The following is a 144,179-nucleotide window of genomic DNA, read 5'->3' on the forward strand; positions in this document are numbered from 1 at the left end:
AATTCATGGTGGTCATGTCTAATATTGGCGTGACCCCATGAATTTCGGGCTTAGGGCCAGCTGATAATGCCAAGCTGGCCCTAACCCCTTTATTACCCAGTGAGCCACCGCATCAGGGCCCTGGATGAGTTGGGTACAGCGCCAGAAGATGGCGCTTCTATGAACGCGCCATTTTCCGGGGTGGCTGCGGACTGCAATTTGCAGCGGGGGTGGCCCAGAAAGCTTGGGCCTCCCTGCGCTGCGGATTCCAGCCCCCAGCTGCCTAGTTGTACCTGGCTGGACACAAAAACAGGGCGAAGCCCCACGTCAATTTTCTTTAAATTATTTCATGAAATAATTAAGAAAAAAAGGGCTTCCCTATATTGTTGTGTCCGGCCAGGTACAAATAGGCAGCTGGTGGTTGGGGGCAGCCCGTTCCTGCCTACTGTACCTGGCTGGACACAAATATAGTGCGAAGCCCCACGTCAATTTTTTTAAAATTATTTCATGAATTTCCTGAAATAATTAAAAAAAATTGAAGTGGGGCTTCGCACTATATTTGTGTCCAGCCAGGTACAGCAGGCAGTAACGGGCTGCCCCCATCCACCAGCTGCCTATTTGTACCTGGCCGGACACAACAATATAGGGAAGCCCTTTTTTTCTTAATTATTTCATGAATTTCATGAAATAATTAAAAAAAATTGAAGTGGGGCTTCGCACTATATTTGTGTCCAGCCAGGTACAGCAGGCAGGAACGGGCTGCCCCCAACCACCAGCTGCCTATTTGTACCTGGCCGGACACAACAATATAGGGAAGGCCTTTTTTTTCTTAATTATTTCATGAATTTCATGAAATAATTAAAAAAAAAGTACGTGGGGCTTCGCCCTATTTTTGTGTCCAGCCAGGTACAACTAGGCAGCTGGGGGCTGGAATCTGCAGCGCAGGGAGGCCCAAGCTTTCTGGGCCCCCCCCGCTACAAATTGCAGTCCGCAGCCACCCCGGAAAATGGCGCGTTCATAGAAGCGCCATCTTCTGGCGCTGTACCCAACTCATCCAGGGCCCTGGTGCGGTGGCTCACTGGGTAATAAAGGGGTTAGGGCCAGCTTGGTATTATCAGCTGGCCCCAAGCCCAAAATTCATGGGGTCACGCCAGTATTAGACATGACCGCCATGAATTTCTAGTAAAGTATTTAAAAAAAACACAACACCCAGAATAAAGTCCTTTAATTGAAATAAAGACACAATTCTTTATTGTTCTAAATTAAACCATACTTACCATCACACCCATTCCAGCTGAAGCCAACGATCTCCTGCAATAAAAGAAAAATAATAAACCAACCTCATCCTTACCTTTCCATGGTTCCCACGACAGCTTCAGCTCTGCTACATCGAGATGACTGGCTGGACCGCAGCAGAACGCTGCCATCCAGTCTGTCATCCCGCAGACACTGAGAAGCGCAGGCATGCTTGCGCTCCTCACTGTCTCGCTGTGACGGCATCCAGATGAGCCGAGGTCATGTCCAATGAACTCGGCTCACCTCATGCACGTCACTGACAGCGTGGGAAAATTCTCACGCTGAAGTGCTGAGTGCAGGAGAATTCTCCCACGCTGTCAGTGATGTGCATGAGGTGAGCTCATGTCCAATGAACTCAGCTCACCTCCTGCACGTCACTGACAGCGTGGGAAAATTCTCCTGCAATCAGCGCTTCAGCGTGAGTATTTTCCCACGCTGTCAGTGACGTGCATGAGGTGAGCCGAGTTCATTGGACATGAACTCGGCTCATCTGGATGTCGTCACAGAGAGACGCTGAGCAGCGCAAGCAAGCCTGCGCTTCTCAGTGTCTGCGGGATGACAGGCTGGATGGCAGCGTTCTGCTGCGGTCCAGCCTGTCATCTCGATGTAGCAGAGCTGAAGCTGTCGTGGGAACCATGGAAAGGTAAGGATGAGGTTGCTTTATTATTTTTCTTTTATTGCAGGAGATCGTTGGCTTCAGCTGGAATGGGCGTGATGGTAAGTATGGTTTAATTTAGAACAATAAAGGATTGTGTCTTTATTTCAATTAAAGGACTTTATTCTGGGTGTTTGTGTTTTTTTTAACTTTGACTATGGGGTTAGTAATGGGGGTGTCTTATAGACGCCTCTCCATTACTAACCTGGGCTTGATGTCAGCTGGCATTATAAGCTGACATCAACCCCAACCCTATTACCCCCTGCCACCGCACCAGGGCAGCGTGGAAGAGCGAGGCTAAGTGCCAGAATTGGCGCATCCTATGAATGCGCCATTTCTGGGGCGGCTGACGGCTGGTGTTTCTAGCCTGGGAGGGGGCCAATATTCATGGCTCCCTTCCTGGGCTATTAATATCAGCCCCCAGCTGTCTGCCTAGCCTTTGCTAGCTATTAAATTAGGGGGGACCCCACGTCAGCAGACAAGTTTTTGAAGCTGCTGGTGCCTCCAACGTCCCCCGAACAACAAGATGCAGGGTCCTTCAGAGCTTTGCAGCTGTGCGTACGCAATCCTGTCGACCTCCTCTATCCACTGCACACAAGCAGAAATGGCTCCAGTGGGCCTAACAATGCATGACGACTGATTTCAAAACTGTTTTGTTGACGGATAAGTGCCGTGCAACGCTCGATGGTCCAGATGGATGGAGTGGAGGATGGCTGGTTGATGGACACCCCACGCAAACACGGCTACAGCGCCAACAAGGAGGAGGTGGAGTAATGTTTTGGGCTGGAATCATGGGGAGAGAGATTGTCGGCCCCTTTAGGATCCCTGAAGGGGTAAAGATGAACTCCATAATGTATGTGGAGTTTCTCAAACAGCACTTCCTGCCATGGTTCAAGAAGAAGAACCATGTATTCCACAGCAAGATCATTTTCATGCATGATAATGCACCGTCTCATGCTGCACATAACACATCTGCATCTCTGGCTGATATGGGCATAAAAGGGGACAAACTTATGGTGTGACCCCCATGCTCCCCTGACCTCTACCCCATTCAGAACCTCTGGAGCATCATCAAAAGGAGTGTCTATGCTGGCGGGAGGCAGTTCACATCTAAGCAACAGCTCTGGGAATGTATTCTGTCCTCATGCAAAACAATTGAAGCAGAAACCATCCAAAACCTGACAAATTCAATGGACGAGAGAGTTCAGAAGCTCCTTTCGAACAAGGGGTCCTATGTGCAAATGTAACATCACCTAGAATAAAGTTTTGAGTTGAAAACTGTTTGATTTCAGTTTCTAATAACCTGCTAATGCTTATAATTTCAAAAATGACCATTTTTTTGGTCTTTATTAAAATGAAAAGGTTGATCGAAGAGTGTGGGGGATCTAAGAGTGTGGCAACCCAGTAGTCAGGATTACTTCGAATTCTGACAATATGAGGGTCAGGTTGCAGGTAGTGCAGCAAGAAGGCACTTATGTGTCTTGCACATCTCGGAGCCCCAAAATTATTTTCCGGGCTAGATGCAGATAACAATTATTATTAATTTTAAATCTGGTGGAGCTTAGTATAGATGGCCTAATAGAATCAGTACTGCACACTGCTACAAAGCCCAAATTATTTTCCAGCCAAGATACAGATAAACATGATTAGTAATTTTAAATCTGGTGAAGCTTAGTATAGATGGCCTAATAGAATTAGTGCTGCACACTGCTACAAAGCCCAAATTATTTTCCAGCCAAGATACAGATAAACATGATTAGTAATTTTAAATCTGGTGAAGTTTAGTATAGATGGCCTAATAGAATCAGTGCTGCACACTGCTACAAAGCCCAAATTATTTTCCAGTCAAGATACAGATAAACATGATTAGTAATTTTAAATCTGGTGGAGCTTAGTATAGATGGCCTAATAGAATCAGTACTGCACACTGCTACGAAGCCCAAATTATTTTCCAGCCAAGATACAGATAAGCATGATTAGTAATTTAAAAGCTTAAAACGGTTGGTGAGGTGATTTTAACCAATCATCAAGCTTTTACTCTCCCCAGGATGACACAGGGGTAGAAAAGTCGTTTCGGATCCATGATTTGTTCATCTTTATGAACATAAGTCTGTCTACATTATCAGTGGAGAGCTGCGTGCGCTTATCTGTCAGCACACCACCAGCAGCGCTGAACACACGTTCAGACAGAACGCTGGCTGCGGGGCATGGCAAGATCTCCAAGGTGTAAGTGGCTAGCTCCGGCGATTTATCCAGATTGGAAGCCCAAAAAGAGCAAGGGTCCAGTGACACAGTAATGGCTTCAATGTTTACTTGGAGATACTCCTGTACCATCGTCTCTAGGCGTTGACTATGTGTCAGACTTCTTGTCTCCTGTGGCCTTGCAAAGGATGGGCTAAAAAAGTGGTGAAATGATTCCGCAAAATTGATGTTACCAGCAGATACTGTGTTTCTGTTACGGTTTGAGTGCTGAACACTCGACGGTCCCACGGTTGGCAAGTTGGAACTGTAAGATTCACTAAGTGCACCACTGGTGTTTTGTGGAAAAGCACATGTAAGATTCTGCAACAGTCTCTGCTGATACTCTTGCATGCGTGCATCCCTTTCTATGGCAGGAATAATTTCTGCAAATTTACTTTTGTACCGGGGATCTAACAGTGTGGCAACCCAGTAGTCAGGATTATTTCTAATTCTCACAATTCGAGGGTCATGTTGCAGGTAGTGCAGCAAGAAGGCACTCATGTGTCTTGCGCATCCAGGAGCACCAAGTCCCTGTTGTGTTGGTGGCGAGGTAACAATCATGCTTCCTTCCTCTGTCCTCTCCCCCCAACCTCGCGCAACAGAAATGTGATCAAGGTCTCCCTCATCTGATGAGTCTTCCATCAGTTCGTCCTCCACTTCTTCCTGGGCTCCTGCACCTTCCTCACTAGTTTGGCTGCTACCATGCTCCCTGGTAAAACCATTTCCCCCACCCTCACATGCCTGCCGCCTTGGTGCTGCCGACCGTCTGGACCTTGCAGATGTTAGCCCTTCCGCATGCAACTCCTCCTCCACTACTTCCTCCACCTCCTCTTGTGCCACCACCTGACTCCGAATTCTGTTTAACATGTGCTCCAGCATGTAAATCACCGGAATAGTCAAGCTGATAATGGCATCGTCAGCACTAAACATCTTCGTCGCCATTTCAAAACTGTGCAGAAGGGTGCATAGGTCCTTGATGTGAGACCACTCCTCCAGCGTGATTTGCCCCACCTCTGGATCTCGTTGTCCCAGGCTATACGTCAGAACGTATTGCATCAGGGCATATCGGTGCAGCCACAGTCGTTGCAACATGTGCAGAGTTGAATTCCACCAGGTAGGCACATCGCATTTTAGCCGGTGAAGTGGCAGGCCCAACGACTTCTGTAGAGATGTAAGTCGCTGAGCTGCGGGATGCGAACGGCGGAAGTGAGCACACAGCGACCGTGCACTCTGCAGAAGGCCATCTAGTCTGGGATAGTGGGCTAAAAATTGCTAGACAACCAGGTTCAACACGTGAGCCATACAAGGCACTTGTGTGACATTGCCCCGGCGAAGGGCCGCACCCAGGTTTGCAGCATTGTCGCACACGGCCTTCCCTGGTTTCAGGTCCAGTGGAGACAACCATTCATGAAATTGGTTCTCCAGAGCTGACCACAACTCCTCAGCTGTGTGACTCACATTTCCCAGACATTTCAAAGTAAAAACCACCTGATGACGTTGAGCCCTACTGACAGCATAGTAAGGAGGTGTGCAGGATCCCTTCTGCGCAGTTAGAAAGCTTGTGGCATGACCAGACAGGCTTTGGGTGCAGGTGGAGGACCGAGAGGAGGTTGAGGAGACAGAAGCATTGGAGGAACTTTGAGATAAAGAGGATTGACGCACAACTCGTGGGGACGGCAAGACTTGGACAGCAGCCCCTTGTCCTGCTGTCACCATAGTTACCCAGTGCCCAGTCAGCGACATGTATCGCCCCTGTCCATGCCTACTCGTCCAAGAGTCTGTGGTGAAATGCACCCTGTCACACACAGAGTTTCTCAAAGAAGCGGTGATGTTGTGTGCGACATGCTGGTGGAGCGCAGGCACACCTTTCTTTGAGAAGTAGTGCTGACTGGGCATCTGGTACTGGGGCACTGCGACGGACATAAGGTCTCGAAAATCCTCTGTGTCCACCAGGCAGAAAGGCAACATTTCTGTAGCCAAGAGCTTGCAGATGGTGAAATTCAACCTCTTAGCTTTCTCATGGCTTGGAGGAGATGGTCGTTTACTTGTCCACATCTGAGGGACCGAGGGCTGGCTGTTGTGCTTAGACGGGGTTGATAAGGGTGTCCCCGGCAAACTGCCGGTCTGTGAGGAAGATGCAGGCGGACATGTTAGGTTGCCTTGATCCAAAGGTGGTGCTATCGATGTCGGACTGCGCTCAACACCAGCTGGTGTTACCACCTCCAAAGAAAATTATGACCTGCCGATCACGCTGGCTGTTGCGGGTAAAGAGGTGGCAGGTCTGCTTCCCAAAACAGGTGTGACTGCGGTCCCCCCAGTCACAGAGGATGAAGAGGCCGCGGATGCACAAGATGTGACAGACGGTGGTTGGCCCGGCCGGCTAGGCCGCATTGTATCACAGTAAGCTTCTCACTGCAACTTATGCTTCATGTTCATGTGCCGGTTCATGCATGAAGTACTCAGCCGATGTATTTTTTGGCCTCTACTTAGCTTTTGCTGACAAATGTTACAGATAACACGAGTTGGGTCATCTTTATCGATCTGAAAAAATGCCCAGGCTATGCAAGGCTTAGCACCCATGCGACCTGAAGAGCCACCACGACTTGTGGTGAGAGGCAGAGTTGTGTTTCAGGATGCAGTTGTTGACGTGCTTCCAGTACTACGTCTCTGTCCAGGAAGGCACAACCTGACCTCATCGTCACTAGCATTCTCCTCCACCTCCTCTGCTGACCTCATCTCTTGGCTGACTGTGGGCTGACAGTAAGTGGGATCTCCAACCTCATCATCATCACCCTGTGTGTTATCACACTCGTCGTCCTCAGAGCCAACCTGTTCCTGCCCTGACAAAAAACTAAAGTTGTCGCTCCAATCAGGTATTTGAGTCTCATCATCGTCTTCCTCATTGTCTCCACCAACAGGAGTTACAGTTTGGGAATGAGGGTCTACATTATGGTCAGAACCTTCTGCGTCTGGTCCTGGATCCGGCTCATAAAGATTCTGGGCATCAGTGCAGATCATTTCCTCGTCTGGATTCACAGAAGCGCTGGAGCCGACCTCTGATTCCCAGGCTATAGTATGAGTAAACAGCTCTGCAGACTCAACCATCTGTTCTACCTCATACTCAGACGGGCAGCTGGAGATTTGGGAGCTGTGAGGAAGCAAGTGCGATTGTGGTGACACTTCTGAGGACTGGAGTATTTGTGATGTTGAAGTTGATGTGGAGGATGGCCCACTTAAAGGAGCACTTGATATCCGTTGAAGCACCTGCTGTTTTTGTGCCTCATCTGGAATTTGTAGCGATTGGCGTGTGCGTAAGAAAGGGATCTTATCACATTGTCCGCTAAAAGAAGTAGACATTTTAGTTTGGCTGGAAGATGGTCTTTCTTCTGCAGATGTTACTGTTGCTCTAACACCTACCCCACGGACACAACCTTTTTTCCTTCCCAACACGCCTATTCCCCTTTCCACCAGCAGCAGGCCTTTTTCCACTCATTTTGGTGGTTAACTAATTCACAACTCTGGAGTTGTTTGCACAAAAAAACAATGGATGGGAACCGAGCAGAGCTGAGTGGACAAACTGTGGTATTAGGCCAAAACTATTGGCTGGGTTAGATGCAGAAAAAAATTATATTCAATTTGCAACCTGATGGAGGTCAGTATAGATGGACTAATAGACCAAGTCCCACACACTGCTAGAATCCCAAATATTTTTTCAGAGCTAGATGCAGAAAAAAATTATATTCAATTTGCAACCTGATAGAGGTCAGTATAGATGGACTAATAGAACAAGTCCCACACACTGCTAGAAGCCCAAATATTTTTTCAGAGCTAGATGCAGATAAAAATTACTTTTAATTTGCAACCTGATGGAGGTCAGTATAGATGGACTAATAGACCAAGTCCCATACACTGCTAGAAGCCCAAATATTTTTTCAGAGCTAGATGCAGAAAAAAATTATAGTCAATTTGAAACCTGGTGGAGGTCAGTATAGATGGACTAATAGAACAAGTCCCACACACTGCTAGAAGCCCAAATATTTTTTCAGAGCTAGATGCAGATAAAAATTATTTTTAATTTGCAACCTGATGGAGGTCAGTATAGATGGACTAATAGACCAAGTCCCACACACTGCTAGAAGCCCAAATATTTTTTCAGAGCTAGATGCAGAAAAAAATTATATTCAATTTGCAACCTGATGGAGGTCAGTATAGATGGACTAATAGAACAAGTCCCACACACTGCTACAAGCCCAAATATTTTTTTCAGAGCTAGATGAAGATAAAAATTATTTTTAATTTGCAACCTGATGGAGATCAGTATAGATGGACTATTAGACCAAGTCCCACACACTGCTTGAAGCCCAAACATTTTTTCAGAGCTAGATGCAGAAAAAAATTATATTCAATTTGCAACCTGGTGGAGGTCAGTATAGATGGACTAATAGAACAAGTCCCACACACTGCTAGAAGCCCAAATATTTTTTCAGAGCTAGATGCAGATAAAAATTATTTTTAATTTGCAACCTGATGGAGGTCAGTATAGATGGACTAATAGAACAAGTCCCACACACTGCTAGAAGCCCAAATATTTTTTTAGAGCTAGATGCAGAAAAAAATTATATTCAATTTGCAACCTGATGGAGGTCAGTATAGATGTACTAATAAAACAAGTCCCACACACTGCTAGAAGCCCAAATATTTTTTCATAGCTAGATGCAGAAAAAAATTATATTCAATTTGCAACCTGGTGGAGGTCAGTATAGATGGACTAATAGACCAAGTCCCACACTCTGCTAGAAGCCCAAATATTTTTTCAGAGCTAGATGCAGATAAAAATTATTTTTCATTTGCAACCTGATGGAGGTCAGTATAGATGGACTAATAGACTAAGTCCCACACACTGCTAGAAGCCTAAATATTTTTTCAGAGCTAGATGCTAGATGCAGAAAAAAATTATATTGAATTTGCAATCTGATGGAGGTCAGTATAGATGGACTAATAGACCAAGTCCCACACACTGCTAGAAGCCCAAATATTTTTTCAGAGCTAGATGCAGATAAAAAATATTTTTAATTTGCAACCTGATGGAGGTCAGTATAGATGGACTAATAGACCAAGTCCCACACACTGCTAGAAGCCCAAATATTTTTTCAGAGCTAGATGCAGAAAAAAAGTATATTCAATTTGCAACCTGATGGAGGTCAGTATAGACGGACTAATAGAACAAGTCCCACACACTGCTAGAAGCCCAAATATTTTTTCAGAGCTAGATACCGATAAAAATTCTTTTTAATTTGCAACCTGATGGAGGTCAGTATAGATGGACTAATAGACCAAGATCCACACACTGCTAGAAGCCCAAAAATTTTTTCAGAGCTAGATGCAGATAAAAATTATTTTTAATTTGCAACCTGATGGAGGTCAGTATAGATGGACTAATAGACCAAGTCCCACACACTGCTAGAAGCCTAAATATTTTTTCAGAGCTAGATGCTAGATGCAGGAAAAAATTATATTGAATTTGCAATCTGATGGAGGTCAGTATAGATGGACTAATAGACCAAGTCCCACACACTGCTAGAATCCCAAATATTTTTTCAGAGCTAGATGCAGATAAAAATTATATTGCATTTGCAATCTGATGGAGGTCAGTATAGATGGACTAATAGACCAAGTCCCACACACTGCTAGAAGCCCAAATATTTTTTCAGAGCTAGATGCAGATAAAAAATATTTTTAATTTGCAACCTGATGGAGGTCAGAATAGATGGACTAATAGAATGAAGCTATGCCCAAAAGGTTTTACTTCACCAGGTGCAGTAAAAAAATTGGTATTCTATACACAGGTGGTGTAGCTTGCAACACAGATAGGCTACTCCACTCACTAACACACTCTGCAATAGGCCAAAAAGGATTAGCTTTGCTAGATTTAGCCAAATGCTGTGAAAAAAACTTGCACAGCACTGGCACAGACCTGCCTGGTAAAAACTGATAGGAACTGATGTTACTTAGTCCTGAAAAGGACTGCAATTACAATTAGTCTTTACTTCCAAACTATCTATTTAAGAGCACAGACCTGCCTGATAAAAGTCATAGGAAATGCTGTAACCTAGTCCTTAAAAGGACTTCAATCACAACTATTCCCTACTCCCAAGCTACCTGTAGATTTGTGCGAAAATTGGCTTGAAATTAACAAGGTATAGCGCACACAGCAACAGCGGTGCCGTCTAACACATAGCTGCAGCAGTGAGAAAATGGTGGCGACGGGGAAAATGGCTGGGTCTTATAGGGCAAGGACATGTGACATACACTGCCAATGACACATGCCCTTGCTTGTGTGAAAAAAAGCACTTCGCTCCGTGTGTGTGCTGCTGATAGGCTGACAGATTGCACCTCCCCACTGTAAATTCTGGAAAGAGAAAAAAAAATGGAGATCTTCATTATTCCTGCAGAGATCCATCCCCTGAACCTCCCCCCGCCCCGCTGTACACTCAAACTGCGTATTAACATTAATTTTCATCATTACTGAGAAAACATCCAGTTATGATTTTGATGCACGAACAGTTATCGAACATAACCTCGAACAGCCGAATTTTTTTCAAATCGATCGTATTCGACGAACCGCTCGAACACCGCCCTAAACAGCTCGAATTTGAGATTGGCAAACAGTTTGAGTCAAACAACGCTCATCTCTACTTGTAATGCCCCATGCATTATGTAACTCCACCTTAAAATGCCCCATGCAGGATGTCACCCAACCTTATAATGCCCAATGCAGGATGTCTCACCCCCTTATAATGCACCATGCAGGATGTCACATCCCCTTATAATGCCCCATGCAGGATGTCACACCGCCTTATAATGCCCCATGCAGGATGTCACACCACCCTTCCCTTATAAAGCCCCATGCAGCATGTCACCCCCCTATATAATGCCCCATGCAGGAAGTCACTTCCCCCACCATATAATGCCCCATGCTGGATGTCACACCCCCTTATATTGCCCCATGCAGGATGTCACACCCCCATATAATGCCCCATGCAGGATGTCAACCCCCTCATAATGTCCCATGCATTATGTCACTCCCCTTATAATGCCCCATGCAGGATGTCACCCCCTTATAATGCCGCATGCAGTATGTCAACCCCCTTATAATGCCCCATGCATTATGTCACTCCCCCTTATAATGCCCCATGCAGGATTTCACCCCCCCTTATAATGCCCCATGCAGGATGTCACACCCCCTTATAATGCCCCATGCAGGATGTCACACCCCCTTATAATGCCCCATGCAGGATGTCACACACCCCTCACTCATAATGCCCCATGCAGGATGTCACTCCCCCCATATAGTGCCAAATGCAGAATATCACACCCCCTTATAATGCCCCAAGCAGGATGTCACACACCTTATAATGCCCCATGCAGGATGTAACATCCCCTTATAATGCTCCTTGCAGGACGTCACACCCCTTATAATGCCCCGTGCATTATGTCACTCCCCCTTATAATGCCCCATGCAGGATGTCACCCCCTTATAATGCCCCATGCATTATGTCACTCCCCCTTATAATGCCCCATGCAGGATGTCACCCCCACTTATAATGCCCCATTCAGGATGTCACACCCACTTATAATGCCCCTTGCAGGACGTCACACCCCCTTATAATGCCCCATGCATTATGTAACTCCCCCTTATAATACCCCATGCAGGATGACACCCCCCTCTTATAATGTCCAATGCAGGATGTCTCACCCCCTTAAAATGCCCCATGCAGGATGTCACATCCCCTTATAATGCCCCATGCAGGATGTCACAGTCACTTATAATGCCCCATGCAGGATGTCACACCCCCCTTCCCTTATAAAGCCCAATGCAGGATGTCTCCCTCCCCATATAATGCCCCATGCAGGAAGCCACTCCCCCCCCATATAATGCCCCATGCTGGATGTCACACCCACTTATATTGCCACATGCAGGTAATCACTCCCCCTTATAATGCCCCATGCAGGATGTCAACCCCCTATTAATGCTCCATGCATTATGTCACTACCCCTTATAATGCCTCATGCAGGATGTCACACCCCCTTATAGTGCACCATGCAGGATGTCACACCCCCTTATAATGCCAAATGCAGGATGTCACCCCCCCGTAAAATGCCCCTTGCAGGATGTCCCACCCCTTATAGTGCCCCATGTGTCATGTCACTCCCCTTTTAATGCCCCATGCAGGATGTCACCCCCCTTATAATGCCCCATGCATTATGTCACTCCCCCTTATAATGCCACATGCAGGATGTCACCCCCCTTATAATGCCCCATGCAGGATGTCACCCCCCCTCCCTTATAATGCCCCATGCAGGATTTTACACTCCCAATTAGTGCCTCTTGCAGGATGTCACCCCCTTATAATGCCCCATGCGTTATGTCACTCCGCCTTAAAATGCCCCATGCAGGTTGTCAACCCCTCATTATAATGACCCATGCAGGATTTCACACACCCTTATATTGCCCCATGCTGGATTTCACCCCATGTTATAATGACCCATGCAGGATGTCACCGCCCTAGTAATGCCCCATGCAGGATGTCACCCCCTCTTATAATGCCCCATGCATGATGTCACACCCCTTTATAATGCCCCATGCAGGATGTCACACCCCCTTACAATGCCCCATGAAGGATGCCACCCCCCTTATAATGCCCCATGTAGGATGTCACACCCCCTTATAATGCCCCGTGCAGGATGTCACAACCCCTTCCCTTATAATGCCCTATGCAGGATGTCACCCCCCTTATAGTGCCCCGGCATTTAGTAACACCCTCTTATAATGCCCAAGGCAGGATTTCACTCCCCCTTATATTGACCCATGCAGAATGTCACACCCCCCTTATAATGCCCCATGCAGGTTGTCACACTCTCTTATAATGCCCCATGCAGAATGTCACCCCCTTATAATGCCCATTGCAGGATGACACACCCCCTTATAATGCCCCATGCAGGATGTCACACCCCCTTATAAGGCCCCATGCAGGATGTCACACTCCTTTATAATGCCCCATGCAGGAGGTCACACCATCCTTTCCTTATAAAGCCCCACACAGGATGTCACCCCTCCCATATAATGCCCCATGCAGGAAGTCACTTCCCCCCATATAATGGCCCATTCTGGTTGTCACTCCTCCTTATATTGCCCCATGCAGGATGTCACACCCCCTCATAATGCCCCATGCAGGATGTCACACCCCCTTATAATGCCCCATGCAGGATATCACCACGCTTATAATGCCCAATGCATTATGTAACTCCCCCTTATAATGCCCCATGCTGGATGTCACACCCCTTTATATTGCCCCATGCAGGATGTCACACCCCCATATAATGCACCATGCTGGATGTCACACCCCCTTATATTACCCCATGCAGGATGTCACACCCCCTTATAATGCCCCATGCAGGATGTCAACCCCATCCTAATACCCCATGCATTATGTCACTCCCCCTTATAATGCCCCATGCAGGATGTCACCTCCCCTTATAGTGCACCATGCACTATGTCAACCCCCTTATAATGCACCATGCATTATGTCACTACCCCTTATAATGCCCCATGCAGGATGTCACCTCCCCTTATAGTGCCCCATGCAGGATGTCACACCCCCTTATAAAGCCCCATACAGGATGTCACACCCCCTTATAATGCCCCATGCAGGATGTCACACACCCCTCTCTCATAGTGTCCCACGCAGGATGTCACTTCATCCCAAAATAATGCACCATGCAGGATGTCCCCCCCGTATAGTGCCAAATGCAGGATATCACACCCCCTTATAATGTCCCATGCAGGATGTCACACACCTTATAATGCCCCATACAGGATGTCAAACCCCTTATATTGCCTCTTGCAGATTGTCACACCCCTTATAATGCCCCAAGCTTTATGTCACTCCTCCTTATATTGCCCCATGCAGGATGTCACCCCCTTATAATGCCCCATGCACTATGTCACTCTCCCTTATAATGCCCCATGCAGGATGTCACCCCCACTTATAATGCCCCATTCAGGATGTCACACACACTTATAAGGCTCCATGAAAGATGTCACACACCCTTATAATTCCCCATGCAGGATGTCACACACCCCTCCCTTATAATGCCCCATGCAGGATGTCACACCCCCTTATAATGCCCCATGCAGTATGTAACCCCCCTTATAATGCCCCATGCAGGATGTCACAGCCACTTTTAATGCCCCATGCAGGATGTCACCCCCCCTTCCGCTATAAAGCCCCATGAAGGATGTCACCCACCTCATTAAATGCCCCATGCAGGAATCACTTCCCCCCATATAATGCCCCATGCTGGATGTCACAAAACCTTATATTGCCCCTTGTAGGATGTCACACCACCTTATAATGCCCCATGCAGCATGTCACACCCCCTTATAATGCCCCATGAAGGATTTCACCCTCCTTATAATGCCCAATGCATTATGTCACTCCCCCGTATAATGCCCCATGCATAATGCCACCCACCCTTATAATGCCCCATGCAGGATGTCACACTCTCTTATAATGCCACATGCAGAATGTCACCCCCTTATAATGCCCCATGCATTATGTCAACCCCCCTTATCATGCCCCATGCATTATGTCACTCTCCCTTATAATGCCCCATGCAGGATGTCACCACACTAATAATTTCCCATGCAGGATGTCACATCCCCTTATAATGCACCATGCATTATGTCACTCCCCCTTATAATGCCCCATGCAGGATGTCACCCCCCTTATAATGCCCCATGCAGGATGTCAGACCCCCTTACAATGCCCCATGCAGGATATCACATCCCTTATAATGCCCCATGCATTATGTAACTCCCCCTTATAATGCCTCATGCAGGATGTCACATCCCCTTATAATTCAGAATTCAGGATGTCACAACCCTTTATAATGCCCCATGCAGGATTTCACACCCATTTATAATGCCCCATGCAGGATGTCACAACCCTTATAATGCCCAATGCAGGATGTCACACCCCCTTATAATTCCCAATGCAGGATGTCACACCCCTTTATAATGCCCCATGCAGGATGTCACACCCCCTTATAATGCCCCATGCAGGATGTCACCCCCCTTTATAATGCCCCATGCAGGATGTCACACCCCTTTATAATGCCCCATGCAGGATGTCACACCCCACTTCCCTTCTAATGCCCCATGCAGTATGTCACTCCCTCCCATATAATGACCCATGCAGGAAGTCACTTCCCCCCATTTAATGCCCCATGCAGGATGTCACACCCCCTTATATTGCCCCATGCAGGTTGTCACACCCCCTTATAATGCCAATTGCAGGATGTCATACCCCCTTATAATGCCCCATGCAGGATGTCACACCCCTTATAATGCCCCATGCATTATGTAACTCCACCTTAAAATGCGCCATGCAGGATGTCACCCCCCATTATAATGCCCAATGCAGAATGTCTCACCCCATTATAATGCCCCATGCAGGATGTCACATCCCCTTATAATGCCCCATGCAGGATGTCACACCCTCCTATAATGCCCCATGCAGGATGTCACACCTCCCTTCCCTTATAAAGCCCCATGCAGCATGTCACCCCCCATATAATGCCCCATGCAGGAAGTCACTTCCCCCCCATGTATTGCCCCATGCAGGATGTCACACACCCTTATATTGGCCCATGCAGGATGTCACACCCCCTTATAATGCCCAATGCAGGATGTCAACCCCCTCATAATGCCCTATGCATTATATCACTCCCCCTTATAATGCCCCATGCAGGATGTCACCCCCCCCTTATAATGCCCAATGCAGGATGTCACTCCTCATTATAATGCCCCATGCAGGATGTCACAGCCCCTTATAATGCCCCATGCAGGATGTCACACCCTCCTCCCTCATAATGTCACATGCAGGATGACACTTCGCCCCAATATAATGCCCCATGCAGGATGTCACTCCCCCCCATTTAGTGCCAAATGCAGGATATCACACCCCCTCTTATTGCCCCATGCAGGATGTCACAATCCCCTCCCTTATAATTCCACATACAGGATGTCACTCCCCCCATATAATGCCAAATGCAGGATTTCACTTCCACCTCATATAATGCCACATCCAGGATGTCACACCCCCTTATAAAGCCCCATTCATTATGTAATTCCCCCATAAAATGCCCAAGGCAGGATGTAACCTCCTCTTATAATGTCCAATGCAGGATGTTACCCCCCCTACCCTTTTAAAGCCCCATGCAGGATGTCAACCCCCAATATAATGCCCCATGCAGGATGTCACTTCCTCCCCATATAATGCCCCATGCTGGATGTCACACTCCCTTATAATTCCCCATGCAGGATGTCAACCCCCTTATAAAGCCCCATGCATTATGTCACTCCCCCTTATAATGCCCCATGCAGGATGTCACCCCCTTTATAATGCAATATGCAGGATGTCACACCCCCTTATAATGCCCCATGCAGAACGTCACACCCCCTTATAATGCAAAATGCAGGATATCACGCCACCTTATAATGCCCCATGCAGGATGTCACACAACTTATAATGCCCCAAGCAGGATGTCACACCCCTTATAATGCCAGATGCAGGATGTCACACCTCCTTATAATGCCAAATGCAGAATATCACACCCCCTTATAATGCCCCATGCAGGATGTCACCCCCCTTATAATGCCCCAAGCAGGATGTCACACCCCCTTATAATGCCCCTTGCAGGAAGTCACACCCCTTATAATGCCCCATGCATTATGTCACTCCCCTTTTAATGCCCCATGCAGGATGTCACCCCCTTATAATGCCCCATGCATTATGTCACTCCCCCTTTTATTGCCAAATGCAGGATGTCACTCCCCCTTAAAATGCCTCATGCAGGATGTCACACTCCCTTATAATGCCCCATGCAGGACGTCACGCCTTCCTTATAATGCCCCATGCAGGATGTCACACCCCCTTATAATGCTCCATGCAGGATGTCACACCGCCCTTCCCTTATAAAGTCCCATGCATGATGTCACCCCCCAATATAATGCCCCAAGCAGGATGTCACTCCCCCCCATATAATGCCCCATGCTGGATGTCACACTCTCTTATAATGCCACATGCAGAATGTCACCCCCTTATAATGCCCCATGCATTATGTCAGCCACCCTTATAATGCACCATGCATTATGTCACTCTCCCTTATAATGCCCCATGCAGGATGTCACCACCCTAATAATGCCCCATGCAGGATGTCACATCCCCTTATAATGCCCCATGCATTATGTCACTCCCACTTATAATGCCCTATGGAGAGTGTCACCCCCTTATAATGCCCCATGCAGGATGTCAGACCCCCTTATAATGCCCCATGCAGAATGTCACCCCCTTATAATGCCCCTTGCATTATGTAACTCCCCCTTATAATGCCCCATGCAGGATGTCACACCCCCTTATAATTCCCAATGCAGGATGTCACACCCCTTTATAATGCCCCATGCAGGATGTCACACCCCCTTATAATGCCCCATGCAGGATGTCACAACCCTTATAATGCCCAATGCAGGATGTCACACCCCCTTATAATTCCCAATGCACAATGTCACACCCCTTTATAATGCCCCATGCAGGATTTCACCCCCCTTATAATGCCCAATTCATTATGTCACTCCCCCTTATAATGCCCCATGCAGAATGTCACCCACCCTTATAATGCCCCATGCAGGATGTCACACTCTCTTATAATGCCACATGCAGATTGTCACCCCCTTATAATGCCCCATGCATTATGTCAGCCCCCCTTATAATGCACCACGCACTATGTCACCCCCCTTATAATGCCCCATGCATTATGTCACTCTCCCTTATAATTAGAGATGAGCGTTGTTCTACTCGAACTGTTCGCCAATCTCAAATTCGAGCTGTTTTGGGCGGTGTTCGAGCTGTTCGGCGAACACGAACAATTTGAGAAAAATTCGGCTCTTCGAGGTTATGTTCGATAACTGTTCGTGCACCAAAATCATAACTGGATTTTTTCTCAGTAATGATGAAAATTAATGTTAATACGCAGTTTGAGTGTACAGCGGGGTGGGGGGAGGGGCAGGGGATGGATCTCTGCAGGAACAATGAAGATCTCCATTTTTTTTTCTCTTTCCCGCATTTACAGTGGGGAGGTGCAATCTGTCAGCCTATCAGCAGCGCACACACGGAGCGAAGTGCTTTTTTTCACACAAGCAAGGGCATGTGTCATTGGCAGTGTATGTCACATGTCCTTGCCCTATAAGACCAAGCCATTTTCCCCGTCGCCACCATTTTCTCACTGCTGCAGCTGCGTGTTAGACGGCACCGCTGTTGCTGTGTGCGCTATACCTTGTTAATTTCAAGCCAATTTTCGCACAAATATACAGATAGCTTGGAAGTAGGGAATAGTTGTGATTGCAGTCCTTTTAAGGACTAGGTTACATCATTTCCTACGACTTTTATCAGGCAGGTCTGTGCTCTTAAATAGATAGGTTGTGGGAGTAAAGACTAATTGTAATTGGAGTCCTTTTCAGGACTAGGTTACATCAGTTCCTATCAGTTTTTGCCAGGCAGGTCTGTGCCAGTGCTGTGCAAGTTTTTTTCACAGCATTTGGCTGAATCTAGCAAAGCTAATCCTTTTTGGCCTATTGCAGAGTGTGTTAGTCAGTGGAGTAGCCTATCTGTGTTGCAAGATATACCACCTGTATATAGAATACCATTTTTTTTACTGCACCTAGTGAAGTAAAATCTTTTGGGCATAGCATCATTCTATTAGTCCATCTATACTGACCTCCATCAGGTTGCAAACTGAATCTAATTTTTTTCTGCATCTAGCTCTGAAAAAATATTTGGCCTTCTAGCAGTGTGTGGGACTTGTTCTATTAGTCCACCTATACTGACCTCCATCAGGTTGCAAACTGAATATATTTTTTTCTGCATCTACCTCTGAAAAAATATTGGGCTTCTAGCTGTGTGTGGGACTTGTTGTATTAGTCCATCTATACTGACCTCCATCAGGTTGCAATCTGAATATATTTTTTTCTGCATCTACCTCTGAAAAAATATTGGGCTTCTAGCTGTGTGTGGGTCTTGTTCTATTAATCCATCTATACTGACCTCCATCAGGTTGCAAACTGAATATAATTTTTTTCTGCATCTAGCTCTGAAAAAATATTTGGCCTTCTAGTAGTGTGTCGGACTTTCTCTATTAGTCCATCTATACTGACCTCCATCAGGTTGCAAATTAAAAATAATTTTTATCTGCATCTACAGTACCTCTGAAAAAATATTTGGGCTTCTAGCTGTGTGTGGGACTTGTTGTATTAGTCCATCTATACTGACCTCCATCAGGTTGCAAACTGAATATATTTTTTTCTGCATCTACCTCTGAAAAAATATTGGGCTTCTAGCTGTGTGTGGGTCTTGTTCTATTAATCCATCTATACAGACCTCCATCAGGTTGCAAACTGAATATAATTTTTTTCTGCATCTAGCTCTGAAAAAAATATTTGGCCTTCTAGTAGTGTGTGGGACTTTCTCTGTTAGTCCATCTATACTGACCTCCATCAGGTTGCAAACTGAATATATTTTTTTCTGCATCTACCTCTGAAAAAATTTTGGGCTTCTAGCTGTGTGTGGGTCTTGTTCTATTAATCCATCTATACTGACCTCCATCAGGTTGCAAACTGAATATAATTTTTTTCTGCATCTAGCTCTGAAAAAATATTTGGCCTTCTAGTAGTGTGTCGGACTTTCTCTATTAGTCCATCTATACTGACCTCCATCAGGTTGCAAATTAAAAATAATTTTTATCTGCATCTACAGTACCTCTGAAAAAATATTTGGGCTTCTAGCTGTGTGTGGGACTTGTTGTATTAGTCCATCTATACTGACCTCCATCAGGTTGCAAACTGAATATATTTTTTTCTGCATCTACCTCTGAAAAAATATTGGGCTTCTAGCTGTGTGTGGGTCTTGTTCTATTAATCCATCTATACAGACCTCCATCAGGTTGCAAACTGAATATAATTTTGTTCTGCATCTAGCTCTGAAAAAATATTTGGCCTTCTAGTAGTGTGTGGGACTTTCTCTGTTAGTCCATCTATACTGACCTCCATCAGGTTGCAAACTGAATATATTTTTTTCTGCATCTACCTCTGAAAAAATATTGGGCTTCTAGCTGTGTGTGGGTCTTGTTCTATTAATCCATCTATACTGACCTCCATCAGGTTGCAAACTGAATATAATTTTTTTCTGCATCTAGCTCTGAAAAAATATTTGGCCTTCTAGTAGTGTGTCGGACTTTCTCTATTAGTCCATCTATAATGACCTCCATCAGGTTGCAAATTAAAAATATTTTTTATCTGCATCTACAGTACCTCTGAAAAAATATTTGGGCTTCTAGCTGTGTGTGGGACTTGTTGTATTAGTCCATCTATACTGACCTCCATCATGTTGCAAACTGAATATATTTTTTTCTGCATCTACCTCTGAAAAAATATTGGGCTTCTAGCTGTGTGTGGGACTTGTTCTATTAATCCATCTATACAGACCTCCATCAGGTTGCAAACTGAATATATTTTTTTCTGCATCTACCTCTGAAAAAATATTGGGCTTCTAGCTGTGTGTGGGACTTGTTGTATTAGTCCATCTATACTGACCTCCATCAGGTTGCAAACTGAATATATTTTTTTCTGCATCTACCTCTGAAAAAATATTGGGCTTCTAGCTGTGTGTGGGACTTGTTGTATTAGTCCATCTATACTGACCTCCATCAGGTTGCAAATTGAATATAATTTTTTTCTGCATCTAACCCAGCCAATAGTTTTGGCCTAATACCACAGTTTGGCCACTCAGCTCTGCTCGGTTACCATCCATTGTTTTTTTGTGCAAACAACTCCAGAGTTGTGAATTAGTTAACCACCAAAATGAGTGGAAAAAGGCCTGCTGCTGGTGGAAAGGGGAATAGGCGTGTTGGGAAGGGGAAAAAAGGTTGTGTCCGTGGGGTAGGTGTTAAAGCAACAGTAACATCTGCAGAAGAAAGGCCATCTTCCAGCCAAACTAAAATGTCTACTTCTTTTAGCGGACAATGTGATAAGATCCCTTTCTTACGGCCACGCCAATCGCTACAAATTCCAGATGAGGCACAAAAACAGCAGGTGCTTCAACGGATATCAAGTGCTCCTTTAAGTGGGCTCTCCTCCACATCAACTTCAACATCACAAATACTCCAGTCCTCAAAGGTGTCACCCAAATCGCACTTGCTTCCTCACAGCTCCCAAATCTCCAGCTGCCCGTCTGAGTATGAGGTAGAACAGATGGTTGAGTCTGCAGAGCTGTTTACTCATACTATAGCCTGGGAATCAGAGGTCAACTCCAGCGCTTCTGTGAATCCAGACGAGGAAATGATCTGCACTGATGCCCAGAATCTTTATGAGTCGGATCCAGGACCAGACGCAGAAGGTTCTGACCATAATGTAGACCCTCATTCCCAAACTGTAACTCCTGTTGGTGGAGACAATGAGGAAGACGATGATAAGACTCAAATACCTGATTGGAGCAACAACTTTAGTTTTTTGTCAGGGCAGGAACAGGTTGGCTCTGAGGACGACGGGTGTGATAACACACAGGGTGATGATGATGAGGTTGGAGATCCCACTTACTGTCAACCCACAGTCAGCCAAGAGATGAGGTCAGCAGAGGAGGTGGAGGAAGATGCTAGTGACGACGAGGTCAGGTTGCGCCTTCCTGGACAGAGACGTAGTACTGGAAGCACGTCAACAACTGCATAGAGGCCAAAAATACATAGTTTGAGTACTTCATGCATGAACCGGCACATGGACATGAAGCATAAGTTGCAGTGGGAAGCTCAGTGTGCTACAATGCGGCCTAGCCGGCCGGGCCAACCACCGTCTGCCATATCTTGTGCATCCGCGGCCTCTTCATCCTCTGTGACTGGGGGGACAGCAGTCACACCTGTTTTGGGGCGCAGACCTGCCACCTCTTTACCCGCAACAGCCAGCGTGATTGGCAGGTCATCATTTTCTTTGGAGGTGGTAACACCAGCTGGTGTTGAGCGCTGTCCGACATCGATAGCACCACCTTTGGATCAAGGCAACCTAACATGTCCGCCTGCATCTTCCTCACAGACCGGCAGTTTGCCGGGGACACCCTTATCAACCCCGTCTAAGCACAATAGCCAGCCCTCGGTCCCTCAGATGTGGACAAGTAAAAGACCATTTCCTCCTAGCCATGAGAAAGCTAAGAGGTTTAATTTCACCATCTGCAAGCTCTTGGCTACAGAAATACTGCCTTTCCGCCTGGTGGACACAGAGGATTTTCGAGACCTTATGTCCGTCGCAGTGCCCCAGTACCAGATGCCCAGTCGGCACTACTTCTCAAAGAAAGGTGTGCCTGCGCTCCACCAGCATGTCGCACACAACATCACCGCTTCTTTGAGAAACTCTGTGTGTGACAGGGTGCATTTCACCACAGACACTTGGACGAGTAGGCATGGACAGGGGCGTTACATGTCGCTGACTGGGCACTGGGTAACTATGGTGACAGCAGGACAAGGGGCTGCTGTCCAAGTCTTGCCGTCCCCACGAGTTGTGCGTCAATCCTCTTTATGTCAAAGTTCCTCCACTGCTTCTGCCTCCTCAACCTCCTCTCGGTCTTCCACCTGCACCCAAAGCCTGTCTGGTCATGCCACAAGCTTTCTAACTGCGCAGAAGGGATCCTGCACACCTCCTTACTATGCTGGCAGTAGGGCTCAACGTCATCAGGCGGTTTTTACTTTGAAGTGTCTGGGAAATGTGAGTCACACAGCTGAGGAGTTGTGGTCAGCTCTGGAGAACCAATTTCATGAATGGCTGTCTCCACTGGACCTGAAACCAGGGAAGGCCGTGTGCGACAATGCTGCAAACCTGGGTGCGGCCCTTCGCCGGGGCAATGTCACACACGTGCCTTGTATGGCTCACGTGTTGAACCTGGTTGTCCAGCAATTTTTAGCCCACTATCCCGGACTAGATGGCCTTCTGCAGAGGGCACGGTCGCTGTGTGCTCACTTCCGCCGTTCGCATCCCGCAGCTCAGCGACTTACATCTCTACATAAGTCGTTGGGCCTGCCACTTCACCGGCTAAAATGCGATGTGCCTACCCAGTGGAATTCAACTCTGCACATGTTGCAGCGACTGTGGCAGCACCGACAAGCCCTGGTGCAATACGTTCTGACGTATAGCCTGGGCCAACGTGATCCAGAGGTGGGGCAAATCACGCTGGAGGAGTGGTCTCAGATCAGGGACCTATGCACCCTTCTGCACAGTTTTGAAATGGCGACGAAGATGTTTAGTGCTGATGATGCCATTATCAGCATGACTATTCCGGTGATTTACATGCTGGAGCACATGTTAAACAGAATTCGGAGTCAGGTGGTGGCACAAGAGGAGGTGGAGGAAGTAGAGGAGGAGGAGTTGTATGCGGAAAGGCTAACATCTGCAAGGTCCAGACGGTCGGCAGCACCAAGGCGGCAGGCATGTGAGGGTGGGGGAGATGGTTTTACCAGGGCGCATGGTAGCAGCCAAACTAGTGAGGAAGGTGCAGGAGCCCAGGAAGAAGTGGAGGACGAACTGATGGAAGACTCATCAGATGAGGGAGACCTTGATGACATTTCTGTTGTGCGAGGTTGGGGGGAGAGGACAGAGGAAGGAAGCATGATTGTTACCTCGCCACCAACACAACAGGGAGTTGGTGCTCCTGGATGCGCAACACACATGAGTGCCTTCTTGCTGCACTACCTGCAACATGACCCTCGAATTGTGAGAATTAGAAATAATCCTGACTACTGGGTTGCCACACTGTTAGATCCCCGGTACAAAAGTAAATTTGCAGAAATTATTCCTGCCATAGAAAGGGATGCACGCATGCAGGAGTATCAGCAGAGACTGTTGCAGAATCTTACATGTGCTTTTCCACAAAATACCAGTGGTGCACGTAGTGAATCTCACAGTTCCAACTTGCCAACCGTGGGACCGTCAAGTGTTCAGCACTCAAACCGTAACAGAACCACAGTATCTGCTGGTAACATCAATTTTGCGGAATCATTTCACCACTTTTTTAGCCCATCCTTTGCAAGGCCACAGGAGACAAGAAGTCTGACACATAGTCAACGCCTAGAGACGATGGTACAGGAGTATCTCCAAGTAAACATTGAAGCCACGACTGTGTCACTGGACCCTTGCTCTTTTTGGGCTTCCAATCTGGATAAATGGCCGGAGCTAGCCACTTACGCCTTGGAGATCTTGTCATGCCCCGCAGCCAGCGTTCTGTCTGAACGTGTGTTCAGCGCTGCTGGTGGTGTGCTGACAGATAAGCGCACGCGGCTCTCCACTGATAATGTAGACAGACTCACGTTCATAAAGATGAACAAATCATGGATCCGAAACGACTTTTCTACCCCTGTGTCATCCTGGGGAGAGTAAAAGCTTGATGATTGGTTAAAATCACCCTACCAACCGTTTTAAGCTTTCAAATTACTAATCATGTTTATCTGTATCTTGGCTGGAAAATAATTTGGGCTTTGTAGCAGTGTGCAGCACTGATTCTATTAGGCCATCTATAATAAGCTCCACCAGATTTAAAATTACTAATCATGCTTATCTGTATCTTGACTGGAAAATAATTTGGGCTTTGTAGCAGTGTGCAGCACTGATCCTATTAGGCCATCTATACTAAAGCTTCACCAGATTTAAAATTAATAATAATTTTTAGCTGCATCTAGCCCGGAAAATAATTTTGGGGCTCCGAGATGCGCAAGACACATAAGTGCCTTCTTGCTGCACTACCTGCAGCATGACCCTCATATTGTCAGAATTCGAAGTAATCCTGACTACTGGGTTGCCACACTCTTAGATCCCCCAAACTTTTTGATCAACCTTTTCATTTTAATAAAGACCAAAAAAATGGTCATTTTTGAAATTATAAGCATTAGCAGGTTGGTAGAAACTGAAATCAAACAGTTTTCAACTCAAAACTTTATTCTAGGTGATGTTACATTTTCACATAGGACCCCTTGTTCGATAGGAGCTTCTGAACTCTCTCGTCCATTGAATTTGTCAGGTTTTGGATGGTTTCTGCTTCAATTGTTTTGCATGAGGACAGAATACCCTCCCAGAGCTGTTGCTTAGATGTGAACTGCCTCCCGTCATCATAGACACTCCTTTTAATGATGCTCCAAAGGTTCTGAATGGGGTAGAGGTCAGGGGAGCATGGGGGTCACACCATAAGTTTGTCCCCTTTTATGCCCATATCAGCCAGAGATGCAGATGTTTTATGTGCAGCATGAGATGGTGCATTATCATGCAGAAAAATGATCTTGCTGTGAAATACACGGTTCTTCTTCTTGAACCATGGCAGGAAGTGCTGTTTGAGAAAATCCACATACATTATGGAGTTCATCTTTAGCGCCTTCAGGGATCCTAAAGGGGCCGACAATCTCTCTCCCCATGATTCCAGCCCAAAACATTACTCCACCTCCTCCTTGTTGGCGCTGTAGCCGTGTTTGCGTGGGGTGTCCATCAACCAGCCATCCTCCACTCCATCCATCTGGACCATCGAGCGCTGCACGGCACTCATCCGTGAACAAAACAGTTTTGAAATCAGTCTTCATGTAATGTTTGGCCCACTGGAGCCGTTTCTGCTTGTGTGAAGTGGATAGAGGAGGTCGACAGGATGGCGTATGCACAGCTGCAAACCTCTGAAGGACCCTGCATCTTGTTGTTCGGGGGACGTTGGAGGCACAAGCAGCTTCAAAAACTTGTCTGCTGCTATGACAAGGCTTTTTTGCCGCTGCTCTTTCAACCTGACGTAATTGCCTGTAGGAAAGAGTCCTCAATTTGGCCTTATCAGCACGCACACTTGTGTACTGTGAATCAGCTACATACTTCTTGATTGCCAAGACACTTCATCCTGATCATCGCACAATGTTGATTGTAGTCATGCCTTGACCTAAACACTCCACAATTTGTTGCTTCTCAGCAGCCGACACATCCTTTTTCTTTCCCATTTTGGCAGAAAATGTAGGCTGCTTAATAATGTGAGACAGCCTTCTTAAGTAGTCTTGCCTTTCATTGGACACACCTGCCAAACTAATTAGCACAGGTGTCTGCAATTGCTTACAGTGATATAAAGAGCCCTGACACACATCACCATCAATGAGTTTAACTGACAAACAAACAAATTCTTCCCTTATCACTCCTAAACACTTTTTGCATAATAATTTGGAACACAGTGTACATGTGCTTTTCCACAAAACACCAGTGGTTCACGTAGTGAATCTTACAGTTCTAACTTGCCAACCGTGGTCTGTATGGAGTTGTTCAATAAAGGGCCCAAAATTAAGATAACATAGATGGAAGAGGTCTCTATGAATAGGAATTCCTAAGTATTTGATACCCTGTGAGGGCCAGGCAAAGGGAAAGTTGGACTGGATGGAATCCTATATGGATTTGGGGAGGGAGACATCGAGGGCCTCAGACTTCGCTGCATTGATTTTAAAATTTGACCATGTAACAAAGTGATCTATTTCAGCCATAACAGCATGGATGGAAATATGTGATTGAGTGATATATACTAGGACATCATCAGCAAATAGAGAGCACTTGTACTCGGTGCCTCCCACCTCAATCCACCTAATATTGGGGTTATGGCGAATTGATGAGAGCAGGTGCTCCGTCACTAGGATGTATAAGAGAGGGGACAGAGAACATCCCTGCCTTGTCCCATTGGTGATTGTGAAAGGTGATGAAAATGTTCTGACGCGCCCCCTGGGCCTTGGGACACCCGGAGCCGGACCCTTTTTGGTGGATGCTGGTGGTTGTAGTCTCCGTGGCGGCAACCCGGTTCCGTGGCTCAGGGCGGTCATACCAGTGGCGGAACTATTTATGTGGTTTTGATGTTTAAATGTCCGACTACGCCACCCGTGGATTGCGGTCAGAGTGAACCGCCGCTCCAGGGCAGACCGCTGAGGCTGGTGTTGTGGGTGCAGCAGAGCGTAGCATAACTCCCAACGGGAGGAGTATATCCTCAGGGCAGTGTATGCGGAGGATGGGGGTGATGGTGCAGGGCAGCAGCAGTAATGACACGGAGTCAGTGATGCAGTCCAGGGCCTTTACTCACAGTTCTTATTATCCAGACCACGTCTGCAGGTAACGGCTGCCCACGTCGTACTGTGCTCACCAGGTGAGGGGCTCAGACAACTCCCAGATAACTTTGGAGTGCTTCACAGGACCCCCTTTGTGTGTCCTTTGTCTGGCCTTTCTTACCAACCCTTCTGTCCGGCTGCCTCGGGCCTCCTCTTGGTAAACTTGGCGCCAGTTTCCCTGACCCTATGTGGTGCCTTCCTAGCAGGTGTAGCGAGGGGCTGCGCCACATAAAATGTCACAGCCTCCTGTTTCTAGCTGAGGGTCGTTTCCTGCCTCCACTAGTTTCGGGGACCGGTCTCCCCCTTTGGCCTGACCCCTCCACGCAGGTGGATTCGGGCGTGCGGTGGCGACTCGCCCGTTCGCACCCCTGGGATCCCTTCATTCCTCGTTCCTGGAGCCTTCTCCGGTCCTCTTCCTTCCATCTCCCTCTTCCAGGCCTGGGCCTCTGTTACTAGGCCCGCCTCCGGAGCAGAGCTCATGCAGAACCCCTGCTCCCTGCCACTTCTGCTCAGACTTCTCTGCACTGAACTAAGATGGTGCCCACCTTTTATACTCCCTTCTCAATGCACCCAGGAACTGCTTCCTCCCTGCTCCTGCACTACAGGGTTCCCCTTCCTCAGTGTTCCCTCCCCCCACTCCAGCCAGGGACAGGGACTGTCGTGCCCATCTCAGGGGCATATTGGTCGCCCTGCCCCACGGTAATGTGGTGTAATGCATGCAGGTGTCGGGTCCTGATCCACACTCCATCCTTACCTGAGAGTGAGATATCACACCTCTGGGTGAGGTGCAATACGTCTGTAGCAACCGAGCCCTCAGGGTGCTACAGTTCCATTTATCTTCAGCCTAGGTGACGTATTGCGATACAGGGCCGTGATTTTGGCTATAAAAGGGTCCCCTAGACCCCTACCCCAAGCTTTTTAAGAGAATCATATATGGCGTGCCAGGAGACTCTATGGAATGCTTTCTCAGCATCCAACGAGAGTATCTAATTACAAATTTTTAACTGCATCTAGCCCAGGAAATACTTTGTGCCTAGTAGCAGTGTCTGCTAGTCAGCGGATTATCACGGCTGTTAAGCAAGCTACACCACCTGTAGTTTAGACACTTAATTTTTTCAAAGGAAATGCTTCGGGACCATGGGATACTTAGTGAAGAGCATCAGGAGGCACCCCAAGGCATAGGGGCTGGGTCTAGCAGTAGGATGCCTTGCGGTGGACAGCCGAGCTCGATCCTTATAAAAGCTTTTTAACTGCAGCAGCTTTAGTGGACGCTACTGGAGCTGGAATTACCGCGGCTGCTGGCATGAGACTTGCCCTCCAATAGATCCTTGTAAATGGATTTAAAGTGTATTCATTCAAATTAGAGAGACAATTTAAATTAAAAAGCTTAGAGCTGCCTCCACCACAGGGGGGCTCGCTCGACCCACCAGCGGACAGGCACCAGTATTGGGAGAGGGGGGCTGGCCGTCAGGGTTCACCGCGGCTCTGGCACAAACCCGGCGACACGGGCTTCTCACTTTTTGGATTTTAGAAGGGCATGACATGCCTATATCTGTGTCTCCCCCTCCTTTTACTCCTCCACCTCTTTTATTTTCGCATGACTATATGTACTTGTCACTTTTCCATGTGTTAGTTATGTCTTCTGAGCAGTTTGTCAGCTTTTGGACACCTTTGAAGGTGTTTTTTATGTGTTTCTATATGTTTTTGTTTGCCTGCCATTGGTTTTAACGGTGTTCGAAGGTGTTCGACGAACAGTTCGACGAACAGTTCGGCGAACACACGGGTGTTCGACGAACCGAACCGAACTCGAACACTACGGGGGTGGCTCAACACTACTTATAATGCCCCATGCAGGATGTCACCACCCTAATAATGCCCTATGCAGGATGTCACATCCCCTTATAATGCCCCATGCATTATGTCACTCCCACTTATAATGCCCTATGGAGGATGTCATCCCCCTAATAATGCCCCATGCAGGATGTCAGACCCCCTCATAATGCCCCATGCAGAATGTCACCCCCTTATAATGCCCCTTGCATTATGTAACTCCCCCTTATAATGCCCCATGCAGGATGTCACACCCCCTTATAATTCCCAATGCAGGATGTCACACCCCTTTATAATGCCCCATGCAGGATGTCACACCCCCTTATAATGCCCCATGCAGCATGTCACAACCCTTATAATGCCCAATGCAGGATGTCCCACCCCCTTATAATTCCCAATGCAGGATGTCACACCCCTTTATAATGCCCCATGCAGGATGTCACACCCCCTTATAATGCCCCATGCAGGATGTCACCCCCCTTTATAATGCCCCATGCAGGATGTCACACCCCCTTATAATGCCCCATGCAGGAGGTCACACCCCACTTCCCTTCTAATGCCCCATGCAGTATGTCACTCCCTCCCATATAATGACCCATGCAGGAAGTCACTTCCCCCCATTTAATGCCCCATGCAGGATGTCACACCTCCATATATTTCCCCATGCAGGTTGTCACACCCCCTTACAATGCCAATTGCAGGATGTCATGCCCCCTTATAATGCCCCATGCAGGATGTCACACCCCCTTATAATGCCCTATGCATTATGTAACTCCACCTTAAAATACCCCATGCAGGATGTCACCGCCCATTATAATGCCCAATGCAGGATGTCTCACCCTATTATAATGCCACATGCATTATGTCACATCCCCTTATAATGCCCCATGCAGGATGTCACACCCACTTATAATGCCCCATGCAGAATGTCACACCTCCCTTCCCTTATAAAGCCCCATGCAGCATGTCACCCCCCCATATAATGCCCCATGCAGGAAGTCACTACCCCCCATGTAATGCCCCATGCAGGATGTCACACACCCTTATATTGACCCATGCAGGATGTCACACCCCTTATAATTCCCAATACAGGATGTCAACCCCCTCATAGTGCCCCATGCTTTTTGTCATTCCCCCTTATAATGCCCCATGCAGGATGTCACCCCCCTTATAATGCCCATTGCAGGATGTCACACCCCCTTATAATGTCCCATGCAGGATGCCACACCCCCTTATAATGCCCCATGCAGGATGTCACACCCTCCCCCCTCATAATGTCACATGCAGGATGGCACTTCACCCCAATATAATGCCCCATGCAGGATGCCACTCCCCCCATTTAGTGCCAAATGCAGGATATCACACCCCCTTATAATGCCCCATTCAGGAAGTCACAATCCCCTACCTTATAATGCCCCATGCAGGATGTCACCCCCCCCCATATAATGCCCAATGCAGGATTTCACTTCCCCCTCATAAAATGCCACAGAATGTCACACACCCTTATAAAACCCCATGCATTATGTAATTCCCCCATAAAATGCCCCAGGCAGGATGTCACCCCCTCTTATAATGCCCAATGCAGGATGTCACACCCCATTTTAATGCCCCATGCAGGATATCACACACCCCTACCCTTATAAAGCCCTATGCAGGATGTCAACCCCAATATAATGCCCCAAACAGGATGTCACTTCCCCCCCATATAATGCCCCATGCTGGATGTCACACCCCCTTATAATTCACCATGCAGGATGTCAACCCCCTTTTAATGCCCCATGCATTATGTCACTCCCCCTTATAATGCCCCATGCAGGATGTCACCCCCCTTCTAATGCCATATGCAGGATGTCACACCCCCTTATAATGCCCCATGCAGGATGTCACACCCCCTTATAATGCCAAATGCAGGATATCACACCACCTTATAATGCCCCATGCAGGATGTCACACACCTTATAATGCCCCAAGCAGGATGTCATCCCCCTTATAATGCCCCATGCAGGATGTCACACCCCCTTATAATGCCCCATGCAGGATGTCACACACCTTATAACGCCCCAAGCAGGATGTCATCCCCCTTATAATGCCCCATGCAGGATGTCACAAGCCCTTATAATGCCCCCTGCAGGATGTCACACCCCCTTATAATGCCAAATGCAAAATATCACACCTCCTCATAATGCCCCATGCAGGATGTCACACCCCTTATAATGCCCGAAGCAGGATGTCACACCCCCTTATTATGCCCCTTGCAGGACGTCACACTCTTTATAATGCCCTATGCATTATGTCACTCCCCTTTTAATGCCCCATGCAGGATGTCACCCCCTTATAATGCCCCATGCATTATGTCACTCCCCCTTTTATTGCCAAATGCAGGATGTCACCCTCCCTTATAATGCTTCATGCAGGATGTCAAAACCCCTTATATTGACCCATGCAGGACATCACATCCCCCTCCCTTATAATGCCACATGAAGGATGTCACACTCCCTTATAATGCCCCATGCAGGATGTCACCCCCTCCTTATAATGCCCCATGCAGGATGTCACACCCCCTTATAATGCCCCATGCAGGATGTCACACCCCCCTTCCCTTATAAAGTCCCATGCATGATTTCACCCCCCAATATAATGCGCCATGCAGGATGTCACTTCCCCCCCATATAATGCCCCATGCTGGATGTCACACCCCCTTATATTGCCCCATGTAGGATGTCACACTCCCCTATAATGCCCCATGCAGGATGTCAACCCCTAATAATGCCCCATGCATTATGTCACTCCCCCTTATAATGCCCCATGCAGGATGTCACCCCCCTTATGATTCGCCATGCAGGATGTCACACTTCCTTATAATGCCCTATGCAGGATGTCACACCCCCTTATAATGCCAAATGCAGTATATCGCACCCCCTTATAATGCCCCATGCAGGATGTCACACACCTTATAGTGCCCCAAGCAGGATGTCACACCCCCTTATAATGCCCCTTGCAGGACGTCACACCCCTTATAATGCCCCATGCATTATGACACTCCCCCTTTTAATGTCCCTAGCACGATGTCACACCCCCTTATAATGCCCATTGCAGAAAATTACCCCCCTAATAATGCCCCATGCATTATGTCACTCTCCCTTATAATGCCCCATGCAGGATGTCACCCCCTCCTTATAATGCCCCATGCATGATGTCACACCCCCTTATAATGCCCCATGCAGGATATCACACCCACTTATAATGCCCCATGAAGGATTTCACCCCCTTATAATGCCCCTTGCATTATGTCACTCCCCCTTATAATGCCCCATTCAAGATGTCACCCCCTCTTATAATGTCCCATGCAGGATGTCACACCTCCTTATAATGCCCCATGCAGGTTATCACACCCCCTTATAATGCCCCATGCAGGATGTCACTCCCCCCATATAATGCCCAATGCAGGATGTCACGTCCTCCCTATATAATGCCACATCCAGGATGTCACACCCCCTTATAATGCCCCATGCATTATGTAACTTCCCCATATAATGCCCCAGGCAGGATGTAACCCCCTCTTATAATGCCCAATGCAGGATGTCACAACCCATTATAATGCCCCATGCAGTATGTCACATCCCCCTTCCCTTAGAAAGCCCCATGCAGGATATCACCCCCCAATATAATGCCCCATGCAGAAGTCACTTCACCCCCATATAATGCCCCATGCTGGATGTCACACCCCCTTATATTGCCCCATGCAGGATGACACACCCCCTTATAATGCCCCATGCAGGATGTCAACCCCCTTATAATGCCCCAAGCATTATGTCACTCCCCCTTATAATGCCCCATGCAGGATGTCACCCCCCCTTATAATTAGAGATGAGCGGTGTTCGACTCGAACTGTTCGCCAATCTCAAATTCGAGCTGTTTTGGGCGGTGTTCGAGCCGTTCGGCGAACCCGAACGATTTGCAAAAAATCCGTCTGTTCAAGGTTATATTCGATAACTGTTCGTGTACCAAAATCGTACTGTTAATCAATGTTAATAGACAGTTTCAGTGTAGAGTGGGCGGGGGGAGGGGCAGGTGATGGATCTCTGCAGAAATAATGCCGATCTCCATTTTTTTTTCTCTTTCCCTCATTTACAGTGGGGAGGTACAGTCTGTCAGGCTATCAGCAGCGCACACACGCAGCAAAGTGCTTTTTTTTCACACCAGCAAGGGCATGTGTCATTGGCTGTGAATGTCACATGTCCTTGCCCTATAAAACCCAGCCATTTTCCCGGTCGCCACCATTTTCTCACTGCTGCAGCTGAGTGTTAGACGGCACCGCTGCTGCTGTGGGCGCTATACTTTGTAACTGTGTGAATTGCAAACGAATTTGCTCTTAAATAGACTGAAAGGTTTAGGGAGTAGGGACTAGTTGTAATTGCAGCCCTTTTGAGGGCTAGGTTACAGCAGTTCCTAGCACTTTTTGCCAGGCAGGTCTGTGCCAGTGCTGTGCAAGTGTTTTTCACAGCATTTGGCTAAATCTAGCTAAGCCAATCCTTTTGGGCCTCTAGCAGTGTGTGTTAGTCAGTGGAGTAGCCTATCTGTGTTGCAAGCTACACCACCTGTGTATCTAATACCAATTTTTTACTGCACCTAGCCAAGTAACACCTTTTGGGTACAGTAGCAGTGTCTGTTACTCATTGGAGTAGCCCATCTGTACCAAGCTACACCACCTTTGAATTTAATAACAATTTTTTACTGCATCTAGCAAAGTAGCCCAGTAAATCATTTTGGGCCTGTAGCAGTGTCTGTTACTCATTGTAGTAGCCCATCTGTACCAAGCAACACCACCTGTGTATCTAATAAATTTTTTTACTGCATATAACCCAGCAAATCATTTTGGGCTAGTACCACAGTTTGGCCACTCAGCTCTGCTGGGTTTCCATCCATTGTTTTTTGTGCAAACAACTACAGAGTGGTCAATTAGTTAACCACCAAAATGAGTGGCAAAAGGCCTGCTGCTGGTGGAGAGGGGACTAGGCGTGTTGGAAAGGGAAAAAAAGTTTGTGTCCGAGGGGTAGGTGTTAAAGCAACAGTAACATCTGCAGAAGAAAGACCATCTTCCAGCCAAACTAAGATGTCTACTTCTTTTCGTGGACAATGTGATACGATCCCTTTCTTACGGACTCGTCCATCGTTATAAATTCCAGATGAGGCACAAAAACAGCAGGTGCTTCATCGGATATCAAGTGCTCCTTCAAGGGGGCTCTCCTCCACCTCAACTTCAACATCACAAATACTCCAGTCCTCAGAGGTGTCACCCCAATCGCACTTGCTTCCTCACAGCTCTCAAGTCTCCAGCTGCCCATCTGAGTATGGGGTAACACAGATGTTTGAGTCTGCAGAGCTGTTTAATCATACTATAGCCTGGGAAACGGAGGTCTGCTCCAGAGCTACTGTTAATCCAGACGAGGAAATGATCTGCACTTATGCCGAGAATGTTTATGAGTCGGATCCAGGACCAAATGAAGAAGGTTCTGAGCATAATGTAGACCCTTGTTCCCAAACTGTAACACCTGTTGGTGGAGACAATGATGAAGACGATGATGAGACTCAAATACCTGATTGGAGAGACAACTTCACTTTTCGGTCAGGGCAGGAAGAGGTTGGCTCTTAGGACGACGGGTGTGAGAACACACAGGGTGATGATGACGAGGTTGGAGATCCCACTTACTGTCAACCCACAGTCAGCCAGTCGATGAGGTCAGCAGAGGAGGTGGAGGAGGATGCTATTGATGACGAGGTTAGGTTGTGCCTTCCTGTACAGAGACGGAGTACTGGAAGCACGTCAACAACTTCATCCTCTACCACAACTCAGCCTCTGACCACAAGTCGTGGTGGCTCTTCAGGTCGCATGGGCTCTAAGCCTTGCATAGCCTGGGCATTTTTTCAGATCGATAAGGATGACGCAACTCGTGTTATCTGTAATATTTGTCACCAAAAGCTAAGTAGAGGCCAAAAAATCCATAGTTTGAGTACTTCATGCATGAACCGTCAAATGGATATGAAGCATAAGTTGCAGTGGGAAGCTCACTGTGCTACAATGCGGCCTAGCGGGCCGGGCCAACCACCGTCTGCCCCATCTTGTGAATTCGCGGCCTCTTCATCCTCTGTGACTGGGGGGACAGCAGTCACACATGTTTTTGGATGCAGACATGCCACCTCTTTACCCGCAAAAGCCAGTGTGATTGGCAGGTCATCATTTCATTTGGAAGTGGAAACACCAGCTGGTGTTGAGCGCTCTTCGACATCGAGAGCACCACCTTTGGATCAAGGCAACCTAACTTTTCCGCTTGCATCTTCCTCACAGACCGGCTGTTTTCCGGGGACACCCTACTCAACCCCGTCTAAGCACAACAGCCAGCCCTCGGTCCCTCAGATGTGGACAAGTAAAAGACCATTTCCTCCTAGCCATGACAAAGCTAAGAGGTTGAATTTCACCATCTGCAAGCTGTTGACTACAGAAATGCTGCCTTTCCGCCTGGTGGACACAGAGGATTTTCGAGACCTTATGTCCGTCTCAGTGCCCCAGTACCAGATGCCCAGTCGGCACTACTTCTCAAAGAAAGGTGTGCCTGCGCTACACCAGCATGTCGCACACAAAATCACCTCTTCTTTGAGAAACTCTGTGTGTGACAGGGTGCATTTCACCACAGACACTTGGACGAGTAGGCATGGACAGGGGCGTTACATGTCGCTGACTGGGCACTGTGTAACTATGGTGACAGCAGGACAAGGGGCTGCTGTCCAAGTCTTGCCGTCCCCATGAGTTGTGCGTCAATCCTCTTTATCTAGAAGTTCCTCCACTGCTTCTGCCTCCTCAACGTCCTCTCGGTCCTCCACCTGCACCCAAAGCCTGTCTGGTAATGCCACCCGCTTTCTAACTGCGCAGAAGGAATCCTGCACACCTCCTTACTATGCTGGCAGCAGGGTTCAACGGCATCAGGCGGTGTTTACTTTGAAATGTCTGAGAAATGTGAGTCACACAGCTGAGGAGTTGTGGAAAGCTCTGGAGACCCAGTTTCATGAATGGTTATCTCCTCTGGACCTGCAACCAGGGAAGGCCTTGTGCGACAATGCTGCAAACCTGGCTGCGACCCTTCGCCAAGGCAATGTCACACACGTGCCTTGTATGGCTCACGTGTTGAACCTGGTTGTCCAGCAAATTTTAGCCCACTATCCCGGACTAGATGGCCTTGTGCAGAGGGCACGTTCGCTGTGTGCTCACTTCTTCCGTTTGCATCCCGCAGCTCAACGACTTACATCTCTACAGAAGTCGTTCGGCCTGCCAGTTCATCGGCTGAAATGCGATGTGCCTACCTGGTGGAATTCAACTCTGCACATGTTGCAGCGACTGTGGCTGCACCAACAAGCCCTGGTGCAATACATTCTGACGTATAGCCTGGGCCAACGAGATCCAGAGGTGGGGCAAATCACGCTGCAGGAGTGGTCTCAGATCAGGGACCTATGCACCCTTTTGCACAGTTTTGAAATGGCGACGAAGATGTTTAGTGCTGACGATGCCATTATCAGCATGACTATTCCAGTGATTTACATGCTGGAGCACTCATTAAACAGAATTCGGAGTCAGGTGGTGGCACAAGAGGAGGTGGAGGAACTAGAGGAGGAGTCGTATGTGGAAGGGATAACATCTCCAAGGTCCAGACGGTCGGCAGCACCAAGGCAGCAGGCATGGGAGGGTGGGGGAGCGGGATTAACCAGGGCGCATGGTAGCAGCCAAACTGTTGAGGAAGGTGCAGGAGCCGAGGAAGAAGTGGAGGACGAACTGGCGATGGGCATGGAAGACTCATCAGATGAGGGAGACCTTGATCACATTTCTGTTGTGCGAGGTTGGGGGGAGAGGGCAGAGGAAGGAAGCATGATTCTTATCTCGCTACCAACACAACAAGGACTTGGTCCTCCTGGATGCGCAAGACACATGAGTGCCTTCTTGCTGCACTACCTGCAACATGACCCTCAGATTGTCAGAATTCGAAGTAATCCCAGCTACTGGGTTGCCACACTCTTAGATCCCCGGTACAAAAGTAAATTTGCCAAAATAATTCCTGCCATAGAAAGGGATTCATGCATGCAGGAGTATCAGCAGAGGCTGTTGCAGAATCTTACATGTGCTTTTCCACAAAACACCAGTGGTGCACGTAGTGAATCTCACAGTTCTAACTTGCCAACTGTGGCACTGTCGAGTCTTCATCACTCAAACCGTAACAGTAATACAGTATCTGCTGGTAACAGCAATTTTGTGGAATCGTTTCACCACTTTTTTAGCTCATCCTTTGCAAGGCCACAGGAGACAAGAAGTCTGACACATAGTCAACGCCTAGAGAGGATGGTACAGGAGTATCTCCAAGTGAACATCGAAGCCATGACTGTGTCACTGGACCCTTGCTCATTTTGGGCTTCCAATCTGGAAAAATTGTCGGAGCTCGCCACTTACGCCTTGGAGATCTTGTCATGCCCTGCAGCCAGCGTTCTCTCTGAACGTGTGGTCAGCGCTGCTGGTGGTGTGCTGACAGATAAGCGCACGCGGCTGTCCACTGAGAATGTAGACAGACTCACGTTCATAAAGATGAACAAATCATGGATCTGCAAGGACTTTTCTACCCCTGTGTCATCCTGGGGAGACTAAAAGCTTGAGGATTTTGGTAAAATCACCTCACCAAACATTTTAAGCAACTCTGGGACAATCGATGCCACTTAAGTGGTGTCTGTGCTACAATTTTTGGAAAAAATGGAGACTCTTTTTGGAGTCCCCTTGCAGTGTTTAACATGGCGTTGGCATCGTCAATTCCAGGTGGTTCGGGTCTCCCCCCCCTTTTAACCGTAAGAAACTACATACACTATGGCTTGGGGTAACACAGATGGTTGAGTCTGAAGAGCTGTTTACTCATACTATAGCCTGGGAATCAGAGGTCTTCTCCAAAGCTTCAGTGTCTGCTAGTCAGCGAAGTAGCCACTGCCTGTAGATCTAATTACAAATTTTTAACTGCATGTAGCCCAGGCAATACTTTGGGCCTAGTAGCAGTGTCTGCTAGTCAGCGGAGTATCCCAGCTGTTAAGCAAGCTACACCATCTGTGGTTTGAACACTTAATTTTTTCAAAGGAAATGCATCGGGCCCCCAGGACACTCAGTGAAGAGCATCGGGGAGGCGCCCCAAGGCAAAGGGGCAGGGACTGGCGGTAGCACGCCTTGCGGTGGACCGCCAAGCTCGATCCTTATAAAAGCTTTTTAACTGCAGCAGCTTTAGTGGACGCTACTGGAGCTGGAATTACCCCAGCTGCTGGCATCAGTCTTGCCCTCCAATAGATCCTTGTAAAAGGATTTAAAGTGTACTCATTCAAATTACAGTGCCAATTTAAATTACAGAGCTTAGACCTGCCTCCACCGCGGGGGGGCTCGACCCACCAGCGGACAGGCACCAGTATTGGGAGAGGGGGGCTGGCAGTCAGGGTCCACCGCGGCTCTGGCACAAATCCGGCGACACGGAGGTCGCACGGGTAGGAGCGTACTGGCCGTGTCGGCTTCGCACTCCAGTGTAGTCCCTCTGCCCCCTCACACCCGTAACCTCAAAGGGATGCACAAGCGGCTTTTCTTCCCAGGGCTGTTCCCCGCCCAGCAGGAACGTGGGGGAGCTCAGGTCGGCCTTCCACTGTACTCCCTTACCTCCCTCGCCCCCTTTCCTTCTTCCGTTCTCCATCTAACCCCTCGACTCTGTGGTGTCCGCTCTCCCTCCAGCTCTCTCCTTCTCACAGGTGGACTACCGCGTATATTCACACTGTGGCAAATCTTTTGGGCCCAGGGATAAGAAGTTGTCGAGGTAATGGATAATATGTGCCCCCTTAGAAACGTCCATTACAACCCATTCGAGGAAGCAACTAAACGCCTCAAATAGTGAGCAGTATCTGGACCACCCCGTGGGCAAACAGCGATCTATATAGTATGCTCCTTCCCAGAAGCAGCCCAATAGGTGGACACTATTCGGAGGCACAGGTAGTAAGTAAGCGGAACGCCACATAAATGTCAGTTTTGGCCATTAGGGTGACCCTTCCCAACTTCTTGATCTGCCTGATTGCCTTGTCAAAGGATGTACAGTATATACTACTGTACTTGGTTCCGCGTCTATGTTGTCGTTTACTGACCTGCCCCTTGGATATGACAAATGGTGGGTTAGTCCGAATGTATTGGGTTCCGTTTTGGGCACAACTCACAATGGGGATACCACTACGTCTTGTAAGGAAAGTGTTCTGAATGGAACCGCCATTCTACCTAAAGATATTTCTTTTTTTAATTTTCTTGTCACGACGTCCGGGTGTTGGTAGGCTGATTTTAGATTTTTACTCCAGCCTTTCTTGATTTTAGAACGGCATGTCATGCCTATATCTGTGTCTCCCCCTCCTTTTACTCCTCCGCCTCTTTTCTTTTCGCATCAATATATGTACTTGTCACTTTTCCATGTGTTAGTTGTGTCTTCTGAGCAGTTTGTCCGCTTTTGGACACCTTTGAAGGTGTTTTCTTTGTGTTTCTATGTGTTTTTGTTTGCCTGCCATTGATTTTGATGGCGTTCGATGGTGTTCGACGAACAGTTCAACGAACAGTTCGGCGAACACACCGGTGTTCGATGAACCGAACCGAACCCGAACACTACGGGGGTGGCTCAACTCTACTTATAATGCCCCATACAGGATGTCACACCCCCTTATAATGACCCATGCAGGATGTCACACCCCCTTATAATGCCTAATGCAGGATATCACACCCCATTATAATGCCCCATGCAGGATGTCACACCCCCTTATAATTACCCTTGCAGGATGTCACACCCCTTATAATGCCCCATGCATTATGTCACTCCCCCTTTTAATGCCCCATGCAGGATGTCACCCCCCTTCTAATGCCCCATGCATTATGTCACTCCCCCTTATATTGCCAAATGTAGGATGTCACCCCCCTTATAATGCCCCATGCAGGAAGTCACACCCCCTTATATTGCCCCATGCAGGATGTCACACCCCCCTCCCTTATAATGCCCCATGCAGGATGTCACACTCCCTTATAATGCCCCATGCAGGATGTCACCCCCTTTATAATGCCCCATGCATTACGTCACTCCCCCTTATAATGCCCCATGCAGGATGTCACCCCCTCCTAGTAATTCCCCATGCAGGATGTCACACCCCCTTATATTGCCCCATGCAGGATGTCACACTCCCTTATAATGCCCCATGCAGGATGTCACCCCCTTTATAATGCCCCATGCATTACGTCACTCCCCCTTATAATGCCCCATGCAGGATGTCACCCCCTCCTAGTAATTCCCCATGCAGGATGTCACATCCCATTATAATGCCCCATGCAGGATGTCACACCCAGTTATAATGCCCAATGCAGGATGTCACACCCCCTTATAATGCCCAATGCAGGAAGTCACTCCCCTTATAATGCCCCATGCATTATGCCACTCCCCCTTATAATGCCCCATGCAGGATGTCAACCCCTCCTTATAATGCCCCATGCATGATGTCACACCCCTTTATAATGCCCCATGAAGGATGTCACACACCCCCATAAAGCCTCATGCAGGATGTCAGCCCCTTATAATGCCGCATGCATTATGTCACTCCCCCTTATAATGCCCCATGCAGGATGTCACCCCCCCCTTATAATGCCCCATGCAGGATGTCACACCTCCTTATAATGCCCCATGCAGGTTATCACACCCCCTTATAATGTCCAATGCAGTATGCCACCCCCCTCCCTTATAATGCCTCATACAGGATGTCACCCCCCCTTTTAATGCCCCATGCAGGATATCACACCTCCCCTCCCTTATAATGCCCATGCAGGATGTCACACCCATTTATAATGCCCCATGTATTATGTCATATCCCCCCCTCCCTTATAATGCCTCATGCAGGATGTCACTTCCCCCCATATAATGCCCAATGTAGGATGTAACACCCCCTTATAATGCCCCATGCAGAATGCCACTCACCCCTATAATGCCCCATGCAGAAAATCACCCCCCCTCCCTTATAATGCCCCATGCAGGATTTCACCTCCCACCCCATATAATGCCCCATGCAGGATGTCACTCCCCCTTATAATGCCCCATGGAGGATGTCACCCCCCTTTATAATGCCCAATGTAGGATGTCACACCCCCTTCTAATGCCCCATGCAGGATGTCACACCCCCTTATAATGCCCCATGCAGGATGTCACACCCTCTTATAATGCCTCTTGCAGGATGTCACACCCCCTTTTATTGCCACATACAGGATGTCACACACCCCTTTTAATGCCCCAAGCAGGATGTCACCCCCCCTTTTAATGCCCTATGAAGGATGTCACTTCCCCTTTTAATGCCCCAAGCAGGATGTCACCCCCCCTTTTAATGCCCTATGAAGGATGTCACTTCCCCTTTTAATGCCCCATGCAGGATGTCACCCCCCCTTTTAATGCCCTATGAAGGATGTCACTTCCCCTTTTAATGCCCCATGCAGGATGTCACCCCCCTTTTATTGCCACATACAGGATGTCACACACCCCTTTTAATGCCCCAAGCAGGATGTCACCCCCCCTTTTAATGCCCTATGAAGGATGTCACTTCCCCTTTTAATGCCCCATGCAGGATGTCACCCCCCCTTTTAATGCCCTATGAAGGATGTCACTTCCCCTTTTAATGCCCCATGCAGGATGTCACACCCCCCCTCCCATATAATGCCCCATGCAGGATGTCATCCCCCCTCCTTTTAATGCCCCATGCAGGATTTCACCCCCCCTCACTTATAATGCCCCGTGCAGTATGTCACATACACCCCCCTTCCCCTATAATGCCCCACGCAGGATGTCACCCCCCCTTATAATGCCCCATGCAGGATGTCACACACACCCCCCCCTCCCTTATATTGCCCCATGCCTCCATACAATAAAAAAAAGTTCAAATACTTACCTCACTTCTCAACTGCTGCCGCTGCTCCGGTCTCCTCAGCGTCGCCGGTATCTTCCCGCTCTGCGCTGTGACGGCTCAGGAGAGAACGTAGTGTAAAGACATCACCGCGCCCCCTGACCTGAGATGTCACAGTACAGCAGCCGCGGAAGACATCGGACCTGCTGCGGAGGCACTGGGAGAAGTAAGTATTGTGCCAATGGCTGCGGGGGCCCTGAGCAAGCGGGTAGGAGTGGGCGCTAACACCGCTCTCCTCCCCTCATGGGTCTCATAGCGCGGGGGGGTGCTCGACGGTGAGTGGGCCCTCCCACCTGCTCAGGGCCCCGGCACTTGCCCGGGTGCGCCGAGTGCTGACGCCGGCCCTACATGCAATGTATGTGGCAGACTGCAGTGTATATAGCAAGAGGGTCCATTCCAGTTACAGATATTTCAGGAAATAGCCCCAGGTATCAGGGGCCAGGAATAATTTATTTTTTGGATCTTAATCTTGATTATTTGCTTAAAAAGCAATAAAGAGTAGTGTTGAGCCACCCCCGTAGTGTTCGAGTTCGGTTCGGCTCGTCGAACACCCTTGTGTTCGCCGAACTGTTAATCGAACTGTTCGTCGAACACCTTCGAACACCATTAAAACCAATGGCAGGCAAACAAAAACACATAGAAACACATAGAAAACACCTTCAAAGGTGTCCAAAAGCTGACACACTGCTCAGAAGACATAACTAATAGTGTTGAGCGAACATGCTCGACATTGCTCGGTACTCGCCCGAGCATCACGCTACTCGGGATGTTCGGCGAGCACCGAGCATTTCCGGGTTACTCGGGCAGGAGCTCGAGTCTCCGCCCTGCATGTTTGGCGCTCTTTACAGAGCCAATGAACATGCAGGGATTGCCAGCCAGTCACTGTAATGCCACAGCCATGTTGTTCGTGGGCATTACAGTGATTGGCTGGCCGCACAGCGTGACCTCGAGTATTTAAAACCGGGCGCCGCCATCTTGGACACAGTCGCTCCGGATCAGACAGTGTAGACACAGCGCTGCTGATTTAGGGAGAGATATATCCTGCAAAATAGTTAGTGTAGGGTCTGTAAAGGCTGCCAGATCAAACAAACAGTCCTTCCCAGGACTAATATCCATCCCAGGTATATCAGGCAGGCAGGCAGGCAGGCTGTATAGGAGACGCAGTGGTTATACCAGCAAACGCTGCATTACAGTCCTGTGTGCTGCTCCTGTTGCTGAAATTGCTGGACTTAGCTCCAGGTCCCGGGGGCCAGGAAAAATCCTTTTTTTTATCTAAATCCTCTTTTTTTCTTCCTCCTTCACAATGTACAAATACCCATCTTATTAACCTTTTGGTGCCCCCCCCCCCCAAAAAAAAAGTGTGCCTTTGATTTTTCAGACACAAATATATCTGTTGAAAATAGTCTGGTGTAGGCCAGAGAAATAGAAGTGTGGTTTTGCAGTTCTATGGGCCATTTGTATCTAAAAAAAATAGTTTGAGTGTGTCGCTCACTGTTCAGCCGCAAATATATATATATATTTTAAAAAGCCTGGTATACACCAGTAAATTATTACTGTGGTTTTGATGTTCCACGGTAAAACATCTCTATTATCCTGTTTTTGGCATTTTTTGCTGTATAAAAATAATAAGTGTCTCCCTGATTTTTCAGACACAAATATATCTGTTGAAAATAGTCTGGTGTAGGCCAGAGAGACAGAATTGTGCTTTTGCTGTTCCACGGTAAAAAATCTCTATTATCCTGCTTTTTGCATTTTTTGCTGTAAAAAAAAAAAATAGTGTCTCCCTGATTTTTCAGACACAAATATATCTGTTGAAAATAGTCTGGTGTAGGCCCAAGAAATACAAGTGTGGTTTTGCAGTTCCACGGTACAAACCTCTGTATTATCCACTTTTGGGCCATTTGTATCTAAAAAAAACAGTTTGAGTGTGTCGCTCACTGTTCAGCCGCAAATATATATATATTTTAAAAAGCCTGGTATTCACCAGTAAATTATTACTGTGGTTTTGATGTTCCACGGTAAAACATCTCTATTATCCTGTTTTTGGCATTTTTTGCTGTATAAAAATAATAATAGTGTCTCCCTGATTTTTCAGACACAAATATATCTGTTGAAAATAGTCTGGTGTAGGCCAGAGAGACAGTAGTGTGCTTTTGCTGTTCCACGGTAAAAAATCTCTATTATCCTGTTTTTTGCATTTTTTGCTGTAAAAAAAAAAAAAATAGTGTCTTCCTGATTTTTCAGACACAAATATATCTGTTGAAAATAGTCTGGTGTAGGCCCGAGAAATATAAGTGTGGTTTTGCAGTTCCACGGTACAAACCTCTGTATTATCCACTTTTGGGCCATTTGTATCTAAAAAAAACAGTTTGAGTGTGTCGCTCACTGTTCAGCCGCAAATATATATATATTTTAAAAAGCCTGGTATACACCAGTAAATTATAACTGTGGTTTTGCTGTTCCACGGTAAAAAATCTCTATTATTCAGGTTTTGGTAGTTTTTTCCGTAAAGAAAAACAGTAGTGTCTCCTGACTGTTGTGACACAAAAATATATCTGTTGAAAATAGTCTTGTGTAGGCCCGACATCCCAGTGTGGTTTCGCAATTCCACGGGTCAAATCGCTGTACTATCCAGTTTTGGGCCTTTGGTATCTAAAAAAAAAGCAGTTTGAGTGTGTCGCTCACTGTTCAGCCGCAAATATCTCTATTTAAAAAAGTGTGGTATACCCCAGTAAACAATAACTGTGGTTTTCCTCTTCCACGGTTCTAATCTACTCTTTATTACCCTTTTTCCATTGATAGTGCAAGTGTAAGCTATTTTACTTCATTTACAATGGGCAAGGCGCGTGGCAAGGGACGAGGAAGTGGACGTTCTGGTGATGGTTCGTGCAGAGGACGGGGCCGCGGCCAAGGTGAAAATGTGCCACAACCAACAGCCACATCTTCTCTCTCCCACTTCTTGACCGAATTACTAGGGAAGCACAGAACAACACCATTATTGAGAACTGATCAGTGTGAACAGGTTATTAATTGGATAGCAGACAATACTTCCAGTTACCTGGGCACCACCACCTCCGGTCTGTCTTCCACACGGTCAACTCTTAGTAGCCGTGAGTCTCGACCGCATACTCCTCCTCACCCTGATGCTCCTTCCTCCCACCATGCCGAGTGTCGTCAGACAGCAAGTGATCCCACACTTGGACACTCTGAAGAGCTGTTCACTGGTCCATTTCCATATTTGGGCCCCTCGCCTGATACGCTTGAAGAGGTGGAAGAGGTGATCCCATGTTGGGATGCCCAAATATTTGAACAGCCACGGCCACAGGAAGTCGACGTTGGCAATCTGTCACAAGAGGTGGACGATGACGAGACACAATTGCCAGGAAGTGAGGAGGAGATCGTGGTGCGCAAGTGGAAGAGGAGGAGGTGGTGGATGATCTAGTAACTGACCCAACGTGGAAGGAGGACATGCAGAGTGAGGCCAGCAGCACACAGGGGGAGGGAGACAGAGTACCCCAACAGGCAGGAAGAAGCAGTGTGGTGGCCGCAGACAGAAGGCAGGCAACCGTTCCCCGTAACACCAACACTAGGGACGTTGCCAGTACAAGCGGTAGGTCTTCCAGAGTCTGGAATTTTTTTAAAGACTCTGCTGATAACCCCAAAAAGGCCATATGTTCCACCTGCCATGCCAGCATCAGCAGGGGTGACAAAACTACCAGCCTGACCACCACCAGCATGATCAGGCACATGGCAGAAAAGCACCCGACTTTGTGGGGCGAAACCCAGGGTCCACAACCAGTGTCAGCCGGTGTCACCACTGCTTCTTCCACTGTTGTGCGTGCAATCCCCTGTCCATACTGCATGTAAAGATGCCCCCTCCTCTCAGTCTTCACTTGTTATGGCAGTTTCTCAAGAAACAGCATCAACGTCCAAGTCCACGTCCCACCACAGCGTTCAATTGTCCATGTCCCAGACCTTTGAACGAAAGCGGAAATTCGCAGCTAACGCCCCACAGGCCACAGTCCTAAATTCGCACATTTCACGACTGCTTGCATTGGAAATGCTGCCTTTTAGGCTGGTGGAGACGGAATCCTTCCACAATCTTAAGGCGGTGGCCGTCCCTCGGTACTCGGTCCCCAGCCAACACTATTTTGCCCGGTGTGCCATCCTCGCACTACACAAGCAGGTGTCCCAAAGCATCTGCCGTGCCCTCAACAACGCAGTTAATGGGAGAGTCCACCTGACAACGGACACGTGGACAAGTGCTTGTGGCCAGGGACGGTACATCTCTCTGACGGCACACTGGGTAAACATAGTGGAAGCCGGGACCCAGTCGGAACTTGGGACGGAACACATCCTCCCCACACCGAGGATTGCGGGCCCTATGTCAGTCAGAGTTGCCCCCACAGTGTACTGCTCCTGCGCATCCTCCTCCTCCTCCTCATGTTCAGCCTCCATCTCAGATATCACCACATCAGTTACAAGCTGGAAGCATTGCAGTACTGCCTCCGCCAAGCGGCAACAGGCTGTGCTGAAACTCATAAGCTTAGGTGATAAACCTCACACTGCTTGTGAGTTGTGGACAGCTGTGAAAGAGCAGGCAGATCTGTGGCTGAGACCGCTGAACCTACATCCCGGCATGGTCGTGTGTGACAATGGCCGTAACCTGGTGGCGGCTCTGAGGCGAGGTGAGATCACACACGTACCATGCCTGGCTCATGTGCTTAACCTCGTGGTTCAGCGGTTTCTTAAATCGTACACCGAGTTGCCAGATCTGCTCGTGAAAGTACGCCGCCTGTCAGCTCATTTTCGCAAGTCGGCTACAGCTTCCGCCGCCCTTGCTGTGTTACAGCAGCGTTTGCAGCTTCCGGCACAACGACTGGTGTGTGATGTCCCCACACGTTGGAACTCTACCCTCCACATGTTGCAAAGGATTTGTGAGCAGAAGAGAGCAGTTGTGGAGTACCAGCTGCAACAAGGTCGTCGATATTCAGGTCAGACTCCACACATAAGACCTCAGGAGTGGTCCTGGATGTCTGACATATGTACCATCCTGACAAACTTTGAGGAAGCCACCAAGATGGTGAGTGGCGATGACGCCATCATTAGTGTGAGCATCCCACTTGTCTGTCTTTTGCAACGCTCTCTGCAGAGAATTAAAGAGGAGGCATTGCAGCCAGAGTATGATGAGATGGATCAAGAAGCCGTAGCGGGTGATTACACACAGTCCAGCCTCATCTCATCCCAACATGCATTGGGGGACAATGAGGGAGAGGAGGAGGAGGAGGAGGAGGAGGAAGAACAGGAGCTGCTATCATGCGTTGTAGACGGTAGTACCTGTACAAGTGTCATACCGTCGGTTCAGCGTGGGTGGCCTGAGGACAGGGGGGAGGAGGAAGAGGAGGAGGAGGAGGAGAGCATGGTCAGTCGTCATCTTGGTGAGGACACGGAAATCTTGCCCGTTACCAGTCTGGCACGCATGGCTGACTTTATGTTACGCTGCCTTAACCGTGACCCTTGCGTTGTCAAAATGTTGGGTGACAGTCATTACTGGTTGGTGACACTTGTATACCCCTGCTACAAGGAGAACTTTCACTCTCTTATTCCTGAGGTGGAGAGGTCTACAAAAATGGGGCAATACCAGAAGGCCCTTGCTGCAGAGCTCTTAAAAAAATTCCCATCTGAACACGCTAGCGGCAGAGGTCACAGTTCGTTGCCCAACCAAGGCGTACAGGCGAGAGAGATGCAACTCCAATCCAGCAGAGGCAGGGGAACACTGTCAACGTTCTGGGACAGTTTTCTGACACCCGCCCAGCTTACAGGCCCTGAGGCGCGGGATACTCTCACAAGGAGTGGAAAGTTTCAAAAGATGGTGAGGGAGTACCTTGCCGATCGTACCAGCGTCCTCCGTGATTCCTCTGTGCCTTTTAATTATTGGGTATCCAAGCTGGACACTTGAAATGAACTCGCTCTGTACGCCTTGGAGGTCCTGGCCTGCCCTGCCGCTAGCGTGTTATCGGAGCGTGTTTTTAGTGCCGCTGGGGGAATTATAACTGATAAGCGCACTCGCCTGTCAACTGACAATGCTGACAAGCTGACCCTTATCAAAATGAACAAGGGCTGGATTGGGCCAGACTTCTCATCACCACCAAATGACAGCAGAGTAACGTAAAGTCAAATCTACTGTGTTATTTCGGGAGGTGTATTCACATGCACCTCTTCACACCCACACATGGGTATACGCTTCCTCGTTTCGGCTGTTTAATCTTCTCCTTATCCTCAGCCTCCACCACCACTATACCACCAGGGTGCCAGCATTGCAAGTTGCTCCGTCCTAATTTTTGGCAGCTTTTGCTGGGAAAGCATAAGCAAATACTATGGGAGACCCACTCCCCAATAATTGGACTTATGTTTGTAATATGCTGTACTGCATGGCTCTTGTAAGTGGCATTGCAAGTTGCTCCGTCCTAATTTTTGGCAGCTTTTGCTTGCAAGGCATAAGCAAATACTATGGGACACCCACTCCCCAATAATGGGACTTAAGTTTGTAATATGCTGTACTGCATGGCTCTTGTAAGGGGCATTGCAAGTTGCTCCATCCTAATTTTTGGCAGCTTTTGCTGGGAAAGCATAAGCAAATACCATGGGACACCCACTCCCCAATAATGGGACTTATGTTTGTAATATGCTGTACTGCATGGCTCTTGTAAGGGGCATTGCAAGTTTCTCCGTCCTAATTTTTGGCAGCTTTTGCTGGGAAAGCATAAGCAAATACTATGGGAGACCCACTCCCCATAATGGGACTTATGTTTGTAATATGCTGTACTGCATGTGACGCGCCCCTTGGGCCGTGTGTGCACGTGTGTGGGATACCCGGTGCCGGGTCTCTGGGGTCTGTAGTCTCCGTGGCGGTGACCCGGTCCCGTGGCTCAGGCTGGTCAAACCAGTGGCAGTCTTTCTTAGATTTTGAGGTTAATTGTCCGACTGCGCCACCCGTGGATTGCGGTCAGGGAGTACCACCGCTGCGAGGCAGACCACTGAGGCTGGTGTTGTGTGCGCAGCATAGAATGGGATAACTCCCCTCGGGAGTACAGCCTCAGGGCAGTGAGTGTGGATGATGGGGGTGATGGTGCACGAGTATGGCTACCTCGCTGCCGAAGCTGCCATGAGGTAGTGGCCAGCTTCGGCCTCCTCCAAACTAAAAGGCCCCATTTCAAGTGAAATTTAGCAGTATGGTATTGCAGCCTGCGGGTGGGTGGGTGGTTGGCTGCATATTTTCGCTTGCATTGCAAGGAATGGGGGAGGTACAATTGAACACTGCCCTGGGACAAGGACTTGCACGGGGATAGTTGCAAGTCTGCATCTTCTGATGCGGCAAGGATCACTTCTGATGGGCACACTTTTAGACAGTGACCTGGGGGTCAGAGATGCTTCCAGGGGTCTTCCCCATGCTGATCCCTTGTCTTTTCAGCACTGTATGCATGTGTCACACAGCACATGGCCAGATAAGGTTGTTAAAATGACATTTCCCGGTGAACGCATTTGTCACGGTTGAAAGCAATAAAAAAGTGCAAAAACGCATGAAAAATGCTACTCGTGAAGATAGCCCAAGGTGTGGAGGAGTATTTTTGCTTTTGGTCATTTATTTTACCTTATACACAAGTCTTTACCCTGGAAAGGATGTTCCTTAACCCCTTTCCGACCTGGTCAGTAATAGTACGCACCAGGTCGGGAAGGCCGGTTCAGCGGGGGCTCCGGCGGTGAGCCCGCACTGAAGCGAGCACATGTCAGCTGATTATTGGAATCGCAATCCACCCGCGGCTGTTAACATGTTAAATCTCTGACAGTGGCATTTAACTCGCTCTTCCGGGAGTCCTAAGCCCCGCCCATCAGTGACCCCGTCACGTGATCGCGGGTCACCAATGGGTGGGCATGACAACTCAGGGTCTGCAGCAGACGCCTGTGGTTGTCATGTCTCAATTGCTATGAGCGCCACCTAGTGGTCAGTGCTCATAGCAAGTGAGCATTTCTCCTGCATACAAGCGATCTGCTCATCGCTTGTATGCAGTAGAAGCAATCAGACAACTGCTGCTTCTAGTCTCCTCTGGAGACTATAGAAGCAAGCAGAAAGTGTAAAAAAAAAGTTTTTAAAAAAATAAAAAAAATAAAAAATATATAAAAGTTTAAGTCACCCCCCTTTCGCCCCATTCAAAATAAAATATATATATATATATATATATAAAAAAAAACGCATACACATATTTGGTATCGCCGCGTTCAGAATCGCCCGATCTATCAATATAAAAGAAGAATTAATACAATCAGAAAACGGCGTAACGAGAAAAAAATTTTAAACGCCAGAATTACGTTTTTTTGGTCGCTACAACTTTGCAATAAAATGCAATAACGGGCGATCAAAACATCGGATCTACCCCAAAATGGTATCAATAAAAATGTCAGCCCGGCACGCAAAAAATAAGCACTCACCTGGCCCCAGATCCCGAAAAATGGAGAAGCTAAGGGTCTCGGAAAATGGCGCCATTTTTTTTTTGTTTTTTTTAGCAAGCTTTGGATTTTTTTTTCACCACTTAAATAAAAAAGAACCTATACATGTTTGGTGTATATGAACTCGTAACGACCTGGAAAATAATGATTGCAGGTCAGTTTTAGCAATCTGTGAACGTGGTAAAAAAAGGACCCAAAAAACAACCGTGGAATTGCATTTTTTTTGAAGTTTCACTGCACTTGGAATTTTTTTCCCATTTTCCAGCACACGATATGGTAAAACCAGTGATGGTGTTTAAAAGTACAACTTGTCCCGCAAAAAAAAAGCCCTCACATGGCCATATTGAACGAAAATTAAAAAAGTTCTGGCTCTGGGAAGAAGGGGAGCAAAAAAGGAAAACACAAAAACAGAAAGACCCATGGTCGTTAAGGGGTTAACATATTTCACAGCAAAGCACTTTCTCTATCGTTTTTGAACGTTTTATTGTGAGCCTGTAAAAGTGGCTTAATACCTCTGACCACGTTGTTGACAGCAGTGACCTGGGGGTCAGAAATGCTTCCAGGGGCGATCCCCATGCTGTCCCCATGTCATTTGAGCACTGTCACTATCGTTTTGGGCACTTTTTAGGCTTTCTACAGACTGCCGGGGGTGCCGCCGCAAAAATGTTCGGGTCTCCCATAGACTAACATTGGGCTCGTTGCTCGGGTCGAGCAACCGAGTATAACAGTGAGCTCGGCCCGAGCTTCGAGCACCCGAGCATTTTAGTGCTCGCTCAACACTAATAACTAACACATGGAAAAGTGACAAGTACATATAGTCATGCGAAAAGAAAAGAGGTGGAGGAGCAAAAGGAGGGGGAGACACAGATATAGGCATGTCATGCCCTTCTAAAATCCAAAAAGTGAGAAGCCGACACGGCCAGTCCGTTCCTGCCCGTGCCACCTCCGTTTGTGCCAGAGCTGCGGTGGACCCTGACTGCCAGCCCCCCTCTCCCAATACTGGTGCCTGTCCGCTGGTGGGTCGAGCGAGCCCCCCTGTGGTGGAGGCAGCTCTAAGCTTTTTAATTTAAATTGTCTCTCTAATTTGAATGAATACACTTTAAATCCTTTTACAAGGATCTATTGAAGGGCAAGTCTCATGCCAGCAGCCGCGTAATTCCAGCTCCAGTAGCGTCCACTAAAGCTGCTGCAGTTAAGAAGCTTTTATAAGGATCGAGCTCGGCTGTCCACCGCAAGGCGTCCTACCGCCAGTCCCAGCCCCTATACCTTGGGGTGCCTCCTGATGCTCTTCACTGAATATCCCGTGGTTCCGAAGCATTTCCTTTGAAAAAATTAAGTGTCCAAACTACAGGTGGTGTAGCTTGAATAACAGCCGGGATAATCCGCTGACTAGCAGACACTGCTACTAGGCACAAAGTATTTCCTGGGCTAGATGCAGTTAAAAATTTGTAATTAGATACTCTCGTTGGATGCTGAGAAAGCATTCCATAGAGTCTCCTGGCAAGCCATATATTATTCTCTTAAAAAGCTTGGGGTAGGGGTCTAGGGGACCCTTTTATAGCCAAAATCACGGCCCTGTATCGCAATGCGTCACCTAGGCTGAAGATAAATGGAACTGTAGCACCCCGAGGGCTCGGTTGCAGCATTGGTATTGCACCTCACCCAGAGGTGTGATATCTCACTCTCAGGTAAGGATGGAGTGTGGATCAGGACCCCGACACCTGCATGCATGACACCACATTGCCGTGGGGCAGGGCGACCAATATGCCCCTGAGATGGGCACGACAGTCCCTGTCCCTGGCTGGAGTGGGGGGAGGGAACACTGAGGATGGGGAACCCTGTAGTGCAGGAGCAGGGAGGAAGCAGTTCCTGGGTGCATTGAGAAGGGAGTAAAAAAGGTGGGCACAATCTTAGTTCAGTGCAGAGAAGTCTGAGCAGAAGTAACAGGGAGCAGGGGCTCTGCATGAGCTCTGCTCCAGAGGCGGGCCTAGTAACAGAGGCCCAGGCCTGGAAGAGGGAGAAGGAAGGAAGAGGAGCAGAGAAGGCTCCAGGAACAAGGAAATAAGGGATCCCAGGCATGTGGACGGGCGAGTCGCCACCGCACGCCCGAATCCACCTGCGTGGAGGGGTCAGGCCAAAGGGGGAGACCGGTCCCCGAAACTAGTGGTGGCGGGAAACGACCCTCAGCTAGGAACCGGAGGCTGTGACATTTTATGTGGCGCAGCCCCTCGCTACACCCGCTAGGAGGGCAGCACATAGGGTCAGGGAAACTGGCGCCAAGTTTACCAAGAGGAGGCCCGAGGCAGCCGGACAGAAGGGTTGGTAAGAAAGGCCAGACAAAGGACACACAAAGGGGGTCTTGTGAAGCGCTCCAAAGTTTACTGGGAGTTGTCTGAATCCCTCACCTGGTGAGCACAGTACGACGTGGGCAGCCGTTACCTGCAGAAGTGGTCTGGATAATAAGAACTGTGAGTAAAGGCCCTGGACTGCATCACTGACTCCGTGTCGTTACTGCTGCTGCCCTGCACCATCACCCCCATCCTCCACATACACTGCCCTGAGGCTATACTCCTCCCGTGGGGAGTTATGCTACGCTCTGCTGCACCCACAACACAAGCCTCAGAGGTCTGCCCTGCAGCGGAGGTTCACTCTGACCGCAATCCACGGGTGGCGTAGTCGGACATTTAAACATCAAAACCACATAAATAGTTCCGCCACTGCTTTGACCGCCCTGAGCCCCGGAACCGGGTTGCCGCCACGGAGACTACAACCAACAGCATCCACCTCCGGATGTCCCAAGGCACAGGGGGCGCGTCAGAACATTTTCATCACCTTTCATAATCACCAATGGGACAAGGCAGGGATGTCCTCTGTCCCCTCTCTTATACATCCTAGTGACGGAGCACCTGCTCTCATCAATTCACCATAACCCCAATATTAGGTGGATTGAGGTGGGAGGCACCGAGTACAAGTGCTCTGCATTTGCTGATGATGTCAATCACATATATCCATCCATGCTGTTATGGCTGAAATAGATCACTTTGTTACATGGTCAAATTTTAAAATCAATACAGCAAAGTCTGAGGCCCTCGATGTCTCCCTCCCCAAATCCATACAGGATTCCATCCAGTTCAACTTTCCCTTTGCCTGGCCCTCACAGAGTATCAAATTCTTAGGAATTCCTATTCATAGAGACCTCTCCCGTCTATGTTATCTTAATTTTGGGCCCTTTATTGAACAACTCCATACAGAACACGGTTGGCAAGTTAGAACTGTAAGATTCACTACGTGAACCACTGGTGTTTTGTGGAAAAGCACATGTACACTGTGTTCCAAATTATTATGCAAAAAGTGTTTAGGAGTGATAAGGGAAGAATTTGTTTGTTTGTCAGTTAAACTCATTGATGGTGATGTGTGTCAGGGCTCTTTATATCACTGTAAGCAATTGCAGACACCTGTGCTAATTAGTTTGGCAGGTGAGTCCAATGAACGGCAAGACTACTTAAGAAGGCTATCCCACATTATTAAGCAGCCTACATTTTCTGTCAAAATGGGAAAGAAAAAGGATGTGTCGGCTGCTGAGAAGCAACAAATTGTGGAGTGTTTAGGTCAAGGCATGACTACAATCAACATTGTGCGATGATCAGGATGAAGTGTCTTGGCAATCAAGAAGTATGTAGCTGATTCAAAGTACACACGTGTACGTGCTGATAAGGGCAAGTTGAGGACTCTTTCCTACAGGCAATTACGTCAGGTTAAAAGAGCAACGGCAAAAAAGCCTTGTCATAGCAGCAGACAAGTTTTTGAAGCTGCTGGTGCCTCCAACGTCCCACGAACAACAAGATGCAGGGTCCTTCAGAGCTTTGCAGCTGTGCGTATACCATCCTGTCGACCTCCCCTATACACTGCACACAAGCAGAAACGGCTCCAGTGGGCCAAACATTACATGAAGACTGATTTCAAAACTGTTTTGTTCACGGATGAGTGCCGTGCAACGCTCGATGGTCCAGATGGATGGAGTGGAGGATGGCTGGTTGATGGACACACCACGCAAACACGGCTACAGCGCCAACACGGAGGAGGTGGAGTAATATTTTAGACTGGAATCATGGGGAGAGAGATTGTCAGCCCCTTTAGTATCCCTGAAGGTGTAAAGATTATCTCCATAATGTATGTGGAGTTTCTCAAACAGCACTTCCTGCCATGGTTCAAGAAGAAGAACCGTGTATTCCACAGAAAGATCATTTTCATGCATGATAATGCACCGTCTCGTGCTGCACATAACACATCTGCATCTCTGGCTGATATGGGCATAAAAGGGGACAAACTTATGGTGTGACCCCCATGCTCCCCTGACCTCTACCCCATTCAGAACCTCTGGAGCATCATAAAAAGGAGTGTCTATGATGGCGGGAGGCAGTTCACATCTAAGCAACAGCTCTGGGAGGGTATTCTGTCCTCATGCAAAACAATTGAAGCAGAAACCATCCAAAACCTGACAAATTCAATGGACGAGAGAGTTCAGAAGCTCCTTTCGAACAAGGGGTCCTATGTGCAAATGTAACATCACCTAGAATAAAGTTTTGAGTTGAAAACTGTTTGATTTCAGTTTCTAATAACCTGCTAATGCTTATAATTTCAAAAATGACCATTTTTTTGGTCTTTATTACAATGAAAAGGTTGATCGAAGAGTGTGGGGGATCTAAGAGTGTGGCAACCCAGTAGTCAGGATTACTTCGAATTCTGACAATCTGAGGGTCATGTTGCAGGTAGTGCAGCAAGAAGGCACTTATGTGTCTTGCGCATCTCGGAGCCCCAAAATTATTTTCCGGGCTAGATGCAGCTAAAAATTATTACTAATTTTAAATCTGGTGGAACTTAGTATAGATGACCTAATAGAATCAGTACTGCACACTGCTACAAAGCCCAAATTATTTTCCAGCCAAGATACAGATAAACATGATTAGTAATTTTAAATCTGGTGGAGCTTAGTATACATGGCCTAATAGAATCATTACTGCACACTGCTACAAAGCCCAAATAATTTTCCTGCCAAGATACAGATAAACATGATTAGTAATTTTAAATCTGGTGGAGCTTAGTATAGATGGCCTAATAGAATCTTTACTGCACACTGCTACAAAGCCCAAATAATTTTCCTGCCAAGATACAGATAAACATGATTAGTAATTTTAAATCTGGTGGAGCTTAGTATAGATGACCTAATAGAATCATTACTGCACACTGCTACAAAGCCCAAATAATTTTCCAGCCAAGATACAGATAAACATGATTAGTAATTTGAAAGCTTAAAACGGTTGGTGAGGTGATTTTAACCAATCATCAAGCTTTTACTCTCCCCAGGATGACACAGGGGTAGAAAAGTCGTTTCGGATCCATGATTTGTTCATCTTTATGAACGTGAGTCTGTCTGCATTATCAGTGGAGAGCCGCGTGCGCTTATCTGTCAGCACACCACCAGCAACGCTGAACACACATTCAGACAGAACGCTGGCTGCGGGGCATGACAAGATCTCCAAGGCGCAAGTGGCGAGCTCCGGCCATTTATCCAGATTGGAAGCCCAAAAAGAGCAAGGGTCCAGTGACACAGTCATGGCTTCAATGTTTACTTGGAGATACTCCTGTACCATCGTCTCTAGGCGTTGACTATGTGTCAGACTTCTTGTCTCCTGTGGCCTTGCAAAGGATGAGCTAAAAAAGTGGTGAAATGATTCGGCAAAATTGATGTTACCAGCAGATACTGTGTTTTTGTTACGGTTTGAGTGCTGAACACTCGACGGTCCCACGGTTGGCAAGTTGGAACTGTGAGATTCACTAAGTGCACCACTGGTGTTTTGTGGAAAAGCACATGTAAGATTCTGCAACAGTCTCTGCTGATACTCCTGCATGCGTGCATCCCTTTCTATGGCAGGAATTATTTCTGCAAATTTACTTTTGTACCGGGGATCTAAGAGTGTGGCAACCCAGTAGTCAGGATTATTTCTAATTCTCCCAATTCGAGGGTCATGTTGCAGGTAGTGCAGCAAGAAGGCACTCATGTGTCTTGCGCATCCAGGAGCACCAAGTCCCTGTTGTGTTGGTGGCGAGGTAACAATCATGCTTCCTTCCTCTGTCCTCTCCCCCCAACCTCGCACAACAAAAATGTGATCAAGGTCTCCCTCATCTGATGAGTCTTCCATCAGTTCGTCCTCCACTTCTTCCTGGGCTCCTGCACCTTCCTCACTAGTTTGGCTGCTACCATGCGCCCTGGTAAAACCATCTCCCCCACCCTCACATGCCTGCCGCCTTGGTGCTGCCGACCGTCTGGACCTTGCAGATGTTAGCCCTTCCGCATACAACTCCTCCTCCTCTACTTCCTCCACCTCCTCTTGTGCCACCACCTGACTCCGAATTCTGTTTAACATGTGCTCCAGCATGTAAATCACCGGAATAGTCATATTGACATCGTCAGCACTAAACATCTTTGTCGCCATTTCAAAACTGTGCAGAAGGGTGAATAGGTCCCTGATGTGAGACCACTCCTCCAGCGTGATTTGCCCCACCTCTTGATCCCGTTGGCCCAGGCTATACGTCAGAACTAAAGATGAGCGTTGTTCGACTCGAAATGTTCGCTAATCTCAAATTCGAGTTGTTTTGGGCGGTGTTCGAGCCGTTCGACGAACACGAACGATTTGAGAAAAATTCGGCTGTTCGAGGTTATGTTCGATAACTGTTCGTGCACCAAAATCATAACTGGATTTTTTTCTCAGTAATGATGAAAATTAATGTTAATACGCAGTTTGAGTGTACAGTGGGGCGGGGGAAGGGGCAGGGGATGGATCTCTGCAGGAATAATGAAGATCTCCATTTTTTTTTCTCTTTCCCACATTTACAGTGGGAAGGTGCAATCTGTCAGCATATCAGCAGCGCACACACGGAGCGAAGTGCTTTTTTTCACACAAGCAAGGGCATGTGTCATTGGCAGTGTATGTCACATGTCCTTGCCCTATAAGACCAAGCCATTTTCCCCGTCGCCACCATTTTCTCACTGCTGCAGCTGCATGTTAGACGGCACCGCTGTTGCCGTGTGCGCTATACTTTGTTAATTTCAAGCCAATTTTCGCACAAATCTACAGATAGCTTGGGAGTAGGGAATAGTTGCGATTGCAGTCCTTTTAAGGACTAGGTTACAGCATTTCCTACGACTTTTATCAGGCAGGTATGTGCTCTTAAATAGATAGGTTGTGGGAGTAAAGACTAATTGTAATTGCAGTCATTTTCAGGACTAGGTTACATCAGTTCCTATCAGTTTTTGCCAGGCAGGTCTGTGCCAGTGCTGTGCAAGTTTTTTCACAGCATTTGGCAGAATCTAGCAAAGCTAATCCTTTTTGGCCTATTGCAGAGTGTGTTAGTCAGTGGAGTAGCCTATCTGTGTTGCAAGATATACCACCTGTGTATAGAATACCAATTTTTTTACTGCACCTAGTGAAGTAAAATCTTTTGGGCATAGCATCATTCTATTAGTCCATCTATACTGACCTCCATCACGTTGCAAATTCAAAATAATTTTTTGTCTGCATCTAGCTCTGAAAAAATATTTGGCCTTCTAGCAGTGTGTGGGACTTTCTCTATTAGTCCATCTATACTGACCTCCATCAGGTTGCAAATTAAAAATAATTTTTATCTGCATCTACCTCTGAAAAAATATTTGGGCTTCTAGCTGTGTGTGGGACTTGTTCTATTAGTCAATCTATACTGACCTCCATCAGGTTGCAAACTGAATATAATTTTTTTATGCATCTAGCTCTGAAAAAATATTTGGCCTTCTAGCAGTGTGTGGGACTTTCTCTATTAGTCCATCTATACTGACCTCCTTCAGGTTGCAAATTAAAAATAATTTTTATCTGCATCTAGCTCTGAAAAAAATATTTTGCCTTCTAGCAGTGTGTGGGACTTTCTCTATTAGTCCATCTATACTGACCTCCATCAGGTTGCAAATTAAAAATATTTTTTTGTCTGCATCTAGCTCTGAAAAAATATTTGGCCTTCTAGCAGTGTGTGGGACTTTCTCTATTAGTCCATCTATACTGACCTCCATCAGGTTGCAAATTAAAAATAATTTTTATCTGCATCTAGCTCTGAAAAAATATTTGGCCTTCTAGCAGTGTGTGGGACTTTCTCTATTAGTCCATCTATACTGACCTCCATCAGGTTGCAAATTAAAAATAATTTTTATCTGCATCTAGCTCTGAAAAAATATTTGGCCTTCTAGCAGTGTGTGGGACTTTCTCTATTAGTCCATCTATACTGACCTCCATCAGGTTGCAAATTAAAAATAATTTTTTGTCTGCATCTAGCTCTGAAAAAATATTTGGCCTTCTAGCAGTGTGTGGGACTTTCTCTATTAGTCCATCTATACTAACCTCCATCAGGTTGCAGACTGAATATATTTTTTTTCTGCATCTACCTCTGAAAAAATATTGGGCTTCTAGCTGTGTGTGGGACTTGTTCTATTAGTCCATCTATACTGACCTCCATCAGGTTGCAAATTGAATATAATTTTTTTCTGCATCTAACCCAGCCAACAGTTTTGGATTAATACCACAGTTTGGCCACTCAGCTCTGCTCGGTTCCCATCCATTGTTTTTTTGTGCAAACAACTCCAGAGTTGTGAATTAGTTAACCACCAAAATGAGTGGAAAAAGGCCTGCTGCTGGTGGAAAGGGGAATAGGCGTGTTGGGAAGGGGAAAAAAGGTTGTGTCCGTGGGGTAGGTGTTAAAGCAACAGTAACATCTGCAGAAGAAAGACCATCTTCCAGCCAAACTAAAATGTCTACTTCTTTTAGCGGACAATGTGATAAGATCCCTTTCTTACGGCCACGCCAATCGCTACAAATTCCAGATGAGGCACAAAAACAGCAGGTGCTTCAACGGATATCAAGTGCTCCTTTAAGTGGGCTCTCCTCCACATCAACTTCAACATCACAAATACTCCAGTCCTCAAAGGTGTCACCCCAATCGCACTTGCTTCCTCACAGCTCCCAAATCTCCAGCTGCCCGTCTGAGTATGAGGTAGAACAGATGGTTTTGTCTGCAGAGCTGTTTACTCATACTATAGCCTGGGAATCAGAGGTCGACTCCAGCGCTTCTGTGAATCCAGACGAAGAAATGATCTGCACTGATGCCCAGAATCTTTATGAGCCGGATCCAGGACCAGACGCAGAAGGTTCTGACCATAATGTAGACCTTCATTCCCAAACTGTAACTCCTGTTGGTGGAGACAATGAGGAAGACGATGATGAGACTCAAATACCTGATTCGAGCGACAACTTTAGTTTTTTTTCAGGGCAGGAACAGGTTGGCTCTGAGGACGACGGGTGTGATAACGCACAGGGTGATGATGATGAGGTTGGAGATCCCACTTACTGTCAACCCACAGTCAGCCAAGAGATGAGGTCAGCAGAGGAGGTGGAGGAGGATGCTAGTGACGACGAGGTCAGGTTGCGCCTTCCTGGACAGAGACGTAGTACTGGAAGCACGTCAACAACTGCATCCTCAAACACAACTCTGCCTCTCACCACAAGTCGTGGTGGCTATTCAGGTCGCATGGGTGCTAAGCCTTGCATAGCCTGGGCATTTTTTCAGATCGATAAAGATGACCCAACTCGTGTTATCTGTAACTTTTGTCAGCAAAAGCTAATTAGAGGCCAAAAAATACATAGTTTGAGTACTTCATGCATGAACCGGCACATGGACATGAAGCATAAGTTGCAGTGGGAAGATCACTGTGCTACAATGCGGCCTAGCCGGCCGGGCCAACCACCGTCTGCCATATCTTGTGCATCTGTGGCCTCTTCATCCTCTGTGACTGGGGGAACAGCAGTCACACCTGTTTTGGGGCGCAGACCTGCCACCTCTTTACCCGCAACAGCCAGCGTGATTGGCAGGTCATCATTTTCTTTGGAGGTGGTAACACCAGCTGATGTTGAGCGCTGTCTGACATCGATAGCACCACCTTTGGATCAAGGCAACTTAACATGCCCGCCTGCATCTTCCTCACAGACCGGCAGTTTGCCGGGGACACCCTTATCAACCCCGTCTAAGCACAATAGCCAGCCCTCGGTCCCTCAGATGTGGACAAGTAAAAGACCATTTCCTCCTAGCCATGAGAAAGCTAAGAGGTTGAATTTCACCATCTGCAAGCTCTTGGCTACAGAAATGCTGCCTTTCTGCCTGGTGGACACAGAGGATTTTCGAGACCTTATGTCCGTCGCAGTGCCCCAGTACCAGATGCCCAGTCGGCACTACTTCTCAAAGAAAGGTGTGCCTGCGCTCCACCAGCATGTCGCACACAACATCACCGCTTCTTTGAGAAACTCTGTGTGTGACAGGGTGCATTTTACCACAGACACTTGGACGAGTAGGCATGGACAGGGGCGTTACATGTCGCTGACTGGGCACTGGGTAACTATGGTGACAGCAGGACAAGGGGCTGCTGTCCAAGTCTAGCCGTCCCCACGAGTTGTGCGTCAATCCTCTTTATCTCAAAGTTCCTCCACTGCTTCTGCCTCCTCAACCTCCTCTCGGTCCTCCACCTGCACCCAAAGCCTGTCTGGTCATGCCAAAAGCTTTCTAACTGCGCAAAAGGGATCCTGCACACCTCCTTACTATGCTGGCTGTAGGGCTCAACGTCATCAGGCGGTTTTTACAGTGACATGTCTGGGAAATGTGAGTCACACAGCTGAGGAGTTGTGGTCAGCTCTGGAGAACCAATTTCATGAATGGTTGTCTCCACTGGACCTGAAACCAGGGAAGGCCGTGTGCGACAATGCTGCAAACCTGGGTGCGGCCCTTCGCCGGGGCAATGTCACACACGTGCCTTGTATGGCTCACGTGTTGAACCTGGTTGTCCAGCAATTTTTAGCCCACTATCCCGGACTAGATGGCCTTCTGCAGAGGGCACGGTTGCTGTGTGCTCACTTCCGCCATTCGCATCCCACAGCTCAGCGATTTACATCTCTACAGAAGTCGTTGGCCCTGCCACTTCACCGGCTAAAATTCGATGTGCCTACCCGGTGGAATTCAACTCTGCACATGTTGCAGCAACTGTGGCAGCACCGACAAGCCCTGGTGCAATACGTTCTGACGTATAGCCTGGGCCAACGAGATCCAGAGGTGGGGTAAATCACGCTGGAGGAGTGGTCTCAGATCAGGGACCTATGCACCCTTCTGCACAGTTTTGAAATGGCGACGAAGATGTTTAGTGCTGACGATGCCATTATCATCATGACTATTCCGGTGATTTACATGCTGGAGCACATGTTAAACAGAACTCGGAGTCAGGTGGTGACACAAGAGGAGGGGGAGGAAGTAGAGGAGGAGGAGTTGTATGCGGAAGGGCTAACATCTGCAAGGTCCAGACGGTCGGCAGCACCAAGGCGGCAGGCATGTGAGGGTGGGGGAGATGGTTTTACCAGGGCGCATGGTAGCAGCCAAACTAGTGAGGAAGGTGCAGGAGCCCAGGAAGAAGTGGAGGACGAACTGATGGAAGACTCATCAGATGAGGGAGACCTTGATCACATTTCTGTTGTGCGAGGTTGGGGGGAGAGGACAGAGGAAGGAAGCATGATTATTACCTCGCCACCAACACAACAGGGACTTGGTGCTCCTGGATGCGCAACACACATGAGTGCCTTCTTGCTGCACTACCTGCAACATGACCCTCGAATTGGGAGAATTAGAAATAATCCTGACTACTGGGTTGCCACACTGTTAGATCCCCGGTACAAAAGTAATTTTGCATTAATTCTTCCTGCCATAGAAAGGGATGCACGCATGCAGGAGTATCAGCAGAGACTGTTGCAGAATCTTACATGTGCTTTTCCACAAAACACCAGAGGTGCACGTAGTGAATCTCACAGTTCCAACTTGACAACCGTGGGACAGTCGAGTGTTCAGCACTCAAACCGTATCAGAACCACAGTATCTGCTGGTAACATCAATTTTGCGGAATCATTTCACCACTTTTTTAGCCCATCCTTTGCAAAGCCACAGGAGACAAGAAGTCTGACACATAGTCAACGCCTAGAGACGATGGTACAGGAGTATCTCCAAGTAAACATTGAAGCCATGACTGTGTCACTGGACCCTTGCTCTTTTTGGGCTTCCAATCTGGATAAATGGCCAGAGCTAGCCACTTACGCCTTGGAGATCTTGTCATGCCCCGCAGCCAGCGTTCTGTCTGAACGTGTGTTCAGCGCTGCTGGTGGTATGCTGACAGATAAGAGCACGCGGCTCTCCACTGATAATATAGACAGACTCACGTTCATAAAGATGAACAAATCATGGATCCGAAACGATTTTTCTACCCCTGTGTCATCCTGGGGAGAGTAAAAGCTTGATGATTGGTTAAAATCACCTCACCAACCATTTTAAGCTTTCAAATTACTAATCATGTTTATCTGTATCTTGGCTGGAAACTAATTTGGGCTTTGTAGCAGTGTGCAGCACTGATTCTATTAGGCCATCTATAATAATCTCCACCAGATTTAAAATTACTAATCATGTTGATCTGTATCTTGTCTGGAAAATAATTTGGGATTTGTAGCAGTGTGCAGTACTGATTCTATTAGGCCATCTATACTAAGCTCCACCAGAGCTGTTGCTTAGATGTGAACTGCCTCCCGCCATCATAGACACTCCTTTTGATGATGCTCCAGAGGTTCTGAATGGGGTAGAGGTCAGGGGAGCTTGGGGGTCACACCATAAGTTTGTCCCCTTTTATGCCCATATCAGCCAGAGATGCAGATGTTTTATGTGCAGCATGAGATGGTGCATTATCATGCATAAAAATGATCTTGTTGTGGAATACACGGTTCTTCTTCTTGAACCATGGCAGGAAGTGCTGTTTGAGAAACTCCACATACATTATGGAGTTCATCTTTACCCCTTCAGGGATCCTAAAGGGGCCGATAATCTCTCTCCCCATGATTCCAGCCCAAAGCATTACTCCACCTCCTCCTTGTTGGCGCTGTAGCCGTGTTTGCGTGGGGTGTCCTTCAATCAGCCATCCTCCACTCCATCCATCTGGACCATCGAGCGTTGCACGGCACACATCCGTGAACAAAACAGTTTTGAAATCAGTCTTCATGTAATGTTTGGCCCACTGGAGCTGTTTCTGCTTGTGTGAAGTGGATAGAGGAGGTCGACAGGATGGCGTATGCACAGCTGCAAAGCTCTGAAGGACCTTGCATCTTGTTGTTCGGGGGACGTTGGAGGCACCAGCAGCTTCAAAAACTTGTCTGCTGCTATGACAAGGCTTTTTTGCCGCTGCTCTTTTAACCTGACGTAATTGCCTGTAGGAAAGAGTCCTCAATTTGCCCTTGTCAGCACGCACACGTGTGTACTGTGAATCAGCTACATACTTCTTGATTGCCAAGACACTTCATCGTGATCATCGCACAATGTTGATTGTAGTCATGCCTTGACCTAAACACTCCACAATTTGTTGCTTCTCAGCAGCCGAGACATCCTTTTTATTTCCCATTTTGGCAGAAAATGTAGGCTGCTTAGTAATGTGGGACAGCCTTCTTAAGTAGTCTTGCCTTTCATTGGACACACCTGCCAAACTAATTAGCACAGGTGTCTGCAATTGCTTACAGTGATATAAAGAGCCCTGACACACATCACCATCAATGAGTTTAACTGACAAACAAACAAATTCTTCCCTTATCACTCCTAAACACTTTTTGCATAATAATTTGGAACACAGTGTACATGTGCTTTTCCACAAAACACCAGTGGTTCACGTAGTGAATCTTACAGTTCTAACTTGCCAACCGTGGTCTGTATGGAGTTGTTCAATAAAGGGCCCAAAATTAAGATAACATAGATGGGAGGGGTCTCTATGAATAGGAATTCCTAAGTATTTGATACCCTGTGAGGGCCAGGCAAAGGGAAAGTTGTACTGGATGGAATCCTGTATGGATTTGGGGAGGGAGACATCGAGGGCCTCAGACTTCGCTGCATTGATTTTAAAATTTGACCATGTAACAAAGTGATCTATTTCAGCCATAACAGCATGGATGGATATATGTGATTGAGTGATATATACTAGGACATCATCAGCAAATAGAGAGCACTTGTACTCGGTGCCTCCCACCTCAATCCACCTAATATTGGGGTTATGGCGAATTGATGAGAGCAGGTGCTCCGTCACTAGGATGTATAAGAGAGGGGACAGAGGACATCCCTGCCTTGTCCCATTGGTGATTGTGAAAGGTGATGAAAATGTTCTGATGCGCACCCTGGGCCTTGGGACACCCGGAGCCGGACCCTTTTTGGTGGATGCTGGTGGCTGTAGTCTCCATGGCGGCGACCCGGTTCCGTGGCTCAGGGCGGTCAAACCAGTGGCGGAACTATTTATGTGATTTTGATGTTTAAATGTCCGACTACGCCACCCGTGGATTGCGGTCAGAGTGAACCGCCGCTGCAGGGCAGACCGCTGAGGCTGGTGTTGTGGGTGCAGCAGAGCATAGCATAACTCCCCACGGGAGAAGTATAGCCTCAGGGCAGTGTATGCGGAGGATGGGGGTGATGGTGCAGGGCAGCAGCAGTAACGACAAGGAGTCAGTGATGCAGTCCAGGGCCTATGCTCACAGTTCTCATTATCCAGACCACGTCTGCAGGTAATGGCTGCCCACGTCGTACTGTGCTCACCAGGTGAGGGGCTCAGACAACTCCCAGATAACTTTGGAGCACTTCACAGGACCCCCTTTGTGTCTCATTTGTCTGGCCTTTCTTACCAACTCTTCTGTCCGGCTGCCTCGGGCCTCCTCTTGGTAAACTAGGCGCCAGTTTCCCTGACCCTATGTGGTGCCTTCCTAGCGGGTGTAGCGAGGGGCTGCGCCACATAAAATGTCACAGCCTCCGGTTTCTAGCTGAGGGTCGTTTCCTGCCTCCACTAGTTTCGGGGACCGGTCTCCCCCTTTGGCCTGACCCCTCCACGCAGGTGGATTCGGACGTGCGGTGGCGACTCGCCCGTCCGCACCCCTGGGATCCCTTCGTTCCTCGTTCCTGGAGCCTTCTCCACTCCTCTTCCTTCCTTCTCCCTCTTCCAGGCCTGGGCTTCTGTTACTAGGCCCGCCTCCGGAGCAGAGCTCATGCAGAGCCCCTGCTCCCTTTCACTTCTGCTCAGACTTCTCTGCACTGAACTAAGATGGTGCCCACCTTTTATACTCCCTTCTCAATGCACCCAGGAACTGCTTCCTCCCTGCACCTGCACTACAGGGTTCCCCTTCCTCAGTGTTCCCTCCCCCCACTCCAGCCAGGGACAGGGACTGTCGTGCCCATCTCAGGGGCATATTGGTCGCCCTGTCCCACAGCACTGTGGTGTAATGCATGCAGGTGTCGGGTCCTGATCCACACTCCATCCTTACCTGAGAGTGAGATATCACACCTCTGGGTGAGGTGCAATACCTCTGTAGCAACCGAGCCCTCAGGGTGCTACAGTTCCATTTATCTTCAGCCTAGGTAACGTATTGTGATACAGGGCCGTGATTTTGGCTAAAAAAAGGGTCCCCTAGACCTCTACCCCAAGCTTTTTAAGAGAATCATATATGGCGTGCCAGGAGACTCTATGGAATGCTTTCTCAGCATCCAACGAGAGTATCTAATTACAAATTTTTAACTGCATCTGACGCGCCCCTGGGCCTACTTGGTGTAGCGTTGCGCACGCGGGGACTACCCGGAGCCGGGCCTGTTGGGGGTAGTAGTCTCGTGGCGGTGACCCGGTCCGTGCCCAGGGAGTCAAACTGTGTGGCTGAGTATTAGCAGTAGATGTTGGACGACTACACCACCCGTTGAATGCAGCTATGGAGCTGCCGCTGCAGGGCAGACCGCTGAGGCCGGTGGTACGATTGTGCAGCGTGGATGGTATAACCCCCAACGGGAGGGGTATGGCCTCAGGGCAGCCGACGTGGATGATGGGGGTAGCAGGAACCACTCAGAGACGATGCGGTGTAGTTCAGGGTCTTTACTGGTGATAAAGATAGACCCTCCCGGAGTACTGGCTAGCGATCGGGGCCTGGTCGGTCTTTGAGCAGATGGGATTTCCCCTGGCCAGGCGGAGTTGTAGGCCTCCCCAACTAATTGTACTCTTCTGACTACCTTGCTAGAGGCGGGTAAAAGTAGCCCACGTCCCTGAGTGTACCGTGTGGTGCTCACCCGTATGGCCGGTGACTCGGGGCCTTCTAGTGGCTTCCGCTCCACGACGGCGGTGCTGGTCCCACGCGTGTGACCGTGCCTTCGGGTTTCTTGGCCAGAGGACCTGAAATCCCCTGCCGGTCGGTTTCTGCTGCTGGGTAAGGATTAGTCCCCACAGCCTCGGACTCCGGGTCCGGTGGTAACTCTTCAATCAGGGCGAGCTCTACAGCTGCCAGCCCCTGATTCCTTTTAGCACGACTTCCCCAGAGCTCCTGATCTCTCTTTCCTATAGCTGCTTCTCCTCTTCTCTATCTACTCTTTTTTCTCTCTAACCCTGCCTCAGCCCCAGTTTTATATAGGGGAAGTTCTTCCCCTCCCAGGACTGGGCAGGAGGTGTGGCATGCATAGGATTCCTGACCAAGAGACCTCCCACCTGCTCTCAGACATAATATTGCTATTACTGTGGAAACCAGACCCATGGGGTGCCACACATCTAGCCCAGGAAATACTTTGTGACTAGTAGCAGTGTCTGCTAGTCAGCGGATTATTCCGGCTGTTAAGCAAGCTACACCACCTGTAGTTTGGACACTTATTTTTTTCAAAGGAAATGCTTCGGGACCACGGGATACTCAGTGAAGAGCATCAGGAGGCACCCCAAGGCATAGGGGCTGGGACTGGCAGTAGGATGCCTTGCGGTGGACAGCCGAGCTCGATCCTTATAAAAGCTTTTTAACTGCAGCAGCTTTAGTGGAGGCTACTGGAGCTGGAATTACGCGGCTGCTGGCATGATACTTGCCCTCCAATAGATCCTTGTAAATGGATTTAAAGTGTATATATTCAAATTAGAGAGACAATTTAAATTAAAAAGCTTAGAGCTGCCTCCACCACAGGGGGGCTCGCTCGACCCACCAGAGGACAGGCACCAGTATTTGGAGAGGGGGGCTGGCCGTCAGGGTTCACCGCGGCTCTGGCACAAAGTCGGCGACACGGAGGTGGCACGGGCAGGAGCGGACTGGCCGTGTCGGCTTCTGACTTTTTGGATTTTAGAAGGGCATGACATGCCTATATCTGTGTCTCCCCCTCCTTTTACTCCTCCACCTCTTTTCTTTTCGCATGACTATATGTACTTTTCACTTTTCCATGTGTTAGTTGTGTCTTCTGAGCAGTTTGTCAGCTTTTGGACACCTTTGAAGGTGTTTTCTATGTGTTTCTATGTGTTTTTGGTTGCCTGCCATTGGTTTTAACGGTGTTCGAAGGTGTTCGACGAACAGTTCGATGAAAAGTTCGGCAAACACATGGGTGTTTGACGAACCGAACCGAACTCGAACACAACGGAGGTGGCTCAACACTAGTCAGAACGTATTGCACCAGGGCTTGTTGGTGCTGCCACAGTCGCTGCAACATGTGCAGAGTTGAATTTCACCGGGTAGGCACATCGCATTTTAGCCGGTGAAGTGGCAGGCCCAACGACTTCTGTAGAGATGTAAGTCGCTGAGCTGCGGGATGCGAACGGCGGAAGTGAGCACACAGCGACCGTGCCCTCTTCAGAAGGCCATCTAATCCGGGATAGTGGGCTAAAAATTGCTGGACAACCAGGTTCAACACGTGAGTGAGCAATACAAGGCACCTGTGTGACATTGCCCCGGTGAAGGGCCGCACCCAGGTTTGCAGCATTGTCGCACACGGCCTTCCCTGGTTTCAGGTCCAGTGGAGACAACCATTCATGAAATTGGTTCTCCAGAGCTGACCACAACTCCTCAGCTGTGTGACTCACATTTCCCAGACATTTCAAAGTAAAAACTGCCTGATGACGTTGAGCCCTACTGCCAGCATAGTAAGGAGGTGTGCAGGATCCCTTCTGCGCAGTAAGAAAGCTTGTGGCATGACCAGACAGGCTTTGGGTGCAGGTGGAGGACCGAGAGGAGGTTGAGGAGGCAGAAGCAGTGGAGGAACTTTGACATAAAGAGGATTGACGCACAACTCGTGGGGACGGCAAGACTTGGAAAGCAGCCCCTTGTCCTGCTTTCACCATAGTTACCCAGTGCCCAGTCAGCGACATGTAACGCCCCTGTCCATGCCTACTCGTCCAAGTGTCTGTGGTGAAATGCACCCTGTCACACACAGAGTTTCTCAAAGAAGCGGTGATGTTGTGTGCGACATGCTGGTGGAGCGCAGGCACACCTTTTCTTTCTGGGCATCTGGTACTGGGGCACTGCGACGGACATAAGGTCTCGAAAATCCTCTGTGTCCACCAGGCGGAAAGGCAGCATTTCTGTAGCCAAGAGCTTGCAGATGGTGAAATTCAACCTCTTAGCTTCCTCATGGCTAGGAGGAAATGGTCTTTTACTTGTCCACATCTGAGGGACTGAGGGCTGGCTGTTGTGCTTAGACGGGGTTGATAAGGGTGTCCCCGGCAAACTGCCGGTCTGTGAGGAAGATGCAGGCGGAAAAGTTAGGTTGCCTTGATCCAAAGGTGGTGCTATCGATGTCGGACAGCGCTCAACACCAGCTGGTGTTACCACCTCCAAAGAAAATGATGACCTGCCAATCACGCTGGCTGTTGCGGGTAAAGAGGTGGCAGGTCTGCGTCCCAAAAGAGGTGTGACTGCTGTCCCCCCAGTCACAGAGGATGAAGAGGCCGCAGATGCACAAGATGGGGCAGACGGTGTTTGGCCCGGCCGGCTAGGCCGCATTGTTGCACACTGAGCTTCCCACTGCAACTTATGCTTCATATCCATGTGCCGGTTCATGCATGAAGTACTCAAACTATGTATTTTTTGGCCTCTACTTAGCTTTTGTTGACAAATGTTACAGATAACACGAGTTGGGTCATCTTTATCGATCTGAAAAAATGCCCAGGCTATGCAAGGCTTAGCACCCATGCGACCTGAAGAGCCACCACGACTTGTGGTGAGAGGCAGAGTTGTGTTTGAGGATGCAGTTGTTGACGTGCTTCCAGTACTACGTCTCTGTCCAGGAAGGCGCAACCTGACCTCGTCGTCACTAGCATCCTCCTCCACCTCCTCTGCTGACCTCATCTCTTGGCTGACTGTGGGTTGACAGTAAGTGGGATCTCCAACCTCATCATCATCACCCTGTGTGTTATCACACCCGTCGTCCTCAGACCCAACCTGTTCCTGCCCTGACAAAAAATTAAAGTTGTCGCTCCAATCAGGTATTTGAGTCTCATCGTCGTCTTCCTCATTGTCTCCACCAACAGGAGTTACAGTTTGGGAATGAGGGTCTACATTATGGTCAGAACCTTCTGCGTCTGGTCCTGGATCCGACTCATAAAGATTCTGGGCATCAGTGCAGATCATTTCCTCGTCTGGATTCACAGAAGCGCTGGAGCCGACCTCTGATTGGCAGGCTATAATATGAGTAAACATCTCTGCAGACTCAACCATCTGTTCAACCTCATACTTAGACGGGCAGCTGGAGATTTGGGAGCTGTGAGGAAGCAAGTGCGATTGGGGTGACACCTCTGAGGACAGGAGTATTTCTGATGTTGAAGTTGATGTGGAGGAGAGCCCACTTAAATGAGCACTTGATATCCGTTGAAGCACCTGCTGTTTTTGTGCCTCATCTGGAATTTGTAGCAATTGGCGTGGCCATAAGAAAGGGATCTTATCACATTGTCCGCTAAAAGAAGTAGACATTTTAGTTTTGCTGGAAGATGGTCTTTCTTCTGCAGATGTTACTGTTGCTTTAACACCTACTCAACGGACACAACCTTTTTTCCCCTTCCCAACACGCCTATTCCCCTTTCCACCAGCAGCAGGCCTTTTTCCACTCATTTTGGTGGTTAACTAATTCACAACTCTGGAGTTGTTTGCACAAAAAAACAATGGATGGGAACCGAGCAGAGTTGAGTGGCCAAACTGTGGTATTAGGCCAAAACTATTGGCTGGGTTAGATGCAGAAAAAAATTATATTCAGTTTGCAACCTGATGGAGGTCAGTATAGATGGACTAATAGAACAAGTCCCACACACAGCTAGAAGGCAAAATATTTTTTCAGAGCTAGATGCAGAAAAAAATTATATTTAATTTGCAACCTGATGGAGGTCAGTATAGATGGACTAATAGAACAAGTCCCACACACAGCTAGAAGCCCAAATATTTATTCAGAGGTAGATGCAGAAAAAAATTATATTCAGTTTGCAACCTGATGGAGGTCAGTATAGATGGACTAATAGAACAAGTCCCACACACAGCTAGAAGCCCAAATATTTTTTCAGAGGTAGATGCAGAAAAAAAATATATTCAGTTTGCAACCTGATGGAGGTCAGTATAGATGGACTAATAGAACAAGTCCCACACACAGCTAGAAGGCCAAATATTTTTTCAGAGCTAGATGCAGAAAAAAATTATATTCAATTTGCAACCTTATGGAGGTCAGTATAGATGGACTAATAGAATGATGCTATGCCCAAAAGGTTTCACTTCACTAGGTGCAGTAAAAAAATTGGTATTCTATGCACAGGTGGTGTAGCTTGCAACACAGATAGGCTACTCCACTGACTAACACACTCTGCAATAGGCCAAAAAGGATTAGCTTTGCTAGATTTAGCCAAATGCTGTGAAAAAAACTTGCACAGCACTGGCACAGACCTGCCTGGCAAAAACTGATAGGAACTGATGTAACTTAGTCCTGAAAAGGACTGCAATTATAATTAGTCTTTACTCCCACAACCTATCTATTTAAGAGCACAGACCTGCCTGATAAAAGTCGTAGGAAATGCTGTAACCTAGTCCTTAAAAGGACTGCAATCACAACTATTCCCTACTCCCAAGCTATCTGTAGATTTGGGCGAAAATTGGCTTGAAATTAACAAGGTATAGTGCACACAGCAACAGCGGTGCGGTCTAACACGCAGCTGCAGCAGTGAGAAAATGGTGGCGACGGGGAAAATGGCTGGGTCTTATAGGGCAAGGACATGTGACAAACACTGCAAATGACACATGCCCTTGCTTGTGTGAAAAAAAGCACTTCGCTCCGTGTGTGCGCTGCTGATAGGCTGACAGATTGCACCTCTCCACTGTAAATGCGGGAAAGAGAAAAAAAAAATGGAGATCTTCATTATTCCTGCAGAGATCCATCCCCTGACCCTCCCCCCGCCCCGCTGTACACTCAAGCTCCGTATTAACATTCATTTTCATCATTACTGAGAAAAAATCCAGTTATGATTTTGGTGCACGAACAGTTATCGAACATAACCTCGAACAGCCGAATTTTTTTCAAATAGTTCGTGTTCGCCGAACGGCTCGAACACTGCCCAAAACAGCTCGAATTTGAGATTGGCGAACAGTTCGAGTCGAACAACGCTCATCTCTAATAAAGAGAACACTGTTTTTCTGCTCTATTTGCTTGTGGGCACTGCAGAATAGAGCCAGATGTTTTCCATATTACAGCGCTAAAAATCCATCTATTTAAAACTGTGGTTTGTCCGTCACAAAGATCACCTATGATTGCGCTGAAAATTCCGCCATTTCTGGCCTCCATTGAAATTTTGCTGCAGTATGTCAGCGAAGTTATTGACACGAGGTTGCTGTTAAAAATAGTTACCTATAGGCCAGCTATTTAAAACTGTGGTTTGTCTGTCACACGGATCACGTATAATTTTGCTGAAAATTCTAGAATTTCTGGCCTCCATTGAAATTTTGTTGCAGTGTGTCAGCAAAGTTATTGACACGAGGTCGCGGTTAAAAATAATTACCTACAGGCCAGCTATTTAAAATTGTGTTTTTCCATCAAACGTATCACATATCACTGCGGTTCAAATCCAGCCATTAGTACTGAACGTGGAAAATATTGTCCTCCATATAAAATGGGCAAGGCATGTGGCAAGGGACGGGAAAGTGGGCATGATGGTGATGATGGTGCATGCAGAGAACGAGGCCAAGGCCGTGGGCTAGCAGAAATTGTGCCACAACAAAAACCCACATCTTCTTGCTCGACCTTCCTGTCCCAATTAATAGGGGACCGCAGAACACCACTATTGAACACAGAGCAGTGTGAAAAGGTTATTGGTTGGATAGTAGATAATGCTTCCAGTCACTTAGCCACCACCACCACCCGGTCTTCCACACGGTCAAGTCTCAGTAGCCGTGAGTCTGGACCGCATAATCATCAACCTGATCCTCCTTCCTCCCACCATGCCGAGTGCCCGGAGACAATTGATCCCTCACTTGGACACTCCGAAGAGCTGTTCATTTTTCCATTTATAGATTCGGGCTTCTCGCCCGGTCCACTTGAAGCGGGGCAAGAGGAGATCGCATATAGCGATGCCCAAATATTTGAGCAGCCATGGTCACACGAAGCCGACGGGGGGAAAGTGTCACAAGAGGTGGACGATGATGAGACACAATTGTCAGAAAGTCAGGAGGAGGACCAGGGTGCGGAAGTGGAAGACGAGGTGGTGGATGATATAGTAACTGACCCAACCTGGCAGGAGGACATAAAGAGTGAGGACAGCAGCACACAGGGGGAGGGAGGCGTAGCACCATAATAGGCAGGAAGAAGCAGTGTGGTGGCCGCAGACAGAAGGCGGGCAACTATTTCCCATAATATCAACACGACGGAAGTTTCAAGTACAACTGTTAGGTCTTCCTCGAGTCTGGTTGTTCTTTAAAGACTCTGCCGAAAACCCCAAAAAGGCCATTTGCAGCACCTGCCAGCCCAGCATCAGCAAGGGTAGCAAAACTACTAGCCTGACCACCACCAGCATGATCAGGCACATGGCAGCAAAGCACCTGACTTAGTGGGCTGAACCCCAGGGTACGGGAACAGTGTCTGCGGGTTGCACCTCTGCTTCTTCCGCTGTTGTGCAATCCTCTGTCCATGGTGCATGCGAAGATGCCTCCTGCCCTGCACCTGTCATTGCACACTCTCAAGTAACATCATCAGGAAGCACGTCCATGTCCTTGTCCCAGCGCAGCGTTCAGTTGTCCCTAACCTAGTCCTTGGAATGCAAGCCAACTCCCCACAGGCCTCACTACTAAATTCACACATTTCATGACTGCTTGCACTCGATATGTTGGCTTTAAGGCTTGTGGAGACGGAAGATTTCCGCAACCTGATGGCGGCGGCCATCTCTCGGTACTCGGTCCCCAGTCGCCACTATTTCTCCCGGTGTGCCATCCCTGCATTACACGAGCACATGTCCCACAACATTAGCCATGCCCTCAACAATGCAGTTACTAGGAAAGTCCACCTAACCACGGACACGTGGACAAGTGCTTGTGGGTAGGGATGGTACATCTCGCTGACGGCACACTGGGTTAACCCAGTCCGACCTTAGGACAGAACACATCCTCCCGATGCCGATGATTGCGGGCCCTGGGTCAATCAGGTTTGCCCCCACAGTCTACAGCTCCTGCACCCCCTCCTCCTCTTCAGCATCCATCTCCAAAATGACCACATTAGTCGCAAGCTCGAAGCACTGCAGCACTGCCTCGGCCAAGCAGCTACAGGCTGTGCTGAAGCTAATAGGCTTAGGTGACAAACCACACAATGCTGAAGAATTGTGGACAGGTCTGAGAGAGCAAGCAGATCTGTGGCTGACACCGCTGAACCTACAGCCAGGCATGGTCGTGTGTGATAATGGCCTGAACCTGGTGGCCGCTCTGAAGCGAGGCGAGCTCACACACGTACCATGCCTGGCCCATGTGCTTAACCTCGTGGTTCAGTGGTTTCTCAAATCCTATCCGGAGCTGCCGGATCTACTTGTTAAAGTACACTGCCTGTGTGCCCATTTTCGAAAGTCCACCGCCCTAGCTATGCTTCAGTAGAGTTTGCCACTTCCAGTTCACCGAATGGTGTGCGATGTCCCCATGCGTTGAAACTCTGCACTGCAGATGTTGGGAAGGATTTGTGAGAAGAAGAGGGCAGTTGTTGAGTACCAGCATCAACAAGGCCGTCGGTGTTCTGTTCAGACTCCACACATAAGACCTCAGGAGTGGACATGGATGTCAGACATATGTACTATCCTCCAAAACTTTGACGACTCCACCAAGATGGTTAGCTGCGATGACGCCATAATTAGCGTCACCATCCCGCTTCTCTGTCTTCTGAAATGCTCTGTGCTCAAAATCGAAGAGAATGCATTGCAGGTGGAGCACGATGAGATGGAACAACACAGCCCAGCTTCATCTCATCCCAATGTGGATTGGGTGACAATAAGGAAGAGGAGGAGGAGCTAATTTCCTGCGCTATAGACGGTACTACCTGCACAACTGGCATACCATCTGTTCAGCGTGGGTAGCCTGAGGACAGGGATGAGGAGGACGAGGAGGAGAGCATGGTCAGTCATCCTCTTGGTGAGGACACGGAAGTCTTGCCTGTTAGCAGTCGGGCATGCATGGCTGAGTTTATGTTATGCTGCCTTTCCCGTAACACTCGCGTTCTCCAAATTTTGTGTGACAGTCATTACTGGTTGGTGACAGGTAACACTTCTAGACCCACGCTACAAAGAGAACTTTCCATCTCTTATTCCCGAGACAGACAGGTCTACTAAAATGGGGCAGTACCAGAAGGCACTTGTTGTGGAATTATTTAAAAAATTCCCATCTGAAAACGCTGGTGGCAGAGGTCACAGTTTTTGGACAACCAAGGAGTACCGGCGAGAGAGACACAACTCCAATCCAGCAGAGACAGGGCAACACTGTCAAAGTTCTGGGACAGTTTTCTCAGACCCTCCCATCTTACAGGCTGTTATGCACACGCCCGGACTGACTGGCGTGTGCGAGATTAGTGATCCCACTGTGCCATGAACCGGAAAATGCCTGGAGGGGCGTAACTAAGTATCAACCCGATCCGACCCAGGTCGCACGCCGGCTACGACGCCGTGCACCAGGGAGGAACTGAGCAGAGGGACCAGGTGCGATTCCAGGTCAGACCCCGGACACGGCTGTTGACCCACACCGGGGAATACAGGAACAGGCAGGTTAGAGCACAGGCTGGGTAGGGTACAGTACAAACTGGGAGACGGGTCCAGAGCCGCAGATGCAGTAATCAAGCAGAGTAAAGCGAAACCGCAGAATCGGTGGACAAGGCTGAGCAAAGCAAAACCGCAGGTGCGGTGGACTGGGCTGAGCAGAGCGAGACCGCAGCTGCGGTGAACAAGGCAGAGCAGAGCGAAACCGCAGATGCGGTGGACAAGGCAGAGCAGAGCAAAACCACAGATGCGGTGGACAAGACTGAGCAAAGCGAAACCGCAGATGCGGTGGACAAGGCTAAGCAGAGCGAAACCGCAGATGCGGTGGACAAGGCAGAGCAGAGCGAAACCACAGATGCGGTGGACAAAGGCAGAGCAGAGCGAAACCGCAGATGCGGTGGACAAGGCTGAGCAGAGCGAAACCGCAGATGCGGTGGACAAGGCTGAGCAGAGCGAAACCGCAGATGCGGTGGACAAGGCTAAGCAGAGCGAAGCCGCAGATGCGGTGGACAAGGCAGAGCGGGCAGGAACCGCCGGAGCGGTAAGCAAGGCAGAACAGAGATAAACCGCAAAAGCGGTGAGCAAAGACAGAGCAGAGGGGACAGGACTCTGTTCACACGCAACAGACTGGAAGTGAAAGGCAGAACCAGATACACACAAGGTATTTGAAAAGAAGTAGCGAGTGGACTCCAAACTCACAAACGGAAGTACAGCGACAAGGAGTAGGAGTTAGGTGTAGGTTCAGACTCTGCATAAAAAGATAGGAAACGAACATAGAGACAAAACAGGTAACAGGTTAGGAGACAGTTCTGACAGGAACTGTTATAGCAACGAAATACAGGAACGAGCCTAGGTATAGCCAAGTGCTGGTTCAGAAACTGCAGCAAAATGGAGGAAACGGACGTAGAGACAAAACAGGTAAGAGGCTAGGAGACAGTTCAGACAGGAACTGTTACTGCAAAGAAATACAAGAACGAGCCTATGTATAGCCCAGTGCTGGTTCAGAAACTGCAGCAAAAGGGAGGAAACGGACATAGAGACAAAACAGGTAAGAGGCTAGGAGATAGTTCAGACAGGAACTGTTACTGCAACGAAATACAGGAACGAGCCTAGGTATAGCCAAGTGCTGGTTCAGAAACTGCAGCAAAAGGGAGGAAACGGACATAGAGACAAAACAGGTAAGAGGCTAGGAGACAGTTCAGACAGGAACTGTTACTGCAACGAAATACAGGAACGAGCCTAGGTATAGCCAAGTGCTGGTTCAGAAACTGCAGCAAAAGGGAGCAAACGGACATAGAGACAAAACAGGTAAGAGGCTAGGAGACAGTTCAGAGAGGAACTGTTACTGCAACCAAAAACAGAAACGAGCCTGGGTATACGGCCCCCAGAGGCAGAAACAAACAGGCTAAGAGCGTGTTCAGACAGGCCTGGAAATACAGCCTCCAGGAAGGCGGACAGACAACAGGCTAGGAGATAGTTCAGACAGGACCTGGCACATTCAGAGTCAAGGAGCACACTGAATGCTAAAGTTGCTCAGGCACCAGCTAGTATGTGGAGCTGGTTTAAATATCTAATGACTGACAGCAATAGGCTGAGGACGCATTAGGGGTGTGCCCATAGCAGCTACAAGAAACAGGAAGTGACCGGGCTGCTGCCCTAAGCAGCCAGAACAGAGGCAAGCAGACTGCATGGAAAGAAGCCAGGCTAGCAGACTGGACTGATGATCAAGTTTGCGATCTTGCATAGTGGAAGATGGTGCCCTAGGCAAGAACGCCGCCAGGTATGTTACACAGGCCCTAAGGCACGGGGTACTCTCACAAGTAGTGCAAAGTTGTTGACCGTACCAACGTCCTCCGTGATTCCCCTGTGGCTTATAATTATTGGGTATCCAAGCTGGACGCGTGGAATGAACAGGCACTCTACGCCTTGGAGGTCCTGGCCTGCCTTGCCACTAGCGTTTTGTCAGAGCGGGTTTTTATTGCCGCTGGTGGAATTATAACTGATAAGCGTATCCGCCTGTCAACTGAAAATGCCGACAGGCTGACTCTTATAAAAGTGAATAAGGGCTGGATTGAGCCAGACTTCTCAACTCCATCGAATAATAGCAGCGTAACATAAACTCAAATCCAGTGTCTTTTTTTGAGAGGTCTATTCCCATGCACCTCTTCACACTTACACATGGGTATACGCTTCCTGATTTTGTGTATTTGCTCTTGTCCTCCTCCTTCTCCTCATCCTCCATCACCATATCATTCACCACAATATCTACCATATCACCTCCTCTACGTGTCTTGCATGGGGCATTGGAGTTCCTCCAAGGTTTTGGCAGCCGTTGCTTCACTGCATAGGCAAACACTATGGGAGACCCACTTCCTAATAATGGGAAAATTGTTTTTATTAGGATTTCCGACCTCTACGTCTCTTCCAAGGGGAATTAGAGTACCTCTAAATTTTTGGCAGCTTTTGCATTCACTGCATAAGCAAACACTACGGGGTACCCACTCGTTACTAATGGGAACATAAATGAAACAGGATGTGTCTGATGATGTGTCACACACCAGATGTCCAGATAAGGTTGTAAAATGTTAAAATGACATTTCCCAGTGAATGCATTTATCTTGGTTGAAAGCAATGCAAAAGTGCAAAAACGCATCAAAAACGCTACGTGTGAACATAGTCCAAGATATGGAGGAGCATTTTTGTTTTTGTATATTTATTTTGCCTTATATTATTACCCTGGAAATGATGTTCCTTAACATATTTCCCAGTAAAATCCATTTTGGTTTCGTTTTTGTATGTTTTATTGTGAGTCTGTAAAAGTGGCGTAATACTTCTGACAACGTTGTTGACAGCAGTGACCTGGGAGTCAGAAATGCTTCCAGGGGTATACCCCATGCTGTCCCCATGTCGTTTGAGCACTGTTCCCATCAATTTGGGCAATTTTTAGACCCTCTGCAGACCGCCGGTGGGAGCCGCCTGAAAAATGCTCAAGTTTCCCCTAGACTTATATTGGGCTCGTTGCTTGGGTCGAGCACCCAAGCATTCCAATTTGCTCGATCCGAGCATCGAGCACCCGAGCATTTTAGTGCTCGCCCATCGCTAGTTACTTCTTTTAGTTGCTTCATGGCTTTTGAAGTCTGCAGTTATAAAAAAGATTCAAAAGATAGAACAATTCATTTTGACATTGCTGTGCATTTTGATAATTCTCTGTAGTGTTTTTTAGCTGTTCTCAAGGCAGAATCCATCTGAAAAAGACATTGGCCACAATTCATCATTTGCGGGCTTTTTTTTAAGTCACCTTCCTTTTTTGTCTTGTTTTATTATTTGCCATCTTTGACACCAAATTCATCAAAATGACGCACATTATTCAAGAATTTGACGCAATGCAAAAAAATGCGCTTTCTTTCTGTCTTGAACTGTTTTGTGAGTTTTGAAGCTAAACATCGCACTTTGGCACGAAAGCTTCGAAAAAATGTGCCAAAATTTTCAAAGTATACTAGAGGGAGAGAGGAGTTGCACAAAACTTTGCAACTTTTTAAAAAGTCAAAATTGATGAATGAGGATACAACATCTGGAATAACTTGACTCCATCCACAAAGATGGAAAAAACCCCACAGGTGAGCACATATAAAATAGACATAAAAAATGTGAATAGAATAATGACTTTGGTGCAAACAAATAAAAGGCGCAAAACACACAAAACTAGGAAAAAAAACAGGTGCAAAGGCAATGAAGAATTAGGGCACATACAATAACAAGTTAATCTGCAAAAGATTTTTGAACCAATTTATTTTGATTGCAAAAATGTAAAAGTTATTTAAAGGGAGACACTAAATACAGACTGCTTGCTAAAATGTAAAAGGCTTTAGGGATATGTGCATACAGATTTTTTGCAAGGAGCTTTTTAGTTTGCTCCAAAAAGACTAAAAATCACTTAAAAACTGCATGAAAGTCTCTTTTTTATCATTGTTATTCATTTCTATTGTAAAAGCACTTTAATGTTTTCATCATTTTTTCAGCTTCAGGTTTTGAAAAAAGTTTGGTGGGAAAAAGGGAAGTGAATGTCATTTCTTTGAAGTGGACCCTGATGGAATGTGCTCAAAAATAGGTACTGTCCAATCAAAATGTTCCAAAAACCAATATAGGAAAGTATTGTTCCAAAATTCTTCAAAACATTTTTGAAACCTCTTGAAAGGTATGTGCACACGATGTATTGTCAGGCGGATTCTGCTTGGAAGCTGTCTGAAAAAGGCAGAAAACCACTTCAAAAAGTCAACATAGTGCTCAGTAATGTAAAAATGACCCTACTGTGCACATATTAAGTTTTGTTACTTCTTTTGACCGCTTCAGGGTTCGGAAACGGTAAAGCGTGTATCAGAAGTAACATATCCATTCTTCGAGAGGCTACAGATATGGGACTGCAGGCTGTAGTTATAGTTTAAATTTTAAGTTTAAAATTTCTTAAATTATAGAAAAGAACTGCTGTACAAATGATGGGAACACCGCTAGCAAAGCCGCTTTAGGAAAAAGACTTCTAGCTTTCTCCTGAAGCAGCTTCGTGCAGATAAACCTCAGTGAGTATTCAAGATGCCGTGTGCACATACCTCCAGGGTGTTTTTGGAGAAGTTTTTCTTTTTCTAAAGAGTTTTCTTAAATGGTTTTGAAGGGTATTGGTTGAGTTTTTTACCTGAAGCATTTTCTGCAGACTATTCATAGGACAGTGCTTAATTTGGAGAGGTTCCTTTTTGATGTTCTTTGAAGAAGTGACCTGCACTTACTTTTTCCCCACTGGGCGTTTAAAAAGAAAATAAAAACTCAAGAGGGTCCTTATGTAAACAGCAAAGTATATTTCTCATAAAATGATTAGAAAGAGTTTTCTAAACAGTATTTAAGAAGGATTTTGGAGAGTCTTTTTGCAAAGTTTTCAAAGCAGAAGCTAAGCAGAAATGCTTTTTGAAGAGTTTTAAGAATTGGAGGAGCATTTGGAGAGTTTCCACTCAGTTTCCACTCAATGGCTATGTGCACATGGAGTTTTTTAGAAGGTTTTGTATCAGAAACGGAACGTAAACTGAGAGGAAACTCTTCAAATCCTTCTCAAAAATGCAAAACTCCTAAAAAATGTGGAGGTTCTTCTCAGTTTCCCCTAAAAAAAATAAGCAAAATGTGTCCATAGCCAGTTTCTGCAGTAAAACACTTAAAAAAACACAGTGTCCACATAGCCTAAGGGTATGTTAACACTAAGTTGTTTTAATTGATTTTGAAACAGGAACTGGAAACTCTTCAAATCCTCTAAAAAAATTAAAAAACGTTGAGTTTCGCGTTCAGTTTTTGCTCTTTAAACTCTGCAAAAAGACACTGTGTGCACATACCCTAGGGCTATGTACTGTACATATGGCATTCAATGACGGTGCACCCACCAAGTTTTCCCAAGTGAATCCACTTCATGAAAATGTCTACGGTGTTTTCCTGAATCGGCATAGTCGATGAATTTGCCATCATTTTTAGGGCGGCTCCATCACCAGCATCTTTTACTCTATACTTGAAAGTATAAAGAGCAGGCGGCTTCTGCTAGAAGAATGAACATGTCACTTCTTTTAAGTACTTAATGGTTTCCGAACACTGAAGCAGTTAAAATATGGGACATAAGACGAACATTGTTATGTGTTAAGTTCCTTTCATGGGGTGCCATTGCGGCCCTTTTTTTCAGGTGGATTTAGGGCACAATCCTCCTGAAAATGCACATACACTTACTGTTCAGTTTTCACATAAAAAAACTTCAGTAAAAAGTCTCAATATGTATATTACCTTTGTGTATCCCTACCAATCAGTCTGTCTTAAATGACGTAACTCCAGTTCTCCTTTCTTGCAATCTCTGTTTGTCCTGCAATGAGGGTGTCCCTTTGCATCATTAATTTGACTGCTGTAGTCAATCATTGGCCTTACCTGTCATGTTTGTATGTATGCAACGTGAGCCCTGAGGAAAGTGAATGCTGGATGAGGCATCATCACCGCAGGACTAGTAAGGACCATCAAATCAACACACTTAACCAGCAAAGGATTTAAAGTGTACATAATGTGTATTTTTTGTCTTAGAACTTTACCTATTCCCAACCAACCTTTGCAAAATCACAGAAACTCTTTAAGATGTAACAACTCCACTAATGATGAGCGAACCCTAATGCTAAAGTTAGGGGTCCGTGGCGCAAGTCAGTGTTACTGTTCGGGTTCAGCAGCCTGAACAAAGCTTGTAAAAAGGCTGTAGTGCAGCTTTTCCTGTGTGGGCACTTCCGGCCCCATTACAGCCATGCCAAGTACTTACATGCTTTGGCATGGCTGTGATTGACAGGCGCACAATGTGAAAAAAAATAATAAAAAAAAAGATATGGGCTCCCCCCTATTTTTGATAAAAAGCGCAGGTGAAGCAGACAGCTGTGGGCTGCAGCCCTCAGCTGTCTGCTTTATCCTGGCTGATTATCAAAAATAGAGGGGCACCCACTCCATTTTTTAAAAATTATTTAAATAAATCATTTAAAAAATGGTATGGGGTCCCCCCATTTTTAATAACCAGCCAAGGTAAAGCAGACAGCTGAAAGCTGGTATTCTCAGCCTAGGAAGATTCATGGATATTTGGCCCTCTCCAGCCCTAAAATAGCAGTCCGCAGCTACCCCAGAAAATGTGCATTCATTTGATGTACCAATTCTGGTGCTTTGCCTGGCTCTTCCTGCTTGCCCTGGTGTATTGGGTAATATTTTGGGGTTGATGTCAGCTGTGTACTGTCTGCTTACATCTAGCCCAGAGGTTTGTAATGGGGCAGCATCTATCAGAAAACCCCATTACTAACCCATTAAGTGAACAGTTAAAAAAACACAGACACACAGGAAAAAAATACTTTATTTGAATAAAGACTCCCCCACACTACCTCATTTACCAATTTATCTATTGACAATAAATCCAGGATTTTCCAAAGGTAATCCAAGAATGTAATGTCCCATGATGTCCATAGAATCCTATAGAGTCTCGTTCTGAGAAAGTTCTCAGAACGAGACTTTATAGTTGACTTCCGTTCAGCGGCAGGCACAGAAATTCTCATGCCTGCCGCTGACTGCGAGTAACCCTATTGAGCCTTGTTCTGAGAACGTTCTGAGAACGAGGCTCAATACGGTTTCTCGCGGTCAGCTGCGGGCACGAGTGTTAGAATTTGTGTGCCTGCTGTTGAACGGGAGTAAACTATGAGGTCTCGATCTGATAATTTTCTCAGGAAGAGACCCCATAGGATTCGATGGATGTCGAAGGACATTACACTCTTGGATTACTGTCGGAATATCCTGGATTTATTTTTAATTAATAATTGAGTAAATGAGGGAGTGGGGGAGTCTTTATTCAAATAAAGTATTTTTTTTCTGTGTGTCTGCTATTTTTACGCTGGGAAGGGCCCAATAACCATGGAACTTCCCAGCTTGAGAATACCAGCGGCCAGCTATCTGCTTTACCTCGGCTGGTTATCAAAAATGGGGGGACCTCATGCTGTTTTTTTATTTTTTTATTACTAATTCTGGCATTTAGCCTCAGCGCTTCCCGATTTCCTTGGTGCAGTGGCAGATAACTGTTTTTTTGGGTTAGTAATGGAGATGTGTCAGTCAGACACCGCCATTACTAACCCAGTAGTAAAAATAAACACATACCCAGAAAATAATAATAATAATAATTTTTATTTATATAGTGCCAAAATATCCCGCAGCACTTTACAATTAAGTGGGGACAGACAACAAATTCAATACCAGTGAAGACAGTTTAAACAGTTAAATTAGGAGAGAGGTCCCTGCTAGCAAGCTTACATTCTGCAAGAAAATGGGGGGACACAATAGGTGGACACAATAGGTGAAAAGTGCTTGTTATTTCAGGTCTGGCATGATCTGGTCATCAGCCAGTATGTTTAAGTGCAATAATCAAGCATCGAGTGCAGTTATCATGTGCATGGAGGGTGTGGAGACAGATGAATGTTAGGGAACAGATTCTGAATAATATTTAGAAGGAGGAAACAGGGGAAAGTTAGTTTACTGAGTAGTTGAGGTTGTAGGCTTTTTTAAAGAGATAGGTTTTTAAAGTGCGCTTGAAGACATGGGGGCTAGGCATCAGTCCGATCATCTGTTGTAGTGCATTCCAGAGAACTGTCGCAGCACGAGAGAAGTCTTGGAGATGGAGTAGCGAGGCTCGGATTATGGGGATGTTAGTCTTAGGTCATTTGTAGAACAGAGGGCACGTGTAGGGCGATAGACAAAGATAAGAGAGCAGATGTAAGGCGGTGCAGAACTGTGGAGATCTTTGTGGGTGAGAGTGATGAGTTTATATTGGACCCCGTAGCGAATGGGCAACCAGTGTAATGACTAGCACAAGATGGAGGCATCAGTGAAGTGGTTGGTCAGAAATATGACCCTGGCTGCCACATTCAGGACGGATTGGAGAGGAGAAAGTTTAGTCAGAGGGAGACCGATCAGAAGAGAGTTGCAGTAGTCCAGATGAGAGCGAATAAGAGCGACAGTAAGAGTTTTAGCAGTTTCAAAGGTGAGAAAAGGTCAGATTCTGGAGATGTTTTTAAGATGCAGGTGACAAGAGTGAGTGAGTGATCAGATTTCAGATTTCGATGTTAGGTAGGGTTAAGTTAGTAGAGGGGAGAAACACAAGAAGTTCAGTTTTGGAGAGATTCAGTTTAAGATAGAGGGAGGACATGATGTTGGAGAAAGCAGACAAGCAATCCTTGGTATTTTGTATTAGGGTAGGGGTCATGGCAGGGGAAGAAGTGTATAATTGGGCGTTGTCAGCATAGAGATGATACTGGAACCCATATCTGCTGATGGTTTGTCCAATAGGGGCAGTGTATAGAGAGAAGAGGAGGGGGCCTAGGACTGAGCCCTGCGGAACCCCGATAGTAAGGGGACAAGGAAAGGAAGAGGAGCCGGCAAAATATACAGTGAAGGAGCGGTCAGAGAGCTTCCTTGAGGCCTATGGAGCGGAGCATAGTGAGGAGAAGCTGATGATCCACAGTGTCAAATGTGGCAGAGAGATCCAGGAGAATCAGCAGGGAGCAGTAACCTTTGGATTTAGCTGTTAGTAGATCATTAGAGACTTTAATGAGGGCAGTTTCAGCAGAATGTAAAGAGCGAAAACCAGATTGTAGAGAGTCGAAAAGAGAGTTATCTGAAAGATAGCAGATTAGACGGGAGTGGACCAAGCGTTCCAGGAGTTTAGAGATGAAAGGAAGATTAGAGACAGGTCTGTAGTTAGCAGTGCACTTCTGGTCCAGGGATGGATTTTTAAGCAAAGGGGTTATGACTTATGATGGCATGTTTAAATGAGCAGGGAAAGATACATGAAGAAAAAGAGAGGTTAAATATTTTAGTCAAGTGAGTGGTGACCACCAGTGAGAGAGACTGCAGGAGAAGTGAAGGAATGGAGTCACTGTTGCATGTTGTAGACCGAGAAGAAATGAGGAGCTGGGTAACTTCTTCTTCTGTAACAGGCTCAAAGATGGCTAGTGAGCTTGAAGTGCAGCAGGGAAGGGGATCCAGGCACTGAGGAGATTGGGCTGAGATGTTTTGATGGATGTGGTTGATTTTTTCTAGGAAATAAGTGGCCAGATCCTCACTGCTGAGGTTGGTGATGGGGGGCAGTGTTTTAGGTCTGAGGAGGGTGTTTAAGGTTTCAAAATGTTGTTTGGATTGTTACATAGTGAAGTAATGAAGGTGGTAAAGTAGGATTGTTTGGCCAGATGAAGGGCAGGGTCATAGGTTTTGAGCATAAACTTATAGTGGATGAAATCCTCTGCTAAAAGAGATTTTCTCCACTGACAGTCAGCACACCTTGAGCAACGCTGAAGAAAACGTGTTTGCATCGTGTGCCAGAGCTGCCGTTGTCTGTGTCGGGTCTTTCTGCATGTAGAAGGTGCCTCTTCATCTAGGACACTCTTCAGTGTATTATTGTAGTGTGACAATGCTAAGTCTGGACAGAAGAGGGAGGAGATGGGGGCTAAAGATGTGTATAGATTGTCCATAAGCTGCTGGGTATTAATGATACATGTATTCCTATAAGTGTAGTAAGTGGGGGTGTCCCGGGTGAGGAGACAATTCTTGACAGAGAAGGAAAGAAGGTTGTGGTCCGAGAGCGGGAGAGGGATATTAGTAAAGTCATGCAGCGAGCAGAGACACGAGAAAACCTGGTCCAGAGTATTCCTGTATTCATGCATAGGAGAATTAATAAACTGTGAGAGGCCGAATGAGAAGGTTAGAGAGTAGATGAGAGGCAGATTGGGAGAGGGGATCATTGATGGGGATGTTAAAATCTCCCAAGATGAGGGTGGGGATGTCAAGGGATAGAAAGTGAGGAAGCCAGGTGGCAAAGTGATTCAGGAACTGTCGGGAGGAGCCTGTAGGACGATACACAACCGCCCCTCGCTGGGAGAAGGGTTTAAAAAGTGTGACAGTGTGGACCTCAAAGGAAGGAAACATAAGTGAGGGAACCGGGGGGGGTGACCTGGAAAGCACATTGTGATGAAAGTAACAAAGCAACACCTCCACCCTGTCTATTCTCTGCCAGAAGGTTAAGGGAATTAGAGAAGAAAAAATTGTGAATGTAAGTTAGTTTGTTACACACAGACCGTGCGTTCCAGAGAGCACAGTGGAAAGCAAATGGAGAGGGCATGCACTGAATGTTAATAAGATTAGCAGGGTTTCTATATGCAGCTGGAGGAGAGTAGTGTATGCTAGTGGAGGGAGGCCCAGGGTTGGGGGAGATGTTGCCAGTGACTAGGAGAAGGAGAAAAAAGAGAAAGAGCAGAAAAAAAACTTTATTTGAATAAAGACTCAGATCTTCAGAACTAAATGCACTACCAGGGTGCAGCAAACCCACATAAAGATGGCAGCTACACAGGTGCAAAATACTGATGAGACAATCGCTCATAACCTGCCATTTCATGGAGGGGGTGACTGCTTAGTATTTGAATTGCACACAAAAAGGCTTACTTTTTTTTTTTCTTGAATTTTTAGGGGAATTTTTATTCTTCTTAGTGTGGCTTTGCTTTTTGCGTTGAATTAAGACTCCCCCAAACTAGCCCTTGATCACCAATTTATCAAATTATCTCATGTAGTAATCCACATTGATCTTCTTTGTCTCTGGCGCCTGGGGGATAGCAGCAAAGTTACTGCAGTGCACAGGCGCCGGCAGATGACTACTCTTATCAGTGTAACCTGCTTCCGCTGCTATCAGTGAGACCGGGCACACAATGATCATCAGCTGGCGCCTGACCCGCAGTAACCTTGCCACCGCTGGTCACATCTGCTGGTTCACACGCTGTCCTCTGTGTGGGAACCCATGGCGGTCCACGATACACAGTGGCTGTCACCGGCGGTGACTTCAGTACGTGTGGCACCCTGCTGTTCACAGGCACCACAGGACCCAAAAGGGTGCATGGACAGACTTCTCCACAAGAGGCCCTCATTACATTCAAACACCTCCACCCTTCCACCTCATACCACCAGAGGGAGCCCGTTAGGGATATATATATATGGAGGGTGGAGCCAGGCAGTCAGTTAGTTAAGTCAGTCAGACAGAGTCAGAGAGTCTGAGAGCATGCTGACACTGAGAGCAGCGAAGACGCAGCACGTCTGCTGCCGTATTGAGGGCCCCGAGTGTGGCCAGAGGCAAGAGGAGGAAGGAAAGAGGAGTTGATGGGCAGAGGAGCATCATAGGCTCACCCCCGAGTAAACAAACCGGACACCGGGTCCACGCCTACAGGGTCCCTTTATACCCAGTCGGGATCACCGGCACACCAGGAGGACTAGAAGTCCATGGCCGACCTGAAGCTAAACCCATTACAGGACCAGGAACCATGAAGGCCCTGGTGCCCAGGGATAGTGGTTGCCAGCGGAAGGTCCTACTACCAAGCGACAGGTGAAGGAACAGTACGACACATAAGCTAGGCCCAGTTGCTGGCTGGCCAGGGGCTTAGAGAGAGGGAGACATGGACCAGGAGGCCTTATACCCGCTCACTGGGGAGAAGTCCTGAAGTGCACCCTTCCTACTGAGTACCCTGGACCGTACCTGACATCCGCACCAGTAAAGCTATTGAAGCGAATCCCCTGTCTCTGTCAGTTACTCCTGCTGCGCCATCCCGACTGCACTACAAGCCCCAGCATCACCACCTACCGTCAAACTCTACACTGCCCTGAGGCCCGCTCCACCTGTGGGGAGCTGTTCCATCCTAGCTGCCTATCAACTGCCTCAGAATTCTGCAGCAGCGCTGGTACAAATTACCAGAAACCACAGGTGGGGTCACGATCAAACTACAAATTCCATATAAACTATCCCCTTTTTGTTGACCGCCCTGGGCCACGGACCGGGCCAGCCACTGTGACATATCCCAGCATCCATAGGCCCGGACACCGAGTACCCCACTTCCCTGGGGGCGTGTCATAAGGTTACCGCTGGTCAGAGCCACTTTTTCCCACACAAAGTACCGCATGGGAACCATCAGCTGTTCGGGCCCCTCATTTACTTGAATGAGGTTCGGGTTCGCTATCAAGTTCGGGTACTGTTCTGATGCCCGAATTAAACTTTTTTCTAAAGTTTGGCCAAACACGACGGACCCGAAAATCCACAGGTTCGCCCATCCCTAAACAGCACAACAAATTGTAGTCCTTGATGAGCTTTATAGGATGAAGGTAATTACGGAGAATAATTGAAATATTGTGATTATTAACAATTGAAGTTTCCAGGAGAGCATCACAAAGTAAGACAAAAATCTTAGCTAGTGTTACTACACAAGGACTAATATTTCAATGTAAGCATGGATTAGGGCTGATAAGAAATGTTAGTGCCACATTCTATTTCTAGCACTGTAGTCATAAGGATTTAGCACATAACGTATGGGGAAACTGAAGCTGCTGCTGGAGGCGAAGCTCAGACAGGCTGTTCAAGGAAAGGAGAGGCTGGAAACAGTTTGGAATAAATCTGTACAACTGCATTTTCGATATGAGGATACAGAGAATAATGAAACTCAAGGGAAATGCAAAATACTAGCAAGAGATGCACACATCACACACAACATATGTTTTGCAGCTATTATATACATATGTAAAATTATATACAAGTATGGATTATACAGCAAAATCTTAAATTGGTAAAACTGAGAAAAGATGTACAACAAGCACAAAGTAAAGTAATAATACTTTAACATCATGATGTGTCAGGTACACATCACTCCATATCTATGGCTAGACCCGTATAAATCAAGGGAAAAAATCCAACACTCATTGTAATGTTTAGGTATAAAATCTATAACGGTACAATCCAGACATATATAAAGTATCGGGGTATCGATGTGGTACACTTGGGCTCCCGGGGTGGTAACGCCAAACGCCTCCTGGCACAAAAGGAGGCAAGGTGAATTGTTAATCTTGACACCTTGGCGCCACAGGGTCTGAATGAGAACTTGGGGTTTGCCTCTTTCCTTTGATTGGACCCATTCCGTTACTATGCTTCAGTATATAAGATATGCTGCCAACTAGAATATTTATTTATATATTTCACGGCAGCTAGCTCTATTTAATTAACACTATCCATTTACCTGGGGTTGTTTATACATGCTCTCCTGTTGACCCTGCCAAACATTCTCTTATGCATATGGGGGTTATTGTTTATCCCTCCCGTTTTTTAATCTTGTTTTTAATTGTCGTGTTTCTAATTTTCGTATATTGTTTTCATATAGACTCTCTCTCAAGGACCGCACCATGTTCCATTCTCGTGATTGGATAGACAGGATATTTCATCCCCTTCGTCATGGAACTCAGCTGGATTTATAATACATCTATATATCTTCTCCTGTCAATATTGTGTTTCTTTCTTATACTTTTATTATTTTCTTTCTTCCTTTGCTGTACTTGTTTTTTGCCCCCCCCTCCTTTTCCTGTATCATTCTCTTCATATGTGGTTTTATATATGTATCAATCATTTATTTTTTGAACTCTTTGATTTTTTTGACCTCTATACTATTTTTCTACTCTTTTCCTTTTCTTATTGCTCCTCCCGGTCCCAGTATGATCTGTTATAGCCTTTGTCTCCCCCTATCTGTGTTTAGGGGGTAGTCTATTTGCTCCGACTGGCTGCCCATTAATTGATATGCTGTCCCTTATAGATTTGGGGCTCATATAATTGGGGCACTATGTACCGCTATCGGGGGATGCTGTGCATATGCGCTGGGCTACTAACGCCCTGCCTCCCCGCGCGTCTGTCACCATGGCTGCGGCGCCTCTCCAGATGTTGCCTAGCGGCACTTCCGGGTCGCACCTACGCTATGACGGACGTCACGGGGTATTGTGGAGCAATGACGATCCCAGCGGATGCGCCGTACATGCTGCCCCGGTGGCGGAATTATTGCTTGATCACATGACAATACATGTGATCTTCTAGGGGTAGGCATGAAAAGGTCTTTGAGCCCTTTGCATCTATGCCTCTTGAGAAAGCAGTCGCGAAACGCGCGTCGAGGCCCGTTCATGACGGGAGCAACCAGCCCTCCTTTGTCCCCTGTACGAGCAACATTCTATACCTTTGTGGGTGAGTCATTCTGGTCATGTTGGTGATATATTATATGATGAATTCAACGATACATTTCCTTACCTAATTGACCTGACTCCCATTTTACTGTTTAGCATTCTCAATGTTTGCTTGTACCACCTTTTCCCACCTTCTCCTTTTTCCTATCTCCTTCCTTGCACCTACTCTCCATCTACACTTCTTTGGATGGTATCCCTAGGTGAAGTGTCATATCTCAGTCACTGACCTGAGCCCATCCTGTTAGGTTTATGCATCTTCATGGTTTCCCCCCCAGGACGCAACTCCTTAGGGGACCCATGCTTATGACGCGCCCCTGGGCCTGTGTCGCGCTGCGTTGCGCACGCGGGAGCTTACCCGGAGCCGGATCTCTTGAGGGTTGTAGTTTCGTGGCGGTGATCCGGTCCGTGCCCAGGGAGTCAGACTAAGTGGCGCTGTATTAGCGGTAGATGTTGGACGACTACGCCACCCGTTGAGTACAGCTAATGAGCTGCTGCTGCAGGGCAGACTGCTGAGGCCGGTGGTAGGATTGTGCAGCGTGATAGTATAACCCCCAATGGGAGGGGTATGGCCTCAGGGCAGCCGACGTGGATGATGGGGGTAGCAGGAACCACTCGGAGACGGTACGGTATAGTTCAGGGTCTTTACTGGTGACAAAGATAGACCCTCCCGGAGTACTGGCTAGCGATTGGGGCCTGGTCAGTCCTTGAGCAGATGGGATCTCCCCTGGCCAGGTGGAGTTGTAGGCCTCCCAAACTAACGATACTCTTCCGGCTACCTTGCTAGAGGCGGGTATAAGTAGCCCACGTCCCTGAGTGTACCGTGTGGTGCTCACCCGTATGGCCGGTGACTCGGGGCCTTCTAGTAGCTTCCGCTCCACGACGGCGGTGCTGGTCCCACGCGTGTGACCGTGCCTTCGGGTTTCTGGGCCAGGGGACCTGCAATCCCCTGCCGGTCGGTTTCTGCTGCGGGATAGGAGTTAGTCCCCACAGCCTCGGACTCCGGGTCCGGTGATAACTTCTCAGTCAGGGCGAGCTCTGCAGCTGCCAGCCCCTGACTCCTTATAGCACTGCTCCCACAGAGCTCCTGATGTTCTTCTCCTATATCTGCTGCTCTTCTCTGTCTCTACTTCTTCTCTACTCACTAACCCTGCCTCAGCCCTAGGTTTATATAGGGGAAGTTCTTCCCCTCCCAGGACTGGGCAGGAGGTGTGGCATGCATAGGATCCCTGACCAAGAGACCTCCCACCTGCTCTCAGATGTAATATCTCTATCACTGTGGCAACCAGACCCCTGGGGTGTCACATTCCCCCCTAGTGAAATTTAGTACTCCGGGACTAAACATATTTTTAGAAAAACATAACAAGGTATAAACAATAATAATACAATAAGAAAAACACATAAAGATGGTTACGGCGTGTCCGCAACCGGGTGCAGTTTTGGAGAAAAGCAAGGTGTCCATTTCACCAAAACAGGGAGACGTAACCAGGTAGGGGTCTGTCCTGCCCCGAGTCCTTAACAGTCTTTAGTCCATCCTGGGTTACGCTCCAACTAATTGTACAAGGATTCCCGGTAAATCCACCAAGGACTCCTAAAAATAACTAGAAACACATAATTATTTACAAGTAACAGACAGGTGACCACAAATAAAACAATTTAAACACTTCAAATCCTCCAACGTGCGGGTAACTGGCCTCTAGTGGCCCTAGTGGACCTACGGAGCTGACTGTCTGGCCCTGAACTACAGGGTGTAGGAGCTGTCAAGGGTAAACTGGGCAGCTGTCCACGGGCCCTTTGGCTCACTAGAGGCATGGCAGGTTCACTATAAGCAGAGGGTTGATCCTCCTGGTCTGCTGGTGTGGGGTCTTCTGCCTCCTGGACCGGCTGTTCTTCCAGCTCTACCTGTTGCTCCGTAGGTGCTTGGGATGCTGGTTGGAGGAAGGTGAGTACGGGTACCACAACTGCGCCATTGACTTGAGTCCAAGACCGAGGGAAGTCTCCGAGCACAGTACTAACCATATCTTCCCTTTCCTCTACGGGTCGAGGGTCTTCTTGTTCCTCTTCAGGGTTCCGTAGCTGTTCGGGACACTTCTTCAGGTGATCCCGGGATACAATGGTTGTGGTTTCCCCTCCGTCTTTACTGATGGTACAGACCTTTGGGTTGTCGTGGCTTGAGGGCAGTACGATGTACGGGTCCTTCTCCCACTGGTCGTCCAACTTGTGGAGCCGCCTTTTCCTCTTCAAGACCTGCTCTCCGGGTACCAGGGGAACAGCGGGAGCATACTGGTTGTAAGTTTTCTCTTGTCTTTCCCTAGCTTGACAGAGACTTCGCTCCACGCTCTCCTGTACTTTCCGGTACTGCTGCTGCCTCTCTGTGTCCCAGTCTGCTTCTGGTGAAGTGTCCTCGGGTGTCAGGACTCCCATCTCCAGGTCAACAGGTAGCTTACCAGGTCTTGCCCTCATCAAGTAAGCCGGGGTACAGTTGGTGGAACCTACCGGGATGTGGTTGTATAGGTCCACTAGGTCGGGCAGCCTCTCAGGCCACAGACTGCGTTCTTCCAGGGGCAATGTTTTCAGAAGATCTATCACCACCTGGTTCATTTTCTCACAAAGTCCATTAGTTTGCGGATGATAGGGTGTCGTCCTTATCTTCCGGCAGCCAGACAGAGTGCAGAATTCTTGGAAGACCTCCGCTTCAAAGGCAGGTCCCTGGTCTGTCAACACTTGGTCCGGGTACCCGTGTGGACGGCAGAAATGCTGCTGGAAGGCTCTAGCTGCTGTTCGAGCTGTTAAGTCCTTGACGGGGACGACAACCAAGAACCGGGAGTAGTGATCCACGATGGTTAGTGCGTAGACGTAGCCACTTCTGCTTGGGGTCAGTTTTACATGATCCAAGGCTACCAGTTCCAACGGCTGCCGGGTGACGATGGACTGCAGGGGAGTCTTCTGGCTGGCACGGTCCTTCCTTCTTAGGTTGCACGGGCCACAGTCTCTGCACCACCTCTCGATGGTTCCCCTCATGCCTACCCAGTGGAACCGCCCGCGCAGCAGGAACTCCAGCTTCTTCCATCCGAAGTGTCCAGCCCCGTCGTGGTATGCCTCCATCACCACGGCTGCGTCTCTTCGTGGCACCACTACTTGCCAGATTAGTTCATGCATCCGGGAGTTAACCATTCGGCGGCACAACTTCCCCTTGTAAAGGAACAGTCGACTCTTCTCAGCCCACAGTTGTTTGGCTTCCTCCGGTGCGTCCGGGTCAAGGCGAGCCTCTGGCCGAGTCAGCATCTCCTTCACCAGTCGGACGGCAGGGTCACTGTCTTGCGTTTCCTCCCAGTTGTAGTGAGGCAAGGGGTTAAACGTAGTGGCTTGCTTACTCCTTACCCGATGGGAATACTGGATAGTCCCATGACGGTGGAACGCGGGGAGTTCGACTTCTTCCAGTCCCTCTGGATCTTCTCCTACGTCCGGTAGGTTTGGCATCCTGGACAGGGCGTCCGCGTTGGTATTGGAGCGTCCTGCCCGGTATTTGATTGTGAACTCGTAGTTGGACAGACGGGCCATCCATCTCTGCTCTAGGGCACCGAGTCTTGCCGTGTCCAGGTGTGTCAACGGGTTGTTATCCGTGTACACGGTGAACCGGGAAGAAGCGAGGTAGTGCTTAAAGCGTTCGGTGACTGCCCACACCACTGCCAGGAACTCTAGCTTAAATGAGCTGTAATTCTCAGGGTTTCTTTCGGTGGGTCACAGTTTTCGACTGGCGTAAGCGATTACTCGTTCTTTCCCCTGCTGGATCTGGGACAGTACGGCTCCTAGCCCGATGTTACTTGCGTCGGTGTAGAGGATAAAGGGCTGGCTGTAATCAGGGTACGCCAGGATTTCATCCCCCGTGAGGGCCATCTTCAGCTGGCGGAAGGACTCTTCTTCTAACCTCTCCCATCTGAAGGGTGGCTTCTGGTTCTTGGCCTTCCGGGACTGGCCTATCAGGAGGTCCTGCATAGGAGCTGCCTTTTTGGTGAAACCGGGGATGAATCTGCGGTAATAGCCTACCAACCCGAGGAACTGCCGCACTTCCTTTACACTGGAGGGACTTGGCCATTCCTTAATTGCGGTGATCTTATCAGGGTCGGGAGCCACTCCATCAGCGCTCACCACGTGTCCCAGGTACTGCACCTTTGGTTTCAGGAGGTGACACTTGGAGGGTTTCACCTTTAGGCCATAGCTTGCCAGAGCTTCGAACACTTCCGCCAGGTGTTTCAGGTGGTCCTCATACGTCTTGGAATATACGATGACATCGTCCAGGTACAGCAGGACCGTCTCGAAGATTCTGTGGCCCAGACAGCACTCCATTAATCGTTGGAAGGTTCCTGGTGCGTTGCAGAGTCCGAACGGCATGCAGGTAAACTCGCTAAGTCCCATCGGGGTGGTGAATGCGGTCTTCTCCCGGTCCGCCTCTGCTACAGGAACCTGCCAGTACCCGCTAGTGAGATCCAAGGTAGAGAAGAAGTTAGCAGATCTTAAAGCAGCCAAAGACTCCTCTATCCTTGGTAAGGGGTACGCATCCTTGTGTGTGATACGGTTGATTTTCCGGTAATCTACACACATCCTCATGGTGTTGTCTTTCTTTTTGACTAAGACTAGTGGAGCTGCCCAGGGGCTACAGCTATCCCTGATCACCCCAGTCTCCTTCATGTCTCTAAGCATCCCCTTGGCGTGTTTGTAGTGTGCAGGGGGTACGGGTCGATACCTCTCTTTTATGGGAGGATGGTCTCCCGTGGGGATGTGGTGTTCTACCCCCTTGACTCGCCCGAAGTCTAACGGGTGTTTACTAAACACTCTCTCGTACTCTCGAACCACCCGATAGACTCCCTGTCTCTGGTGTGAGGGAGTGGAGTCAGTACCCAAATGTAGTTGCTGACACCAGTCCTCCATTGTTTTCTGAGAGCCGTTACCTTCCTCCGGGGAAGATGGAGGCAAGGGTTCTACGGACTGTATGGAATCTTGATTGATGGTATACAATTTGGCTAGCGTGGCATACCGGGGCAGGTACACTTCCCTCTTCCCGATATTTATTATGCGAACGGGCACCCTCCCATGGCGTACATTGACCACCCCCCGTGCTGTCAAAATGGTGGGCCTACTGTCTGAGTAAACTGGTTCTACCATTGCCTGGTAATCTCTACCTCTCAGACCAATAGCTGCCCGGCACCAAATCATCATTTCACTTTTCGGGGGCATGGCAATAGGGAAAGGGTCACACATTCGCACGCTACCAATCTCACCACCGGAGAGTTCTAGCTGTTGCCGTCGCATCAGTGCCCGGATCTCTTTCTGGAGCACTCGCTGCTGGCCGGAGCTGGCGTTCTTGGCAACCTGCTGTAAAAGGAAAATCACCTCTGCAAGACAATTTTCAATTACATTAGTTCCTAGAGTTATCTTTGGGTGACTCTCGTGTTTGTCAATGTCTACAATGATCAGTCCCTGTGCTGCCAGTTCGACTCTACCGATTTTAATGGTCACCTCTTTAAATCCAATCTGTGGCACGGGCTGACCATTGCTGGCGATGATACTCAAGTCGTCGTCAGGGTAGCGGGTGATATCCGAGTCATTCCAGTACTGCTTGAAGAGCACGTACGGGATGGTGGTGACCTGTGACCCGGTGTCCAGTAGGGCACTCATAGGAATGCCAACCAGTACCACGGGTAAGACTGGACGTCCTCCCACATATTTGTCGCGCCAGTTCGATGGGCCTGGTGATCTTTTTCCTGGGGGTTGGCCCTGTACCCCAGGTTGTGCCAGTTTAAAGGACAGTACCTTGCCATATGTCCGGGTTGATTGCAGCGGCGGCAGATGGGTTGTCCGTCCTCGTTGTATCGGTCGCTGGGTCTTCCTCTGGCCGGTGGGGTCCTCCTTGGTCGACGCCACGGGATGTCCTCCGGTCCGGATGCCAGCTGGATCTTCCCTGGAGTGGAAACCTGTAAAGACTGCACAGTTCGGGTTAGCGCAGCAACGCTTTTAGCTAGCTCTTGGACCTGATGGTACAGGTCTGGAGCCGGGTCATTGTTCAAAGCCTGCGCATCAGCTCCCACAGGCCCTGCCGACAAGGGCGCCGCCTCCTGGTGGTAAGTCGTAGTGGGGCGTCTGTGGGTCACAACGCCACCTGGTGCCGGTTCTCGGAGCACCCGGATGGCTCTGTCCTTGAACTGTGCAAATCCCAGATGAGGGTCCTGTAAGGCCATTGCCCGCAACTGGGTTCGGTGGGCATTGCAATATAAACCCTCTATAAATTGTTCAGTCAACAGCCTGTCCTCGTCTCCCACGCCGTCAGGGTCGGTCTGCTTAATGGCTCTCAGGGCCTCTTGTAGGTTCAGGGCATAGTCCCTTATACTCTCGTGTGCTCGCTGCTTGCACCCGTAGAATCTAAGCTTGATCTCGGCTGAGGTGCGGGTATCAAAGGTGTCCCTCAGCCGGGTTAGTATCCCTGCAACAGTCCTCCCCCCAGGTGGCCAGGACTTTACCTCCCTTTGGGCTGCCCCGGTTAATTGGGCCACCAGGATGCTCACTTTTTGCTCTTCTGTGAGGGGATACACCTGGAAGAGGCTATCCAGCTTTTCTCTAAAGTCATGCAGGGTATGTGACTCCCCTGAGTACTGGGGTAGCCAGGCCGCTCCCGGGATATAGGGCATGGTGAAAGGCATGACTGCAGCAGCGGTGGCGCTGGCGGGGGTTGAGGCAGTGAAGCTCTCCTCCGTATCCGACATCTTCCTCCACCCTAGTGGACCGTGGCCTACCTTGCGATGATCCTCTTCCGTAGGCCGCAGCTCCGCAGTGGATCGTCAGGGTTGAGGACCTTCCGTCGCGCTCCTGTGACGTCGGCGTCTGCTGGGCTCCTTCCAGGACCTTACGCAACGTCCGGACGTGAGGCGGGGCTTCAGTTCTCGCGCGCTTTCGGAGTCCACGCCCCTCTTCTTCCCGCGCGGCGTCTTGAAGATTGCGTCCAACGGCGGGAAAACTCCACGGATGGCGGGAAGAAGGCAGAAGATGGCGCCGGATGGCGGGAAAACTTCGCGGATGGCGGGAAGAAGGTAGAAGATGGCGCCGGATGGCGGGAAACCTCCACGGATGGCGGGAATCTTCACCACTGGTAAGTTTGAACAGTCTTTTTCAGGCACGCAGTACCCGGTGGTTGCGGGCACGAAATCCTGCCGACTACGCCAAAAGTTGACGCGCCCCTGGGCCTGTGTCGCGCTGCGTTGCGCACGCGGGAGCTTACCCGAAGCCGGATCTCTTGAGGGTAGTAGTTTCGTGGCGGTGATCCGGTCCGTGCCCAGGGAGTCAGACTAAGTGGCGCTGTATTAGCGGTAGATGTTGGACGACTACGCCACCCGTTGAGTACAGCTAAGGAGCTGCTGCTGCAGGGCAGACCGCTGAGGCCGGTGGTAGGATTGTGCAGCGTGATAGTATAACCCCCAACGCGAGGGGTATGGCCTCAGGGCAGCCGACGTGGATGATGGGGGTAGCAGGAACCACTCGGAGACGGTACGGTGTAGTTCAGGGTCTTTACTGGTGACAAAGATAGACCCTCCCGGAGTACTGGCTAGCGATTGGGGCCTGGTCAGTCCTTGAGCAGATGGGATCTCCCCTGGCCAGGCGGAGTTGTAGGCCTCCCAAACTAACGATACTCTTCCGGCTACCTTGCTAGAGGCGGGTATAAGTAGCCCACGTCCCTGAGTGTACCGTGTGGTGCTCACCCGTATGGCCGGTGACTCGGGGCCTTCTAGTAGCTTCCGCTCCACGACGGCGGTGCTGGTCCCACGCGTGTGACCGTGCCTTCGGGTTTCTGGGCCAGGGGACCTGCAATCCCCTGCCGGTCGGTTTCTGCTGCGGGATAGGAGTTAGTCCCCACAGCCTCGGACTCCGGGTCCGGTGATAACTTCTCAGTCAGGGCGAGCTCTGCAGCTGCCAGCCCCTGACTCCTTATAGCACTGCTCCCACAGAGCTCCTGATGTTCTTCTCCTATATCTGCTGCTCTTCTCTGTCTCTACTTCTTCTCTACTCACTAACCCTGCCTCAGCCCTAGGTTTATATAGGGGAAGTTCTTCCCCTCCCAGGACTGGGCAGGAGGTGTGGCATGCATAGGATCCCTGACCAAGAGACCTCCCACCTGCTCTCAGACGTAATATCTCTATCACTGTGGCAACCAGACCCCTGGGGTGTCACATTTATTTATAGTTATCTCTTTTTGTACTTATTTTTTCATCTCAAATTTGTGATGTACTGCCTAGGTACTTAGTCCTTTACTTATCCATGGGTTTAATGATATAGTGGGATTTCTGATCCGCAAATTTATACATTGTCTTTATATTTTTGCTACTGGTTAAAAAATAATTTTTAATAATAAAGCTTATTTATGCCAATATACTCATTTGTCCTCTTCGTTTTTCCATATATAAAGTTTCGGTTCACATTAGACCTTCATCAGATAAAACTTACACAGATATGAATGTAGGTCAAGAAAATTCAAAAATAATGACATGTGAAGAAATAAACCAAAAGTGGACAAAATATAAAGTAGGAAATACAAACAAAAGCAGCAAAATAAACTAAATGAAATGAAAAAAGAATCCAAGGCTATAGTCAGATAGTCATAGATTCTCTTCATGAAAATGACACTCAGATCAAACAATGATCAGAGTTTGATCAGAGTGTGAGCATACTGCAATTCGATTCTCCAGGATGATTAGAAGATCGGGAACAAAATTTCTCCATCTTCTCTCATCTGTGAGTCCGAGGAGATTGGACTTCACTTGGATGACATTCGAGTGAAGTCCGATGTTTTCCACGCACCCATAGACTTGAATGAGTAAGTGGCTTCCAATTTTCAAGTGAAATAGCAGCATGTTGCAAATTTTTATACACATTGTGTCAGTGAAAAAAATCAGCATCAGCACTGTCCCATTGAATTATATTGGTCCAAGTGCTATCAGATAAAACATCGGATAGCACTTGTTTAATGTATGCATTCGTGTGAGTGAGCCTTAATTAACAGTTTAAGACTACTAGAATTATGATCCAGGAATACAAATGTTGTTAGTGCAGATCACAGATATCCGTTAGGTGGAACATAGCATGCCTTTCTCATAAAGCAAATGCTTGTAAGGATGCTGAGCATAAAAACAAAATTAGAAAACTATTAGGCACAAAAATTTATATGCAATGTCCAATGGTGTGGCAATGCAAGGGAACCAGACTGGGGTGAAAGGGTGTCATAATGCCACCCCACAAATAATGTTAGTTTTCTGAATTGCACCATTAAAGATTTAATCCTTTACATCATTTACCATCTTTAGAGAATAAGACTGAATATAGTATTTTTTCAAACGTACCAGATAAAGGAGACACAGGGGTGTAACTATAATAGGTGCAGGGGTTACAATTGCACCCTGGCCCTGGAGCCTAGGGAGCCAAAAAGATCACTTTGGCCAATATGAAAAAAACATTGCTATTAAAGAAGCACTCCTCCCATCAAAGTTTTTATTCTCTTAATTTATTGCAATCATCATATTATATGGCACGTGTACTTACAATTGCTCAGTTTGCCTTTCTACCCAGTTAATACTTCTCTTTTCCATTAGGTCTATGATATGACTTGATTAAAAACTGACCAGCTGAATACTTCTAAGCTCTATGTAGAAACATGAGGTCAATTTTCCCTGTATGAGTTACAAATCACTGCAAAAGTCTTTGGCAGGGACGAAGAGGGAGCATCTGGGCCAGGAGTTTAAGAGGGGAATGATTCATGCTAGGAAAAGAGACTTCCTATTTCTCAATATAGCAGAGAAAAGAGAAGAATTTACTGTGAAGAAAGGCAAAATGAGCAATTGTAAGTACACAGTGCTGTAGAATATGTTTGCAATATATTAAGAGAATAAAAACTGTGATGGGAGTGCTTCTTTAAAGATTTGCAATAATTGGGGGCCACATTGGAGCTTTTGCATTGGGCCCAAAAGCTTCAAAGTACACCACTGTGGAGACACATACAAATCTGTGGAATGGACAATAAACTAATATCCTATAATAAGTGAAATATTTCAATTACTCCTCAGACAGGACGTTAAATGAATGAATGAATGAATAAAGGAATGAATGTGCAAGTTACAGGAGGTGAATGAAGACCCTTTCTGGGAACTTGTCACCTGATTTATGCTGCCCAAACCGCAGGCAGCATGAATCAGAGCCATGCATATTTTTCCCTGAAGTGCTTTAAAGTTTCGGACCATAACTGGAGATGAGACTAGTCCAACTTCTCTAATTGCTGCTGGTGAATGAGAGCTCTTTACGAGAGCGAGAGACCTATTAACCATCTAGAGCGGCGCTTGGAAAAGCCGGATGAGGACAGAGCTGGACTAGTCTCTTCTCTGACTATGGTCCTGGATCTTTAAAGTATATTTTCTATGAAAATATTTGCAAATGCTACTTGTGGCACATAAAAAATGTTTCAGAAATGTTTTTAAAGAAGTAAACAAATAAGCAGAGTATATTTTCTAAGAAAAAGTTAATCTTTTAATATTCCTCAACAAAATAAAGAGTTTGTCAGAAAAAAAAATCCATTCTAAAGGATAGACATCTACAAGTATTTCAGCTACTAATAATAATACCTTTTGTTGCCTACTCTTTGGTCTAGATGTGTAGAAAAATGTCCTTGAAATTTTAAGCAAATTAGATGCTCAGGCATCTTCTGGACCACCTTCCCCTAGTTAGTCAGGCTCTCCTTAGTAAGGCTCACCTTACCATGGTTAGGCAGGCTCTTAGTTAGTCCGACCTGGTTACTTAGCTATAAAAGTAACTAACAGAAATTAGCCATATATATGGATTAGCTCTAAACATGTTCACACACATAGTATTAATGGCTGTCAAATCTGGGACTATCTGGAAGACAAGTCATCTTACATAACTAAAGGAGGAGATGAAAAGGTCACCTAAATGATGACGAAAACGTCCATAATATACAAAAAATTGAATAAACTTTATTATTTAAAATGTTGACAGGTTAATGTGAGATAAAAACACCAACAATAATTGCCATGTGGAAAAGGGCACACAGGAAAACTAAGTAAACATGTATATGGCTACCATATGCAATATCTGAAGGATGACAGTATCTGTTTCTTGCACATATACATTAAAAGAAGGGAATCACAGCCACGGGGGTTGTGCTCACAGGCTAGGGTACATACTTCTATACAGGTAATATGCCTATACTTTACATGTTATAATTTGGCATCAGCCATTACTGTGTATGTACACATATAAATTGATTGCTTGTTATTTTATACCCGTGGCTACTCACTGAGGAAACGGACAGGACGTCTGCGAAACGCATTTGAATGTGGCTTTTATTTAATAAAATTCTTACATAAATAAAAGTCACATTCAAATGTGGCGCCCCTGAGGGTTCGACCGCCACAGGGATGCTGCACTTCTCTAATGGAGTGTAGTGTTCCTCCTCTGAGGAAAGGACAGTGTGATAGTCGGGACCCAACCTTTGCATCCAACACCACATTTCTCCACCAGATGGGGCTGGTATGCACTAGGTGCTGCTCCCCTGGTTACAGGGAGACAGGGGAACCAAGAGCTAGGGGAACCAGTTAGTGGGTGAGGGTGGAGGACTTACAAGTTAGTTATACTTTAAATTTCATATTTAATAAAAAGCCATCTTTGGTCTTGGTCTTTTGTGCTGTTGAATACTGTGTGTTACTGTGATCTCCCACCCTTAGCGTGGATCCTGTGTGGGCCCGCATCGGATGGAGACTCAGCCCCCGTACCCTGGCCTTGGGTCAAGGGGCAGGTTGTAGACCAGGAATGTCTCAACCCGGCCAAGGACCAGGACTAAGAAGGCCCGGAGCTTAAGAGGGTGGCTCCATAGCGAATGGATCCCAGGCAGGATGCAGACAGAGCCGTGTACGCCACCTGTCCTCGCCATGCTGATATATTCAGAGGGAGTCCGGCTGCAAGAGGGGCACCGGCCCCCGACACCCGACCTTGCTACTCCATGTCCTGGTCGGGAAAGCCCGGTAGGCCCTGAGGATCCCACCGGGTATCGGACGGAGCGGACCTGCCACCCGTGCCCTTGTTCAGAGAGGAGCTCAGAGGGAGACCCGGCCTATTCGCACACACACGAACAGGAAAGGATTTGGTCTGTAGTTCAGGAACACTCTGGTGTAGGGTCCCGATGGAAAGCTGGACTTACTCGGAGGTTGTCGGACCCCCGTCCCTGGTGACCGCAGGACTCCGTGGGGAGCAGGGAGTCGCCTTCCTTCTGCCATCTCTAAAGTGAGTAAAGCCTTGGAAGTTCACCCCTATGGCCTCGGACTGTTTATTCTGCGCTACACCGCACGACGCGGCGTCCGTCTCCCTCTACTACTACCCCCCTCCATCCTGTCCCTCTGCCCTGAGGCCTTGCTCTTCCTGTGGGGAGTAGTAATAACTCTGGCCGCCAAAACACCATGCCTCAGCAGACTGCGGCGGCGCTGGTGGCCTTCACCAGGTGCCACAGGTGGCGTAGTCGTAAATCAGCCACTCAACCCGGATAACCCCACACCATCCTTTAAATGTGACGGCCCTGAGCACGGGTCGGGTCCGGGCCATGGCTGCACCCCATCTTTCCATCACAGGACCTGACTCCGAGTCCCCCATCTCCCAGGGTAAAGAAAAGGGCTTTTCGAGTAGAGGCATCACAACCTGGCGTCGTCGGCAGGATCGCGTGCCCGCAGCAAAGGAAGGAAGTACCCATTGCTACCGGGTACTGTGTGCCTTACACCATGAACTGTTGTTTTACACTTAAAATGGCGCCCGCCCAAGAAGAACAGGCGCCATAATGCTGTGAAAAGACTGTCTTTAAACACCTCCCATCGTGGGCTGGGCTCTCACATGGCACCAAAAATGTGGACTGCCCCTTCCATCAGAGACTGTCCGCAGGGTAATGCCTGTCAAACTGGATGGGCTGAACGAAGGCGGGCCTGTCTGCATTCCGCCGAGGAACCGCCCCAAAAGAGGAGGAAGAAGAAAAGCAACAAGGTGCGGCCATTGCAGTCGGAGCTTGGCAGTCGTCAGAGGCAGATATGGACTCTTCTGGAGAGCAAACCAACGCACCTTCTGAACACGGTTCAGGCCCTTCACCATGCAGAGAGCGAGGCAGCAGTGTTCTCACATCGGGAGATTTTGAATTTCTCCGTCAGGAAGCCCCGGGTCTCTTGCAAAGACAGAGAGAGGCCCAGGAGGCGGCGACGGCTGCGTGGCAGGAAGAGATGATGCTACGTATCCGGGCCCGCCGCCAAGGAGTTGAGGTCCCAGGACAAGGAGACGCGGTGACAGAGGTCGTGAGCGGCCCAGTGGAGGGTGAGTGTGCAATCCCTGCCCCGGCTGCAGAGCCTACCGTAACGATCCTGGACCTCATGACGGAATATCTAATACCCCACGCGGCCACCTGGGAGCAGGCCTTGGCTCCGGAGCTGCAAGCGGCAGCTATGAGTGGGGACCTGCGATGCCGCCCTAACCATGAAACTGAAGTGCCTGAAGTTGCGGAGGAATCCACCGGCTCCAACCCGGACTGGTCCGCGCCTGCAGAGGACCCGCAGCAACCCGTGATGACCCCGCTCCCCGCACCAGCAGTAACCTGGCCCGAGGCTGAGGAGTGGGCCTGGGACAACCGGGGGGGGGACTTAATGGGCTTCTCCCGGGAGACCCGGGCTGAAGCGCAGAGGAGGAGCCAGTGGTGCAGCGACCAAATCTTCCAGCTCGCTCGGGAGCAACGTCAATGGGAGCTCTGCTGCGAACGCCTAGTGGTACGGGCCAAAGCTGCCAAATCCCGGGCTCGTCAGGAAGAGGCCACCCGTCCCAGTCCCCGAGTGGAAGGGCAAGTCATCCGCTTCCACCATGAGGCGGGGTGGGGGTTCATTAGAAGTCCCCAGTAGCAGGACGACGTGTTTGTCAGCCGGCGGGACGTCGAGCCACGTCTGAAGAAGGGATACCCTGGCCGAAACCTCTTCCCGGGCGATACAGTGACCTTTTCTCGCCACCAGGGGGTGCAGGGGTGGTACGCCCTTGATGTACATAAAGTGTCCGGGAGCGATGCCCCCTCGCGCTCAGCCTCAGGGGACAGGTTAGCCTCCGTCGGGAGGAACGAGCCTTTTACCAGGAGGGAGCCCGAGGTTTAAAGCAGCCCCGGCTGTTGCAGTTTGTTTACAAGTTAATGTGTGTTGACATTTCTATTTTGCTTATTTTATAATCCCGGTTTCTAGAGACATATGTCCTTGCGGACTGGCAGAAGACAGACTCTTTCCCTAGTATATAGTTTGCATCTTTTTAGGTGCTCCATATTGGTTTTATACAAAAACCGTGGACATTTCTACCTCAAGACCTCAGAAGGAAAACCTGTCAGGGTGGCTATCTGGGAGGTCCAACTCGGGATCTTCATGCCCTGCAGCCACCCCAGGGCCCACGTTGAGGGTTTGGGACAGGTCCGTCGCACTTCTGAACTCACTCTGTGTCTTTGCACCTTAACCCGTCTGTTTGCACAAAATGTCTCTGGAAAATGCTAGCACTTTTATAATTCTATACTTTTGTATTTTTGTACCTGTTATGCAACGTTTAAGAAGATGTGCCTCCCACAAAGGGAAGATAGTTCATGTTTATATTAAAAGAAAATTTCCTGGGTGTTACTTGTTTTGCAGCACACGGACGTGCTGTGTTTTACCAGGGGGGAATGTGGCGCCCCTGAGGGTTTGACCGCCACAGGGATGCTGCACTTCTCTAATGGAGTGTAGTGTTCCTCTTCTGAGGTAAGAACAGTGTGATAGTCGGGACCCAACCTTTGCATCCAACACCACATTTTTCCACCAGAGGGGGCTAGTATGCACTAGGTGCTGCTCCCCTGGTTACAGGGAGACTGGGGAACCAAGAGCTAGGGGAACCAGTTAGTGTATGAGGGTGGAGGACTTACAAGTTAGTTACACTTTAAATTTCATATTTAATAAAAAGCCATCTTTGGTCTTGGTCTTTTGTGCTGTTGAATACTGTGTGTTACTGTGATCTCCCACCCTTAGCGTGGATCCTGTGTGGGCCCGCATCGGATGGAGACACAGCCCCCGTACCCTGGCCTTTGGTCAAGGGGCAGGTTGTAGACCAGGAATGTCTCAACCCGGCCAAGGAGCAGGACTAAGAATGCCCGGATCTTAAGAGGGTGGCTCCATAGCAAATGGATCCCAGGCAGGATGCAGACAGAGCGGTGTACGCCACCTGTCCTCGCCATGCTGATATATTCAGAGGGAGTCCGGCTGCAAGAGGGGTACCGGCCCCCGACACCCGACCTTGCTACTCCTTGTCCTGGTCGGGAAAGCCCAGTAGGCCCTGAGGATCCCCCCGGGTATCGGACGGAGTGGACCTGCCACCCGTGCCCTTGTTCTGAGAGGAGCTCAGAGGGAGACCCGGCCTATTCGCACACACACAGACAGAAAAGATTTGGTCTGTAGATCAGGAACACTCTGGTGTAGGGTCCCGATGGAACTCTGGACTTACTCGGAGGTTGTCGGACCCCCGTCCCTGGTGACCGCAGGGAGTCGCCTTCCTTCTGCCATCTCTAAAGTGAGTAAAGCCTTGGATGTTCACCCCTATGGCCTCGGACTGTTTATTCTGCGCTACAACGCACGACACGGCGCCCGTCTCCCTCTACTACTACCCCCCTCCATCCTGTCTCTCTGCCCTGAGGCCTTGCTCCGCCTGTGGGGAGTAGTAATAACTCTGGCCGCCATAACACCATGCCTCAGTGGACTCTGACGGCGCTGGTGGCCTTCACCAGGTGCCACAGGTGGCGTAGTCGTAAATCAGCCACTCAACCCGGATAAGCCCACATCATCCTTTTAATGTGACGGCCCTGAGCACTGGTCGGGTCCGGGCCACGGCTGCACCCCATCTCTCCATCACAGGACCCGACTCCGAGTCCCCCCATCTCCCAGGGTAAAGAAAAGGGCTTTTCGAGTAGAGGTGTCACACAAACATGTTTCGCGGCCTGTGCACTTCCTCAGTGAGTAGCTACTCACTGAGGAACCGGACAGGATGTCCGCGAAACGCTTTTGAATGTGGCTTTTATTTAATAAAATCTATCCATCGGACACGGGATCATCATTGTATGCGGAGGAGCGCGGAGATTTAATACCTTTCTTCTTCTACATCGGTTCGTTGATACAATTTTGAAACCCTGCTAGGGTTGGTGTTATCTTCAGCTCTCCACATTAGCTCTTATATGTGTTGTGCATCATCACAACACGACAAGGTGAGCGTCCTTTCTATTATTCAACCATAGTTTCATTGGGAAATAGCACCATTTGCGCCCCTATTCTATTTTGTTTTATAACCCCACAAAATCAAGTAATTGCCACTGAGATTTCCAACCACATCACGGCAGCAACTTTCCCATTCCATCTGGTCTTACCTTTACCCATAGCAATTGAATTAAACATAGTACAAAACAAACAGCTCTTGTGATTTTTTTCAATAAAAAAATGTCGAAAAATTGTACCTTCAGTTATAGCACCTGCTTCAGAATTTTCATTCGCAGTTTCACTGCACCGTCCTTAAATAAACCAAACCGAACTAAGACATCAGTCTTCCAAGGGCGAGTGCTGAGCCTGATTGGAGGGCATCATGTTTGGATTTTTTGCCTCTAATCATGAACAATACAACATTTCTCTTTTTGTAATTGGCTGCTCCCTGCTGTCTAGAAAAAAACCATAAGTGCATCTGAGGCAGATGTAAATTTTATCCAGCGAGAAAATATTTGGATTCAACAAAGATATGATTTATCTTTCGTTACTTAAGGGTCCTTGGTGTTGTGCTTCTGAAAGATGAGAACAAATTACTTTTGTGTCCTGATCAGATGCTCGAGTAAACAAAAAGTCCAAATATAAAACAGACTAATTCTTTACACTTGTCATTGGCGTTCTCTTAGGCCCAGACTCCCTTTATCAGAAATTACATTGCACTACTATCCTCCTGAGTTATTATAGCCTCAGAGTCTGCGGTGAGATTTAATAGGAATTCATCTATAATTCCGAAAGCCCTAAGCCACATAAATTTATGTGTGTTGCAGGTGGTAGAAATGTAGCGTGCGATTATTTTCTTTATTTGTTACAAACGTACTTCATGCATTATGTGGATGGTTTGTCGCACTTCACGGGGTCAATGGATCATCTGTCAGCTGTCAAAACCAGTCACACAATAAATTCCTACTATTTATACTTTTCACTGCGCATTAATGTTGACAGGACGGTACATCCATTACTTGCCGGCAGCATAGTTAGAGGATTGCAGCGATCACATTTTATTATTGATATGCTAGAAATGTTAGTTCTGATGGTTTCTTCTTCCACTGATCCTGATTCTTTGTGAAGTAAAGATTTGTTACAGATTAAATTATTCCGAACTAAACTTTCCAAATCTCCCAGGTCCTTACCTTCCTAGGAGACGTTAACCTTGTAGCGCTAAAAGTGATTTAACACTTTAATGTTTAATTTGACTCCTTTGGAGCAGGGAGACAGAATTTCAGATAAACGACAAGATAAATTAAATTTATTTTTGTCAGCTATATCCTGTATGTGCTTGGTCCACTAGTTTTACTTTTCCCGTGGGATTTAATTTTTTTTTTTCATTTTATTTACGCGAAAGATGTTGTTGCCATTTAGCGAACCGAAAGCAAATGTTATTAAAGAAAAGCATTTACTGCACAATATAAGTAATATATTTTTCTCATTAAATGTATCTTAAATCTTAAAGATGGGAGACTGATTCTTTTTAATATACTGTATATACAATTTTGCTAAAAAAATGTTTTTCATACAATTTTTACCTTTCTAAAAACCATTACGCTTTATATGTTTTCCACTATGTTATCTATTACTTTTAAGAGGGAAGTATACAAATCTTAATTGATGAGAATGTGTGCATACTATCGATCACAGTAGTCAGTGTTGTGCCATAATCAGGAGTGAGATTTGACCATGAATTAGAAGTCCAACCACATCCCTATGGTGAAAAAGGCACAAGCAAACGTCACAATAATGGCTTATCCACACAACTGTATTTTCAGTCCGAATGCTGTCCGTAAAAAAAAAAAATTGGACTGCACAAGGACAGCATGAGGTCCAATGTTATTTAATGGGGCAGTGCAGATGGGCGATTTTTTTCCCTGACCGAATCTGTGCATGAAAAAGTTGCAGAGTGCATTAGGGTCTTCCGTATGTCAGATGAGACTGGCCCAAAATCAGATGCCATACAGAGCCACAGTATAGCATCTGTTTTTTTACGGATAAATTGCAATTCTGTAACATAGAAAACCGTAAATGATTAATAGCTGCTGTAAAAAAATGGATTGTATGCGGACTGCACACGTATGTGACGCGCCCCCTGGGCCGTGGGGTACCCGGTGCCGGGCCGGTAGATGCCAGGGGATGTCACAGTGGCGGTGACCCGGTCCGTGACCCAGGGCAGTCATTCAATAGGGACTTATTTACAGGGGAATTATGTACAATGTTCGTGACGCCACCTGTGGTATTCGGCTAAAGGGAGCTGCCGCTGCGGAGCAGGTCCTCTGGAGCTGATGTTAGTGCAGCAAAGCTGGTGTGGCTCTCCACAGGTAGAGCTTAGCTCCAGGGGAGTGTAGATGTTATAGGTGATGCTGGGCGTTGTAGTGTGGGGGTGATGGCGCAGATAATAATCACAGAGACAGGGGGGTGCAGTCCTCAGGGTCTTTACTCACGGTTGTTGCAGTCCAAGTTACAGGTACCAGTGTAACTTCCCTCGTCGTGCTGCTCTTACTCAGGGAGGGGTTCAGTCCACCCTCAGGTATCTCCGGAGTACTTAACGGGACCCCCTTCTGTGTCCTTTCTCTGGCCGTCTCCCTGCACCTCATACCAAGTGTCGCAATCCGGTACCTGCGGGCCTTGTCGGGCGACGTCTGTTCCGTCCCATGGGTCCTCTATAGCTACCTTCTTGGTGAGACTGATATGGACTGTTGGCTGCAGGACTTGAAATACTGCAGCCTCCGGTTTCTAGTTGAGGCATAAAGTGCTCTGTTAGTTGAGGGACCAGTCCCCTTTGTGTGGCCTGACCCCTCCACCTCCCGGTAGATTCGGGCGTATGGGTGGCCTCCAGCACTGCCCGTACACCTGGGGTCCCTTCTTCCGTTCCTGGAGCCCTTCCTGCTCCCTCTCCTCTTTCTTCAGTCCTGGGCCTCTCCTCAGGCCCTCTGCCTGAGCAGAGCGCCTACAGAGCCCTGCTAAACTCCTCTCACTGTAGACTTTTCTCACTCACTGCTCACTGTTCTGATCTCACTAAACATGATGGCTTCTATATTTATACCTTTCTTCCATGTGCTCCCCTAAGCTACTTTCTCCACCCACACCCACTACATAGCACCTCCACTCAGCTAGGGACCCGGGACTGTGCTCTCCCTTAGGAGCAATCTCGCCCTACCCCCACTGCGAGTATGTGTTGGATGCAGGTGTTAGGGTCCCGAGCTGTACTGCTTCCTTACCTGAGAGTGAGATACCACACCTCTGGGTGAGATGCAGTACCTATGTGGCGACCGAACCCTCAGGGGCGCCACATATGACAAGTGAGGATAAAATCGTATGAGTTTTTTGGGTCAGAATGGGACCGATTTTTCTATATGGTCGACCTACCCTAAGGGCTCATTCGGATTTTTCATGCACTTGTGAAATTGTCTGATTTTCATCAGAGATTTTCACCAGAGATTTTCATCAGAGTTTGGTCAGAGTTTCATCAGTTTTTCACTTATGAGGGAAAAAAAATTCTATTACATAAGGTCAAGGTGTAACAAGAGCTGCTGAACACATGAAAATAGTTCATAGAGGTAATGTGAATATTCTAACGTCTCATGATTTATTAAAAGAGGTTGTCTGGTCTAGAATGGCAAATCTGCAGTTACTCTGTTTTACTACAGACTTCTGAATCCCACCAGTGCAGGCACTGTGCTCTGGGAGGATTCGCCGGTTTCTGAGCCGAGAGTGGCAGTGATTTATACGCTATGTGTATTCCTGGGCAGAACCCGTCAAGTGGGCGCAGCATTGCTCCATACACTTGTATTGAGTGAGGCCGTGCCCCATCTAGAGACGCATCCGTCCAATGGACAAGTGTATGCAGTGAGACTGCGCACACTAGACAGGCTCTGGCTGGGAGTATGCATAATGCATACCTACCCGCCGTTCCCAGCTCAGAAACCGGCGAATCCCCGCAGCGCACAGTGCGTGTGTTGGGGGGATTCACAAGTCTGCAGTCACACAGAGTGATTGCAGACCTTTCATTTTAGACCGGACAACCCCTTTAATAGAATCGTCTGGACATATAATACTGACGTCCTCTGGATGGGTCATCAATATCCAATCAGTGAGTGTTCAAGACCCGACCCAGTTCAAGACCCCCAGGGTCAGCTGTTATCACCTCTAGAGGCCGTACAGTATGTAAACAGTGAATGGAGCGGAACAGCACAGTTTCATTCAATGTGTGGTGGCCGCTGCCGAGAGCTGCAGCTCAGCTCTTATTCAACCGAGTAAGAGCTGATCTGCAGTACCCCACAGAGGACTTTACATCTGTTTACATGGGCTGAGTCACTGAGCTCAGTGATTGACTGCAGAGCTGTCACCATGATGATACCACTGCAGCCTATTAACAAAGATGAAGGCAACTGCTGAATGTCAGCACTGGACTCAGGGTGGGTAAGTAAAGCTTAGTTTGTTATATTACACATCACTGAGCCTGTGGGCTAAAAAATAGGTGAAATGGGACAACCCCTTTAATTACACATAATAAGAAATGATTTTGTTTTTCTTGCTAAGTTCTATAAAATGTTGCCAGTATATTTTAAGCAAAGATGCTGGAACTTTGTAGGATTTTTTTTACTCATTGGAAAAACACTTAGGAGCTCTATTAACTTCACGAGCCAACGACATAATGATCCCATTTAAAGTTAATTTTCCATATATAAACTGCTCCCACTGATTGTGTTTCTCTTAAAGGGTCCGATGACGGAAACTATGGAAATATTTAACCCTTCGATGAGGGAGCTATTTTGGGCCTGGTTTTCTGAGAACCATGACTATGTAGCTGTGTGAGAGGTTTTATTTCTACTATTTCTATGCACATATAATGCATTAACTTATTAGTATTGTGTCTTCATATTCTAAGAGCCATAACTTTTTATTTTTTTTACCTTGTACTGAAGTGGATAAAATTTTATTATATATAGACCTTAATAATTCAGGCTTTTTGGGGAGAGGGGGTGAACAAAAATCTGTAATTCTGTCATTTCTTTAAAGCTTGCAGCATAAGTTCTGCATTCATTTGATTGCATGGGTCAATGTGTGTGACCCCAAATACAGTTGGATGCCCCCACATTACATTCACTCACACACAGTAGGATATCCCCACAGTGCCCCCTCAAACACAGTATGAGGCCCCAGTACATTCTTTCACACACTGTATAATGCCACAACTGTTCTTTCCCAAACAGTATAATGTTTGACAGCCCAAAATACATAATATGTTATGTGACTCAAATGTTCTGACAGGAACTTCAGTCTCAGACTGAATGGTCGACTATTGATCTGATGGTTGTCTTTTCCACCATTATATACAACTGTATCTGAATACTTAGGACACAGATACAGCTAAAATTGTGACATATTCCCCAACCCCCTAGTATAGCACCCCAAGTTTAGGACAGTCTCGCTAGATACGGGATGGTTAGGAGGTATCTAATAAGTATTGTGTGTTAAAGCTACATTTGTACTGCTGCAGCCTTCATTAAGTGGTCATTAACACCTTCACAACCTTTGATGTACCCATATGTCATGATTGACTAGGGGTTCTCGACCCTTGACGCATAGGTACATCATGGCGATCATGCGCGGCACAGTATATGTGCACACTCTTTTGCCGCCGGGAGCTTGGCTTACATGATAGCCGAGCATCGGCTGTCACAGCCAGGAGCAGCACCTGCACCGCCCTGACTGTTTAACCCCCTAAATGCCAGGATCGATATTAATCGCAGCATTTGGGAGGCTATGAGAGGGAGGGGGCTCCCTCTCTCTTCTGATTGGCATCATCGCGAGGGCCCAATTGTTGTAATTGCAACCCTAGGTCGTTATGATGACCTCCAGATCTGCAAGCTATGGTAGCCTGGTTAGACCATGCCAGGTGCATGGTCTAAGAGGCTTCTGTCAGTGCAACACTGACAGGTATAAAGCATTGCAATGCTGCTGCATTGCAATGCACTATACCAGCATTCAGAATAATAAAAGTTAAAGTCCCATAGAGTAACTAAGTAGTGATGAGCGAGCGTGCTCGTTTAATCCTTTTGCCGAGCACGCTCGGGTGCTTTCCAAGTATCTTTGCCGTTCACGTATATTAAGTTCGTGTCCCTGCGTCTGCATGATTTATTCCTGTTAGTCAGCCTCAACACATGCAGAGATTGCCTGTTTGTTAGGGATTCCTCACATGTGTTGAGGCTAACTAACCACTATAAATCATGCAGATGCAAGGACTCAAACTTAATATATGAGCATGCCGAAGATACTCGGAAAGCACCCAATTGTGCTCAGTGAAAGGGTTAAACGAGCATGCTCGCTCATCACTGTAACTAAGTAAAAAAGTAAAAATAAAATTATAAAACTAATAAAAAAATATCATAAAATAATAAAAAATGAAAACACTAATATGTGAATAAATAAGTATATTTATGTAAAAACAATAGCAAAAATAAACAAAAAAGCACACAAATTTGATATTGCTGTGTCCGGAATGACCTGATCTATAAAAATGTCACACTAATTAACCCCTACAATGAAATATAAATTTTACCACACGGTGAACAGCATAAAAAAAAAATCCTGAATTGCTTATTTTTGTTCATTCTGCTTCCCAAAAATCAGAATAGAAAGCGATCAAAAGAGGTTATGTGCCTGAAAATGATAGCAATAAAACCATCAATTCATCCCGCAAAAAACAAGCCCTCGCATGACTCTGTCTGCAGTAATTTAGAAAAATTATAGCTCTCTAAAAATGGTGATTGAAAAACTTTTTACAAAAAAAAGCATTTTTCAGTTGCTAAACATAAAAAATATATAAATCTGGTATAGCTGTAATTGCATTGACACAAGGAATAAAGCTATGTATTCACTGGTACCGCATGATGAACGGCGTAAAAAATAAATAAAACCAATTCTGGACCTGCTGTTGATTTGTTTATTCTGTCTCCCAAAGATCGTAGTAAGGCTCTGCTCACATTTATCCTGCGCTCTGCGCTGAGTGTTTACACCGGTGTTTCCGTGTAAATCTCTGAAATATGTTATTCAGATGAAACCTCTAGTGGAAGAGGCAGATGGAGAGACTGTGGACTCTGTCTGGCCTATGATTCGTTGGTGTCTTTGTTTTTAAGCGTGCACAGTTTTGTGCACAGTTTTGTGCACCTCTTAGAAAAAGGACACCGCTAAGCAGAGACCAGACAGAGTCCAGAGTAACTCTGATGCCTAATTATAGTAAATGGATCCCTTGGGGCTTTCATCTGAATCATGTCATTTGGAGATTTAGATGAAAACCCTGATGCAAGTGCTCAGCGTAGAGCGCACTATAAATGTGATTGAAAATGTTATGTAAAATGTTTCCAATAAAAGCTTCCACTCAATCCGCAAAAAAAGCAATTCCCCACTCAAGTCCCTCATCTGTCAATGGAAATATAGGGGGCTTCCATGTTACTGGTAGCACAAAGGCTCTGATAAAGCACTATGGCTCCTCACCCCTCAAAGAGATCCAGCAAATTATGCTCTTCCAAATCCAAATGCCACCCTCCCTTCTGAGCCCCACAGTGTGCCTAAACAATATTTAGCATTTGCATGTTTGGCATTTCTGATGAGAGCCCACTTAATTTATGGGGTCCAAGTCTCAGGAAAGACCAGACTGGGCACAATGTATGGGCACTACACTGTATGTGCACTACAATGCTGCATGTTTCTGGAAAACACCCATGGAGTCAAAATAGTCTCTACACATGTACATAAATTCCCAGAGGGGTGTAATTTCCAAAATGTGATCACTTGAGGAGGGATTTTAGTCTTCTGGCACTTAGGGGCTCTGTGTAAGAGTCCGCAAATGAATCTACTAGAATTTATAATTATTCCCGAAGGACACTGTGAAGCTAAGCAGGACTGTACAGGCACATGTGGGGTATTGCCACATTCAGCAGAAATTGTGTGACAAATTTTGGTGTCATTTTTTACCAATTTTCATAAGCGAAAATGTAAAATCTGGAGCTAAAACAATTTTTTTTGTGGTAAAAATGTTATTATTTTTTCTTCACTGCTCAGTGGCATGCAATTCTTTGACACACACAGTGTCAATATGATCACTGCATCCTTAAAGGGAATCTGTCACCCCCTGGGAGATATCAGACCTCTACTATGGGCATACAGGGTATAGAAAATCTATACATAAATCTGTACATACTTGTATGGCCCATAGTAGAGGTCTGATTGCAGAGAAATCTGTTTTTATAAACTCTATTTTACACAGGCTTGGCTTCTCCCAGACGCCAAGCAATCCCCGCCTATCTGTTTATTATTCTTCTGAATCCCTGCCTATGTGATTAATTACCATATTCCCCCCCTCCCCTGCATGTCGCATTCACTGTAACTTCCCGGCGCCTGTGCAATAGAACCCTGCGGCGCAGTGCACGGAGAGACGGGGCCGGGATGAAGCAAAGCGCGCTCTACGTGAGATCTATTTGAGCGGTGCTTTGCCCATGCCCGGGAGGGGATTTCTTGACGCCAAGCCTGTGGTAAACAGAGGTGATAAAAACACTTTTCTCTGCAATCAAACCTCAACCATACAGGTATGTATAGATATACTTTTCTATAACATGTATGCCCATAGTAGAGGTCTGATATCTCCCAGGGGGTGACAGATTCCCTTTAAATGAATTCATTTAGAGGTGTAGTTTGTAAAATAGGTCACTTTTCAGGGGTTCTGCTGTTCTAGTGACTCGCCCAGGAGGATATGGGGGACTCGGTACCCGGGCCTTTACCTTCTTGGGAGGTCACGGCAGTCGGCTCCCTGGCCCGTACACTGGGGTCACTCTTTAAAAGGGGCTTGTTACTTGAAGGGATGAATAACAGTTTTGTCTTGTGACGCAACCTGTGGTTCCTGGTAATGGGTACTAGCGCTGCTGCAGACCTCCGGGGGTGATGGGATGGCAGCTGAGATGCTTTGGCTCCCCACAGGCGGAGCGGGCCCCCGGGGCAGGGTTAATGGAAGGGATGCAGATGAGAGGTGGCCCGGTCGGGTCAGGGGGAATGACGGACATGCACACAGGGGATTCGCTTCAGTACCTTTACTGGTGTAACGGCAGGTATGGTCCAGGGTACTCAGTAGGAAGGGTGCACTTCTGGACTCTCCCCAGTGAGTGGGTAGTAGGCCTCTTGGTCCGTTTCTTCCTATCTCTAAAGCTCCTGGCCAGCCTGGAACTAGACCTAGCTTCTGTACTGTTTCACTCTCTCACCTGTCGGCTTGGTAGAAGAGCTTTTCTCTGGCAATCACTATCCCAGGATGTTGGGGCCTCCATGGTTCCTAGTTCTGTAGATGATTGTAGCTTCAGGTTGACCAGGGGTCTGGAATCCTCCTGGTATACCGGTTATTCCTACTGGGTGTAGAGGACCCTGTAGGCGCGGACCCAGTGTCCGGCTTGTGTTCTGGCGTGAACTTTAGATGCTCCTCTGCCCCCTTCAACTCCTCTCTCCTTGCCTCTGGCCACACTCAGGGCCCTCAACACACAGCAGCTCACGTGCTGCTTCTTCACTGGTCTCAGTGCCAGCACCCTCTCCCTAGCTAACTCCACCTTCCAGTATATATATATATCTCTAACAGGGCTCCCTCTGGTGGTATGAGGTGGAAGGGTGGAGGTGTTTGTAATGTAATGAGGGCCTCTTGTGGAGGAGTCCGTCCATGCACCCTTTTGGGTCCTGTGGTACCTGTGGGTAGCAGGGTGCCACACTAGCACCTCAGGGGCTCTTCCACCGGGTCACGGCACCTGGAAACCATAACAGCAAAATCTGCACTACAATATGACGTGCCTGCCCTTCTGAGCTTTCCATTGTGCCTGAAAATATAGTTCCCAATTACATGTAGGGTATTGGCACACTCAGGAGAAATTGCACATCAAACTATGTGATCCATTTTTTTTAGTATTAGCCCTTATACAAATTAAAAACAATATTTTAGTGGTAAAAATGTAATTATTCTTTATTCATAACCCAATGGTATAAAATTCTGTGAGGCACATGTGGTGTCAATAAACCACTGTTTGGGTGCACGGCAGGGCTCAGAAGGGAAGGAGTGCGATTTGACTTTTTGAATGTAAAATTTGCTGGAATAATTAGCGGACGCCATGTCGAATTTAAATAGCCCCTGAGGTACCTAAGGAGTGGAAACTCCCCAAAATTAACACCATTTTAGAAACTAGACCCCTCAGGGAACTTATATAGATGTGTGCTGAGCACCTTGAACCCCCAGGTACTTCACAGAAGTTTCTAACATTGAGCTGTAAAAATAAAAATGTCACATTTTTCCCACCGAAATGTTTTTCAGCCCCAAATTTTGGATCTTCATAAGGTTAACAGGAGAAATTGCACCATACAATTTGTTGTGCAATTTCTCTTGAGCATGCAGGAAATATTATAATATGTGGGCAAAAACTATTGTCTGGTCACATGGCAGGGCAGAAAGGAAGTTTTGGAGCTCAGACTGTGATGGAATGGTCTATGGGTGTCATATAACATTTGGAGAGTCCCTATTGTGCCTAAACAGTGGAAAATCCCCACAAGTGACCCTATTTTGGAAACTAGACCCCTCAAGGAATTTATTTAGATTTGTGGTGAGTACCTTAAACCCACAGGTGCGTCACAGAATTTTACAACGTGAATCTGTAAAAATGAAAAAAATATGTTTTTCTCATAAAAATGTTGTTTTGGCTCCAATTTTTTTTTTTTTCACAAGGATAGTAGGAGAAAATGGACCCCAAAATTTGTTGTGAAATTTTTCCTGTGTACGATGATACTCCATATGTGGTCGGAAAACTACTTTCGGGACACATTGCAAAACTCAGAAGGGAAGAAGCGCCATATTGGAGTTCAGATTTTGATGGACTGATTTGAGGGTGCCATGTCACTTTTGGCAGACCCCTGAGGTGCCAGATCAGCACATCTCCCATAAGAGACCCCATTTTACAAACTTCACCTCTCAATGAATTCATCTAGGGGTGCAGTGATCATGTGGATAAAACAGGTGGATCACAGAATTTTATACCTTTGGGCGGTGAAGAAAAAAATAATTACATTTTTACCGCCAAAATTTTGTTTTAGCCCCAGATGTTACACGTTTATGCTAGAAAATGGTTAAAATGCCACCAAACTTTGTCCCACAATTTCTGCTGAATATAGAAATCCCTCATATGTGGCTATACAATATTGCTTAGCCACACGGCGAGACTCGGGAGGGATGGAGCACTATTTGCCTCCTGGAGCACAGATTTTTCTAGAATAGTATATACAAAGCCCCTAAGTGCCAGAATAGCAGAATCCCCCCTCAAGTGACCCCATTTTGGAAATTATACCCCTTTGGAAATTTACCTACAGATGTAGTGATGATTTTGACTGCATGGGTCTTTACCAAAAACAAGCAGCAGTGGATGTTGCTGAGTGAAAATTGCAAAATGCCATTGTAGTGACCAGTACGTTGTATGTTGTTCCCAGCTCATGTTTTTGGAGACACGCACCTGTAAATTAGGCAGGCTCTCATCGCTACAGAAATGCCAAACATGTGGATGCTAACTGCGGTTGAGGCACACACTGGAGCTCAGAAGGGAGAGGAGCATTTGGATTTGGGAGTGCAGAATTTGCTGAATTTCTTTTGGGGGGCAAGAAGCCATAGCATTTTTCCATAGCCTTTTTGCTGCCAGTAATGTGGAAACCCCTATATTTTAATTGACAGATGACCGACCTTTTTTTTGTAGATTGAGTTGAAGCTTTTTTTGGAGCATCTTACATAACATTTGTGATCACATTTATCCAGCGCTCTACGCTGAGCACTTACATCAGGGTTTCCATCGAAATCTCTGAGTGACGTGATTCAGATGAAATCCCCGATGGATCCATTCACTATAAAGAGGCAGCAGAGTTACTCTGGACTCCATCTGGCCTCTGTTCAGCATTGTCCTTTTCAGAAGTGCACAAAACTATGGTGGACTGTGCTTTTATGCACGCCTAAAAAGGCGGACACCGCCGGATCACAGGTCAGACGGCATCCACAGTGCCCCCATCTGCCTCATTATAGGAAATCTTCTGCCTGGGGTTCCATCTGAATCACATATTTCAGAGATTTACATGGAAACCCCGGTGTAAGTGCTCAGCTTACTTTATTACCCCTGCAGCGTTCTGGTTTCAGTCACAGTGACGGTATCGGTGCTGGTACAGTCACCGCTCTGAGTATACAGATCGGCGACTGTAACTGTGCCACTGGCCCTGACTGACACTCCCTCTGTATGGGGGCCAGCTGTCATTCAGGGCCGGGGCGCAGTTACAGCTGCCGCTCTGTACACTCAGAGTGGTGACTGTAGCGCCAGCACCGCCCCCCTGACTGAAGCCAGAACGATGAGGGGGGATTAAAGGTAATTTGAAATAAAGGCCATGTGCACAAGTCCTTAGACTAACACTGAATACATTTAACAGATTCTTGTTTTCTTTGTAGTAAATAATACACATTTATCTGGTGAAAATATGGATCTTTACTATGGCTATGCATAATGTCCTCAAAAGATATGAAATCCATGGATTTCTATCAGAAAGACCTCCAGATATGCAATTTTATCTTGTCTCGTCAAAATATCTAATAGTAGCATGGGATGACCAGCTCTGAAAAAAAACAACACATGATTTTGAGATACTCTTCTGGGAGCTGTATATGCTATACGCTGTGTGCAGAATTATTAGGCAAGTTGTATTTTAGAGGATTATTTTTATTATTGATCAACAACTATGTTCTCAATCAACCCAAAAGACTCATAAGTATCCAAGCTTAATATTTTTGGAAGTTGGAGTGGGGTTGTTTTAGATTTGGCTATCATAGGAGGATATCTGTTTGTGCAGGTAACTATTACTGTGCAGAATTATTAGGCAACTTAATAAAAACCAAATATAATGCCATCTCACTTGTTTATTTTCACCAGGTAAAGCAATATCAGTGCACAAAATTTAGAAATAAACATTTCTGACATGCAAAAACAAAAACATAGCCACCTTTCTTTATGATGACACTCAACAGCCTTCCATCCATAGATTCTCTCAGTTGCTTGATCTGTTTTCGATCAACATTGCGTGCAGCAGCCACCACAGCCTCCCAGACACTGTTCCGAGAGGTGTACTGTTTTCCCTCCCTGTAGATCTCACATTTTATGATGGATCACAGGTTCTCTATGGGGTTCAGATCAGGTGAACAAGGGGGCCATGTCATTATTTTTTCTTCTTTTAGACCTTTACTGGCCAGCCACGCTGTGGAGTAGTTTGATGCATGTGATGGAGCATTGTCCTGCATGAAAATCATGTTTTTCTTGAACGATACCGACTTCTTCCTGTACCACTGCTTGAAGAAGTTGTCTTTCAGAAACTGGCAGTAGGTCTGGGAGTTGAGCTTCACTCCATCCTCAACCCGAAAAGGTCCCACAAGTTCTTCTTTGATGATACCAGCCCATACCAGTACCCCACCTCCACCTTGCTGACGTCTGAGTCGGAGTGGAGCTCTCTGCCCTTTACTGATCCAGCCTCTGGCCAATCCATCTGGCCCATCAAGAGTCACTCTCATTTCATCAGTCCATAAAACCTTTGAAAAATCAGTCTTAAGATATTTCTTGGCCCATTCTTGACGTTTTATCTTATGTTTCTTGTTTAAGGTGGTCGTTTTTCAGCCTTCCTTACCTTGGCCATGTCCCTGATTATCGCACACCTTGTGCTTTTTTGATACTCCAGTAACGTTGCAGCTCTAAAATATGGCAAAACTGGTGGCGAATGGCATCTTGGTAGCTTCACGCTTGATTTTACTCAATTCATGGGCAGTTATTATGCGCCTTTTTTGGCCAACACGCTTCTTGCGACCCGGTTGGCTATTTGCCATGAAACACTTGACTGTTCGGTGATCATTAGTGTTGAGCGAACATGCTCGACACTGCGCGTTACTCGCCTGAGCATCTCACTACTCGGGATGTTCGGCGAGCACCGAGCATTTCCGGGTTACTCGGGCGGGAGCTCGGGTCTCCGCCCGGCATGTTTGGCGCTCTTTACAGAGCCAATGAACATGCAGGGATTGCCAGCCAGTCACTGTAATGCCGCAGCCATGTTGATTGTGGGCATTATAGTGATTGGCTGGCCGCACAGTGTCACCTCGAGTATTTAAAACCGGGCGCCGCCATCTTGTGCACTGTCGCTCCAGATCAGCGAGTGTAGGGTCAGTGCTGCTGAGTTAGGGAGAGATATATAGTGCGAAATAGGTAGTGTAGGGTCTCTAAAGCCAACCAAATCAAACAAACAGTCCTTCTAAGGACTAATATCCATCCCAGATATCAGGCAGGCAGGCAGGCAGGCTGTATAGGAGACGCAGTTGTTATACCAGCAAACGCTTCATTACAGTCCTGTGTGTTCCTGTTGGTCAAATTGCTAGACTTATCACCCCGGTCTCAGGGGCCAGGAAATTTTTTTTTTTTTCATCTAAATCCTGTTTTTTTTTTCCTCAGTCAGACTGTCCAAATACGCATCTTATTAACCTTTTGGTATTTTTTCCCCACCCCCCAAAAAAATTGAGTGTGTCTGTGACTGTTCAGACACCAATATATCTGTTTAAAAGAATCTGGTGTAGGCCAGAAAAATAGAACTGTGGTTTTGCAGTTCCACTGGTGAAATCTCTGAATTATCCTGTCTTTGGCATTTTTTGCCGTAAAAAAAACTGTAATAGTGTCTCCCTGACTGGTCAGACACAAATATATCTGTTTAAAAGAGTCTGGTGTAGGCCAGAAAAATATAACTGTGGTTTTGCAGTTCCACGGGCCAAATCTCTATATTAACCTGTTTTTGGCATTTTTTGCCGTAAAAAAAAAATATAATAGTGTCTCCCTGACTGGTCATACACCAATATATCTGTTTAAAAGAGTCTGGTGTACGCCACATAAATATAACTGTAGTTTTGCAGTTCCACGGGTGAAATCTGTGTATTATCCTGTTTTTGTCATTTTTTGACGTAAAAAAAATATGTAATAGTGTCTCCCTGACTGGTCAGACACCAATATATCTGTTTAAAAGAGTCTGGTGTAGGCCAGAAAAATATAACTGTGGTTTTGCAGTTTCATGGGTCAAATCTCTGTATTATCCTGTTTTTGTCATTTTTTGCCATAAAAAAAAGGGTAATAGTGTCTCCCTGACTGGTCAGACCCCAATATATCTGTTTAAAAGAATCTGGTGTAGGCCAGAAAAATATAACAGTGGTTTTGCAATTCCACAGGTCAAATCTCTGTATTATCCTGTTTTTGGCATTTTTTACCGTAAAAAAAAACTGTAATAGAGTCTCCCTGACTAGTCAGACATCAATATATCTGTTTGAAAGATTCTGGTGTATGCCACATAACTAGAACTGTGGTTTTGCAGTTCCACGGTTCAAATCTCTGTATTATCTACTTTTGGGCCTTTTTTACATAAAAAAACAGTTTGAGTGTGTCGCTGACTGTTCAGCCCCAAATATATCTGTTTTAAAAAGTCTGGTATACGCCAGTAAATTAGAACTGTGGTTTTGCAGTTCCACGGTACAAATCTCTGTATTATCCAGCTTTTGGCCTGTTTTATGTAAAAAAACACAGTAATAGTGTCTCCCTGTCTGTTCAGTCACAGATATATCTGTTTAAAAGATTCTGGTGTAGGCCAGAGAAATAGAACTGTGGTCTTCCTCTTCCACGGTTCTAATCTCCTTTTTATTACCCTTTTTCCATTGATAGTGCGAGTGTAAGCTATTTTACTTCATTTACAATGGGCAAGGCGCGTGGCAAGGGACGTGGAACTGGATGTTCTGGTGATGGTGCATGTAGAGGACGGGGCCGTGGCCAAGGTGAAAATGTGCCACAACCAACAGCCACATCTTCTTGCTCCCACTTCTTGACCAAATTACTAGGGAAGCACACTACAACACCAGTATTGTGAACTGATCAGTGTGAACAGGTTATTAATTGGATAGCAGATAATACTTCCAGTCACCTGGGCACCACCACCTCCGGTCTGTCTTCCACACGGTCAAGTTTTAGTAGCCGTGAGTCTCGACCGCATACTCCTCCTCACCCTGATGCTCCTTCCTCCCACTATGCCGAGTGTCGTCAGACAGCAACTGATCCCACACTTGGACACTCTGAAGAGCTGTTCACTGGTCCATTTCCATATTTGGGCCCCTCGCCTGCTCCGCTTGAAGTGGTGGAAGAGGAGATCCCATGTAGCGATGCCCAAATATTTGAACAGCCACAGCCACAGGAAGTCGACGCTGGCAATTTGTCACAAGAGGTGGATGATGACGAGACACAATTGCCACGAAGTGAGGAGGAGGATCATGGTGCGCAAGTGGAAAAGGAGGAGGTAGTGGATGATCTAGTAACTGACCCAACGTGGCAGGAGGACACGCAGAGCGAGGCCAGCAGCACACAGGGGGAGGGAGGCAGAGTACCCCAACAGGCAGGAAGAAGCAGTGTCGTGGCCACACACAGAAGGCGGGCAACAGTTCCCCGTAACACCAACACAAGGGACGTTGCCAGTACAACCGGTAGGTCTTCCAGAGTCTGGAATTTTTTTTAAGACTCTGCTGAAAACCCCAAAAATGCCATTTGTGTAACATCCCTGGCGGCGTGCACCACCTCCCACTATGCAAGACCGCAATCTTACCTGTCAGTCCAGCCTACAAACCTTGCTCCAGTTCATGCTATGTGCATGTCTCTTGACTGACTGTTTAGGGCGGCGGCCCGGTTACTTCCTGATTCTTATAGCTGCTGTGGGCGCACCCCTAATGCCTATTGCATTGGATATTTAATTCCCCTCCACCCAGTAGGAGGGGCCTGAGCAAACTTTTATGCTCGTGCCCGGACTGACTGGCGTGAGGGTGATTAGTGATCCCACTGTACTATGAACCGAGGAGTGCCTGGAGGGGCGTAACCAAGTATCAACCTGATCCGACCAAGGTCACACGGTGGCTTAGTCGACTCCGTGGACCAAGGAGGAACCGAGCAGAGGGACCAGGTGCGACTCCAGGTCAGACCCCGGTCACAGTTGTTGACCCACACCGGGGAATGCAGGAACAGGCTGGTTAGACTGGCATACAGGCAGGTAGGTATTGGCAAGTACGGCTGGTATGCAGACAGTTGGGCACTGGCAAGCACAGCTGGTATGCAGAGAGGTGGGCACTGGCAAGCATGGCTGGTATGCAGACAGGTGGGCACTGGCAAGCACGGCTGGTATGCAGACAGGGAGATACTGGCAAGCTTGGCTGGTATGCAGACAGGGAGATACTGGCAAGCACGGCTGGTATGAAGACAGGGAGATACTATCAGGTTGGAGCGCAGGCTGGATAGGGTCCAGTACAGACTGGAAGACAGGTACAGAGCCGCAGATGCAGTAGACAAGCAGAGTAAAGCGAAAACACCGGAGCGGAGGACAAGGCAGAGCAGAGAGGAACTGCTGGTGCGGTGAGTAAGCAGAGCGGAGTGAAAACCACAGGTGTGGTGGGCAAGACAGAGCAGAGCGGAACCGCCGGAGTGGTGGACAGGGCAGAGCAGAGAGAAACCGCAGGTGCGGTGGACAAGGCAGAGCAGAGCGGAACCACTGGAGCTGTGGGCAAGGCAGGGCAGAGAGAAGCCGCCGTAGTGGTGTGCAAGGCAGAGCAGAGAGAAGCCGCCGGAGTGGTGGGCAAGTCAGAGCAGAGAGAAACCGCTGGTGCGGTGAGCAAGGCAGAGCAGAGAGAAGCCGCCGGAGCGGTGGGCAAGTCAGAGCAGAGCGAAACCGCTGGTGCGGTGAGCAAGGCAGAGCAGAGAGAAACCGCCGGAGCGGTGGGTAAGGCAGAGCACAGGGAAGCCACCGGACCAGTGGGCAAGTCAGAGCAGAGAGGAGCAGCCGGAGCGGTGGCTAAGGAAGAGCAGAGGGAATCCGCCGGAGCGGTGGGCAAGTCAGAGCAGAGAGAAACTGCCGGAGCGGTGGGTAAGGCAGAGCAGAGGGAAGCCGCTGGAGCTGTGGGCAAGTCAGAGCGGAGAGAAACCGCCGGAGCGGTGGGTAAGGCAGAGCAGAGGAAAGCCGCCGGAGCTGTGGGCAAGTCAGAGGGGAGAAAAACCGCCGGAGCGGTGGGCAAGACAGAGCGGAGCGAAACCGCTGGTCCGGTGGACAAGGCAGAGAGGACAGGGCTCTGTTCACATGGAACAGACAGGAAAATGCAGGAAGATGGCTAGAACACAGGAGGAAGATACGAAGGAAGGGAAAAGGGACAAACAGAACCAGATACACACAAGGTACTTCACATGAAGTAGCGAGTGGACACAAAACTCACAAACAGAAGTACAGAGAAAACGAGTAGGAGTTAGGTGCAGGTTCAGATACTGCAGGAAAAGGGAAGGTACGGACATAGAGACAGAACGGGTAACAGGCTAGGATACAGTTCAGACAGGAACTGCTACTGCAATGAGATACAGGAACGAGCCAGGGTATACAGCCCCCAGAGTGGCGGGAACAGACTAGAAACAGGACAGGACCTGGCAATTCAGTAGCAAAGACTGAGTGAAGGTGTTGATCAGGCACCTCCTACTGGGTGGAGGGGGTTTAAATATCCAGTGACTCACAGCAATAGGCTGGAGACGGATTAGGAGGGCACCCACAGCAGCTATAAGAATCAGGAAGTAACCGGGCCGCGGCCCTAAACAGTCAGTCAAGAGACATGCACATAGCATGAACAGGAGCAAGGTTTGTAGGCTGGACTGACAGGTAAGATTGCAGTCTTGCATAGTGGAAGGTGGTGCACTGTGCGAGCACGCCACCAGGGATGTTACAATTTGTACCACCTGCCATGCCAGCATCAGCAGGGGTGACAAAACTACCAGCCTGACCACCACCAGCATGATCAAAAACATGGCAGCAAAGCACTCGACTTTGTGGGGCGAACCCCAGGGTCCACGACCAGTGTCAGCGGGTGTCACCACATCTTCTTCCGCTGTTGTGCGTGTAATAGAACCCCCTGTTGTGTGTGCAAGGCAATCCCCTGTCCATACTGCATGCAGAGATGCCCCCTCCTCTCAGTCTTCACTTGTTATGGCAGTTTCTCAAGAAACAGCATCATCGTTCACGTCCACGTCCCACCGCAGCGTTCAATTGTCCATATCCCAGACCTTTGAACGAAAGCGCAAATTCGCAGCCACAGGCCACAGTCCTAAATTCGCACATTTCACGACTGCTTGTGTTGGAAATGCTGCCTTTTACGCTGGTGGAGACCGAATCTTTCCGCAACCTTATGGCGGTGGCCGTCCCTCGGTACTCGGTCCCCAGCCGACACTATTTTGCTCGGTGTGCCATCCCCGCACTACACAAGTATGTGTCCCAAAACATCTGCCGTGCGCTCAACAACGCAGTTACTGGGAGAGTCCACCTGACAACGGACACGTGGACAAGTGCTTGTGGCCAGGGACGGTACATCTCCCTGACGGCACACTGGGTAAAGATAGTGGAAGCCAGGACCCAGTCGGACCTTGGGACGGAACACATCCTCCCCACACCGAGGATTGCGGGCCCTATGTCAGTCAGAGTTGCCCCCACAATGTACAGCTCCTGCACATCATCCTTCTCCTCCTCCTCATGTTCAGCCTCCATCTCAGATATCACCACATCAGTTACAAGCTGGAAGCACTGCAGTACTGCCTCAGCCTAGTGGCAACAGGCTGTGCTGAAACTCATAAGCCTAGGTGATAAACCTCACACTGCTTGTGAGTTGTGGACAGCTGTGAAAGAGCAGGCAGATCTGTGGCTGAGACTGCTGAACCTACATCCAGGCATGGTCGTGTGTGACAATGGCCGTAACCTGGTGGCGGCTCTGAGGCGAGGCGAGATCACACACGTACCATGCCTGGCTCATGTGCTTAACCTCGTGGTTCAGCGGTTTCTTAAATCATACCCCGAGTTGCCAGATCTGCTCGTCAAAGTGCGCCGCCTGTCATCTCATTTTCGCAAGTCAGCTACAGCTTCCGCCACCCTTGCTGGGTTGCAGCAGCGTTTGCAGCTTCTGGTACACCGACTGGTGTGTGATGTCCCCACATGATGGAACTCTACCCTCCACATGTAGCAAAGGATTTGTGAGCAGAAGAGAGCAGTTGTGGAGTACCAGCTGCATCAATACCATTGATATTCAGGTCAGACTCCACACATAAGACCTCAGGAGTGAACCTGGATGTCTGACATATGTACCATCCTGACAAACTTTGAGGAGTCCACCAAGATGGTCATTGGCGATGACACCATCATTAGCATCAGCATCCCACTTGTCTGTCTTTTGCAACACTCTCTGCAGAGAATTAAAGAGGAGGCACTGCAGCAAGAGTATGATGAGATGGATCAAGAACCCGTAATGGGCGATTACACACAGCCCAGATTCATCTTAAACCAACGTGCATTGGGGGACAATGAGGGAGAGGAGGAGGAGGAACAACAGTACCTGGTATCATGCGCTGTAGACGGTAGTACCTGTACAAATTTCATACAGTCGGTTCAGCGTGGGTGGCCTGAGGACAGGAGGGAGGAGGAGGAGGAGAGCATGGTCAGTCATCATCTTGGTGAGGACTCGGAAGTCTCTCCCGTTACCAGTCTGGCACGCATGGCTGACTTTATGTTACGCTGCCTTAACCGTGACCCTCGCTTTGCCAAAATGTTGGGTGACAGTCATTACTGGTTGGTGACACTTTTAGACCCCCGCTACATGGAGAACTTTCACTCTCTTATTCCTGAGGTGGAGAGGTCTAAAAAATGGGGCAGTACCAGAAGGCCCTTGCAGCAGAACTGTTAAAAAAATTCCCATCTGAACACGCTAGCGGCAGAGGTCACAGTTCGTTGACCAACCAAGGCGTACAGGCGAGAGAGACGCAACTCCAATCCAGCAGAGGCAGGGGAACACTGTCAACATTCTGGGACAGTTTTCTGAGACCCACCCAGCTTAGAGGCCCTGAGGCGCGGGGTACTCTCACAAGGAGTGGAAAGTTTCAAAAGATGGTGAGGAAGTACCTTGCCGCCCGTACCAGCATCCTCCATGATTCCACTGTGCCTTTTAATTATTGGGTATTCAAGCTGGACACTTGGAATGAACTCGCTCTGTACGCCTTGGAGGTCCTGGCATGCCCTGCCGCTAGCGTGTTATCGGAGCGTGTTTTTAGTGCCGCTGGGGGAATTATAACTGATAAGCGCACTCGCCTGTCAACTGACAATGCTGACAAGCTGACCCTTGTTCAAAATGAACAAGAGCTGGATTGGGCCAGACTTCTCATCACCACCAAATGACAGCAGAGTAACATAAAGTCAAATCCACTCTGTTATTTTGGGAGGTGTATTCCCATGCACTGCTTCACACCCACACATGGGTATACGCTTCCTCAATTCGGCTTCTTTTTGCTCTTCTCCTTATCCTCAGCCTCCACCACCACTATACCACCAGGGTGACCATGGTCCGTGTTGCCAGCATTGCAAGTTCCTCCGTCCTAATTTTTGGCAGCTTTTGCTTGGAAGGCATAGGCAAAGACTATGGGAGACTCACTTCCCAATAATGGGATTAATGTTTTTAATATGCTGTACTGCATGGCTCTTGTAAGGGGCATTAAAAACGTCTTGTTAAACCACTCTGACCTCCACGTCTCTTCCAAGGGGCATTTAAACCGTCTTGTTAAGCTACTGCAACCTCCACCTCTCTTCCAAGGGGCATTAAAACCGTCTTGTTAAGCTAATGCGACCTCCACCACTCTTCCAAAAGGGCATTAAAAAAGTCTTGTCAAGCTAATGCGACCTCCACCACTCTTCCAATGGGCATTAAAGCTGTCTTGTTAAGCTACTGCGACCTCCACGTCTCTTCCAAGGGGCATTTAAACCATCTTGTTAAGCTACTGCGACCTCCACCAATTTTCCCAGGGGCATTGATATTGTCTTTTTATTCCACTGTGACCTCCATGTCTCTTCCAAGGGGCATTAAAACCGTCTTGTTAAGCTAATGCGACCTCCACCACTCCTGCATTAAAACCGTCTTGTTAAGCTACTGCAACCTCCACGTCTCTTCCAAGGGGCATTAAAACCATCTTGTTAAGCTACTGCGACCTCCACCACTTTACCCAGGGGCATTGATATTGTCTTTTTATTCCACTGCGAACTCTACCATTCTTCCAACGGGCATTGCATTTCCTCCTAATTTTAGTCAGCTTTTGCTTTTCAATGCATAGGCGAACAGTAAGGGAGACCCACTCCCCAATAATGGGTAGAAGGTTTTTAGTATGCTGTAAGCCACATCTGTTTCAAGGGGCATTGCAGTTCCTCATAATTTTTGGAAAGTTCCATTCACTGCTTAGGCCAACAGTGCACAGGAAAGTGCACAGACCCCACCTGATGAAGACGGCTTAGACCGTCGAAACGCGTTGTGGCAATGGTATTGGAGGAAGAATAAAGGTCGGTTATTATCCATTTATTTTTCCAGTATTCCTTTGGCGCTCCCTGAGACCGCTGTACCATTGTTAACAGTGCACAGGAGACCCAGTTGCTATAAATGGAAAAAACAGTTTAGTTAAGGCCCTCTGACCTCCATGTCACTTCCAAGGGGCATTGGAGTGCCTCGAAATTTTTGGTAGGCATTGCACTCACTGTATACCCTATAACTGTGTAGCCGAACCTCTTCTTTTGGTACAGAAACATATCCTACTAGACATGTGTGGTTGACTGGCCTGATATAGATGTGAATGGTTCCTGTTCCTCCTGCTCTTTCTCCTTTGCCACCACCTCATCCAACATTCCTCACCTGAAGCTTTGTTTTAACGGGAGTCATAGAACTGGAATAGTATCAGGAAAACATCCAGCAATCCTCGGAGGAGGTAGGATATGCGCCAAAATGCTGACCACCTCAGGCCTAGCCGCTACTACATACATGCACTTGCATTCCAAGAAAACAAAGCAGATGCTAACTTCTATCATCATCATCATGCTCCTCATCTTGGCACTCTCAACTCCCCTGATGGAGAAACCAGAGCCCACTGGAGGAGTCTGGCCGGGCTAAGAAAAGTGTGTGGGGGGATGTTACAAGGAGAAATAGGGGCGGCTGGGGACCGTTTATGGACACCCGGCCGCCCCAAGGCGGCTGGGGACCTTGTGTGGACACCCGGCCGAGGGGCGGCTGGGGACTGAGTATGGATACCAGGCCGCCCCAAGGCGGCTGGGGACCTTGTGTGGACACCCGGCCGAGGGGCGGCTGGGGACTGAGTATGGATACCAGGCCGCTGACGCAGCCATGACAGGGTGGCCGTCGTCTGCCTCCACATACCTAAAAGGCCCAATTTCAAGTGCAAGCAAGATAGCAGCATGGTATTGCAGCCTGGGGGTGGGTGGGTGGCAGGTTGCACACTTACGCTTGCATTCCAAGAAAACAAAGCATATGCTAACTTCTATCATCATCATCATGCTCCTCACCTTGGCACTCTCAACTCCCCTGATGGAGAAGCCAGGGCCCACCGGAGGAGTCTGGTTCTCTGGTGGGCTCGTCCAATGCTGCCCTAAAGCAGGCCGGGCTAAGAAAAGTGTGTGGGGGGATGTTCCAAGGAGAAATATGGGTGGCTGGGGACCGAGTATGGACACCTGGCCGCCCCCTGGAGGCTGGGGACCGAGCGTGGATTCCCGGCCGCCGGGCGGCTGGGGACTAAGTATGGATAACTCACTGCCGAAGCAGCCATGAGGTAGTGGCCAGCTTTGGCCTCCTCCAAACTAAAAGGCCCCATTTCAAGTGCAAGCAAGCTAGCAGTATGGTATTGCAGCCTGGGGGTGTGTGGATGGCAGGCTGCATACTTGCGCTTGCATTGCAAGGAATGGGGGAGGTACAATTGAACAGTGCCCTGGGACAAGGACTTGCATTGGGATAGTTGCAAGTCTGCATCTTCTGATGCGGAAAGGATCACTTCTGATGGGCACACTTTTAGGCAGCGACCTGGGTGTCAGAGATGCTTCCAGGGGTCTTCCTCATGCTGTTCCCATGTCTTTTCAGCACTGTATGCATGTGTCACACAGCACATGGCCAGATAAGATTGTAAAATGTTAAAATGACATTTCCCTGTGAATGCAATTGTCACGGTTGAAAGCAATACAAAAGTGCAAAAACGCATAAAAAATTCTACTTGTGAACATATCCCAAGGTGTGGAGGAGTATTTTTGTTTGTGGTTATTTATTTTATCTTATACACAAGTCTTTACCCTGGAAAGGAAGTTCCTTAAAATATTTCACAGGAAAACCGTTTCCGTTTCATTTTTGAACGTTTTATTGTGAGCCCGTACAAGTGGCTTAATACCTCTGACCACGTTGTTGACAGCAGTGACCTGGGGCTCAAAAATGCTTCCTGAGGCGATCCCCATGCTATCCCCATGCTGTCCCCATGTCTTTTGAGCACTGTCACTATCGTTTTGGGCACTTTTTAGGCTTTCTACAGACTGCCGGGGGTGCCGCCGCAAAAATGCTCGGGTCTCCCATAGACTAACATTGGGCTCGTTGCTCGGGTCATGCACCCGAGTATCACAGTGAGCTCGGCCCGAGCTTCGAGCACCCAAGCATTTTAGTGCTCGCTCAACACTAGTGATCACACTTCAAAAGTTTGGAAATTTCAAGACTGCTGCATCCCTCTGCAAGACATCTCACAATTTTGGACTTTTCAGAGCCTGTCAAATCTCTCTTCTGGCCCATTTTGCCAAAGGAAAGGAAGTTGCCTAATAGTTAAGCACACCTTATATAGGGTGTTGATGTCATTAGTCAACACTAGAGATGAGCGTTGTTCTACTCGAACTGTTCGCCAATCTCAAATTCGAGCTGTTTTGGGCGGTGTTCGAGCCGTTCGGCGAACACGAACAATTTGAGAAAAATTCGGCTGTTCGAGGTTATGTTCGATAACTGTTCGTGCACCAAAATCATAACTGGATTTTTTCTCAGTAATGATGAAAATTAATGTTAATACGCAGTTTGAGTGTACAGCGGGGTGGGGGGAGGGGCAGGGGATGGATCTCTGCAGGAACAATGAAGATCTCCATTTTTTTTTTCTCTTTCCCGCATTTACAGTGGGGAGGTGCAATCTGTCAGCCTATCAGCAGCGCACACACGGAGCGAAGTGCTTTTTTTCACACAAGCAAGGGCATGTGTCATTGGCAGTGTATGTCACATGTCCTTGCCCTATAAGACCAAGCCATTTTCCCCGTCGCCACCATTTTCTCACTGCTGCAGCTGCGTGTTAGACGGCACCGCTGTTGCTGTGTGCGCTATACCTTGTTAATTTCAAGCCAATTTTCGCACAAATCTACAGATAGCTTGGGAGTAGGGAATAGTTGTGATTGCAGTCCTTTTAAGGACTAGGTTACAGCATTTCCTACGACTTTTATCAGGCAGGTCTGTGCTCTTAAATAGATAGATTGTGGGAGTAAAGACTAACTGTAATTGGAGTCCTTTTCAGGACTAGGTTACATCAGTTCCTATCAGTTTTTGCCAGGCAGGTCTGTGCCAGTGCTGTGCAAGTTTTTTTCACAGCATTTGGCTGAATCGAGCAAAGCTAATCCTTTTTGGCCTATTGCAGAGTGTGTTAGTCAGTGGAGTAGCCTATCTGTGTTGCAAGATATACCACCTGTGTATAGAATACCAATTTTTTTACTGCACCTAGTGAAGTAAAATCTTTTGGGCATAGCATCATTCTATTAGTCCATCTATACTGACCTCCATCAGGTTGAAAATTGAATATAATTTTTTTCTGCATCTAGCTCTGAAAAAATATTGGGCTTCTAGCTGTGTGTGGGACTTGTTGTATTAGTCCATCTATACTGACCTCCATCAGGTTGCAAACTGAATATATTTTTTTCTGCATCTACCTCTGAAAAAATATTGGGCTTCTAGCTGTGTGTGGGACTTGTTCTATTAATCCATCTATACAGACCTCCATCAGGTTGCAAACTGAATATATTTTTTTCTGCATCTACCTCTGAAAAAATATTGGGCTTCTAGCTGTGTGTGGGACTTGTTGTATTAGTCCATCTATACTGACCTCCATCAGGTTGCAAACTGAATATATTTTTTTCTGCATCTACCTCTGAAAAAATATTGGGCTTCTAGCTGTGTGTGGGACTTGTTCTATTAATCCATCTATACAGACCTCCATCAGGTTGCAAACTGAATATATTTTTTTCTACATCTACCTCTGAAAAAATATTGGGCTTCTAGATGTGTGTGGGACTTGTTGTATTAGTCCATCTATACTGACGTCCATCAGGTTGCAAACTGAATATATTTTTTTCTGCATCTACCTCTGAAAAAATATTGGGCTTCTAGCTGTGTGTGGGACTTGTTCTATTAATCCATCTATACAGACCTCCATCAGGTTGCAAACTGAATATATTTTTTTCTGCATCTACCTCTGAAAAAATATGTGGCCTTCTAGCAGTGTGTGGGACTTTCTCTATTAGTCCATCTATACTGACCTCCATCAGGTTGCAAACTGAATATAATTTTTTTCTGCATCTAGCTCTGAAAAAATATTTGGCCTTCTAGCAGTGTGTGGGACTTTCTCTATTAGTCCATCTATACTGACCTCCATCAGGTTGCAAATTAAAAATAATTTTTATCTGCATCTACAGTACCTCTGAAAAAATATTTGGGCTTCTAGCTGTGTGTGGGACTTGTTCTATTAGTCCATCTATACTGACCTCCATCAGGTTGCAAATTGAATATAATTTTTATCTGCATCTAGCTCTGAAAAAATATTTGGCCTTCTAGCAGTGTGTGGGACTTTCTCTATTAGTCCATCTATACTGACCTCCATCAGGTTGCAAACTGAATATAATTTTTATCTGCATCTAGCTCTGAAAAAATATTTGGCCTTCTAGCAGTGTGTGGGACTTTCTCTATTAGTCCATCTATACTGACTTCCATCAGGTTGCAAATTAAAAATAATTTTTATCTGCATCTACCTCTGAAAAAATATTTGGGCTTCTAGCTGTGTGTGGGACTTGTTCTATTACTCCATCTATACTGACCTCCATCAGGTTGCAAACTGAATATATTTTTTTCTGCATCTACCTCTGAAAAAATATTGGGCTTCTAGCTGTGTGTGGGACTTGTTGTATTAGTCCATCTATACTGACCTCCATCAGGTTGCAAATTAAAAATAATTTTTATCTGCATCTACAGTACCTCTGAAAAAATATTTGGGCTTCTAGCTGTGTGTGGGACTTGTTCTATTAGTCCATCTATACTGACCTCCATCAGGTTGCAAATTGAATATCATTTTTATCTGCATCTAGCTCTGAAAAAATATTTGGCCTTCTAGCAGTGTGTGGGACTTTCTCTATTAGTCCATCTATACTGACCTCCATCAGGTTGCAAATTAAAAATAATTTTTATCTGCATCTAGCTCTGAAAAAATATTTGGCCTTCTAGCAGTGTGTGGGACTTTCTCTATTAGTCCATCTATACTGACCTCCATCAGGTTGCAAATTAAAAATAATTTTTATCTGCATCTACCTCTGAAAAAATATTTGGGCTTCTAGCTGTGTGTGGGACTTGTTCTATTAATCCATCTATACAGACCTCCATCAGGTTGCAAACTGAATATAATTTTTTTCTGCATCCAGCTCTGAAAAAATATTTGGCCTTCTAGCAGTGTGTGGGACTTGTTCTATTAGTCCACCTATACTGACCTCCATCAGGTTGCAAATTCAAAATAATTTTTTGTCTGCATCTAGCTCTGAAAAAATATTTGGCCTTCTAGCAGTGTGTGGGACTTTCTCTATTAGTCCATCTATACTGACCTCCATCAGGTTGCAAACTGAATATATATTTTTTTCTGCATCTACCTCTGAAAAAATATTGGGCTTGTAGCTGTGTGTGGGACTTGTTCTATTAATCCATCTATACAGACCTCCATCAGGTTGCAAACTGAATAAAAAAATTTTCTGCATCTACCTCTGAAAAAATATTTGGGCTTCTAGCTGTGTGTGGGACTTGTTCTATTAGTCCATCTATACTGACCTCCATCAGGTTGCAAATTGAATATAAATTTTTTCTGCATCTAACCCAGCCAATAAATTTGGCCTAATACCACAGTTTGGCCACTCAGCTCTGCTCGGTTCCCATCCATTGTTTTTTTGTGCAAACAACTCCAGAGTTGTGAATTAGTTAACCACCAAAATGAGTGGAAAAAGGCCTGCTGCTGGTGGAAAGGGGAATAGGCATGTTGGGAAGGGGAAAAAAGGTTGTGTCCGTGGGGTAGGTGTTAAAGTAACAGTAACATCTGCAGAAGAAAGACCATCTTCCAGCCAAACTAAAAAGTCTACTTCTTTTAGCGGACAATGTGATAAGATCCCTTTCTTACGGCCACGCCAATCGCTACAAATTCCAGATGAGGCACAAAAACAGCAGGTGCTTCAACGGATATCAAGTGCTCCTTTAAGTGGGCTCTCCTCCACATCAACTTCAACATCACAAATACTCCAGTCCTCAAAGGTGTCACCCCAATCGCACTTGCTTCCTCACAGCTCCCAAATCTCCAGCTGCCCGTCTGAGTATGAGGTAGAACAGATGGTTGAGTCTGCAGAGCTGTTTACTCATACTATAGCCTGGGAATCAGAGGTCGACTCCAGCGCTTCTGTGAATCCAGACGAGGAAATGATCTGCACTGATGCCCAGAATCTTTATGAGTCGGATCCAGGACCAGACGCAGAAGGTTCTGACCATAATGTAGACCCTCATTCCCAAACTGTAACTCCTGTTGGTGGAGACAATGAGGAAGACGATGATAAGACTCAAATACCTGATTGGAGCGACAACTTTAGTTTTTTGTCAGGGCAGGAACAGGTTGGCTCTGAGGACGACGGGTGTGATAACGCACAGGGTGATGATGATGAGGTTGGAGATCCCACTTACTGTCAACCCACAGTCAGCCAAGAGATGAGGTCAGCAGAGGAGGTGGAGGAAGATGCTAGTGACGACGAGGTCAGGTTGCGCCTTCCTGGAGAGAGACGTAGTACTGGAAGCACGTCAACAACTGCATCCTCAAACACAACTCTGCCTCTCACCACAAGTCGTGGTGGCTCTTCAGGTCGCATGGGTGCTAAGCCTTGCATAGCCTGGGCATTTTTTCAGATCGATAAAGATGACCCAACTCGTGTTATCTGTAACATTTGTCAGCAAAAGCTAAGTAGAGGCCAAAAAATACATAGTTTGAGTACTTCATGCATGAACCGGCACATGGACATGAAGCATAAGTTTCAGTGGGAAGCTCAGTGTGCTACAATGCGGCCTAGCCGGCCGGGCCAACCACCGTCTGCCATATCTTGTGCATCCGCGGCCTCTTCATCCTCTGTGACTGGGGGGACAGCAGTCACACCTGTTTTGGGGCGCAGACCTGCCACCTCTTTACCCGCAACAGCCAGCGTGATTGGCAGGTCATCATTTTCTTTGGAGGTGGTAACACCAGCTGGTGTTGAGCGCTGTCCGACATCAATAGCACCACCTTTGGATCAAGGCAACCTAACATGTCCGCCTGCATCTTCCTCACAGACCGGCAGTTTGCCGGGGACACCCTTATCAACCCCGTCTAAGCACAATAGCCAGCCCTCGGTCCCTCAGATGTGGACAAGTAAAAGACCATTTCCTCCTAGCCATGAGAAAGCTAAGAGGTTGAATTTCACCATCTGCAAGCTCTTGGCTACAGAAATGCTGCCTTTCCGCCTGGTGGACACAGAGGATTTTCGAGACCTTATGTCCGTCGCAGTGCCCCAGTACCAGATGCCCAGTCGGCACTACTTCTCAAAGAAAGGTGTGCCTGCGCTCCACCAGCATGTCGCACACAACATCACCGCTTCTTTGAGAAACTCTGTGTGTGACAGGGTGCATTTCACCACAAACACTTGGACGAGTAGGCATGGACAGGGGCGTTACATGTCGCTGACTGGGCACTGGGTAACTATGGTGACAGCAGGACAAGGGGCTGCTGTCCAAGTCTTGCCGTCCCCACGAGTTGTGCGTCAATCCTCTTTATGTCAAAGTTCCTCCACTGCTCCTGCCTCCTCAACCTCCTCTCGGTCTTCCACCTGCACCCAAAGCCTGTCTGGTCATGCCACAAGCTTTCTAACTGCGCAGAAGGGATCCTGCACACCTCCTTACTATGCTGGCAGTAGGGCTCAACGTCATCAGGCGGTTTTTACATTGAAATGTCTGGGAAATGTGAGTCACACAGCTGAGGAGTTGTGATCAGCTCTGGAGAACCAATTTCATGAATGGTTGTCTCCACTGGACCTGAAACCAGGGAAGGCCGTGTGCGACAATGCTGCAAACCTGGGTGCGGCCCTTCGCCGGGGCAATGTCACACAAGTGCCTTGTATGGCTCACGTGTTGAACCTGATTGTCCAGCAATTTTTAGCCCACTATCCCAGACTAGATGGCCTTCTGCAGAGGGCACGGTCGCTGTGTGCTCACTTCCGCCGTTCGCATCCCGCAGCTCAGCGACTTACATCTCTACAGAAGTCGTTGGGCCTGCCACTTCACCGGCTAAAATGCGATGTGCCTACCCGGTGGAATTCAACTCTGCACATGTTGCAGCGACTGTGGCAGCACCGACAAGCCCTGGTGCAATACGTTCTGACGTATAGCCTGGGCCAACGAGATCCAGAGATGCGGCAAATCACGCTGGAGGAGTGGTCTCAGATCAGGGACCTATGCACCCTTCTGCACAGTTTTGAAATGGCGACGAAGATGTTTAGTGCTGACGATGCCATTATCAGCATGACTATTCCGGTGATTTACATGCTGGAGCACATGTTAAACAGAATTCGGAGTCAGGTGGTGGCACAAGAGGATGTGGAGGAAGTAGAGGAGGAGGAGTTGTATGCGGAAGGGCTAACATCTGCAAGGTCCAGACGGTCGGCAGCACCAAGGCGGCAGGCATGTGAGGGTGGGGGAGATGGTTTTACCAGGGCGCATGGTAGCAGCCAAACTAGTGAGGAAGGTGCAGGAGCCCAGGAAGAAGTGGAGGACGAACTGATGGAAGACTCATCACATGAGGGAGACCTTGATCACATTTCTGTTGTGCGAGGTTGGGGGGAGAGGACAGAGGAAGGAAGCATGATTGTTACCTCGCCACCAACACAACAGGAACTTGGTGCTCCTGGATGCGCAACACACATGAGTGCCTTCTTGCTGCACTACCTGCAACATGACCCTCGAATTGTGAGAATTAGAAATAATCCTGACTACTGGGTTGCCACACTGTTAGATCCCCGGTACAAAAGTAAATTTGCAGAAATTATTCCTGCCATAGAAAGGGATGCACGCATGCAGGAGTATCAGCAGAGACTGTTGCAGAATCTTACATGTGCTTTTCCACAAAATACCAGTGGTGCACGTAGTGAATCTCACAGTTCCAACTTGCCAACCGTGGGACCGTCAAGTGTTCAGCACTCAAACCGTAACAGAACCACAGTATCTGCTGGTAACATCAATTTTGCGGAATCATTTCACCACTTTTTTAGCCCATCCTTTGCAAGGCCACAGGAGACAAGAAGTCTGACACATAGTCAACGCCTAGAGACGATGGTACAGGAGTATCTCCAAGTAAACATTGAAGCCATGACTGTGTCACTGGACCCTTGCTCTTTTTGGGCTTCCAATCTGGATAAATGGCCGGAGCTAGCCACTTACGCCTTGGAGATCTTGTCATGCCCCGCAGCCAGCGTTCTGTCTGAACGTGTGTTCAGTGCTGCTGGTGGTGTGCTGACAGATAAGCGCACGCGGCTCTCCACTGATAATGTAGACAGACTCACGTTCATAAAGATGAACAAATCATGGATCCGAAATGACTTTTCTACCCCTGTGTCATCCTGGGAAGAGGAAAAGCTTGATGATTGGTTAAAATCACCCTACCAACCGTTTTAAGCTTTCAAATTACTAATCATGTTTATCTGTATCTTGGCTGGAAAATAATTTGGGCTTTGTAGCAGTGTGCAGCACTGATCCTATTAGGCCATCTATACTAAAGCTTCACCAGATTTAAAATTAATAATAATTTTTAGCTGCATCTAGCCCGGAAAATAATTTTGGGGCTCCGAGATGCGCAAGACACATAAGTGCCTTCTTGCTGCACTACCTGCAGCATGACCCTCATATTGTCAGAATTCGAAGTAATCATGACTACTGGGTTGCCACACTCTTAGATCCCCCAAACTTTTCGATCAACCTTTTCATTTTAATAAAGACCAAAAAAATGGTCATTTTTGAAATTATAAGCATTAGCAGGTTGTTAGAAACTGAAATCAAACAGTTTTCAACTCAAAACTTTATTCTAGGTGATGTTACATTTTCACATAGGACCCCTTGTTCGAAAGGAGCTTCTGAACTCTCTCGTAACTCTCTCGTCCATTGAATTTGTCAGGTTTTGGATGGTTTCTGCTTCAATTGTTTTGAATGAGGACAGAATACCCTCCCAGAGCTGTTGCTTAGATGTGAACTGCCTCCCGCCATCATAGACACTCCTTTTAATGATGCTCCAAAGGTTCTGAATGGGGTAGAGGTCAGGGGAGCATGGGGGTCACACTATAAGTTTGTCCCCTTTTATGCCCATATCAGCCAGAGATGCAGATGTTTTATGTGCAGCATGAGATGGTGCATTATCATGCAAAAAAATGATCTTGCTGTGAAATACACGGTTCTTCTTCTTGAACCATGGCAGGAAGTGCTGTTTGAGAAAATCCACATACATTATGGAGTTCATCTTTAGCGCCTTCAGGGATCCTAAAGGGGCCGACAATCTCTCTCCCCATGATTCCAGCCCAAAACATTACTCCACCTCCTCCTTGTTGGCGCTGTAGCCGTGTTTGCATGGGGTGTTCATCAACCAGCCATCCTCCACTCCATCCATATGGACCATCGAGCGCTGCACGGCACTCATCCGTGAACAAAACAGTTTTGAAATCAGTCTTCATGTAATGTTTGGCCCACTGGAGCCGTTTCTGCTTGTGTGAAGTGGATAGAGGAGGTCGACAGGATGGCATATGCACAGCTGCAAACCTCTGAAGGACCCTGCATCTTGTTGTTCGGGGGACGTTGGAGGCACCAGCAGCTTCAAAAACTTGTCTGCTGCTATGACAAGGCTTTTTTGCCGCTGCTCTTTCAACCTGACGTAATTGCCTGTAGGAAAGAGTCCTCAATTTGCCCTTATCAGCACGCACACGAGTGTACTGTGAATCAGCTACATACTTCTTGATTGCCAAGACACTTCATCCTGATCATCGCACAATGTTGATTGTAGTCATGCCTTGACCTAAACACTCCACAATTTGTTGCTTCTCAGCAGCCGACACATCCTTTTTCTTTCCCATTTTGGCAGAAAATGTAGGCTGCTTAATAATGTGAGACAGCCTTCTTAAGTAGTCTTGCCTTTCATTGGACACACCTGCCAAACTAATTAGCACAGGTGTCTGCAATTGCTTACAGTGATATAAAGAGCCCTGACACACATCACCATCAATGAGTTTAACTGACAAACAAACAAATTCTTCCCTTATCACTCCTAAACACTTTTTGCATAATAATTTGGAACACAGTGTACATGTGCTTTTCCACAAAACACCAGTGGTTCACGTAGTGAATCTTACAGTTCTAACTTGCCAACCGTGGTCTGTATGGAGTTGTTCAATAAAGGGCCCAAAATTAAGATAACATAGATGGGAGAGGTCTCTATGATTAGGAATTCCTAAGTATTTGATACCCTGTGAGGGCCAGGCAAAGGGAAAGTTGGACTGGATGGAATCCTATATGGATTTGGGGAGGTAGACATCGAGGGCCTCAGACTTCGCTGCTTTGATTTTAAAATTTGACCATGTAACAAAGTGATCTATTTCAGCCATAACAGCATGGATGGATATATGTGATTGAGTGATATATACTAGGACATCATCAGCAAATAGAGAGCACTTGTACTCGGTGCCTCCCACCTCAATCCACCTAATATTGGGGTTATGGCGAATTGATGAGAGCAGGTGCTCCGTCACTAGGATGTATAAGAGAGGGGACAGAGAACATCCCTGCCTTGTCCCATTGGTGATTGTGAAAGGTGATGAAAATGTTCTGACGCGCCCCCTGGGCCTTGGGACACCCGGAGCCGGACCCTTTTTGGTGGATGCTGGTGGTTGTAGTCTCCGTGGCGGCGACCCGGTTCCGTGGCTCAGGGCGGTCAAACCAGTGGCGGAACTATTTATGTGGTTTTGATGTTTAAATGTCCGACTACGCCACCCGTGGATTGCGGTCAGAGTGAACCGCCGCTCCAGGGCAGACTGCTGAGGCTGGTGTTGTGGGTGCAGCAGAGCGTAGCATAACTCCCCACGGGAGGAGTATAGCCTCAGGGCAGTGTATGCGGAGGATGGGGATGATGGTGCAGGGCAGCAGCAGTAACGACACGGAGTCAGTGATGCAGTCCAGGGCCTTTACTCACAGTTCTTATTATCCAGACCACGTCTGCAGGTAACGGCTGCCCACGTCGTACTGTGCTCACCAGGTGAGGGGCTCAGACAACTCCCAGATAACTTTGGAGCGCTTCACAGGACCCCCTTTGTGTGTCCTTTGTCTGGCCTTTCTTACCAACCCTTCTGTCCGGCTGCCTCGGGCCTCCTCTTGGTAAACTTGGCGCCAGTTTCCCTGACCCTATGTGGTGCCTTCCTAGCGGGTGTAGCGAGGGGCTGCACCACATAAAATGTCACAGCCTCCTGTTTCTAGCTGAGGGTCGTTTCCTGCCTCCACTAGTTTCGGGGACCGGTCTCCCCCTTTGACCTGACCCCTCCACGCAGGTGGATTCGGGCGTGCCGTGGCGACTCGCCCGTCCGCACCCCTGGGATCCCTTCATTCCTCGTTCCTGGAGCCTTCTCCGCTCCTCTTCCTTCCTTCTCCCTCTTCCAGGCCTGGGCCTCTGTTACTAGGCCCGCCTCCGGAGCAGAGCTCATGCAGAGCCCCTGCTCCCTGCCACTTCTGCTCAGACTTCTCTGCACTGAACTAAGATGGTGCCCACCTTTTATACTCCTTTCTCAATGCACCCAGGAACTGCTTCCTCCCTGCTCCTGCACTACAGGGTTCCCCTTCCTCAGTGTTCCCTCCCCCCACTCCAGCCAGGGACAGGGACTGTCGTGCCCATCTCAGGGGCATATTGGTCGCCCTGCCCCACGGCAATGTGGTGTAATGCATGCAGGTGTCGGGTCCTGATCCACACTACATCCTTACCTGAGAGTGAGATATCACACATCTGGGTGAGGTGCAATACCTCTGTAGCAACCGAGCCCTCAGGGTGCTACAGTTCCATTTATCTTCAGCCTAGGTCACGTATTGCGATACAGGGCCGTGATTTTGGCTATAAAAGGGTCCCCTAGACCCCTACCCCAAGCTTTTTAAGAGAATCATATATGGCGTGCCAGGAGACTCTATGGAATGCTTTCTCAGCATCCAACGAGAGTATCTAATTACAAATTTTTAACTGCATCTAGCCCAGGAAATACTTTGTGCCTAGTAGCAGTGTCTGCTAGTCAGCGGATTATCCCGGCTGTTAAGCAAGCTACACCACCTGTAGTTTGGACACTTAATTTTTTCAAAGGAAATGCTTCGGGACCACGGGATACTCAGTGATGAGCATCAGGAGGCACCCCAAGGCATAGGGGCTGGGACTGGCAGTAGGATGCCTTGAGGTGGACAGCCGAGCTCGATCCTTATAAAAGCTTTTTAACTGCAGCAGCTTTAGTGGACGCTACTGGAGCTGGAATAACGCGGCTGCTGGCATGAGATTTGCCCTCCAATAGATCCTTGTAAATGGATTTAAAGTGTATTCATTCAAATTAGAGAGACAATTTAAATTAAAAAGCTTAGAGCTGCCTCCACCACAGGGGGGCTCGCTCGACCCACCAGCGGACAGGCACCAGTATTGGGAGAGGGGGGCTGGCCGTCAGGGTTCACCGCGGCTCTGGCACAAACCCGGCGACGCGGAGGTGGCACGGGCAGGAGCGGACTGAACGTGTCGGCTTCTCACTTTTTGGATTTTAGAAGGGCATGACATGCCTATATCTGTGTCTCCCCCTCCTTTTACTCCTCCACCTCTTTTCTTTTCGCATGACTATATGTACTTGTCACTTTTCCATGTGTTAGTTGTGTCTTCTGAGCAGTTTGTCAGCTTTTGGACACCTTTGAAGGTGTTTTCTATGTGTTTCTATGTGTTTTTGTTTGCCTGCCATTGGTTTTAACGGTGTTCGAAGGTGTTCGACGAACAGTTCGACGAACAGTTCGGCGAACACACGGGTGTTCGACGAACCGAACCGAACTCGAACACTACGGGGGTGGCTCAACACTAGTCAACACCCCTCCTAATTACAGAGATGCACATCACCAGATTTACTTAATTGGTAGTTGGCTCTCAAGCCTATGCAGCTTGGAGTAGGACAACATGTATAAAAAGTATCATGTGATCAAAATACTCATTTGCCTAATAATTCTGCACACAGTGTATGTGTATATGTGGCCACCCAGGGGAGTGATGTGAATTGCAGCCTCTCAGGGATTTTGCTAGCATTTAATGATTCACCAGTTGATGAAGTAATGCACTTTCTACTTTGTTGCTTTCCTATAAGTTCACAACATTCATCCTCTGCAGCCATAAACATCCTGACAATATAATTTGCTACAGGTTTTCCCTCATGCCCTAACCCCTCGCCACATTGAGTACACATGAATGAACACCAGTGGAAGGGTTCACACAAAACAATGCTGCATCAGTGAGCCTGACATATTAGTATACTGGTGAGGTAAATGAATGATGCACTATATGACATGAATGATGTATCACTGCAGTTTCCTCTTCAATGAAGAGTTCTCCCAGTTTCTTTCCTGTTCTATATATTCAGCAATATATTATCAGCATGACAGTTATTGCATGATTCATTCACCTATTCCTACACAATCCAAATAGTAATCACAGTACTCCTGTGAATGGTGCCTGAGTAGCATCCTATCTCATACAAATCCTAGCGAAAACTTGGCACTCAGGTAAATGATTAAATAAAATAATTTTATTGTGTGCAGGCAATCCAAAGTAAAGAAGATGTTTCATTCATACAATGACCTTCATCAGTTAGACAGATTGTTGTGTGTATAAGGATACAGGTAACAAAAAATACTTTGGATGAGCAGCACGTCCTGCGGTGGTGAGTGGCCTGTATCCTT

Source organism: Phyllobates terribilis, unplaced genomic scaffold, assembly GCF_046119375.1.
Source record: "Phyllobates terribilis strain yellow unplaced genomic scaffold, ASM4611937v1 Scaffold_3__8_contigs__length_932513732, whole genome shotgun sequence".
In the NCBI taxonomy this organism is placed as follows: Eukaryota; Metazoa; Chordata; class Amphibia; order Anura; family Dendrobatidae; genus Phyllobates; species Phyllobates terribilis.